The sequence below is a fragment of the Lathyrus oleraceus genome, chromosome 4, assembly GCF_024323335.1.
Source record: "Lathyrus oleraceus cultivar Zhongwan6 chromosome 4, CAAS_Psat_ZW6_1.0, whole genome shotgun sequence".
NCBI classification, from domain to species: Eukaryota; Viridiplantae; Streptophyta; class Magnoliopsida; order Fabales; family Fabaceae; genus Lathyrus; species Lathyrus oleraceus.
The window spans coordinates 387,154,099-387,298,277 of record NC_066582.1 but is presented as its reverse complement, the minus strand read 5'-3'; the positions used below and the strand labels follow the sequence as shown (position 1 = coordinate 387,298,277).

Sequence of the window (144,179 nt, the reverse complement as noted above, 5' to 3'; positions counted from 1 at the left end):
GCATGCAATGCTCGTGCATATGATTTGTTTTTATTTTCAAAGGAACTTTAGGGTATTATTTGCAAATTTTGAAATATTAAGCATTTGATCGCATATGGAAAATATCTCATCAAATCTATTTGAGAAAGAAGTACAACATTGTTAATCATTACAAGAGAAGAGGAAAATAAACATCCTATGGATCCCTAGAAGCTCGGGACGCAGGAAGATAAGCTGCACGAAGCCTCTTAACCTCTCTCTCATAGGCTGCTTCCATATCCGCCTTCTCTTTGGCAAGTCTGTCATGCCTCCTTTTCCAAAACTTGGAGACTGAGGAAGTAGAGAAGTCCATGCATCATCAGGATCATCAATGACCTGATGCTCGAGGAACTCGATCAGAGCATCTTTCTCCTTAATCTGTTGAAGCAACTCTTCTCTTTCACGGATCCAGGCACGTGAAAGGTCTTCGTCTCTCAACTCCTCTACTCCTTGGTTAGGGAGGGTTGAAGGCCCAGCCACAACCAAAGGTGTAGGTCTCGGATAATCGTAAGGCATGAGATACTCAGATGCTCTCTTCCTTACCCAGGCAGTATAAGGCTCCAAAGTGATGCAATTCTTAGGACCCAACTCATTCCTGCCCTTCTTGTGGATCTTGCGCCAAGCGCGAACCATTCTGCTCTTCAAGCCTTGGGGATCTTTACCCTCCTGAAAGAATACACCTTCTAATAGAATGTTATTAGGTTTATCCTTTAGAGGGAACCCAAGCTTACGACGTGCTAACACAGGGTTGTAGCTAATCCCACCACATGTACCAAGAAGAGGCACATTGGAGAATTCACCACAAGAGTCGATGATCTGAACACCGTCACATGCACGGTTATACCAAGAGATATCATCATTAGTGAGAGACATAAGCCTCGTGGACCACCGTAGACATCCCTTGTTCTCCTTGAAGGCAAGCGTCTGAGGTAAGTGAGAAATAAACCACTTATATAACAGAGGCAAACAGCACACAATAGCGCCACCACCCTTTACATTCCTCAGATGCAAAGAGAAATAGGTATCACCCAACAGAGTCGGAACGGGATTAAGAGCAGAGAAGATCCTAATAGCGTTCACATCCACAAATTTGTCGATGTTGGGGAACAATACCAATCGATAGATGAGAAGTACAAATATGGCTTCAAAGGCGTCCTCACTCACGGCCTTCCCATAAACGGTAGCTTGAGCAATGAGGAACTCAGAAGGGAGACCTTGAATTCCACCTTTGGTAGTCATATGAGCTTTAACCAAGGATTCATCTATGTGCAACAAATCTGGTATCTCTTGAGGAGTAGGAATACTCTCCAAGCCACTGAACAACACCTGATCCAGAATCGGTATACCCACCAGATAAGCATACTCCTCAAGGGTAGGCAAGAGCTGAAAGTCCGGAAAAGTGAAGCAGCGATACAGAGGATCATAGAACTGCACCAAAGTACCCATCACCCCTTCATCAACCTGAGTAGTCAGAAGAGGAAGAAGTTTCCCAAAGCGAGCTTTGAAACCCAAGGGATCTAGTACATAGGATGTCAGATTCCTTAACTCTTTCAGATCAGGCTATCTGAAGCTGTACTTCTTTGTATGCCTTTTTTGACTTTCCATATCTGAAAATTTTGCAAATAAACCCCTTAAGTTCCTTGAAAATTTTCTTTTTTTCTGATGATATGGATGCAGATGAATGCATGAATGCATGAATGCAACAATCACACTCAAGGATCAAGCAAAGCACACCAGACAAAGGTCATGGGATAGCTCGTATTATCCTTAATATCAATCATCCATTTTGGTGGATTATGGTTTTCACATTATCGACACCCAAGTTCCATTGATATTAACGATATACGAACGGCTCAACCATCCTTAATATCAATCATCCATTTTGGTGGATTATGGTTTACACCTTATCGACACCCAAGTTCCATTGATATTAAGGAGGTGTGAACGGATCAACCATGAATCACGGGTTTGTTGCGAGTCACGAGCATGGAGTCTCGGTTAAGAACCACCAACAGGGAGTGTACTAGGGTTTAAACCTGCCGAACATGTTCTATCAGAGGTTCCCATAGTCATCATCCCATCTTTCGAATATTATCGGAGGAATGAATACTCGTATTCCAAAAATATTCTCGAGAGAGACTCTTACGAGTGTAGTATCGCGTAACAATCGTATCAAATCTTACATTTGAACGACCTCCGCACTACGTCCTAAAAATAGGCCAAGATGGGCTTGGTAGACTAAGGTCCTTGGCTTCTAAGGCACCCATTGGAAAGAGTAATGTCTAACCACAAATGACTTGTGTGACACTATTGATCCCAACATGACCTCCACCAAGTGAATGGACTCGCAAGTCAACTTGCTAAGGAATAACTCCACACAAGTCGACGAGACTATGCCATTCTCCTATCCTAAGGTGCACTCGAGTTTGGGTACAGAACTCGTCTCACAGAGATCACCAAAGCAATGCAAGCAATTGATATATCAAGCAATTCAAACATTACAATCAATACAGTAATCCCAAATTGCACCAAAAATATGTCATAAACAAGTATAACACAACAAGTGTGAAAAGTTGGCAAAACCCACCAGGAAATGGTTGCTTTCCCCAGCAGAGTCGCCACTTTTCTATAGCGGTGTATTCGTTACCATTGGAAATATTAACTAGATCCAAGGTAAATCATACAAAGTCGAGTCGCCACCACACTTCTATTTATCCAAAGGAATGGTTAGAAAGCGAATAAAAACCTATAAAGTTTTACAAACAAAACTAGTAAAAGGGGGTCAGAGATCTGGGTAAGGGGGTTGGTTATGTCATGGGAAGGTGTTAGGCACCCACAACATCCTAGGTACTCCTAGGGAGCCCTTTTCACAACTTGTTGTACAGGTTATTGTTTATGAAATTATTTTGTGCAAACATGATTAAAGAGATGAGAGAAGAATGTACAAGTTTATTTACATTTTTGTGTTTGGATGGATGAACCCATTGCCTACGTACCCTCTCATGAAAGATAAGGATCAAAACCCCGTAGTTCGGGTAAAAGATTTCAAAAACAATGTGTGGATTGATTTTAAAACAAAAGCCTTAAGGTCTTTCATTATCAAAGGGAGAAAACTCGACCTGAATAACCACAAGTCCACCATGTGAGGATGGCTTCGACATGCTAGTGAGGGATTATGCCCTATAATAAACATGGAAAACTTATTGTCCATCACTAAGGACAAAGGTGAGATTTACATCAACCACTAAGATAATTCAGATCTATGGCTAATGCATGAAAATTTGATTAAGAAGTGGACAAGGGCCACAAAAGCAATTGAGTGGGTTGAATTAACCAATTAGAAGTATTCACAAAGATAGTCAAAGTTGACTTAAAGTTCCATTCAAAATGAGTAATGTGAAAAGAAAGTTTGAAAATCAAAGGCATAAGGCCTAGGTTTCTAATGTTGAAAACAAATCAGATGTTTGCACAAAAGTTTTTCTGGTTTGGGTTAAGGATGAAAATGAATCAAGGTTAAGCATGTAAGAGGTGGGTTAATGGATAAAGCCACAATAGGAGTTGCTTCCTCAAGATCATAGAGATGATCCAAGTAAGTTCCCTTGAAATTAGGAAGCACAAGGCAAAAACAATAAGCAAAGTCTCATAAGAGAAGAACAAATAGGAAACAGAAAGCCAATAGATGGACTTACATCTAACTCCACAAAACAAATAGGAAACATAAATCCAATAGATGGACTTACATCTAACTCCACAAAACAAATAGGAAACAGAATACCAATAGATGGACTTACATCTAACTCCTAAAACAAGCAAGCAAATAGGATGCATGATAACAAACACATGAAAGGTTCACAAGTAAGCAAACAATCAATCAAACATCACACTCTATATACAAACAAGAGGCTCAGACAAATGGTAGGGCTTTAGTCAAGAGGGGTCATATCAACCTCGACAAACAAGCCAAAACTATAAGGGTATGCTGAAGCTCTTAACCACTAACATTGAGAGTTAGGGTGAAGTTGATGAAAGGTGGAAATGAGGATGTGACCTCATGCTCTTAACCCTGGCCTGGGTGAGCTTATGACAAAGAAAGTATGGGGATCCAGAGTGTGGGATCCTATTCCACTTGAATGACTCTATACAAAGATCTTGGGTTAGGTTCAAGAGCATCAACACGTAGTGCGAGCATAATGAACGACTCAACGATTAACAGGGGATTGATTGCTAATCCCTTCTATCTGTCAATTGCCTCTTCACTTAGGAGGACTTAACAAGTAACATGCCTCAACAAGGAGGTCTTGGGCACAAATATAAACAATCACAATCATTGCCTCTTAAGGAGGACTTCAGCCAAATGCCTGCCAAAAAGGCGATAGGACTTCCAAACTACATGGAGTAAGAGAGCTAAGCTACCTTCGTGGTGTATCAACCAAACTCCAAAGCAAAGGCTAAGCAAGAGCTAGCTAGCAACTAGTGTACCTGTACAAAAGCTTAAACAATTAATATTGTATTCAGAGAACCAAACAGACAACAGTGAAATCATCCAACAATTATACACAATGCAAGTCTCAAATGCAAGCACTCAAGTGAGTTCATCACATCAATGGACCTACAACACAACAAGAGTTAGTGATCAAAGCAAATGGCATCTCAAATAATGAGGCCACACCAACCATTAGTGATAAATACCTGAAACACAAACACAACTAGTGAGTAAAAACCACTAGTACAAAGACTAGGGTCAAAAGCAAGTCAAATGACCAAAACAGCAGTCAATATTTCACATGAAGCACATTTAATCAAACAAGAAAGAGTCCTCAAAAGGACCAAAGCCAAATCAAAAGGCAAAGCCAACACACGAACAAGATAAGGCAAAGGCAAGCAATGTGATCAAAAATGGACAACAAAGATAGAAAATTCACATTAAAACAGAAATGAATCTAATGATCATGAAATTTTTTATGTGCACACAACATGTTATGGACAAGCATCATACCAAAAATTAAGTCTAGAAGAGTTCAATTGGTGTATGAATGAAAATACACAAGTATAAGGCACAAAATGTTACACCAAATGTCACAGCATATGTTCATGTGTCCAAAACAGTGGTATTAAATGATAAAAATGCCCAACAAAAGCCAAAATATCATGTCACATGCTATGATCAGGCATATAAAATTTCAAGGCAATTGGACAAACTATGAGCATTTCACAAATCAATTAGCACAATATGTCATTTTGGCATCATGTTCAAACAATCAAGCACATTTAAAAATCCAGCAATACAAAAATCAGGAAATAAATGCTAAAAAAACTAGACATTAAAATGAACATGTGAAAAAAACTTGGATTAATTTGGACATGTATGCTATTTTTAATGATTTTTGCAAGTTGAAGAAATAAAAATGAAATAAAATGAAAATCATGTAAAAAAAATGAAATGTGAATGTAATTCAGAAAAATGCAATAGGCAAGGATTGAACTCAGGTCATCAAGGTTACAAAAGCGCTGGAATGAAAATCAATTGGAAATGAAGAAAAGAAATGCGCCAAGTATCGAACCAGCGTGCCTAAGGTCAAAAGAAGCGCTCAAAATGAAATTAAAAAAACATGGCGAGCGAAGGATCGAACCGAGGTCTTGAAGGTTGCAAGCGCGTTTACAAGCGAAACACAGCGTTTGGATTGGCAAGGGAAACTAAATGGATTTTCAAAATGATCGTGCCAGGGAATTGAACTGAAGACATGAAGGTTGCAAGCGCGCACAGGTGAAACCCTAAGCATTTGAACCAGACGGCCGGAATAGTGATTCCGGTCGTCTTCTCCGGCTGGCTCACGGCGGAGGCGATGATTTTTTTTTCTAGATTTCAACATGCTATACATGGATCGAAAGGTTTTGTTATGTAGAACACGAATCTCACGCTCATTTGATCTAATTCTCATTGATACGCATGGATCGAAGTGAAACAATATGAACAACCAAACTTGAATTCAGCATATCTCACTCAATTCTCATCCATTTCAAGATCTATTTATATCAGAATCATCAGCATCAAAAACTCTACAAGTTCATGGCAATAAAAAGGCAAAACAAGAGATTCGAATTTCACTTACCTTGAGATGTAGTGATTGAAAACCGTGTCCTCAGGTGCTTAAATCCTCCAGATCTTCTCCTCTACTTGTATCTTGAAGCTTTGTGCACGAAATAGCACTTGAAATCCACCAGATCTAGCTTAATTTGAAGCTTCCATGTTCATGTTCAAGCTTTGTGTATGCACGATTCTTGACCAAATTCTTCAATCCAAGCCTTGATTCATACTCAATAATGCTCAATAAACAAGATTATGCAAAAAAAATTAATGAGATATGTGAAGAAATTTCAAGTTTGAAGTGAGAGAATTTTTGGAGGGAATCTTGAATTTCAGATCTAGAATGTGTTCTTATGGCCAATTTTGTTATGATTTAGCCTTTATACTCCTCCCTAATCATGCTGAAATGATAATTAGGCATTGGCTAATTGAAAATTAGAGAGATGTGTGGTGTATGGCAAAATTGGTAAATACACCTATGCATGGCAAAAGTGCACGTGAACAGTGCCCATGCAAGGTTCAAAATCATTTAAAATCAGCTCATGAACATGATAGGATTGGTATTTGGCTCATGTGATTCACCAAATTCAAATTATGCATTTTCCCTCCAAAATGTACTTGTGTGAACATATGGTCATGTAAGCTTCTTTCATGCAAGGCAATGATGGATTTGGAATCTCTTGGTCACAAGGAGCATTTTGCAAAAAGAGTGACTCAATTTGGAGTTGTGGATCAAAAGTTATGCCATGTTGAACTTTCATGTACACATTGTGATCCTTTGGCCATAACTTCTCAACCATTCATCAGATGATCATGATCTTGGACTTTTTGAAAAGAGGAGAGAAAGATCTTCAACTTTCATGTTCACCAAAAATTCATTTGAATCTTATTTGATGTTGGAAAGTTAAGTTGAATATGGACCAAAAACTTGCCATTTTTGGAAACTTGAAATTACAGGTCACTTTCCATTTTTGGAAACTTTTGATTTGACTTCAAAATCTTCAAGATAGATGCTTGACATGATGAATAGGCCTTGTTTGAACATGAATGGGATGTCTTAAATCATTTCCCACACCTCAAAGCCTTCAATTGACTGCACATTTGATAATTTGGTCTTCAAATGACCTTGGCATGCACTGATGAATTTGAGCTTCAACCACTTGGGGAATTTGCTCCAAGATGAACCTCTAGCTCATATAAGCTCAATATAATGTCATGTGGTCCTCATAACAAGAAAATACCATCAGCTCTTGTACAAAGGAATTCCTTGAATTGCCTGACTTGATGACTGCTTAAACTGCAAAACAAATGTTAGATGACATATTTTTGGTGCTTTTGGTTAGTGATTAAAACAAGAAAAGCAATGATATACAATGCAAAACATGCCTGGTGATCCCAAACTACTCACAAGGAGATCCCACCCACAGGGGAAAGGAAGGCAAGATGCTCAAAGATCCTTGAGGCTATGCAATGTATGCTATGATGCCATGAGGGATCTTAGGGACAAAATTGGGGTCTTACAAACCCCACATCAAATAAGCTAAGGGGGTCTCCATGACTATATCACATCCTATTCTTATGTTTTTTCTCAAGCTTTGGTCAAAGCTTATCTCACCACATATGTATCACTCATCAAACAAACAACAATATATAAGCAATTTGGCTTGACTTTGCTATTGGGAGGTGCAAATAGAAATCCCCAGCAGAGTCGCCACCTATCGCGGTGGGATTTTTGAATGCAAGATATTGGGTTATCTTGACCCAATCGAATCACTAATGCAAGAGTCGCCATTGAACTTTATTGTATCCAAAGACGTGGAAAGGGAAAATATCGATAAAACCCTAAGAAAGAGGTCTGGGTAAGCAAGTCGGTTATGCGAAGGGAAGGTGTTAGGCACCCTTCGCATCCTTGGTACTCCAAGGGAACCATTGATCATATATGTTTTTTGCCTTATTATGGGTATTAGAAATGGTGAGGGAGTTTTAATATAAAAAAAAAGGAAAGAGAGATGTTATATTTTTTATTATGCTTGTAAATATTTGTGTGAACATCTCATGCCTACGTACCCCCCAAGTGCAATGAAGGATCAAAGCTTCATAGTTCACCTAAAAGGTTATTTTGTTTGTTTGTTGATTTTACTTGAGCAAGTGATAATAGGCCTTATAACTTAAGAGAATGTACATTATACATCATTTTGTTCTTGCTTTCTATTTTGTGGTTCACCCTTGTGGCCGGTTAATTGCGAGGCTAAAAGACACTCGACTTACAACATTGGTTGGGTGCTTGGTATATGCACTAAGTAAGTGCGGGGGTTAAAAATAAAGGTGAAGTTTGTGTTTCTTAATATTTGATTAGGTTAAATCCTTTATTAGGTGTTTTACAAAGTGTTTTGACATGCAAAGAGGGTGGTTTGTTAAGTTATGGACAAACGATGGTGAAAAGTTTTTCATGCAAGAAATTAACTTTAGTTTGAATGGTTGATTTTAGGTTGATTTTAGTTTAAGCCATTTAAAGAATACAACCTCTAACCTACCCCTCATAAAAAGTCCCATACCATTATCTAAATATAGTATCCATAGTATCCTTGTTACATCACTTTGAGAAGCAAGAAAAGTAAACTAATCCTAAGGCAATATTTCCCTTCCACACACGGAATCTCAAAAATAAAAGGAAATGTGAAAGAATCTAATAAAATGAAGAGATAAGACAGGTATTGGACTCTTTCTAGTCTCATTTGATTTTGAATAGCTCTTCCTCTTTTCAATTTTCTATTTCACCATGTTTGGAAGGAAAACTCTTGAATGTAACAAGAAGAGAAATAATGATAATGCAATGACTTAAAATTTTTTAAACTATAACATAGAATCAAAATTTTTAGTAAACTTAAAAAGATGAAATGGATAAGTGTGAGTCTAGAATGGCATATATTTTTTGGTTATTTTTCTCATGTAATGAAGAGCACATTTGAACATGATTATCAAGGCATGTCACAAATGGAATGCAAACTAAACATGATTTCTAAACAAAATGAAATGAAAATGGAAAAATATCAAAATGCAAAAACACTTAACATATAAAATGACACATAGTGAGATCAGAATCAAACGCAATTGAGACACATCATGAATCATGCAAGTTGACAAAATGGGAATCAAAACAAGGCATGCCAGCAAGGTATAAACCCTAATCTACAACATGCTTGAACATCGTACCAAAAGTGCAAGATGTAAACATGATATAAAAAAAATTGGGAAGATGAAATGAGACAAAATGATATGGCAAACCAATAATTTTCATGGATTGCATTCATGATGAGTATCAAATAAGTTATGATGCTAATGATACAATGTGTCACTTAAACATGCCAAAACTAGGTCAAATCAAACACAAAAGCAAATGAAAATGAAAAGGACCTAAAAATGAAAAGTGGAAAGAAGAAAACATGTTCCAAAGTGTCATACAAACACCAATATGGAATCATAAGTTAAGCATCAAGATTGGAGGTCCATTCTAAAGTAAAAAACAAACATAAACACCAAAATCAAAGCACAAATGAGAACCACTACGCCAAAAACTGGAATAGGAAGCGCACCTTAGAGGGCGCTTTATTACAAAAGCGCACTCTAAAGTGAAGCGAAAAAATAAGGAGCGAACAACTAGAATAGACAGCGCACTTTAGAGGGCGCTTTTGTAATAAAGCGCCCTCTAAGGTGAAGCGAAAAAATAAGGAGGAGATAGAGGAACAACAATACATGGCGCTTTTTAGAAAGTGCCCTCTAAGGTTACCCTTAGAGGGCGCTTTTAAAAAAGCGCTCTATAAGTCCATGTGCATTTCCAGTTTATAAAGCGCTTTTGGAAAGCCTTAGAGAGCGCTTTCATAAGCGCCCTCTTAGGCCCCCTTTAGAGGGCGCTTTTTTTCCACAAGCGCCCTCTAAGGCCCCCTTTAGTAAACATTAAAATTATAACATACTACGCGTTTTGTTATTTCACTCTCTGTTATTTTCGTTCTTTTTCACGTAGGGTTCTCACTGCTACGATTTTCGCTGCTTCTAAGGCGTTCTCCTTCCACCTCTGTTAGATCTACGACGTTTCCTCCTTCTACCAATCAAAGGTACACTATGCAGCTTATGAGTGTATTTATTCTAGCATACATTATTACTTGCACTATTGCTTTGTTTTAGCTTTGCCCCATTTCAGTTTTATGTTATTGTTGTCTATGCTACGTTTGTTTCGACCATCAAAATTAATGATGAAGAAAAAAAATGAAATTTTATGATTTATTATTGACTCATTTGTTGGTTAACCCTGTGAAGTTTCAATATTCATAGTCATTTAAATAGTTTGGGTTTATTAGGCAAGTGACGGTTGGTTTTTAAATTGCGGAATTTGATATCGCTATGCATCACATTTGTTGGTTAACCCTGTAAAGTTTCAATATTCATAGTCATTTAAATAGTTTGGGTTTATTAGGCAATTGACGGTTGGTTTTTAAATTGCTGAATTTGATATCGCTATGAATCACATTCAAAGACTATTGTTAGGGTTCGGTTATGGTTGCATTATAGAGACATTAGAAACCTTTGATTTCGCGGCTTAGATTGTAGTTTAACAACATTTTGTAAAACCCTAAAAAAGTTTCAAATTTTTGACTATTCAGGCAGCAATATCTAAAACACCTTCTACCAATCAAAGGTACACTATGCAGCTTATGAGTGTATTTATTCTAGCATACATAGCGTAGCTAGTAACTTAAGAAGTTTAGGTATGGATGTTATTTGATAGAGTAAATGGAGACATGAATGCCCTGCACAAAGACTAACTCAATAAAGCGAAATTGTTTTGTCTCATCCCATTTTTGGTTTCTCTTCTGAAATTATTTTTTATTTATTCTAATTAGTAATGGATAATACATGGATGTCTTCCAATCGATTGTCGAGAGAGTACGAGAACGGGGTATCGGAATTCGTTAAGTTTGCAGTTGCGCATGCAGAAGACCCCAGTAGAATGATATGTCCTTGCTTGGGTTGTTGTTATGGGAAACGGGTTGACGCAGTTCAGTTGACATCGCATCTAATGAGGCATGGAATTGATCGAAGTTATACATGTTGGAATTTGCATGGTGAGAAAAGTAACGAGAATGTTGAACCGGGGGATAGTATGACCTATGCCTCAAACTATAGTGGCGCAGATACATACGATTGTGATCGAGTTTAAGAGATTGCAGAAGCACTTGAAGGAGATCTTAAGGATTGTCCCGAAATGTTTGAGAGGTTGGTAAGTGATGCAGAGAAACCTTTGTATGATGGTTGCACTAAATTCACAAGATTGTCTGCGGTATTAAAGTTGTACAACTTAAAGGCGGGCAATGGATGGTCGGATAAAAGTTTCACAGAGTTATTAGCCCTTTTGAAAGATATGCTTCCTGAGGATAATGTTCTTCCCAATCGAACATATGAGACCAAAAAGATGTTTTGCTCTATCGGCATGAGCTATGATAAGATACATGCATGTCCAAACGATTGCGTTTTGTTTCGAAATGAGTATGCATCATTAAATGAGTGTCCTAAATACGGTGTCTCGCGATATAAGAACAAGTTGTCTCCAGCAAAAGTCTTGTGGTATTTTCCTGTTATTCCGAGATTTAGACGCATGTTTCGTAGTGAAACCGATTCAAGACACTTGACCTGGCATGCAGATGAAAGAATTATAGATGGAAAGTATCGACATCCAGCAGATTCACCACAGTGGTTGAAAATTGATAATGATTATCCTGAATTTGGAGAAGAATCAAGAAACCTTTGCTTGGCATTATCTACTGATGGAATGAACCCATACGGTATCCAGAGTATCTCACACAGTACATGGCCTGTGATTATTATGATTTATAACCTACCTCCATGGCTATGTATGAAGCGTAAGTACATGATGTTGTCTATGTTGATTTCTGGACCTAAACAACCAGGGAATGACATAGACGTGTACTTGAAGCCCTTAATCGAAGATTTAAAGATTTTGTTGGAGACCGGTGTGGAGGTTTATGATGGATATAGGAAAGAAAGTTTCAACTTGAGGGCGATGTTGTTTGGCACAATTAATGATTTTCCAGCATACGGAAATCTATCAGGGTATAGCATAAAAGGTCAATGTGCGTGTCCTATTTGTGAAGATAAAACAGATTGGAAGCGCTTGGAGTTTGGTCAGAAGAATGTCTTTCTCGGTCATCGGAGATTCTTAAATTCAAATCATCACTACCGTGGATGGAGAAAGGCGTTCAATGGAGAGACAGAACAAGGCAGAGCTCCACCTATATTGACGGGTGATCAAATTTTTGAAAAGGTGAAAGATTTGGATACTCAGTTTGGCAAGCCTTTTGCCCACACACTTGTCAAAAGTGGGTGGAAGAAGAGGTCAGTTTTTTTGAATTGTCGTATTGGAAGTCCTTGTATGTGAGACATTTTCTTGATGTTATGCATATTGAAAAAAATGTATTTGAAAGTGTTATTGGCACGTTACTCAATATACAAGGAAAGTCTAAGGATGGCCTTAAGGCAAGAAAGGACTTGATAGCGATGGGAATAAGAACTGAATTAGGACCCTTGAAGAAAGGAAAACGAACATATCTACCGCCTGCTGCTTATACTCTATCTAGAAAGGAGAAAAAAACATTGTGTAAGTTTATAAGTGAAGTTAAAGTTCCAGAAGGGTACTCTTCAGATATTAGAAGACTTGTGTCTATGAAAGACCTCAAGTTAAAGAGTTTAAAGACCCATGATTGCCATGTTATAATGGAACATTTTCTCCCAATAGGTATACGTTCTATTCTTCCAGAAAAAGTAAGAAGCTCTATAACTAAGTTGTGTTCTTTCTTCAAGTCAATTTACAGTAAGGTGATCGATCCTGCGATCTTACCAATGTTGCAAAAAGAAATTGTTATTACTTTGTGTGAGCTTGAAATGTTTTTTCCTCCATCATTTTTTGACATAATGGTACATCTAGTTGTTCATCTTATGAAAGAGACACAATTGTGTGGACCAGCTTATATGAGATGGATGTACCCTGTTGAACGTTATATGAAAATATTAAAAGGGTACGTGAAGAACTGAAATCGACCAGAAGGTTGTATGGTTGAAAGATACATTGTTGAAGAAGCGATTGAGTTTTGTACTGAATATTTGTCTAATGTTCAGTCAGTCGGACTCCCCAAGTCTCAGCTTGTCGAAAAGAAAGAAGGAAAAAATCTAATTGGAAATAAAATCGTGGCAGTATCAAGGGTCGAACGGGATCAAGTGCATTTGTATGTTCTGCACAATGAGAATGAGGTTGAGTCGTATGTTGAAATTCACAAGGATGTTCTCCGAGGTTTAAATCCCAATAGAAATGAAAATTGGATAGTACGAGAGCACAATCGATGTTTTATACCTTGGTTTAAGGATCATATTTATTCAAAGTATTATTCAGATCCCGCTTCAATAACAGAAAGGTTGAGATGCTTAGCATATGGTCCAAGTTTCCATGTTTTTTCTTATAGCGCATACGCGATTAATGGATACACATTTTATACCAAAGAACAAGATGATAAAAGTACTATGCAGAATAGTGGTGTCACCATGGTAGCTGAAGCAATGCACATATCAAGTGTGAAGGACTTAAACCCCAAATTTGCAAATCTGTCGTATTTTGGTGTTATCGAGCGCATTTGGGTGTTTGATTATGAGAAGTTTCAGATTCCTATATTTGGTTGCAAGTGGGTTGAAAATAATAACGGCATTCGAATGGATAAGTCAGGATTTTTGCAAGTGGATCTTAATAGGGTGGGATACAAAGATGAGTCTTTTATTCTAGTCTCTCAAGCTAGACAAGTGTTCTATGTCAATGATCCGAAAAGTACGAAATGGTCTATAGTTCTTTTTTCCAACAAAGTAATTGATGAAAACACTGGAGATCAAGGTGATATTGATATTGAGATTGAATCGTTTACCAGAAATCATCAAGATGAGAATATTATATCAAATGATTCATATATTAGAAATGATCATAATGAGGGTATTTGGATCAATCCAACCGTCCGTGTTGTTAAGAGACATGTAGAACATATTCCAACCAAGAAAAGAAAGAGAACTTAGTGAAAAAGGTACAGGTCAAATGATTTTAATTGTTTTCTTTATTACAGGTAAAATGGCTTTTATGATTTTAATTGTTTTTATATTTGTCATCTGATTTTAATTGTTTTCTTTATTACAGGTAAAATGGCTATTATGAAGTCAATCATTCGTGCAAGGGGCAAGGGATACTTGAAAGTATCAATTGATATTTGTTTAGATGGAGATGTTCCATTGTCGTCAAGCCTCATTCGCGTAGATGATGATGCTGGATATTTGAAAGTATCCCTCTACGACAATGGAACATGTCTATCTAAACAAATATCAATTCTATCTTCAAAATATAAGGGACCAAAAATATAAGGGATTACGCAGCAAATCGAGTCAGTTGCATCAAAAAAAAAGGTATAAACACAATTATATGATATTTATGCATAGAAAATATTAATTCTTGATCTTATACTTCACCTATCTAATTTTATGATATTTTAGGTTCATGCTATTGATATTGAACAAAAAGAGGTTGTTGCTAAGAAGACTGCGGCTAGCAAAAAAAACATACATCTCAGAGATGCTTTTGCTACTTAGTTTTATTTCTTTTTAAGTTATGAATTGGTTGTATATTTAGAATCTTTAAAAGTTAAACGATTATATATCAGTGGATTGTTGTATATGTATGGATTGTTGTATATAAGGCTTGTTGAATGCAATGTGTGAAAAAGGGCTTCAAATTATACAGTTTTAGGTGTACTGCTTCAATATACAGGTTGTCTAAAATAAATAAAAAAATATAGCGCTTTTTAAAAAAAAAAATTTAAATAACCACCCACTTTAGAGGGCGCTTTCCAAAATAAGCGCCCTCTAAACCCTTTAAATTTCCACTTTAGAGGGCGCTTTCCAGTAAAAGCGCCCTCTAAACCCTTAAAGGTTTCCACTTTAGAGGGCGCTTTCCAGTAAAAGCACCCTCTAAACCCTTAAAAGTTTCCACTTTAGAAGGCGCTTTCTTTAAAAAGCGCCCTCTAAAGTGGCCCTTAAAGGGCTTAAAGAGCCACTTTAGAGAGCGCTTTCACCAGGAAAAAAAGCGTTGTCTTTACCTATGCCAGCGCCAGATTAGAGGGCTCTTTAAGACGCTGTTATAGGCCAAAAAAAGCGCCCTCTTTTCCCTTATTTGACGTAGTGAACTAAGTGAAAAAAGGGGTCAAATGAGGAAACTTACAACATAGAAAAGTGTAAAAATATCATATTGAAACCAAAGATGAAATCATTTCACATTTATTATACACCAAGAACAAGTTATAACTTGGATCAAGCAAAAAGGGGCAAAAGGAAAACCCTAATTTCAACCTTAAGAAATAAGCATCAAATGAAAATGTGTCCAACATAAAAAATGCGACAAATCACCTAAGGAGACCATAGATGTAATCATCTACCATTTATGACCCAATTTGAAACACTTAGGATTTTCAAACCTTGGAAATAAATGGATAATAAATCCTAAAATCAAACTAAATAAAAAATGCTTCAAAATAGAAAGCTCAAAGAATCAAAAGTGTCACCTATTGCATAAGGATCATTGACAAAAAATTTCGGATTTTCATCATGTAATCTGAAATTACTATGATTTAAATACATAAAAAGTAATACATGAAAAGATAAAAATGATTTTTAATTTTCTAATGCTCATAAAAATAAACAAAAATCATACCATGGAAGATAAAATTATTCTAAACAACTTTCATGTTGGACATTTTTCCAAATTCCAAATGGTTTGGGAAATATTAAATAATCAAAATAATTAAAATTAAATAGAAAAATTAAATAAACGTAATCCAAATGAAAAATAGGGGAGCGAGGTCTATGGTGAGCAAGCATGTAAATCTGTCTCTTTTCCTCATTAATGAGGTGGCTCAGTGTGAGCCACTAGATCCAATGAAGGTACACCATAGCGTGTGCTTCATAACGTATGGGAACAAAAACAAATTCAAATTCTGGAGGGACCACATGTCACACTTCCATTGGTCCAATTTGAATTTTTGGAGGGAGGGCGCGTGGTCGTATGGAAAGATGACCGGACCACCATGGGCGGTGGCCGGTTTTTGGAAAAATGTAAAAAGCTTTAAAATGCAAAACTTAAAAGAGCAAAGTTGCTCAGAGTTTCATGGCGAGCAAGGTGGAAGGATAAAATATCATTTATGAACAACCAACAATGCAAATCGAAGCTGGTACCAAAATGAAACCCTAGACTTCAAACCAAAATTAAATGCTATTCAAGTCATGAAAATGCAATTAAATGGCATAGTGATAATCAGGAACAAATTTCTAACAATATGGTATCAAGAAAATCACGATTTGGTTCATATTAGATACCTCTTGAAGATCACTCGAATGGCTAACTTTAGAGCACTGGTCCTCCCTCTACAAGTCATAATTCTGCTTGCTTCAAGTTGTTACACCTTCATCAAACTTCAGGGAACCTTGCAGAGCTAAAGGGAAAACTTGAGTGTGCTTGAGTTTTGAAAACCGAATCAATGTTCAGAGGTTCCAATGGAAAATGTGTAGAGGTTCAATGGCTATACAAGCTTAGAAATGACAGTATAATAGCCTCTATTTATAGATGTGAGGTGTATTGGTCCCTTGCTGAATGATTCTCATTAGGTTAGAGGGTAAAATGGAATTTTGGTTAATCTTGCAAACCAAGTTTTTGTGAGGTGGCCTTGGTACCTTGCAAAAGGCATGTGCATACACAATACACTCTCCACTACTCTGCTTTACATCCAAAAGCGTGGCCAAATGTCATTGCCTTGCCTCCTTGTGTGACTTGCTTCAAAAATGTGAAAAAATAAAAAATGAGGAATGTGGAACTTTGGCATAGTACAGGTCGTGTATGGGTGCAAACAAAAAGTGTAAATGGGCTTTGTATCATCTGTTTGAAGTCCAATTGGAGCAAGAGAAATTAGTTTGAGAGAAAGAAGCTTTTTGGTCAAAAATCAATATGGCTCGGTGTCATACGGTGAACTGGACTTTTGTGTTTTTGCTTTGGAAAGCAAATGTCGCGGTTAGCAAGAGTCGCCACCGACTTTTCTTTTATCCAATAAGGAAAGGTGGAAAAGAACAGGAAAGACCTTAATTAGATTTTGGGTTCGGGAGGTACATTATACAAAGGGAAGGTGTTAGCACCCTTTGTATCCATGGTTATCCATGGGCTCTTAATTGCTTGATCACTTATGTTTGTCTGAAAAGTGTTTGTGAATTGCTTAAAAAATGTATTGAAAAGAGAGTTTAACTTTATAATGATTCTTGTACGAATGTATACAAAGTATTTATCTCGTTTAATTTTGAAAGTGGTTTAGAAAAATATAACTTGACAATGATTCTAGTATGAATGTATACCAAGTGGTGATTTTCTAATGGAGGTTTTGAAAAGTGTGAGGTGTGAAAAGTAGTTTAAACTGTGAGCAAGCATTTAGGAGTTATACCTACCCAAGGTCTTTATGGGCATTTCCTATCCTTATGAGGGTAAAACTATCCTTACTATTGAGAAGTAAGTAGTTTTATCCTTTGGATGTAAAAGGGACATCGTAGGGTCATCGATTGGTCATTGAAGGCAACATTTGTAAGGATACCTTAGCATTCGAAGGGACAATCATCATTTAACCGTAGGCTACAACGAAGGGTCATCGAGGGATAAAAATCATATATTCGTAGGCAACATCTGAGGGACGATGATTTATTTTATAGGGACATGATGATTTAATCGAAGGGTCTTTGCTAAGTGTATCCCCACATTCGAGGGACATGACCATAATACCATAATACCATAAGGCAACAAAGAGAGGTCCAAGATCACATATTCAAAGGCAATATTTTATAATCAATTAGGTAGTTGTAATCAATTAGGTAATTAGGTCCACATTGTAATCAATTAGGTAATTAGGGTGAATCTCCACAAGGGTATCCCACAAATAAAGTGGAATACCTTAGCCAACTACCTTTTCCGGGAGTATGTGAACCCTTACAAAATTCAGCAAACAGGTCAAAATACCAAATCAGGGTGCGGTCAAGAGTTGCACCCAACAAAAGGCATCACAACAGAAATAGTGTTAGGTAAATAATGCGTGATTACAATAAAACATGTCAGATAAGCAAAAATCAGAACGAAAAATTAGCGACTGTCACGTTCGCTCCTGCCTCGCCTAGCGACGGCTTAGCGAATGCTCGCTACAGGCTCGCTTAGCGACGTGCTAGCGAGCGGCTGCGGGTTCTGGTTTTAATGACAGTATAATTCCGGAAAGCTTCACACCCTATGGCATCCATCACAGAAATTACATGGTTCAAGACATTCATACATACTTAAATTCACATGCAAAACTTAAGATATTTTTATAAATTCAATCATAATGCCACATGCAAATTAAAAACATAAAGCGATAATAGTAATGCAAACCTGTTTGCAATTGAATTGCAACCTTAAATTGGCAAGTCGCTCTTAGGGTTGGCGCCGGATTTAGTTGGGCGAAGGTAACCTTGGTGCAGATGAGTTTCCTTCAGGGTTTCCTTTAGGGTTGCTCTGAATTCTCTGGGTTAGCCTCCAGGGTTTGCTGTGCCTTTTTTCTATCTCCTCTTTCTCTTCCCGTTTTCGTTCTCTTTTCTGACTGAAGTTCTGCTATTTATAATGCTTTTTTGTAACCTAATGGGCTCAGAATGAAGCCCAAAATTTCTGATGTTCGCAAGCTTCGCTAGGCGAGTGGTGTAGCAAAGGGTTCGCTAGGCGAAGGATTTTGCTCGCCTAGCGAGCAAGCCAGTTTAGGCCATTTTCTGGATTTGGCCATCTGTATGCTGGGTCTTTGTTCTTTTAAGATCAATGCCTTGAAAAATAAGTTGGAGTGCCTTAAAAATGCCTTGTAATATTTAACGGGCAAATTTTGGGGTATGACAACTGCCCCTGTTCAATATTCTTGAACCCAGAGAGTTAGAATGGTATGTACGCCATTCGTGGTCTGGAGGTGAAAGATTATTGAACACTAGAATGCCCCAAAAATTTGCACTTGTTAATCAAAGGTTAGTCTTGATGGAGATGGGCTTAAAGATGCCATCCAGGAAGTTTGATGATGAAAGATCAGAATGGGTCATACACTGCTGGGGATAAAGGATCAGAATGGATCATACACTAGATCGTATCGCAGAATGACCCATCTATTAGGCTGCCTCTGGAGAGGTAAAGATCAGAATGGATTGTACGCTAGATCGTATCTGAGTAGCAGAATGAGTTATCCATTAGGCGGGTGACTTCGCTGGGGATGAAAGATCAGAATGGATCGTACGCTAGATCGTATCTGAGTTGCAGAATGAGCCGTGCGTTAGGCTGTATCTGACGAAGGTAGAATCAAAGTGGATCGTACGCTAGATCGTATCTGAGTTGAAGATCCAAATGGGTCGTACGTTAGACCGTATTGGAGTTGCAGAATGAGTCGTACGTTAGGATGTATCGGAAAAGGGGTCGGAATGGATCGTACGCTAGATCGTATCCGAGTTGAAGATCCAAATGGGTCGTACATTAGACCGTATTGGAGTTGCAGAATGAGCCGTACGTTAGGCTGTATCTGAAGAAGAAAGTAGTCGTACGCTAGACTACACCCCGGAATGTACCGTACGCTAGGCAGTATCTGAGGATTTGAAGATCCAAATGGGTCGTACGTTATACCGTATCGGAGTAGTTGAAGGTCAGAATGGATCGTACGTCAGATCGTATCTGAGTTGAAGGAGTCATGTGTTGAGCTGACTCAGAATGAACCGTACGCTAAGCTATATCTGATAGTATTTTTATATGTTGTGTTTGCAATGAATATCTGGGGTGGGCTTAAAGATGCCACCATTAGGAGAATATCAGAGTACTTGTCCGAACGGATGTTCATGTGGATTATATCTGAGAGATGTAAATGTAATCGATAAAGATGTCCGTCTGAATGGATCTTTATTTTGACTGTATCCGGAGGATAATTAACCTGAAAAATAAAGTTAGCTTCATGCCATGTCATGATGCATGAGATGTTTTATGCTTTTGAAAATAAATGCGAACATTGTATGCATGCGTATGCTGTGAGATGATGTAATGAATGAATTATGCGTCTGAAAGGTTTTTCTTGGCGACTCCCTGGGGAAAATAAATCCCCATCTTCTGGTTGGAGATACTTGTATTGATGACCCTTTCTTAGCTAGGGATACCTGATTTCTGTCTGATGGTGGAAACACTCAACAGAGCCTGGTTGGGGATGGAAGAGATGACCAGTCTGTCTGGCGATGCCAACCTCTTCTGGGAACTAGCTGGTTTTTGTTGGGGAATAGAATTAGCAACCGGATTCATTGGAACGCATGGTTAGACCTTCTCCTCGATCCTGAAGTCTTTTGTAATTGCTATTTCCGTTTTATGCATGTATTTTTGATAAACATCGATTATACTCAAATGCATATACCAATTCAATCTACATCAATGGACGTTTACGCAAAAAAAACAGAGAAAGTAAAACGAAAGCATTTTTTTTTGGAAACAAAATTGTATTGATTTTGAAAGAGGGCCTATAAACAGGCAATTTGTGTACAAGGAGACAGAAATCCTAGTAAGAGGAAATTGTCGAGAACATAAAGAAAAAGCTATGAAGGAAAAGCCCTGTGGATTTTAATTCTACTACTGTCATTATGTCTTCAAGCATCTCATCTCCTGTTGTCGGATAGAAGTGATTGGCTTGTTCAGTCCCTTGAACTTGGATGAAGCTGTCTGAGAACGGGACATAGTCATACGCTTTTAATCCCTAATTTTTGCCTGGACCGCCTTTTCAGGTTTTCAGTCCACCAGGATACCCTTTTTTGCCCAAGCCGCCTTTTCAGGTTTTCGACTTGCCGGGTGTACATTTTTATATGTTTATCCCTAATTTTTGCCCGAACCCTTTTGGTTCGCCGGGATGCCCTTACTTTTGCCTAGGTACGTCGACCTAGCGGGTCTCTTTTATGCGTAGTATTTTTTAACTATGTCTGCGTTCACGGGATGTGGGAAGTCTTCGCCATCCATCGTAGCAAGTATCATGGCTCCACCAGAGAATACCTTCTTAACTACAAATGACCCTTCGTGTGTGGGAGTCCATTTGCCCCTGGGATCACTTTGTGGTAGAATGATACGCTTGATCACCAAGTCGCCAATTTGATACACCTGTCTCTTGACCTTTTTGTTAAATGTCTGGGTCATGCGCTTCTGATATATCTGCCCATGACAAACAGCCGCAAGTCTCTTTTCATCAATCAAATTTATCTGATCGAGTCGAGTCTGAATCCATTCATCCTCGTCTAAACCGGCCTCTTTCATGATTCTTAGAGAGGGAATCTGAACTTCCACTGGAAACACGGCTTCCATTCCGTAGACTAAAGAGAAAGGAGTTTCCCCTGTCGAAGTGCGCACTGAAGTGCGATAACCATGAAGAGCAAACGGTAACATCTCATGCCAGTCTTTGTACGTTACTGTCATCTTTTGTATGATCTTCTTGATATTCTTATTAGCAGCCTCCACGGCGCCGTTCATCTTTGGCCGGTACGGATAAGAGTTATGGTGTTTTATTTTGAACTGCGTGCAGAGTTCAGCAATCATCTTGTTGTTTTTCCGGAGAGAGCAGGTTTCTCCAATATATATTTGGTAGGATCCATCTTAGAAATCAATGAAGTGGTATGATTCAACATATACTGTCTTAGTCGGCGAGAAGCCTAAGCCAAAGCATAGCAAGCTTTCTCGAGCTGTGAGTATCTTGTTTCACAGTCGGTACCTTTTGCTAAGGTAGTATATTGCATGCTCTTTTCGACCAGACTCGTCATGTTGCCCCAACACACACCCCATTGAATTTTCTAACACGGTCGAATACATGATTAGAAGTTTTCCTTCAACTGGTGGCATCAGAATTGGAGGTTCTTGGAGATATTTCTTGATTTTGTCAAAAGCTTCTTGACATTCATCGTTCCATATTATCTCTTGATTTTTCCTCAGTGATTTTCTTGTCTACTTCAGTATCCAGATTCAGTTGATTCCTCATGCGGCTGTATGGTCTTTTCTTCTTGCAATACCAGTCTGGCAAGTTCTCCGGGGACTTCACAATCTTCCTCACCTCCATCCTCGGCTTGGTAGATCAGATTTTTAAAGTCATAATGAACAGTAGCCGAATTATTATCCACAGGATCCAAAGTGGATATGGATCGACAAATTGTTACGTGAGTGTGTGCAAGAAAACATAGCTTATTTGAAAGATGACAGGAAAGATAAAGAGCGCAATATTTGAATGCAAAAAGTCCATTGATTTATTGAATGTGAATATGCTTATGAAAATGACAAAACATTTAACCAAATTTGATACACTAAATAAGCAATAACAATTACTCCTGACTAAAGGAAATCGGGATAGTGTCTTCAGCCTTCCAATTATTGAGTCCGTCACCAATTGTTAGGAGAATCCAACTATCCCAGTAGCAATCGCTATCAGCATCTTCTACAGCATTAACAGTCTTGTCATGATTAGGCAGAGGAGCAGTGATGTCGTTAGGAGTCTCCGGAGGATCAGAGGTAGCCGCTTGTATCTTTCCACTTCGAATGCCGCGTTCAACATGCTCACCTGTTAATATAAGTTCAGTGAAACCCGATGAGGAACTTCTCAATAGATGGCTATAGAATGGGTCAGTCAGTGTGCTCATGAACATGTCCACTAATTCTCGATCAGTCATGGGGGGTTTGACTCTGCCAGCCAAATCTTTCCATTTATGAGCATATTCTTTGAAGCTTTCTTTAGATCCCATAGTCATATTCTGCAACTGTAGCCGAGTAGGCGCCAATTCAGAATTATACTGGTAGTGCTTGTAGAAAGCTGTCGCTAAATCAGTCCAGGTGCGGATGTTAGAGCTCTCAAGCTGATAATACCATTCCAACTGTGTGCCAGATAGACTCTCTTGGAAGAAATGGATCCATAGCTTCCCATCAGTGGTATACGGCTGAATCTTTCTCACATAAGCTCTCAGATGCATCTGAGGACAAGATGCCCCATCATACTTAGTGAAAGCGGGGACCTTGAATTTGCGGGGAATGATCACATCAGAGACCAGACCCAAGCTTTCGAAATCCAGACTGGGTGCCTTCTGACCCTCCATAGCTAGCATACGTTCTTCCAGCAACTTATACTTATCATCTTTTGGAGAGTACTGTTCATTTTCATAATCTTCATCGTCGTCCTCAGGGCTGAAAGGATCAGCATTCTCATCTTCTGAATCTATCCCCTCTTCTTGATCCTTCGGAAATCTAACCTTGACTCCTGCAGTCTGTCCTTTAAGCCTTCTTCCCGGGTTAATGTAACCCACAGGTTTCTTGTCTTTCTTCTTCTCGAGCAAAAGAGCCTTCAGTTCCTCATGCCCCTTGGATAAGCTCAAGATCATCTCCTGGAATTGAGCATTCTGAGCCTGGAGATCCTTGACAGTTTGTTCGAGGGCCATTTTTCTGTTTGCAATAGGAAGATCGTGAGAACATTGATCCCTTTAGAGTACCTATTATGCAATGTTATGTTATGATATGCAATGTATGTTATGCTATGCAATGTATGAAATGTTTTCAATGTTTAGAGTCCTTGAAATGGTTAGTACAATGCCATGATGTTATGATGTTAAGATGTTAAGATGTTATGATGTTAAATAAGTGACAAGCATAAACAAGTCACACAACAATCATTCCTAGGTTTTAAGGCTTGCATGAGTTCCATAGGTAAGTACCCTCCCCACTGAAGTTTGGTTGGCTCAACCTGTCCTAGAATAGTAACCGGGTTCTAGAAGGATCTCACATCATTGACCTTCCTTTAAGTCCACTTCAGTGCAACACCAAGTGGTTGACCGAAGCTTCCCTAAAGTCCAATCTCAAAGAGTGTAGTATCGAGTCTCAACCAATCCCAGTCGGAACCGAAGTCAGTTATCTCACTACTTTCTAATGGCTAGGATGAGTCAATTAGGGTTCTAAAGGTCTGGTTAATGCTTTGATGACACCACGCGGACGCCAAATTTCTCCTCAAGTAAACATGAGGAACATCAGGACATCCAAAGTGTAACATTAACCGTAGCCATCATTTTGACCATTCCAGTATACGCCGGACAGTCGCGATGAACTTTTGCTACTTACCTAAGGTACACTAGATCCGGGTGTAGGATCTTTCACTCAAGCATAACATACCCAAGCAATCCCTTAAAAGTAAATCAGACAATTTAAATAAGTGATCTTGTTTTTAAGGTAACCTCTCTTTAATAATCCCCAGCAGAGTCGCCAGTTCTGTCATACGGTGAACTGGACTTTTGTGTTTTTGCTTTGGAAAGCAAATGTCGCGGTTAGCAAGAGTCGCCATCGACTTTTCTTTTATCCAATAAGGAAAGGTGGAAAAAAACAGGAAAGACCTTAATTAGATTTTGGGTTCGGGAGATACATTATACAAAGGGAAGGTGTTAGCACCCTTTGTATCCATGGTTATCCATGGGCTCTTAATTGCTTGATCACTTATGTTTGTCTGAAAAGTGTTTGTGAATTGCTTAAAAATGTATTGAAAAGAGAGTTTAACTTTGTAATGATTCTTGTACGAATGTATACAAAGTATTTATCTCGTTTAATTTTGAAAGCGGTTTAGAAAAATATAACTTGGCAATGATTCTAGTATGAATGTATACCAAGTGGTGATTTTCTAATGGAGGTTTTGAAAAGTGTGAGGTGTGAAAAGTAGTTTAAACTGTGAGCAAGCATTTAGGAGTTATACCTACCCAAGGTCTTTATGGGCATTTCCTATCCTTATGAGGGTAAAACTATCCTTACTATTGAGAAGTAAGTAGTTTTATCCTTTGGATGTAAAAGGGACATCGTAGGGTCATCGATTGGTCATTGAAGGCAACATTTGTAAGGATACCTTAGCATTCGAAGGGACAATCAGCATTTAACCGTAGGCTACAACGAAGGGTCATCGAGGGATAAAAATCATATATTCGTAGGCAACATCCGAGGGACGATGATTTATTTTATAGGGACATGATGATTTAATCGAAGGGTCTTTGCTAAGTGTATCCCCACATTCGCGGGACATGACCATAATACTGTAATACCATAAGGCAACAAAGAGAGGTCCAAGATCACATATTCAAAGGCAATATTTTATAATCAATTAGGTAGTTGTAATCAATTAGGTAATTAGGTCCACATTGTAATCAATTAGGTAATTAGGGTGAATCTCCACAAGGGTATCCCACAAATAAAGTGGAATACCTTAGCCAGCTACCTTTTCCGGGAGTATGTGAACCCTTACAAAATTCAGCAAACAGGTCAAAATACCAAATCAGGGTGCGGTCAAGAGTTGCACCCAACAAAAGGCATCACAACAGAAATAGTGTTAGGTAAATAATGCGTGATTACAATAAAACATGTCAGATAAGCAAAAATCAGAACGAAAAATTAGCGACTGTCACGTTCGCTCCTGCCTCGCCTAGCGACGGCTTAGCGAATGCTCGCTACAGGCTCGCTTAGCGACGTGCTAGCGAGCGGCTGCGGGTTCTGGTTTTAATGACAGTATAATTCCGGAAAGCTTCACACCCTATGGCATCCATCACAGAAATTACATGGTTCAAGACATTCATACATACTTAAATTCACATGCAAAACTTAAGATATTTTTATAAATTCAATCATAATGCCACATGCAAATTAAGAACATAAAGCGATAATAGTAATGCAAACCTGTTTGCAATTGAATTGCAACCTTGAATTGGCAAGTCGCTCTTAGGGTTGGCGCCGGATTGAGTTGGGCGAAGGTAACCTTGGTGCAGATGAGTTTCCTTCAGGGTTTCCTTTAGGGTTGCTCTGAATTCTCTGGGTTAGCCTCCAGGGTTTGCTGTGCCTTTTTTCTATCTCCTCTTTCTCTTCCCGTTTTCGTTCTCTTTTCTGACTGAAGTTCTGCTATTTATAATGCTTTTTTGTAACCTAATGGGCTCAGAATGAAGCCTAAAATTTCTGATGTTCGCAAGCTTCGCTAGGAGAGTGGTGTAGCGAAGGGTTCGCTAGGCGAAGGATTCTGCTCGCCTAGCGAGCAAGCCAGTTTAGGCCATTTTCTGGATTTGGCCATCTGTATGCTGGGTCTTTGTTCTTTTAAGATCAATGCCTTGAAAAATAAGTTGGAGTGCCTTAAAAATGCCTTGTAATATTTAACGGGCAAATTTTGGGGTATGACACTCGGGTTGGAAGGAAAGTCATGATTTTAGTGATTATCCATGGAATATCTTGATGTACACACACCACATAATTGTTACACAATGGAATGGCACATGAATTTGAATTCAAAAGTGTGTAATTTGAAAAGTGGCCATGTGACATAAATGGATAACTTAAAATGTAAGGTACAAGCTGGTCCAGTTGAGTTCTGGCTGAATCAACCCCAAACAATTATGCAAACAAGTCATATGAACCATTTTTGAGGTGTTTGAGTTGGAAAAACAACCAAAAAGCCTTTAGATAAAAACCTCATTTTTTCAGTTTTGGACAATTTTGGCAACTTTGAGGTTTGCACTACAAGTCTTTGATCTATGAATTTTTGTCTTATGGACAATGAATGAAAGTTGTATATAATGGAAAAATAAGATCATATAAAAAATAACCAGCTCATTTGGGTCACAAATGAGGAAGTTATGAGGTAGTGATGTTGGAAAAATGACGTATAATGTATGGACCTCATTCACCCTTTCCCACTCCAAATTTGCCTTGGATGTGTGAACATAAAATATTCATAATGTTTGTGAGATTAAATTTTCAAAAATAACCATCTCATTTGGTAAAACATTGAGTGAGTTATGATGTTTTGAAGTTTGGTCCAAAATCAAAAGGGACCAAGGATGACCTGTAATGTCCTCCCAAAATAAATGGGCTTCCACTCAAAGTTGGACTTTATGATCAAAATAAAACGTGTTAGGAATGAACTCAAGATTGATGTGGTGGAAAGAACCACCTCATTTGGATGAAAATTGACCAAGTTATGGTCAATTGAAGTTGGGCAAAAAACAGGGTGTTGCATAAGGAAACCTCCAAACCCAAAAGCTAAACCAAACAAAATCTCCTTTCTAAAAATGAATCCAAGTTGTATAGGGTCTCAATTATAACATATTAAAAAAATAATTGGCTCCACATGATGAATATTGCCCAAGTTATGACCTTAGGAAGTTCAACTTGAAAATTAGGTCAAAACCCTAGACACCTTGAGATGTTTTGCCTTCAAAAATGGTTTTCCATCCACAATTGGCTCTTGACATATGAATATAAGTGGTAGATGATGGATATTTGAGTTTAATTCAAAAAGGAAAACATTCATAACTTGCTTGATGGAAAAGTTAGGACCTATGGAAGTCAACCCAACCAGTCTTAGGGTGAATGAAGCAATTCCTTGTGATGACTTGCACAAATAAAGGTCAAATGATGTTGAGATCCATGCACACCATGATATCCAATACCAAATTATTATGTTTGAATGATTAAAACGACAATTCTCTTTCTTTTGATATTCAAATCTCCTAAACTTTCCTCATCTAACTACAAAAGGCACAAACACACCACAAGAGCAAAGATCTACCTAAATGCATGAGGTTAGTTGTGAATGAATGTAGATGCCAAGTACATAATGATTAGAGGCCAAATAAATTTAATATGGCACAATTAATAGTACAAAGCAAAACAATGGGTGATACAATAGGTGAGATACCGAACCCAAGCTTGAGCAAACAAACAAAAAGAGATCATCAAGACCAAAATCACTCAGATCCATGCTTGTGAACACATTAAGGTATTGATGAATTGAGAGTATGAATGTAATGCTTTATTATGATGCTATGAAGCTTAGGGGTAAAAATTGGGGTATGACAAGAAGCTATTTATCCGAAGGAGGAAAAACAAACCAACATGGAAGGACAAAGTAATTTGAGTACCTCTCAAGTCAGAACAAGAAACGAAGACTTATAGAAGTGGAAGAAATAATGGAAAACACCAACAATACAACATCAAATAATTCAAACATTTTGGCATGCCTTCTTAACAAGGCAGTCTTGGAAGGATGAAGAACTTGGCATGGAGCTACCGGAGGTTGGGAAACCCCCAAACTACCAGAGCTCTCAAACACCTAATAAAATTACACTCTACCAATATATTGTTTTTATCTGAAACTAGGAAGAACAACAATGACACATGCTTCAATAAACTTGCTTGAATTTGATCTTTAACCAATATTTTTAGCATTAGTAGTAGTAGCAATGAGACAGGGAGGGTTGGGGGTCTTGCTTTAATTTGGAGTGACAATGTTAATATTTATATCAATGATTCTATTAAAAACTATATTGACTTTTATATTATGGCTCATAATAATTTGGTTGATAAGAATGATAATGACAATATTCTATGGAGAGGGGCTGCCATTTATGGCTATCCCAAATCTAATCAAAAAACTCTTACTTGCAACATGATTACCAACATGGCTCAAAGAAATAGCCACCCTAATTGACTTATCTTTGGGGAGCTGAATTTAACTTTTGGTAACCATGAAAAACTGGGGGGTAACCCTTTAGACCCCCAATTAAACTAAATTATTTTTTATACTTTTAATGCCTATAATCTGGTGGATTTAGGTTTTGAAGGAAACATGGCTACTTGGAGCAACAACCAACATGGGGATAATTACATTGCAACCAAACTAGATAGATAATTGACTTCTTCTGGTTAGATGAAGGAAATTACTTTTATAGAGGAGGAAATCCAAAACATCTTAATCCAGTTCTACAAGAATCAGTTTACTGCTGAAAGTCTTATTATTCATGACGATTGCTTCCCCACCAACTACCACAAAGTTTCTATGGATATGATGGACAATCTTAACCAACATAAGGGGAATGCAGCCCCTGGTCCTTATGGTATGCCACCCAGATTCTACTAGACTTATTGGGAGATTATGGGAGAGGAAGTCACCCAAAATATTCTAAAAGCTCTTAACAACCAAAAGAGCCCCCAAAGATTTAACAATACCTTTATTACCGTTATTCCTAAAATGAATAGCCCATCCAAACCCACTAATTATAGACCCAAATCCCTCTGCAGTGATATCATGAAAATCATAACAAAAACCTTAGCCAATAGAATGAAACTCGTCATTCATAACCTCCACAAAAGACTCATAACTGATAATACTATGGTGGTGTTTGAAACCTTTCATCGTATAAATAAAACCTCTAAGAGAAAGAAAGGCATGGTTGGCATTAACTTGGAATATCACATGTTTTAGCATGTTGTATTGCATTTGAGACATTATGGGAAGTTGATATGTTAGATCTAGTAGCTTGGAACTGGTAAATAAGTTAACTCCAACAAACCTTACAAATGATGTTCTTTTAGACAATCAATGATGTTTTGAATGTTGAGTATTCAAAACATTTGAAGTTGAATTATCAAGTGGTGTAAACATAGAAACACTTCATTTTTTACTAATAGTTTCAGATAAATGTTCATTATGAGACATATTCTCTTTAAATGATCTACTTTATAGAACTTTTCTCTTCATTAGGGTCAATTTTCTTTTTTGTCCTTGCAGTTGCAGCATGGGTGTTGTTATTATGCATAGTTGTATGTTTGAAATAAATCTATTAAAAAAGACAAAGAAACCCAAATCAATCATAAATTCTAATGCATGAAAGTTGTGGTTGACTCAACGATAAATAAGGATAAACCTTATAAAAATAAATAAATAATCAAGTGTATTGCATACGAAACAAACTCAAAATGGTAAGACCAATTTCAGAGGTAAAAATCATTAAATAAAATACATTAGCTTTTGTCGTCATTGAAGCTTATGAAATGACATTCAATAGACACACCGTTGAATGTAATGATTGAAAATAAATGTTCATGGTTTTTGGAAACATTGTAATCATATATATATATATATATATATATATATATATATATATATATATATATATATTTCAATCAGATACCTTTCACCATTGAAATTGTGATTTTCTATGTTTATTTGTGTTTGTGAAAATTCTTGAAAGATCACTTTTTCTGCCACAGATGTTGATGTTATTGAGTGGAAAGTAGATATTATTGATCTCTAAGTTGATGCAAAATCAAGATTTGAGAATTTAATTAAGATGAAAATAAGGCAAAATGTAGGGTAAAAAGCTTCCATGTTTTTTCTTGTTTAGATGAAAACAGGGCAAAATGTCAACTAAAAAGTATAAATTTCAACTTTTACAAAACGATTGTTTTACAAAAGAAGAAAGAACCATAATTTTCCCTGCATTGCTTTGATCAAATGTGCAGCTAACCCTCAAGGCAGATGTCTTCTACGATAAAGTTTCGAATATGACAATATGGGGTAACCACTCAACTACTCAGGTCCTTGACTTCTTAAATTCCAGAATAGATGGTTTGCCCGTCAAAGAAATGATTAAGAATAATAAGTGGTTAGACGAGGAGTTCACATTTATTTTTTCTTTTCTGGTTGATAAATTTTTAATAAATTTTCAATGGAGTAATAAGTAGATTGTTTCAATGTATCCTTTCTACATGAATTATTAATTTGCCACAATGGCATACTAACTAGTTTTTCACATGGCATGCTAATTATTTTTTCTTACTTTATTTAAGTTTTTGTTTAATGATTTTGTATGATTTAAATATGCAGGGCTTGTGAATTGATTCTAACTTAAAATTTAACATGGAAGAAATGCCATTGGAGTAATAAGTTTATAGGAATATACAACATAGCTTAGCCAAAATTATTTTGTAATAATTTAATGAATAAATGTGTTTATTTTTTTTGTATATTTAACTTTAAACTAGAGTTTAGCTTATTTTTAGTGGAATTGTTTACTGTAAATAGCAAAAATGAATTTATCATTAATTAAATAAAATTGTTATTGATAAAAAAATTTAACTTTTAATATTATTTTTTTAATTCTTAAATAAATATTAAATATTATTTAATATTATTTTTAATTTTAAATAACTATTATCAATAACACGCAAAAATTTTAAAAGTGTAACCTAAATAAAATTGATCTACTAAATACACTGCGGTTTTATGCTTTTATGCTGGGGCTTAATCAAAACCGCAGTCTAAAGTTAATTTAAAAATCGCAGCATATTATATATTTTAGGCGACGATTTTTTATATTGATGGACTAAAGCTAAAAAATCGTACACTATAGAATAGACAACGACCGCATATTTCACGTCTCAATAATCATAGACTAAAGTTATATTCCACGCCTGGATAATCATAGGCTAAAGTTATAGGCTACGGTGATTAGACTTTTGGCTATGATTTTCGGTGGTTGCCCATACAAGTTTTTGTTGTAGTGTACTTAATAGATGCATACAAGTACAATGGTCAAAATGATTCTTCATATGTATGGAAAATGTGACTTAGTTATCCGTATGAAATATTTGACATTTATAAAGTGTGTGGATTTGTGATTCATAAAAATGTTTTCTTTTTTTAGATTACATAATTTCTTGAACTCGTAAGCAACAACAATGTATATATCATTTTGATGTTTGTCTCTTGTTGCATGAATGACTTTAGATCTCTTTCTAATTGACATATCATCTTTATTTCTCAAAATCATCTAATGATCATCAGGGGCAAACAACACTTTGCAACTGAACTTAGTACATGTTACAAAAAATTGCAAATTAAATTTAAATATGGTTTTGAGAAGTGTATGGCAATGTATTAAACTTATCATAAATAAGGTTTTCTATTTACTGAAAATGAAAATTAAGGTACCAAAACATTATTTTTATTGACAATGCTTTGAGTTATTTGAAGGAGACAAGTATCATCCTCAAAATCTGGTTTTAGATAGGACTGAGTCACCCTAAAATCCAATATTAAAAAGTAAAATTATAGAATTGTAATAAAGAGTGTGACTTAACTTAATTATAATTTGTAGACCGCTTAAGCATGATAAAAACTTTATGTTTGATATTTTAAAGATTAATTTCAAAGAAGGAGATGAAGATGACTAATTTATTCAAATTAGAATTAAATACGTTAGAAATGTTTTATGTGGTTGCTTTATTTACATATAAAATACAAATTTATGGTGTAGGAATGTGATGTCTACCATAACAAATAACTTCGATCACATAAATAATGATGAGATATATTGGAAAGTATATTGCATCACACATCATAGTGTATAAATTATAGAAATAAAATATTAAAATGTACTAATTGATTGACATGAACATGGAAAAAATCTTGAATTGGATGACATATATACATATATATATATATATATATATATATATATATATATATATATATATATATATATATATATATATATATATATATATATATATATATATATATATATGACGGTTACCAAAAGAATAATACTGTATTAAACAATATTTTCTTTGAGAAAATAAATTTTAAATAGGAGAAGCATGCATTCAATGACACGAGGAAGAGAAGCATGCATTCAATGAAACACGTTACCATTGCACCACATACCCTTCATATTAATTTGTTTCATCATATATTTAATATTCCAATACTATCTCAAACAAATTGCTATTTCCATTTTAAATTATATGTTACTCCTATTTTGTAAAATATTTTGTTTTATATTTTAAGTTGTTTTGTAATATAAATTAAATATTAATAAGTTTTTCTTATCATACAATCTACTATTCATATTATTCTTTTATTTCATCATCTTTTCATATCATTAATAAATGATATATAATTTATTTATTTATAAAATTAATTATAATCTAAATTTGTGTGAAATATCATAAAGAAATTATTATTTAGGATGAAGAAAGTATCTCATTTAAGTTATGCACGATTTTTAAAAAATAATTGATAGTATTAATTTTATTATTAAAATAAATTTGATTTATTATAATTTTTATTTTTAAAAAATATATTGTTCTTTTTTTATTTTATTAAATTTTATCTCTATTCTTTAATTTTTAAAAATATTATATATTAATATATTTAAATTAATAGTCAATTATTTTGTGTTTTATTTTATAATGTATTTATATTTTATTAATTTTTTATATATTAAATATTTAAGTATTATTTTATATAACTTAGACATGTATTAATATATTATATTATTTATAAAATGTAATATAATATTTAAAAATATATTATATTTAAAATAATATAATTTTTCAATTGTATTTATAATAAATATTATGAAGTTTTATTTGAATTTTTGTGTAAAAATTACTATAAAAAATAATATGTTTAAGGTTGAATAATTCAAAAAATTTAAAGAGGGGTAATAATTTTTAAACGCATAATACAATGTAAACAACCCTATAAAATCCAAGATAGTTTGAATTGGTGTATTTAATATCGAATAATTTATTTTTGATGTATTTAATATCGAATAATCCATTTTTGGTGTATTTAATATCGAATAACCCGTTTTATCAGCTATACTTACTCGGTCGAAAGGTGTTGGATAGTTTTATATTGATTATAAATAAATTATATAAATATTGAAGAATATAATTCATATATTTAAGATATTAAAATTTAAAATAAAAATTTAGTGTCTTTCTCTTATGATCTAAGAACAATGGCTCATTAAATATATGATGAAACAAATTAACAGTTGTATTGGCGCCTCCTCTTGGAGGGCCATGCAGGCGACACAAGCATTGGCGCCTCTTCATGAGGCCTAATGCATGTGCGCCAATGCATCTGGCGCCTCCTCTTATTTTTTGTGGGTGCGGCAACTCCCCCGGCGCATCCTCCCCCAAACATGGTTATTTTGAAAAAAAAATCGAAAAGTTGGTTATTTTCGTATTTTTTTGGAAAAACATGGTTATTTTAAAAACAAAATCTAAATTAGTTAATAACTTCGAAAGTGATATAATTTTTCCAAAGTTGCTAATTCTACAATATTAAACATATATGAAGCAAATTATTTGTCCCAGTTATTTAAGTTTCTAATTATTGAGCATGTAAATATAAATAAACTAAAACGTGGACCTATTGTCTTACACTAAACAAAAATATATCGATGGTACTATGTTGATATGTTATTAATGATTAAATTTAAAGTCTCATTTGTTAACCATGAATCATGGTATTGTATTATATCAACAAAGTGAAATATATAATTGAGACATAACTTCTCAATAATAAATGTAATAAAGAATTCATACAACTTACATAGGAATATAAATTTAGTTACTGAGTTTTGAGAACCAAATTAATATATCATACAAGCATATGGGAACATAGTAAGCAGATGGGACAAAAACAACATAGAGTTCTGTTGCATTCTCATATTTTGTTAACACATAATGTGCTTGCATATTGTTGACTCTTTCAAAAAAACAATTCAAAAGTGAATTAATTCAGTTTGATAGTAAGGAACATAGCAAATAGATGGGATAAAAACACCATAGACTTCTATTATTTCTTATCAAACTTAACTTGTTTGTGATGTAGTCTGGATGATGAATGTTCTCCTTAATCAAATTCTTTCAAAGTGGATGATTCATTGGACCTATGATGTGCATCCTTTTTGGAAGTATTGATTAGAATGACCGGTGGTGGATCACATTTTTTCAGGAGTTTCCAAGACTTAGTATTATTAGAAATAGAAACAAAACCAGTCATGTTGTGTCAAGTGAAATCAAGAAACAATAGTAATATCGTAAATAGGATTCAAAAGTAAACAAATGTCCTTGTAGATCGGACTGGAGGTAATGGTTGTAGATTAAGCTTAGATGTAATTTCCAGCTCCTGCACCAAAATACATAATTATAAAATACAGTTCATAATGATTTAAAAACAACTATATCTCGTGCAATACAAGATAACAACAATGGCTTTATGTAATGCTTATTGTGATGATATTTTATTCATCAGCAAGTTTGCCTCATCTACACTATTCTTAATCTAATTGTAAAAAAAGTTCATAAAATAAAGAGTAACATGTAAGTTATAGGTCAAATGATAGTTAAATAAATCAAACTAACAGATCGTGGCATATAATTAACCTGTGGAATCCATCAATGACTTCAGAAGATGTTGGAATCTGTTACGAAATTGCAGAGATTTATTTTGCTATCATACAATTGTTTAGAGGTAGAGAAAAAAATAACCTAAAATAATTTTAATGCCTTACAAATATCCCATTGAGAAAATAACTTCTTAATTTTATCTTTATCATGGTTGATCGACATAACACTTGCATTATGCCACCTGGATTTCCACTTGACTTTGAAGGCATTTTCCTTACCAAGCATTTTATCAAGGACCAATGGAAATTCTAATGGATCATTAACACCAGTTTATGTGCAATGAAAAAGTGTATAAGAAAATCAACAATTATCATGACATGATAGTTGAAATGAAAAATTATATAGGACCAAACCTGAAGCATTGTATCACAAATGTGAGCAGCAAAAAATTCCAACAGATGGGAACTCACGGTCCCAAATCACAAAAGTAGAACATCAACCACCACGGATAACATAAATCTCGATATTGTACCTACAAATGTATGCATATTAATTTCATATAAGGTGAAAATATTTAATAGTACGAGTTGAAGAATAACTAATACCTAAAAATTTCAATTTTAGTTGAATGGCCATCAAGCATATATAAGGTGGGTAACTTCCTTTAGCAACTCTGGGACACTTGTAGCAGACCTGATAATACCAACCAAAGTGAAATGCTCTCAGTTTATCCGTAGTAGCAATGGTAACACGCCATGTCAACTACAAGTCCCACCTGAGAGGTTCAATGCCTCTCTTGAAGGACTTATAGTTTTATCAGCCAGGCTACATATAACTTTTCCTGAGGGACTTGGAGTCTCTCAGACGAGACCAAACAATATGATTCTTCTTAAAAAAAACCTAAACTTAATAAGCATAACACGTCACACATATCATCGGGAAACTCATGGCCTTGGGGTACTCCTTCGTACCACAATATAAAACCAATTCATCCTCTATCAAAGGCCTCTTGCTTGAGGGACTATGTAATGTTATATTTGTAAATTACCTAATTAGGGAGATGACTATAGGTTGCCGCAAGGTGAGGCTGCGACCATATATAGTCCTTAGGGAGGTACCATATCTCCCCTCAAAGCCTCTATAAATACCTCTTCTTCAACAGAAGAGGACATATCTTATTTGAGACGCATATCACTCAAATCACAATGTTTCACACCTGACCTCTCACCTCACATGATCAGGTTCTCTTAAACTATCATGATACATGGCTTCTCGCTACCGTGGGCAAGCCCTAACCATCATATATTGTAATATACCTACTAATGCCTTTGAGGATCATGACTTCTGGAGGGATGACATGCATACTTGTACTTTTTGACCACTACACAATTCCTTGGTGTACATCTCACTCATTTACATTACAAGTCCCTAATTCCTTAGGAGAATTCAAATCTATACCAGGCAATATAAGTGTTTTAGTCCTCTAACCACAACTTATAATTACCTATCCATAGTTAACTCCTAAGTTAAATAATTTTCTCTAATTCAGATCATTAAACTTACGTTTAGTAATCTATACTCATCTAATTTTCTTTGCACGCTCTTAAACACACAAAGAGCATTAAGAATAAAAGCAATTGAATAATTATAAGGTAAAAATATTTATATAATATCAAACATTCATAAGATCCAACAGAGTACAAATTAGTTTCACCTCCTACGACCTAATCAAATAAATTTAGCTACTCATAGTGTAACAATGAATTACCATGAGTTGATATGAGAATAACATGGAAAATCAATGAAGAAATCTCTCTCTAAATGGCTCCAAAGCACTCCAAAATTCAATTGCTGTCACTTTCACCTAAAAATTCCAGATCCCTAAAAAAACTTGCATAATTCTCTATAAAAAACTACAAAAATGTATCAGAAAAATTGCCTCATCACGACTACGTTAGATTACATTAAGACCGTGATTCTTTAACATCACGGCCACGATGGCAAGAATATGCGATGGAGGTCTAAACCTCGTATGTGGGAAAAAATGGTGTTATCAAGTTTGATTAAGTGAAGAAATAATATTTTTGATTTAAGTGTAGGGCTTTGTTTGTTAATGGAGATAATGTTTCGAGGATATGATGAATTTCGCTAGGGTTCAATGGTATTCGTTAAGGAAAAATTAAGAAACAATTTATAGCTTTACTTTGAAGAAGAAAAAAATAACAGCTTTTCCCCTCGGTTGGAACCTCCAAACCGAGGGAAAATCCTATTTATTTTAATTTAAAATAAAAAGGAATAAAATTTAGACGTCATTTTATTTAATTGATCCACTATTTATCTTGGTTGAACCTTCCAACTAAAGGAAAATCTTATTTATTTTTAATTTAAAGATAATTTTAAAAAAAATAAGGTGCCAATTTTTTTATAATTAAAAGGTGAAAGAAAGACATTTTTTCATTAAAAATAAAACAACGAATGCTACCTTTTCTCTCGGTTGATAATTCCAATAGAGGAAAATATGATTTGTTTTTTTATTTAAAAATAAAAGAAATGCACTACTTTAATAAGAAATAAGACATAAATTGTTGGCATTGTGAGTCAAACCCACGACTACCGCTACATTTCCACTTGGTTGGTAGTTCCAATCAAGTGAAATCTTTTTTATTTTCAATTAAAAGATAATTCAAAGGAGGGTGTCAAATTTTATAAGCTTCACTCGGTCCTTTGTACAAACGTGGTGAAAACTTTATCACTAGGGGAGATTTTTATAATTATACTACAAGACAATTGAAATCAATATAAAGATAAGGTTTTACATAAACTACATTAAGGACTGATCATTGACCATTGACTGCTACCTTACACATACACAAACCCATAGTTCTAACTAATTTAGAACTAATATTATTTAGAATATATGGATGACACCGAATATACATAATATATGATTTTTCACATCATATTTATTTCCTTATATCACTTTAGAACAAGTCCAAACATGAGATTTCAATCAATGTGCAAATATGCTAGATGACACAAGGATGGCCATGAGACTGGCTAACATTAGGTACCCAAGCAACAGCCTTATTGCCAATAAAATGGCAAACAGATACATTTCATGGTTTAATATTGAGAACTTCATTTAACACATTAGGATTCATATCTCTAGTGTCATGGTGGCAAATTGTTAGTGCTTTTGATATAGTTCCATCGGAGGCCATCATTGGGACCATGTACGTTGTTGTGGCATTGACTACGTGACAATAAAATACAACTTTTTCAAAATTCAATCTATGACACATCACTTCTTTGTCTCCAATTTTGTTTACTTCCTGAACTACATATTTGTCTTGACCTTGAGAAAAGAAACTTGACATCACTTTGATATTCTTTCCAAGATTTGAAATGACAAAATCCATCATTGATTCTAGTGACAGGACACAATGTTTGTGTTTTCCTATTGCTGATGGAGTTCCACAATAATTGATAAGAATGTAAGTTTCTTTTTCATCCGATGTCTGGGCTACAAAAGGTTGATTTGATTTTTTAGTTTCTTTTGTACCCTGTTCACTTAATCCAAAAGGTTGATTTTCCTCTTATAGGTTATTTTCAGTTTCTATTTCTATTTCTTTTTTAGTTTTTATTTTATGCCATCACGCAGTCGTTCCAAAAGGCTGATTTGTTCTAGTATTTTCTATTTTGGTTACTCTGTCACTCCTAATGGTTGGTCTATCAGTTTCTTTTTTATTCCACGACACAAATATTCCAAAAGGTTGATTTGTTGCAATAGTTTCTATTTTGGTTGCTTTGTCGCTCCTAATGGTTGGTCTTTCAGTTTCTTTTTTATACCACCACACAAACGTTCCAAATGGTTGATTTGTTCCAGTAGTCTCTTTTTCAAGTGTTTGTCCAAGCACCTTAAGAGTCTTAAAAGTATGGGTTACTCTTTTGACTGGTGCATGTCTTGTTGATTTTGATGATTGAATATCTGAATGTTTTTGGATACCTAAGTTCATTGTTTTCCCAGGATATAGGTCATGTTCAAAAAAGATAGTTCAATATTGTTTCTCTTCTTGACTTTTGATAGGAATACTTGTTGCTTTATCTACAACATCAAATGTCAAATTAAATACATAATCATGAATAGTTTCTTTAGACATTAATATGAACCAAATAAAATAAAATGATATATAAAAATGAATGTTGATGTAAAATATAAAATTAACGAAAGATATAAATATGTAAACAGTTCCTGCAAATATTAAGAATTTTTATTTGTAAAAATAATTATTTTGTTTTTATTCATTAGAAATATACACCTTTTTACTTTTCTTCCTTTTTGTTTTTTAGTCATTGAAAATTTTATTTGTATAGAAATTATTATATGTAATATGTAAAATATTTGATTTTAATCTTTTAAAATAAGTACTAATATAAATATTACAAATACTAAATTTAATATGAGTTTAGGACTAAAGCAAAAATAAAAAAGACTAAAATAAAAAATTGATATATTTATAATGACTTAAATACATATTACATGAACTAAAACCAAAATGTGATGCATTTTGTGAAGAATAATTTTTTTTAAATCTCTCAATTTGGAGGGGATTATAATATATGATAAATCGTTCCCTCAAAAGATTTAACAATGTTATATTTTTTGATTGGATTTAAATAAAAATTCTTTGTTTATGATGAAAGAAAACTTATAATCTCATCAATTTAATCTCGAGTTTTAGTTTTAAGAGTTAAAATAAACCTTACAAACACTTAAAATCATATTGATAGTTTAATAAAATATTTCACTTACACTACTTTTGTTTAAGAAGATTACCCCTAAAAGATTATTGTTTTTTAAGGCAGATATAATGCACGGTTGATCCATAATAAAAGAAATTTTATATTTAGGATTAGTTTTCTCTTTTCACTTAATTTTTTTATTTGACCATACCTATTTATTCAATTATTTTAAAAGTAATCATGTTGAATTAAATTAAATTTATTAGCTTTTATTAATAATGTTAAACTTTTTTCTAAAACAGTCATTTAATTATTGGGGTAAAAAATGGTGTTTAAATATTTTTTATTTAATTTAGAAATAGATTGGAAACGTTATTAAATATATACTACAATTTAAAGATAATGTTATAAAAAGAAATATATAAAAAATGTAAGAAAAGAGTCGTAGACGGAAAGAGGTAATATTAGATAATATTAACTTAAATATATACTATAACTTAAATATATTCCTTAAAACACATTTTAAAGACCCCAAAATAGAAATACATAATATTAAAATTCATAAAAATATCGTTTCAAAATAACGTTTTGACTTTAAATTTCTAAGTTTATGATAGAAGAGTACACAAAAATTAACAAGATCTTATTTATATTTTACTAACCAGTCAATAACAGATCCAAAAGTGTCTTCCCACGAGTGTCAACTGCAAATATATTTAACTTAGAATATCATTATCATAAAACACAAAAGAATATTAAAAAAATTATATAAGTTATATTTAAAAATAATTAAACAAGTGATATTTAAAAATAAAATAAAAACTCAACATCAATTCATTTTAAAGGGTAAAAAAAGAAATATTAATTACATTTTTAATAACAAACATTGAGTTGTTTTTCCATTAAATTTTAGTCCCTTTTACTGGACTGTTATAGAGAGTAATAAAAACAATTAATAAATAAATTGATAGTTTTGATTATATACACATGTACTTATAATTAGTTATGACTATAATCAAATTTGTTGTATAAAGTGTTTCATGGTTATTTCAATAAACAAAAATCTTAATATTGGTTCCAAATTCTGCATTGAAAGAATAATTTTTTTCAAATCACATCAAATATTGACAGAAATTTGAGACAACTAATTATAAGTCATCTATTATTACAGAAAATAGCTTACGAAAAAGAGAGTTAAAACATATATATATATATATATATATATATATATATATATATATATATAATATATATATATATATATATATATATATATATATATATATATATATATATATATATATATATATATATATATATATATATATATATATATATATATATATAATTTATGAATATGTTGTTGTTTTGGAGTCCAATTGATAAGACAATTTATTAAATTCACAATAAATATTGGAGACCACGGGCTTTTCTTTGAATAACTAAATTGACAATAAATATTAGTGTAGTTTTTCTTGCATACTTTTTTTGGATAAGTTAACCACTAGGTTCTCTTTGAATAACTAAATTGGAGGATAATATTATTTTTTTAAATTATATGTTTGACATATTTATCTGACTACAAGTAATTAACATTTATTTTTATGGTAGATGGAGTATTAATAATCACTACAAACTAATTTTAAATTTCTAAAAAAAAATGTATATTTTCCGTTCCTATTTACATCTCACATTTATAGAAAATTTATGTTCTTACTTATAATTCGTTTAAAGGTTTAACCAAATGAGATATGTAATAATAATGGTATTGTAGAGATATTTGTCAATTATATCATTAATTATTTATTGTAAAGAGAAATTAATGAAATCAAATAAAAAATATTGTAGGAAAAAGATAAATGTTGATACTAAAAGTAACATAATATATTGATTATTATATTGATATATTTACAAAGTACAAAGTAAAAAAATATATGTACTATAAAATAAATGTAATGTTAACTTGTATATTAAGGACATAATTTAATAAACAAATTGTAAAATTTTATTTTAAAAATTGTATATTGATTTTATTAAAAATATATAATCATTTTTTTATTATTTATTTTGCATAAATTTTTTATCTATAAATATCTTAACATATACCTTCAGAACACAAATTAACATTATCTATAAAAAAAATATAGATATTTTATATATATTATCACTTCATATAAGAATTCATTACTTAATTAAACAAACTTTGTTGAAAATAAACATATGTGTTATTAATATTTAATAAATCTAAAACGCAAAGACAAAAACATTATTTTGTCTAATGGCTTAGTTGTTATTATATTATTTTGCATGAACATTTGATTTCTTTAAGATAGATAAAAGAAAAGTCAATTTGTCTCATTTTTCAATATTGCTACAATCCATCTAAAGTAGGGTGAGACAACCATCTTAAATAGCTGAGTTGAAACTCTTACCCTACCTCTCCAAAGTTAATAAGATAATTTTCAAATAACAAAGTAAAAAAATATAAAGTATAATAAAATATAATTTATTATTGAATTCATTAATCTTAATATTTTTTAATATAACTATAATTATAATTTTTTAGATTAATTATTATAATGTTCTATCAAAAATTATATTTATATTCAATTTGTTAATCTCAATATTTTTTTTTGATAGTTTCTCCAGTAATTTCATTTGGTCTTTCTTTATTTCTAAGTGTTTGGTTATCCTATATACAAACTTATTAATTATAAATAAATTAATAAAACTATATATAGGGTATTATAGAAATAAATAAAATTAGGAAATTTGTCAATGATAATAATAATTATTTATTTATTGTAAAGTGAAATAAATAAATTTAAATAACAAATAGGGTCTATAGAAAAATGGGAAATTTTGATAATCAAAATAACAAAGGAGTATTAAATATAGATTATGACTTCATACAATCATTTATCATTCAATAAAATACAAAATGTTTATGATGAAGATATGTGTTATTAATATTTAGTAAATTCAAAACAGTAGAAAATATTACTATGTCTAAGGATTTGGGTATTGTTATTTTGCATGAACTTTTTGTTTTCTTTTAGAAGATAAAATGGGTCAACTTGTCTCATTTTTCAAACAACTTACACACATTAAATTAGAGTGAGGCAACTATCCTAAATATTAAAACTCTCGATTTACACGTCAATAAGTTGCGAGTATGTTTCTTTCAAGATTTTAGGTTTAAATTTTGTTGGATATTATAAAAAATTTGTCGAGTCAGTCTATACAGAATATTGATCTGATTTTAAACGAAATCCCCACTAGTGGACGGTGTGTTCTTGTCAGACCTTGTCTTTAGAGCTCTAGATTCGTTTTTCGTCTATTGCTTCGATTTTATCCCGATGTCGAGATTTTTCATTTTTACTTTCCACATTAGTGGTTTGGTTTTTTGATTGTATTTGCTTTGTGTTGTCTTGGTCGACTGTTAGATAGCTTTTATGCCTCCTTTAACCTTATTGATTTGTATTGCTGACTTTAGTGTCTTTTTCATATATTATATATGTTTTTGCTTTAAAAAAAACTATAAAAAATTATATTTTTATTCAACTCGTTATTCTTAAAATCTTTTGTAATAGTTTCTTTAATTTTTTTTCAAATTTTTCATATCTCTATTTGGTTATCCTAACTACAAATATATTAAATTAAAAAATATAAAAATAAAAGTATAAGTCTATTTCTCTAGCAAAATAAAAATTAATGGATACCTAAAATATTATTTATTGTATGAATAAATAATTAGTTAAACTATTATATGGACACACTGTTTTTATAAGAAAGAAAATGTAGAATAGTAAACAATAATTATTTGTAAGAAAGAAAATGTAGAATAGTAAATAATAATTATTTTACGAAATTTTTATTGTTTAGGACAAGATCTCTTAAAATGAGAGCTTTCTTTAATTTTTAATTTGTGCATTAAAAAAGCTTTATATTCATGCTTTTGTAAAAATATTTATAGACAAACTAATATATTAAAAGGAAGATACAAGGAAGATACTCGTTAGCATAAAAAGCGTCAAAACCACTACCAACAAAAAAAGAAAAATACAATAAAAAATTCAAAAAAATTAAAGATATCAAAAAAACTCAAAATCTAAAGATACAATAAAAAAATACTCCAAAGAATTGTCAAAAAATATAAGCCTAGAAGAGACATTAAGAAAATGTCAAAATAACTACACTACAAGAAAAACTGTCTTCAGCCACGTGATATAGTTAAGTGAAAATCACATGGCAAAAAAAGGAGTTGCAATGTGAATATCACATCGCAACATATTTTTATTATTAAACAATTGACATTGTTGCATGCACATGTGAAAGACATAATTTTTTTTAAATAAAATGTTGTGACGTGTTAATCACGTCGCAACTTTAAAAATAAAATAAAAAGTAAAAGAAGTTAGACGTGTATAGAGAAACACATGGGAAAGACAAAAAAAACCCACTAAGAGAGAATCAGAAAACCACACACACTATTGTTCGTTGTGAAACAAAAGTAAATTTTACAATTATCGTATTCACAGAGATGACTAATTTTAAAGACCGTTCAACAGTTTTTAAAGATCTTAAGTAGACAAGGGTTGTATATTTGTTGTGATGTGTAAAAGTAAATAACATAAACGAAATGACAAAAATTAAAATGGATATTTCAATGTTAATGATAAGAAAATATGTTAGGGGTAGATTTCGTCATTACGAATTTATCATGCACATCTACAAGTCATTAATATACTTTTCTACTCAGCTATTAATATTATCAGATATTTCTCTCAGTCGTATCTTCTTTCGGTCTCAATAACTTTAGAATAATGCATTATCCAATAGGCGATACATCGGTGTATTAACAAACACAGAGCATTAAGTTCCAACAATTATAAAGCAACAAATTTCACACTGATCCATACTACATTATTGAACCTAACCCTATGTCTACACATTAGTATCCAATAGGTGATTATATTTGATCTAATAATGACAAGCATTTTTCGATGTCAGGTCACACCGTGCAATATTTTAGGTAGCAAAGCTATAACATTCATTAAGATTAAAGAGTCATCAATATTAAAACATGAGTAGAATTACATAAAACGCCATTACCTATTTAGTACATGAATATAATGACTATATTTAACCCCACACAAAGAGATAATTTCGAAAAGCTGGTCTTGCAAGTTTATTTACCATTTCACTTAAACAGGACTTCCTCCTTCAAACCCCCTCTATTATTCTCAGATTGTAGACCAAGTTGAACCTACTCCAATTTTGTACTTCCTCAATCCACTGAAATGCTTCTCCAATAAAGTGGAAAAACTTCTATTTATAGCCAAAATTCTAGACCCCTCGCTAGGCACACCGCCCTTACTCCTAACGAGCCTACTTTATTTCCTCTTAAGCAATGTTAGTTGTAAATAAGGTGCTCCTATCCTCCTTGGCTCCCTAAGCGCGTTGGTGTAAGCCCTAGAATAAAAGGCTTTTTCACCATGAGGTACTTGTTGGTGTAAGCCCTATAGGTCAATACTTTTGATACTTGTATCGAATTATTTATTAATAATAAAAGGCTTTATCTTTATTATGTTTGTTTAATAAAGTCCCTAGAATAGATAGTCCGTTTAATGTATCAAGTGTGACTTAATCATGAGATCACATTAAACATAAAGACACTATTCTTAAAGTATTCGTAGTCGAGTTTTATTGTGAAGTGGGATAACATTAAAGCATTAAGACTATTATGTATATAGGCTGATGATCACATCTCATGGATCATGGATAAGGAGTTATCAAGTCTTAAACATAGGTATGAATATTAAGAGTAATATTTGTTGGTGTAAGCCCTAGAGGCCAATACTTTTGGTACTTGTATCGAATTATTTATTAATAATAAAAAGGCATTTTTCTTTATTATGTTTGTTTAATAAAGTCCCTGGAATAGATAGTCCATTTAATGTATCAAGTATGACTTAATCATGAGATCACATTAAACATAAGGACACTATTCTTAAAATGTCCGTAGTCAAGCTTTATTATGAAATGGGATAACATTAAAGCATGGAGACTATTATGTTTGTAGACTGATGATCACGTCTCATGGATCATGGATAAAGAGTTATCAAGTCTTAAACATAGGTATGAATATTAAGAGTAATATTCATACTGGATTGACCCGCTATGAGAATACTATATAGAAAGTTATGCAAAGTGTCATAAGTTATTCTCATGGTGATAATAGTGTATACCACTCTTCGACCTGAAACCACTATGGATCCTAGATGTAGAGTCGAGTGCTTTATTGCTGATCCAACGTTGTCCGTAACTGGATAACCATAAAGGCAGTTGATAGGTACTCCACGAAGCATGCTGAGGGACATGAGTGTCCTAGATGGAATTTGCCAATCCTGCTTAACAGGATAAATGTCTATGGGCCCAATATTGAACTGGACAAGGGTGACATGGTCTATACCTTGTGTTCAATATAGACATAAGGGCAAAGGGGTAATTATACACATAATTATTATCACAGGAGGTTTTGTCAGATCACATGACATTTTCGTGACTTGGGTAGCAGTGATGTGTTGCTAGATACCGCTCACTGTTTATTATGTTAAATGCATGATTTAATATAATTGCCAACGCCGCGAAAACCTATAGGGTCACACACAAAGGACGGATTGATGAGAGATAGAATAATTAAGGAACATCGTAAGGTACGGTGTACTTAAGAAGAATACGAAATATGGTAAAGTACCAAATACTTAAGTGATTTTGGCATATTCTGAGATATGGGCCAAAATGCACTTAAGTGGGCTTTTTGGATTGAAGCCCACACAAGTGGTTCTATAAATAGAACCCCTTGGGTAGAAGCATTCACACTCCAGACAACACAACTGAAGAGTTGGAATTTCGTATCTCTCTCTCTCACTCAAAGCCTTCACTCACAAACAGCTAGCACTGCGATTGAAGGAATCCGTTCGTGTGGACTGAGTAGAGACGTTGTCATCGTTCAACGTTCGTGATCGCCCCGTGGATCTGTATCAAAGGTTGATCATTGTCAGAGATCTGCACCAAAGGTTTGAATCTCCACAAGAGGTAACGATTCTATCACTGATCATGCTCATTCGTAAGGATCATTAAAGGAGAAATTTTTATATTCCGCTGCGCCATGGATGGCAATTCTCCTTCAGTGGTATCAGAGCCACTTACGAAACCATGAATCTGATAACTGTTTTTGTTCTGTAATAATATGATTAAAACAGAATGAATCAAAGTTAAATTGAGATCGATCAAGTTACATATATGTGATATATGTAACCCTGATGCAAAATACATTATATATGATATAGTGTTCTTGTTTCATTCATTCAAAAACCTCGATGATTGTTTTCCTTTGAGCGATCAATGGTCGTTTGCTTCTTGATCCGACATTAGTATGGTGAAGCAATGACGTGTTGATCAATCATACTGAATTAACAATCGAGACGTATTTGACGGTCTGAAATTGGTGCATCAGGGTTAGTGACGACACAAGGGTTGTGTTGTTAGAGAGTTATGCGATTGGGGTTTGATTGCACAAGAGTTGTGCGTCCTAAACACTTTTCCGAACAGTGTTAACCGGTTAACGCGTATGGTTAACCGGTTAACGTAATACGAAATAATTTTTTTTAATTTTTGGAACAGTGTTAACCGGTTAACGCATATGGTTAACCGGTTAACGGAATGCGAAATAAAATTTTTGAGATTTTCAAACAGTGTTAACCGGTTAACGCATTTGGTTAACCGGTTAACGCAAGGCAGAAAAGAGTTTTCTAAATGTTTTCAAACAGTGTTAACCGGTTAACGCATATGGTTAACCGGTTAACGCAAGAAAAAATTCACCGGTTCGGCTAGAAAAAGTGCTTTGAAGTATCAAGTGTTGATACGAAAAACGACGTCAATTTTTAAATGAATTGTTCATTAAAATTTTCGAGCGGGGCGCTGACCGGGCAGCGGAACACCCGTTCCCGCTGTCCGGGCAGCGGACCCCCGGCTAACTCTGCGTAGTGTGATCGGTTGTCGAAATTTAATTTGATTAATTAAAGGAATTAATAATAATAATAAATTTTTATTATTGTGGTGATCGGTTATGGCCTTAGTTTTCCTTTGTTTTGTTTTGGATTTTAAAATACGACCTGCGTGTCGTGCCTCTCTCTTAATCTCCCAAATGTAACTTCTTTTCTCATCTCACTCCCTCGTATGTAAAACGAGTTTCTTTCATGTAATGTAATGATATGAAGAAAGCAAAGAAGTCAGTGCCAAAGGAAGACAACCTTGAAGATCTTGCTTGGAGAAGCTTAGATCGTTATAGGTTAGCTTAGGTTCTCTCATTGGCTTGGGAGAACAATTGCGCTAGGGGCCATAACTGTTTCATTCTGTTTATATGTATGTTGATGCATGTGTATGTATGTTGATGCATGTGAGAGACGGTTTATATGATAAACAAGCCGGTGAGATCAGTAAAATTGCAATTCCCTCAAAACTAAATATTAAGTTTTAAGCTTTCCAAGTTTTAACACTCATCAAGACTAGTAATTGAAATTGTAGGTTTCGCCTACGCGAGGTGCATGATCTATATATTAGTAAGGTGCGATGGGATAATTGTAATATCCAACTGTTAAAACAATGGGTCAAACTTAACTAAACAAATTATAATAAGATTATATATGTTTAGAAGCAAGAGTTGGGAATAATCCATATGATGGATTAGAATAAGGAGTTATTCACCCAATTGAAATTTTCGAGAGTTGTATGAGATACAATTGGAAGGAGTTCCTACCTAAATAACCTAGTTTTGTGTAATCCGCCTACGCGGACTTAGAACGAAGTGAAATATGGATCTCGACCCACTAGAAAATCTTCCAACGGGATTTTCCGAATCAGATGATGAGGGTCATTTGTTTTGAGTAAAATAGTGGGAGCATGTTTAATTAAAGGCCTAATTAAATATGTCAATGATACTTATATTTTCATTATTTCTTATGTAGATTACCATGACAACAAACACCTCTAACAACATTTTGCGATCGATCCTTGACAAGGAAAAATTGTCTGGGACAAATTTTCTGGATTGGCACCGAAACCTGAGGATTGTCCTCAAACATGATAAAAAGCTGTATGTCTTGGAGACACCTGTTCCTGAAGAGGAACCTCCTAGTTCTGCACCTAAGGCAGAAAGAGATGCTTATAAGAAGCATGTCGATGATGCCAATGAAACTGCCTGTCTCATGCTAGCTACCATGAACTCAGAATTGCAAAAGCAACATGAGAACATGTCGGCATTCGATATGATCGAACACCTGAAGCTGCTCTATCAAGAGCAAGCAAGGCATGAGAGGTTTGAAATTTCAAAAGCCCTTTTTCAAGGCAAGTTAGCTGAGGGAGCCTCTGTAGGTCCCCATGTACTCAAGATGATTGGGTATGTGGAAAACCTTGACAGACTGGGTTTTCCCCTCGGAAAGGAACTTGCGACTGATTTGATCTTGCAATCGTTGCCAGATAGATTCAGTCAGTTTGTCCTAAATTTCAATATGAATGATATGGACAAATCGCTTCCTGAGCTGCTAGCCATGTTAAGAACGGCTGAGCAGAATCTGAAGTCAAAAGGGAAGTCCATTCTGATGATCGGAAATGGAAAGAGACAGAACAAAAGGCCCATCAAGCAGGGTGATAAAGGGAAAGGCAAGGAAGTTGTCAAACCCAAACCCACCGTTGCTGCTTTGAAGCCTAGTGGAGGCATAGCAAAAGCAGGCACCTGCTTCCATTGCGGTAAAACCGGACACTGGAAGAGAAACTGCCCAAAGTACCTGGAAGATAAGAAGAATGGAGTAGAGACTTCAACTTCAGGTATTTTTGTTATTGAAATTAATTTATCTACTTCTGTGACATGGGTATTAGATACTGGATGTGGTTCTCACATTTGTACAAATGTGCAGGGACTAAAAAGGAGTAGAAAATTGGCAAAAGGTGAAGTCGACCTACGAGTTGGAAATGGAGCAAAGGTTGCTGCTTTAGCCGTAGGAACTTATGGATTGACTTTACCTAGTGGTTTAATAATTCAGTTAGAGAACTGTTATTATGTACCTGCAATTAGCAGGAATATTATTTCCGTTTCTTGTTTGGACAAGTTTGGTTTTTCATTTATAATAAAGAACAATTGTTGCTCAATTTATTTGAATGATATATTCTATGCTACTGCACAGATGAACAATGGACTATATGTCCTTGATCTTGAAATGCCTATTTATAACATTAATACTAAAAGGATGAAACCAAATGAGTTAAATCCAACTTACCTTTGGCATTGTCGGTTAGGCCACATAAATGAGAAACGCATTTCCAAACTCCATAAAGATGGGCTCTTGGACTCTTTTGATTATGAATCATATGAGACATGCAGATCTTGTTTAATTGGAAAGATGACAAAGTCCCCATTCACAGGAAAAGGTGAAAGGGCTAATGATCTTTTGGCCCTCATACATACTGATGTATGCGGACCACTGAACATACCAGCCAGAGGAGGTTTTCAATACTTCATCACATTTACTGATGATTTCAGTAGATATGGTTATGTGTATTTAATGAAACACAAATCAGAGTCCTTTGAAAAGTTCAAGGAATTCAAGAATGAAGTACAAAACCAACTAGGTAAGAATATTAAAACTCTTCGATCAGATCGAGGTGGTGAGTATTTAAGCCTAGAGTTTGATGACCATCTAAAAGAGTGTGGGATACTATCCCAACTTACTCCTCCTGGAACACCCCAATGGAATGGTGTATCTGAGAGAAGAAATCGAACCCTGTTGGACATGGTCCGATCCATGATGAGTCACGCCGATCTTCCAAACTCCTTTTGGGGACATGCGCTATTGACAGCAGCTTACACACTTAACCGTGTTCCATCCAAAAAGGTTGATAAAACACCATATGAGATATGGAGTGGTAAGAGACCACATATGTCTTACATGAAGATTTGGGGTTGCGAAGTTTATGTGAAACGACAAATTTCAACTAAGCTTGAGCCCAAATCTGACCAATGCTTATTTGTGGGGTATCCTAAAGAAACAAGAGGATATTACTTCTACAATCCTTCTGAGGGCAAAGTGTTTGTCGCTCGAACTGGAGTTTTCCTAGAAAAGGATTTTATTTCCAAAGGAACCAGTGGGAGGAAAGTAGAGCTTGAAGAAATTCAAGAATCGCAAAGCATTGATACACCTATGGAGGAATTAGAGCAGGAAACACAAGTAGTTGTGGAAGAACAACCTGCTCAAGTAGAACAAGACCAGCGTAGGTCAAGCAGGATACGTCACCTACCTGAAAGATATGGATATCTCATAACAGATCAAGGTGATGTATTACTCATGGATCAAGATGAGCCTGTGACCTACCAAGAGGCCATAACTGGTCCCGAGTCTGAGAAGTGGCTAGAGGCCATGAAATCCGAAATAGATTCCATGTACACGAACCAAGTTTGGAACTTGGTAGAACCTCCTGTAGGAGTTAATCCTATAGGATGCAAGTGGGTCTTCAAAAAGAAGACTGACATGGATGGCAAGGTACATACCTATAAGGCAAGACTGGTTGCAAAAGGATATAAACAAATTCATGGCGTTGACTATGATGAAACCTTTTCACCAGTTGCAATGCTTAAATCTATTCGAATTTTACTTGCTATCGCTGCATATCATGATTATGAAATATGGCAAATGGATGTCAAAACTGCTTTCCTTAATGGGAATCTTCTTGAGGATGTGTACATGACACAACCTGAAGGATTTGACATACCAGAAGAAGCCCATAAGATATGTAAGCTACAAAGATCAATCTATGGATTGAAGCAAGCTTCCAGAAGCTGGAATCTTCGTTTTGATGAAACGGTAAAACAATATGGATTCATTAAGAACGAAGATGAGCCTTGTGTCTACAAGAAGGTTAGTGGGAGCATGATCGTGTTCCTGGTATTATATGTAGATGACATATTACTCATTGGAAACGATGTCCCTACCCTGCAACAAGTAAAGACTTGGTTGGGGAAATGCTTTTCTATGAAGGACCTAGGTGAAGCAGCCTATATATTAGGAATCAGAATCTATAGAGATAGATCACAAAAACTGCTTGGCCTAAGTCAGAGTACATACATAGACAAAGTGCTGAGACGCTTTAATATGCATGATTCCAAGAAAGGATTCATACCTATGCAACATGGCCTGTGTCTATCAAAAACACAATCCCCTTCAACTAAGGAAGAAAGGGAACACATGAATAAGATTCCATATGCATCTGCAATAGGATCTATCATGTATGCCATGTTATGTACTCGACCAGATGTCTCGTATGCTTTAAGTACAACGAGTAGGTACCAATCTGATCCTGGTGATGCCCATTGGGTAGCTGTTAAGAATATCCTTAAGTACTTGAGAAGGACTAAGGAATCATTCTTGATATATGGAGGTCAGGAAGAGTTGGCTGTAATTGGTTACACTGATGCTAGCTTCCAGACAGATAAGGATGACTTTAGATCGAAATCTGGTTATGTGTTTTGCTTAAACGGTGGCGCTGTGAGCTGGAAAAGTTCAAAGCAAGATACAGTTGCTGATTCTACAACCGAGGCCGAGTATATTGCTGCCTCAAGTGCAGCAAAGGAAGCTGTTTGGATCAAAAAGTTCGTTAGTGAACTTGACATAGTTCCTAGCATTGTGGATCCCATTGGTCTCTATTGTGATAACAATGGTGCTATCGCACAAGCTAAGGAGCCTAGATCTCACCAATGATCCAAACACATACTTAGGCGTTATCACCTCATTCGAGAGATAATAGATAGAGGAGATGTGAAAATATGTAGAGTACCTACACTCGACAATATTGCTGACCCACTGACAAAGCCTCTTGCGCAGCAGAAGCATGATGGCCATACTAGATCTATGGGCATTAGGGATATGTCTAATTGGCTCTAGTGCTAGTGGGAGATTGTTGGTGTAAGCCCTAGAGGCCAATACTTTTGGTACTTGTATCGAATTATTTATTAATAATAAAAAGGCATTTTTCTTTATTATGTTTGTTTAATAAAGTCCCTGGAATAGATAGTCCATTTAATGTATCAAGTATGACTTAATCATGAGATCACATTAAACATAAGGACACTATTCTTAAAATGTCCGTAGTCAAGCTTTATTATGAAATGGGATAACATTAAAGCATGGAGACTATTATGTTTGTAGACTGATGATCACGTCTCATGGATCATGGATAAAGAGTTATCAAGTCTTAAACATAGGTATGAATATTAAGAGTAATATTCATACTGGATTGACCCGCTATGAGAATACTATATAGAAAGTTATGCAAAGTGTCATAAGTTATTCTCATGGTGATAATAGTGTATACCACTCTTCGACCTGAAACCACTATGGATCCTAGATGTAGAGTCGAGTGCTTTATTGCTGATCCAACGTTGTCCGTAACTGGATAACCATAAAGGCAGTTGATAGGTACTCCACGAAGCATGCTGAGGGACATGAGTGTCCTAGATGGAATTTGCCAATCCTGCTTAACAGGATAAATGTCTATGGGCCCAATATTGAACTGGACAAGGGTGACATGGTCTATACTTTGTGTTCAATATAGACATAAGGGCAAAGGGGTAATTATACACATAATTATTATCACAGGAGGTTTTGTCAGATCACATGACATTTTCGTGACTTGGGTAGCAGTGATGTGTTGCTAGATACCGCTCACTGTTTATTATGTTAAATGCATGATTTAATATAATTGCCAACGCCGCGAAAACCTATAGGGTCACACACAAAGGACGGATTGATGAGAGATAGAATAATTAAGGAACATCGTAAGGTACGGTGTACTTAAGAAGAATACGAAATATGGTAAAGTACCAAATACTTAAGTGATTTTGGCATATTCTGAGATATGGGCCAAAATGCACTTAAGTGGGCTTTTTGGCTTGAAGCCCACACAAGTGGTTCTATAAATAGAACCCCTTGGGTAGAAGCATTCACACTCCAGACAACACAACTGAAGAGTTGGAATTTCGTATCTCTCTCTCTCACTCAAAGCCTTCACTCACAAACAGCTAGCACTGCGATTGAAGGAATCCGTTCGTGTGGACTGAGTAGAGACGTTGTCATCGTTCAACGTTCGTGATCGCCCCGTGGATCTGTATCAAAGGTTGATCATTGTCAGAGATCTGCACCAAAGGTTTGAATCTCCACAAGAGGTAACGATTCTATCACTGATCATGCTCATTCGTAAGGATCATTAAAGGAGAAATTTTTATATTCCGCTGCGCCATGGATGGCAATTCTCCTTCAATATTTATACTGGATTGACCCGCTATGAGAATACTATATAGAATGTTATGCAAAGTGTCATAAGTTATTCTCATGGTGATAATGGTGTATACCACCCTTCGACCTGAAACCACTATGGACCCTAGATGTAGAGTCGAGTGCCTTATTGCTGATCAAACATTGTCCGTAATTTGATGACCATAAAGACATTTGATGGGTACTCCATGAAGCATGCTAAGGGACATGAGTGACCTAGATGGAATTTTTCCATCCTACGTAATAGAATAAATGTCTATGGGCCCAATATTGAACTGGACAAGGATGACACAGTTTATGCCTTGTGTTCAATATAGACATAAGGGCAGAAAGGTAATTATACACATAAGTATTATCATAGAAGGATTTGTCAGATCACATGACATTTTCGTGTCTTGGGTAGCAGTGATGTGTTGCTAGATATCGCTCACTGTTTATTATGTTAAATGCGTGATTTAATATAATTGTCAATGTCGCGAAAACCTACAGGGTCACACACAAAGGAGGGATTTATGAGAGATAGAGTAACTAAGGAACACCATAAGGTATGGTGTACTTAAGTGAATTGTAGAACATCATAAGGTACGGTGTACTTAAGTAGAATACGAAATATGGTAAGGTATCACGCGCTTAAGTGATTTTGGCATATTATAAGATATGGGTCACATACACTTAAGTGGGCTTTTTAGCTTATAGCCCACACAAGTGGTTCTATAAATAGAACCCTTGCGCAGAAGCATTAGTGCAGTTGCAATCTCGTCTCTCTCTCTCTCTCACACACACTCAAACCCTTCATTCGTAGCAGCTAGCACTGAGATTGAAGGAATCCGTTCGTGTGGACTGAGTAGAGGCGTTGCCATTGTTCAACATTCGTGATCGCTCCGTAGATCTGCATCAAAGGTTACAATCCCCACAAGAGGTAACGATTCTATCACTGATCATGCCCATTCGTAAGGATCATTAAAGGAGAAATTTTAAATTTCGTTGCGTTTTGGATCGCCCTTCTCCTTCAGTGGTATCATAGCCACTTACGAAACCATGCATGTGATAGTTGTTTATTTTTTGTATTTTCTGTATTAATATGATTAAAAGACAGAATGAATCAAAGAATAAACGAGTAATTAAATTGAGATCGATCAAGTTATATATATGATATAAGTAATCCTGATGCAAAATACAGTATATATGATATATTGTTTCTGTTTCATTCATTCAAACACTTAATGGTTGTTTTCCTTTGAGCGATCAATGGTCGTTTGCTTCTTGATCCGACATTAGTATGGTGAAGCAATGACGTGTTGATCAATCATACTGAATCAACAATCGAGATGTGTTTGACGGTCTGAAATTGGTGCATTAGGGTTAATGACGACACAAGGGTTGTTGTCACACCCCAATTTTGACCATGAATCATCAATTTAACACATTCGTCATAGCCGTTGCATCTTTACATATCATAACATGCATTCCATACTGCATAGTGCCTAGAGTATCAGTCGAAATAATTTTTTCGGATCTACAGACAAACCGATTGAATAATCGACGGATGTGCGTCAAATCAGTGGACGATTTTTTTTTAAAATCAAGCTTCTAGACATCAGATTTATTAATCTATATTTCACGTAGTTTAATCTGGTATGCTCGATTTATTTTTTAACTAATTTTTCGGCCACTTTTTGATCAGCTCGAGCCTGTTTAAACGGTCAAAATTTATTTCAAAATTAAAAGAAACGCTGTATTTTTCTAATAAGTTTATTTCACACTGATCATTTTGGTGCATTCATTTTAATTTTTCGAGCACTTTTGTGCTCGACTTTTTTTCATTTTGAGTCTGTTTATTTTTATCTTTTTATCAATATATTTGAAATAAATAAATAGAATTAATTATATATTAAAATTGATTTGATTTTATTTATTTTAAATGTATGAATTGTATTTCAGTTAATTGATTTCAATTTATTTTTGCACTCAAAATATCAAAAAAGGCATTGTTGACATTTTTAAAATTAAAACCTAGTATATATATTCCTACTGCTAGTGTTTGTGAGGGGGAACAGAAGGAACGACGCCCCTTTATCATTGTTCATTTCCGGTTTTGAAAAAAGGATAGAAAAATCAAAGTTAGGGAGACAACCACTGTTCACGTCTCTCAATCTCATTATATTCCCAATAATGTGATTCAGGTTTTTCCTCTTCCACTTTGAACTACTTAAAATTCAATTGTTTTTCTTTCACTCTAAAAAATATGTTTTATGGTGGGTGTTATTATGTACTGTTTTTTCACCATACTCGAATGAATAGTTAGCCCTCTATATCATGCTTTCAACAATTGCATCGGCTTATGCTTCATTGAGTTGCAACACCTACCAACTGTAACCTTCTTATTTCTTCTTAATTTTGTTTCATACATATTATTTATTTATTTATTTATTCACTTTTGATTTTAAGCTTCATATATATATATATATACCATTAGTTTATAAATATAATTTCTTATCACTTTATATTTATTTCGTATCACTTTTGATTTTAAACTTCATATCTAAATAAAATTTCCAGTTAGTTTCATATTTTCTTTTTTTTTGTTATTTCAAGTTTTATATGTATATACATACACACTGTTTTGATTCTTATATATATCCTGTTAGGTTATACTCTTGTTTTTTCTTTGTTTTACCATATGTATAAATTCTCAAATCCATATATACGTTTATTGTTTATATGAGTTTTATATATATAACTTTGAGTTTTTTTTTTAATTAAAAATTTATATATACTTTTTTATGTATATATAGTGTACTGTTTATATATATATATATATATATATATATATATATATATATATATATATATATATATTATATATATATATATATATATATATATATATATTATTATATATATATATATATATATATATATTACTTTCAATTTTTTAATTTTATATATACATTTACACTTTTAGTTATATATATATATATATATATATATATATATATATATATATTATATATATATATATATATATAATATTATTTTCATATTCTATTTCATTTTAACTCTATTTCAATACTGAAACGTTGCAGATTCATTGTAGATAACGCGTGCGTGTGGTGTCTACCTTTTTATTTTTTTATTACTTTGAATTGATGTAAAAATTAGGACACTACTGTAATAATAATAATAATAATAATGTGCTTGATTGTTGTTTAATTTATTATTGTGTTGCGATTCGGAGTTTTAAAATTCAATTTTAATTTCGAAACTCGCTTGAACGCATAGAGTTTGCTTGACTTCTAATTGAGTGATTCATATATGAGTCTACTTTAAGTTAGCTTAGAGCTAAATTAAATTGCTTTCGATTTCGGTTGGTTTCTGGTCCCGTGGCTTACTCTTGGACTTTCTTACTGTGAGCTCTTTTCTTTTTGTGTGCTCGCATTTACTTGTCTGCATTTTAATTACCCTCAAATAACCTCAAACCATTTTTATAATTAAAATTGGAAGAAAAAGGTTACCTGGATGAAATATCCAGCCGTAATCTCGAATATTAGGCCCAAGTTGTAAGAGCTTGTAAGCCCTAGGTATTCGTCTTCTCTTCAAAACACTTCAATATTCAAATCTTTTTCTCAATAAGTGAATTTGAAGAAAAAGATTACCTGGATGAAATATCCAGTCGTAATCCCGAATATTAGGCCTAAGTTGTAAGAGTTTGTAAGCCCTATGTATTCGTCTTCTCCTCTAAAACACTCGTAAATATTCAAAACTTCTTTCTCTCAATAAAATTGAAAGAAAAAAGATTACTTGGATGAAATATCCAGTCGTAATCCCGAGTATTAGACCCAAGTTGTAAGAGTTTGCAAGTCATAAATACTCATACTTCAACCCAAAAAATACATCCAACCAATCAAACTTTTTTCTTCGCCGCCATGCGATTGATCAGAAAAACCCTTTTCATAAACGAAAGACATCTTGTCTTGAGATGATGCAAAGCAATGCTTCGGCCACAATTGTTGAGTTGAGATAAGTGACGTTTTTCCGAATGTTGATTTGTAAATCCATTCGATATGTGGTATACGTCCGCTCCTCATCTGTTTTGGGTAAAACAATGTTTTCTTCGATTAATACAATATAGCTTTCGCTAAAATCGACCAACAAACAAACATTTTCTACCCAGAACTACGTAAGCCTTGACTTCTCTATTGAGATACGTAGGAGCAGGATTTGTAAATCTTGTCAGGCCCACTAATAAAAAACTTAGGTTTAGTCCTTCGTCAAAAATCCAAAAACATTCTTATCTCTCCCTTTCTTTCTTTCCCACCTAATAACTCGAGAAGCCTAACATTTCTAAGCTAACAATAACGCACACAATTAACCTAATGGTTCCCGTTGAGTACAACAGATATAAGGGGTGCTAATACCTTCCCATTGCATAATCGACTCCCGAACCCTGATATTGGTTGCGACGACCATAATCATTGTCGTTTTTTCTTGGGTTTTATCGATATTTCCCCTTTCCTTTTTAGGAATAAATAAAGTTTGGTGGCGACTTTGTTCAATCCATCATTCGAGCGTGCGATTGAGCTTCGCTAAGGTCGTGTTCTCATTTTTCGAGGTGCGACAGATGGCGACTCTGCTGGGGACATTTCTCCCTAAGTGAGTCAAGCCTAGTTAGGTCGTTTGTGTGCCTTTGTTTGTTTACTTGTGTTGATTTTCTTTCTTTATTTTGCTATCTTTATTGTCATATTGATATAAATCTGTTGTATTGGTTCAATTATGCTTTGGTACTTGGATACTCTGATTGCAAACCATATGGGAAAGACTTTTTACGCGAGTCTCGAGTAAAAAACATAAGATAGGACGAGGTTGAGTAGTGCGGGTCCGCGAGATGAATTTCTCGTTGGGTCAGTGCGAGAACCTTACTTAGAGTAGATTCTTGAGATGATGTTGTTGCTCGGCAAGTAAGTTGCCGCAAGCTTCGATATTTTCTTTAGGATCCATGACTCTAAGGACCATTTGTAGAACCTTAATCATGTGTCCAACTAATAAAGATGGTTGCGTAGTGTGGGTCCGCGAGATGAATTTCTCGTTGGATCGATGCGAGAACCTCACTTAGAGTAGATTCTTTGGATGGAGTTGATGCCCGACAAGTAAGTTGCCATAGGCAACAAACAGTCTAATGGATCCATGACTCTAGGAATTTTTTTGAAACCCTAGATCATACCCGGTGAGAACCTATTCTCGGAAAGTAATCAGAGGCATCAGTACCTCAGACTTTTGAACCAATGTATCGAGGAAAAAACAAATATGCATGGCTTGCATTGCATTCATTGCATTCATTCACATTCCATTGCATTTGCATCTCATCATAATGCATGTCATTTTCCAGACAAAATACAAAAAAAACTCATCCATCCTTTGTCCATGATCAGCAAAGTGATTCCTGACACGCGTATGTCTCGAGAGATAATGAACGAGCTAAGGAAAAGTCAAGAAGCATTGAAGAAGGAACTCAATCTTTTGAAAAGCCAAATGGGATGGGTCGTGGAAACCCTGCAAGCCTTATTGAGAAAAGAGGGTCATCCCATACCTATTGCTGCAATGGAGGGAGTTATTACTCCACATCAACTCGGTGTTACCCCAAGTCAAGGGAAATTCTATGTGGCAACTCCTCATCTACCGGAATATGGACCTCCCTCAAGACGTCATCATCAACATCCTCTGGCTATTCCTCCTCAAAATCACTGAAGTCAGGTTCAGAACAAAAATCAGAATCAGAACAAGGGGAACAAAAATCCCAATAACCCGATTCCGATGCCATATAGCAAGCTCTACCCACAGTTGATCCAGAATGCTTTGGTGACCCCTCGAGCTCTCACACCTACGTCAACATACCTGCCATGGTACAATCCAAATGCAACATGTGAATTCCATAAAGGGGCAGTGGGACATGACCTAGATTCTTGCTTAGCGCTGAAAGCCTTGGTACGAGAACTGATTAACAAAAAGAGCTTAGTCTTTGAAGAAGATCACCCGAAGGTTAAGTGCGGATACCATATTGGAACAATGGGGCACTCCATCGAGGAATGCAAGAGTTTTAAGTTCAAGCTGCAAAGATTGATTGACATAAGGTCACCAACACTCAAGGAGGAAAGCTCAGGTACATACATCTTGATTTCTGGGCCAAGTAGTGAGAAAGGAAAAGGACCCCAGAAACCCCTTAAGGTTTTATACCACAAAGGAGAGGTCAGTGATGTGGATAACGAGATATCATCGTTTCCCGATAAGAGAATTGAGATATCGCCTTGGATTTCCAATGTTTCGACATATGGCAACATAAGCAAAGGAGAAGTGAGTAGTGGATCCAAGAGGGTTGCGTTAAACAATGAGATTGAAGGAAAAGAATTTGAAGATCGCCATGCTAATGTCAAAAAGCATGTTGATCCCAACCTTCAAGTGGCTGAAAATGAGCAGTTAACAATGTAAAAAGTTCCATACCAGCAACCACTACCTTTTGGTCTTCATTACAAACAATCCTGGTTTACTCCTCATCCAAATCAACAAGCCCAAGGCCCGAGATATCGAGATCATCGTCAAAATCAGCTTAGGCCCCAAACGATCTTGGAAAGAAGAAATCCTCCTCGTCATCCAATCGTCATGACATACAGCCAACTTCTACAGCCTCTAATTCAAACTCGTTGGTGGTTCCCAAGTCTCTTAAGCCGGTTCCACAACCTTACCCACCTGGGTATGACCCAAATTTGCAATCTGGATATCATGCTGGATCAGAAGGGCATTCAATTGAAGACTGCAACGCTTTTAAAGCCAAAGTACAACAGTTGATTGACAACGGGTACATAGCCTATCAAGAAGGAAGCTTGGTGGTAAATGTTAACCCATCGACCGGATAACTGCGAAGATCTCAAGGGGTATCCCCATAAGTTAATGGATCAAGTTTAAAGAAGTCATTCCCTAAAGCTGGCAATCATTTGGTTGTTTCAGAATTTCTTTTGTAGTTTCCTCGCATGTTGATTGTTAATTGCTTTTAAGCATTGTTGTTTTCTTTGAATTGGTAAGATTAATGAAACGTTTATGCATCTTTTGAATTAATCCATTCGTATTCACTCGTTTTTCATTCATGTTAAAAACCAAAATACTCCTCTCATTCACTTTTGTTTATCAAACCGTTGTGTTAACAAAGATTGGAAGGAGGATGATAAAAATGAAACACCTGAAATTGTTGTGGTATGCTTTTGAGTAAAACCTTGTCGATCATGTAAGGCATTGTTTCAAACCCCCAAACACTGAAGAGATAAGGAGTTAATCCCTAGTAAACCACTTTGAGCCTAGAAGTTGGAGTTTATTTCGGATCTAAAACCCTTAATTTTAACCTGGGGTAGGGTAGTTGTTAATACCTTAGGATTGGCATTAATTTTGTAAAACAAATAATGTAATCATCTCTGTTGTTTTAATATGTTGGGTTGAAGAAGTTCAACATCTGGACCAACATGTCATGTACGATGTCACGACATCATGCCCGTGACATCGTACATATGTAGAAAACTAAATTAATTAATTCAGTATATATTCTGGGATTAGTGAGGATATTTGGTGAATATCCTAACTCCCATATGGAGGTCTTAAAGACTCAATCAGAATATATATAGGCTCCAAATATGGAGATATATATGGAGAGATTTTAGGAACTAAAAGATTGAAGACCTTATTTGTAGCAGAAATTTTATGCTGGCTTTGCAACAGCAAAGAAGAAGTTTGCTGCGATTTCTAAAGGCCCAAATCCAGTTGGGTGATTAGGTTATAAATAGCATATTGTAACCTAGTTTTTGTAAGCCTCTTAGAATGAAAAATTAGGGGTGTGTGTGAGGTAAACCTCCCAACTTGTGGGAAGGTTACCATGTGTTTCTCAGTGTTCAAAGCTGAGAGTATTTGTAACTCAAAGCCTATAGGTAAGAGTTGTTATGGTCTTGAATGAAGTTGTGAAGCAAGTTTAAGTTGTTTAACATTACATTGTATTTGTAGTGATAAGAATGGAAACTGGAGGTTTCTATCTAGGAGTTCCTAGGTATAGATTGCATTGGGTAGGGATTAAGTGAAGAGTTGTAAACGGGGGAGTTTAACTCTGAATTAATACTGCTGATAGTGGATCTTCTTCCTGGCTTGGTATGCCCCCAGAGTAGGTGATGTTGCACCGAACTGGGTTAACAATTTCCTGTGTTTGTTTACCTTCTGCATGTTATAATCCTATCTGCCATAACTCAGCTTGTATTTCAGTCTGCTTATCAAGATAATAATAGACCTGATACAGAGCCTTCTGTTTGAATGTCAATCAGAATGTTTTGACATTCATCATTAACAACATATACTAAATAATAGGCAGGTTGGTTTTTCTGCTTCAGTTCAGTATTTATTTCAGTCTGGTTATCAAGAGGATAACAGACCTGGGCAAAGGATCATTGTGAAACTGTCAAACTGGATGTCTTGACAGTTAGTCATGTATGCTGATACTGAAGTAGAGACTGATTAGTCTTTTACAGTACAACAAATTTAGCACAGTCGGTTTTCAGGGACATAACTGAATCAACATGAGGTTTATGTTCTGGTTGTCAAACTGAATGTTGTAACATTCATTCCTGACAGCGTATGCTAAATTGTAGGATGATTAGTTTTTCTGTTTCAGTATTTTTCTCAGGCTAGTCTTCAGGAATTCAACAGCTGAGCTAAAATCCAGGAAACTAACAATTGAACTACATGTAATGAACCTAACAAATAGCCTATTTGTTAGCACCCTAATAAGTGGAAATTAGATTAACTTGTTCAACCTTTATTTTAGGAAATACAAGTACAAGGCCAGCAAACAGGAATAATGTAACAGATGATGTCCAAATCACTATTGAGACATCTTGCTGATAACTGTGTAGAAAAGTAACAGAAGTTAGAGCTATGGTTGATCTCTGCTGAGTCTTTCTACCAGATGCACAGAACTAGGTGTTCCTCCATTCTAGGGTGATATAGAAGCAGATGTCGTGACATCTGTGAACATGTGTATATTAGTACATGGTTTAATTTGTATAACTGTCTTGCTGTATTAGTTACAATGTTGGATCAGATGTCATGACTTGGAGTAGAACATCTGAATTCTGACTACGCCAGAATTTCAAATGGTATCAGAGCAGGCATCCTGTTCTGTTTCTGGATGAGATCCATGGGTGATACTTTCTGGTATCTTGCAAGGAGTTATGTTAGTACTGATGTTGGAACCTGTGGAAGGTTCTGTGGTTTCCCTGAATGGTCCCTTGAAGTAGGTGGATGGACTATTCATAATGGGAACTGTGTGTACCTGTCTCCGGAGGTTGGCAATTGGCCTTTGTGTGGGGCAGCTGTGTGTTGGTTGTAATTTTACGTGTCGGGTTTTTGTTATCGTATCCACAGGGATTGTAAGATATCACCGCCGTTCGATGGTTGTATTAATCTTAGCTCAATGTAACAATAAGGTTTTGGTTGGTTGTCACGTTATCTTGCATAAAAAGGTAATAAATTGCGGTAAAAGTTTTGGTTTGAATAAATGAGAAATATTGCCAAAGTTAGGGTTCGATGATCACTTTGCATGTATTTGTTCGGTCAACAATCTTATAAACTCCTTTAGATGATAAATCATTTCACAAAGTCCTCCCAATATGTTTCTCTCGAACACACATTGTGAGTTTTCCCATTTTGATCCATTGTTTCTCTCGAACACAATCTATCAAAATGACAACTTTTTGGTTCAACCTTATGACGAACAAAATCATTCATTACTATCTCTAGCTAACAAACAAGATTGGATGAAAACCTAGGTCAAGAGTTGGTAAACATCTCTCGATCATAAACCAACACAAAGAGTTTTAAATAGAAACAAAGTTTTCATCATATATTCACCATTAAAGAGTTTACACATGAAGATCCTTACATTTACACACAAAGCTAGTAATCACCTACATCTAACCTTGACAAATGGATGACTTAGCTACTCATTTTCATGGTAGCTTGGTCGGCAAGTTTCGGAAGAAGGTTGATCAACATCCAAGTCGGATAATCGATGTTGGATGGGAATCCACCTTCTTTTTGTAGAAGATGGTTACAAGATGAAGAGAAATGAAATCTAGGGCATAAAAGATCCTAAGAACAATGCTGTAAAATATCTCTAAGAAAGTACAAAAGTGGAAAAATGAGGTAAAAACTAGGTATGGCTCTCAAAAGTGGCACTTGCTACTTATAGACCTGTGCTGGGCTGTCATGCTCGCTAGGCGAGCAGAAAGGCTCGCCTAGCGAGGGTCTAATTGTGGCACACAAGGCACCTGTGCCCAGAGAAACAGGGTCTGTTGAACTGTCATGTTCGCCTAGCGAACAAACCTTCGCCTAGCGAAGGACACGCTCCAACCTTCGCCCTAGCGAGGTTGAGAGGTTTTGCTACTGGAATGCTCGCTGGGGACTCGCTAGAGCCTCGCCTAGCGAGTGAGTGCTGGCTGCGCTTTTCACCAAAACTGAACGAACTCGCTACCACCTTCGCTAGGATCTCGCCTAGCGAATTTATTGACATTTTACTGGAGCTTTTCGCTGGGCGCTCGCCTAGCGAGTAGCTTCGCCACAGCCCTCGCCTAGCGAGCAGGCTGATGAAATGCTTGTATTCATTGGTTCCTTTGCCAATTTTCTTGTGTCTTCATTTTCAATTATTTCATGCCTTCTTCCTGCACAATAACACACAAATCAAAGGCACCAAGCTCGTTTATCAATGTACTGCATTTCATCTAAAACAAAGGTGATTTAGACAATTTAGCAAGGAAATAGAGTGAAAGATGCCCACATATGATAGCTCAAATAAGCACTTTTGGGCATCTAACAACTCTCCCCAACTAGATTCTTGCTTGTCCTCAAGCAAAGTATGCCTCTTGAAGGACAAGAGGATTTGCTTTAAGAAAAAGGTTTCTCCGAAGTTGGATAAACGGCTCAAACACAAGCGAAATCCGCATATACAAGTTTCCAACGGTTCGAATAAAATAATACACAAGAACTAAAACTTAAATAGCAATGCAAAATATTTATCTATCTACAACAATACTATTCTGAATGAATCATCCTATCTCTCCTCTTCGAATAAGGAATGAAGATTTTACGCGTTTGCAACCGCGGGAATAATCTCACTCTCTAACAAACAATGAAGAAATCAAATAGATTCATACAATGTCTAACAATTATAAATGGTACTGTGGAAGCATAAAGATCACTAAGGGCTTTTCGGTTGAAGCTTGGTTAGGTTAACAAACAAGGGTCATTTGTAAGGCCATTGAAACGAAAGTGCCGATGCAAAAGAGACATTCACAGTATTATTCACACATCTCGACTTTGTTTCATTTGTTTCTTATTTGAAACCTTCACAACACATATTCCACAACTCAATTTTTATTTTTCACTATTTTTCTTCCAAGCAAGCATTCATTTTCATTCTTTCTATTTTTGTTCTTTTCTTTCACATCATATTTACAAAACAGATGTTTCTTTTATATATTTTCTATATACATATATTTTTTTATGCTTGCTCGGTTTTTCTTTTCTTTTTCAAGAGTTGTGGTACTTACCGATTCTTTTTCGTTCTCCCCAACTTATTTCTTCCTCACCCTAAGTGAATGCTCTTAACTTTTTACGGCAAAAGAACAATAATCAAGATTTTCCGGGTTGTAAAAAAAAAGATTTTTGAGATCTCGCTTTATTTCAAGCCGAGATTCAACTGTTTAAGCTCAAAGGGGTTAACAAATACTCTCTCTGCTCACAGGTAAGTTATTTTTGGATGTAGTTGTGCTCGAAAGAAAACAAGTGCCTTGATCATTTCTAATTGCTTCCACAATTTCACAATAATAAAAGACAAAGCATGAATCAAATGAATCAACAAAACTTATTAGAATCCAGCATTTAAGTGTACAATGGAGGTTTCCTCACAATTTGTGGTTTTAAGTTCTAGATGAAACATTCATTCAATTATGTTGCAAAAAGACAATATTCAATTTACCAAAAAGAGTAAAGTTCCTAATGCATTCTAAAATTCTAGCCGGAGGTAACCATGTACCTTAGCTTCATTCACTTGTTTATTCTTATCATTGCCATCCAAGCTCGGATGCACCTTCATTGGGTACTTCTTGAGGAGCAACCAATCTAGAAGGTTTTCCACTTAATCAACCACAAATTTATTAAACAAACAAAAATTAAAAACATAAATAAATAACATTACTGAAAATTTAAATTGTTCATGGGGGACAAAACACCCCAATAGTACAACACCAAAGTCAAGATACAAAATCCGAAAATACAAATAGAAATAAACATAAAAACTGAAAAATACAAAAACTTAACCCTCTAAGGGCTCAGAAATCCTCCTCACTACCGGCTTCAGAACCGGTAGCCTCATCATCAACATCATCATCATCATCATCATCAGCAGCAGCTGCAGCACCTGAAGCGCCCGCCCCCTCACCATAGACAGGCCTGTCCACAGGCCAGTTGGCGTTAAGCAGAAACTGCTCACGCGTCATCAAAGCATGAGCACCACTTCCTTGCAGCTGTAACCGCTGCATAGAGTCGTGCATATCTATCATGGCTCTCTGGGATGCTGCCATTCATTCAAAACTATAATCACACACAGCCCGCAGGTAAGGATCTAGTCTAGGAGTAGAAGTACCAGGACCATCAGAAGCCCGGGTACTCTCTGTAGCAGCACTGCCTCTGGCATTCTTCGCTCTACAATATTTGGCCACATACCGGTCATCGATAGGTGGCGGGATCCTTACCTGACCCCGAGACGGAAGTCTCACCCTTGCCTGAATGCACAAACTCATGATCAAGCACGGGAAAGCTAGGGGACAATTTACACGAGCCCCCGACTTTAGCCCGCTCTCTATCACGGACTTAAGCTCATTGGTGATGATCCTCGCCACATCGATCTGGATGTTGGTGAGGATAGAATGGACCAAATGTGCCACTGGGATCGGCACTGTAGAGGTGTGGGACTTCGACTGTATGTTGGTCAGAACCAAAAGCAGTATCAGTTGAGCCATGGGAGTCATGTCCTCCCTGTGATACCTCATTGGAACCCCAGATGGGTTCAGCTCAACAGATTTCCCGCTTAATAGCAGGGCGGCACTAATGGCTGGAACATCACGGTGAAGCCGTAAATCTGTATGGTATGTGTCCCTCTCTTCAGCTCCCAGCTGGAGCGGTTCCCCAAGGACTCGGTTGATGGCATCCCGATCAAATGCTACTGGACGCCCGGCCACTTTAGATACCCAAGTAAAGGGTTCGTCGTCATCGGGCAGCGCGTTAGCATAAAATTCACGCATTGTAGCTATGTCGTAATGCTCTAAGGGATTAATCAACCGATCCCATTTCTTTGCGTCAATCAACCCGGCAAAATTTCTGTTAGTGCCCTGTGGGTTGATCAGGAATCGCTTCTCTGGAAGAATTTTCCGTTTCTCCAGAGAAATGTACCTGGCGGCCTGCTTCGGGCCGACAAATTTGTCATTATCAAACTGGATAGGCACAGTCCGTGAAGTAGTCGCTCCCTTTCTTTTCTTAGACACTCCAGACCTTGACTCCATCTACAAAATATGAGAGGAAACAACACACACCAAACAAACAGATTAGACATCAACGCAATATTCAAAAGACTGACATGCTCGCTGCTGCTTCGCCTAGCGAAGTGGCAGCGAACGCTCGCCCCAGGTTCGCCTAGCGAGTGCTAGCGAACCTTACGGGTTTTGGGGTTTTTCAGCATGTTCAGAGATTCTCCCCCAAAACCCATACTCAAATGGTTCCAACATCAGAACCTAATGATTTATCAAGTAAATAACCGTTCTATGCTATTGGGGATTACATATTTGCATTCAAAACCTAAAATCCCCAATTCTAAAAACTAAAATCCCAATTTGCAAAACCGAAAATCCCACATGCAAACCCAAGGTTTCCCACACCACAACTCATCCTAATTGACATTCAAATTGGAAATATATAGTTCAAACAAAAAGAGAATGTAGTAGGGCAAACCTTAGTTACAGTGATTTGATTGAAATGAAGTGAGCAGGGTTTGCAATGGACCGAATAAAGATGGAGTGTTAGTGAGAGTGATGCAAATGGGAGAGTGTGGAGAGCTCTGTAAAAATTTTCGCAGCAGGGTTGCAAAACAGCAAATTTGTGTTAGGGCAAAAATGAGTGCCCTGCTGAGATTTAAATAAGTGCTGTCATGCAGCGCTCGCTGCTGCTTCGCCTAGCGAGCAGCTAGCGAGTATGCTCGCTGCTGCCTCGCCTAGCGAGCATCTGGCGAGCATGACAGCAAATGCCTTTTCAAATTTGTAATTTTACGTGTCGGGTTTTTGTTATCGTATCCACAGGGATTGTAAGATATCACCGCCGTTCGATGGTTGTATTAATCTTAGCTCAATGTAACAATAAGGTTTCGGTTGGTTGTCACGTTATCTTGCATAAAAAGGTAATAAATTGCGGTAAAAGTTTTGGTTTGAATAAATGAGAAATATTGCCAAAGTTAGGGTTCGATGATCACTTTGCATGTATTTGTTCGGTCAACAATCTTATAAACTCCTTTAGATGATAAATCATTTCACAAAGTCCTCCCAATATGTTTCTCTCGAACACACATTGTGAGTTTTCCCATTTTGATCCATTGTTTCTCTCGAACACAATCTATCAAAATGACAACTTTTTGGTTCAACCTTATGGTGAACAAAATCATTCATTACTACCTCTAGCTAACAAACAAGATTGGATGAAAACCTAGGTCAAGAGTTGGTAAACATCTCTCGATCATAAACCAACACAAAGAGTTTTAAATAGAAACAAAGTTTTCATCATATATTCACCATTAAAGAGTTTACACATGAAGATCCTAACATTTACACACAAAGCTAGTAATCACCTACATCTAACCTTGACAAATGGATGACTTAGCTACTCATTTTCATGGTAGCTTGGTCGGCAAGTTTCGGAAGAAGGTTGATCAACATCCAAGTCGGATAATCGATGTTGGATGGGAATCCACCTTCTTTTTGTAGAAGATGGTTACAAGATGAAGAGAAATGAAATCTAGGGCATAAAAGATCCTAAGAACAATGTTGTAAAATATCTCTAAGAAAGTACAAAAGTGGAAAACTGAGGTAAAAACTAGGTATGGCTCTCAAAAGTGGCACTTGCTACTTATAGACCTGTGCTGGGCTGTCATGCTCGCTAGGCGAGCAGAAAGGCTCGCCTAGCGAGGGTCTAATTGTGGCACACAAGGCACCTGTGCCCAGAGAAACAGGGTCTGTTGAACTGTCATGTTCGCCTAGCGAACAAACCTTCGCCTAGCGAAGGACACGCTCCAACCTTCGCCCCAGCGAGGTTGAGAGGTTTTGCTACTGGAATGCTCGCTAGGGACTCGCTAGAGCCTCGCCTAGCGAGTGAGTGCTGGCTGCGTTTTTCACCAAAACTGAACGAACTCGCTACCACCTTCGCTAGGATCTCGCCTAGCGAATTTATTGACATTTTACTGGAGCTTTTCGCTGGGCGCTCGCCTAGCGAGTAGCTTCGCCACAGCCCTCGCCTAGCGAGCAGGCTGATGAAATGCTTGTATTCATTGGTTCCTTTTCCAATTTTCTTGTGTCTTCATTTTCAATTATTTCATGCCTTCTTCCTGCACAATAACACACAAATCAAAGGCACCAAGCTCGTTTATCAATGTACTGCATTTCATCTAAAACAAAGGTGATTTAGACAATTTAGCAAGGAAATAGAGTGAAAGATGCCCACATATGATAGCTCAAATAAGCACTTTTGGGCATCTAACACTGTGCTAGTATTGAATCATATTCAAACTTGGTATGTTCGTGAAGGCTGATCTAGTGAAGTGTTTGTTGATAGGTTGAGTTGTATTATGATCTCCACTGCATAATACCTGGCAAAACTCAAACTCTGATGTAGTTTCCCCTCATGTGGGTGAAAGGCTGTTGTATTTAAGATTTCATCATAATCTACTGAAGATGTCAAGGATACTTGAGTCCCCCCAAGTCCACTCATCATGGTAAGAATCACCTGATCACAGATTCTTTTACACTCTTGGGTAGTGTATATGAAGACCTTGAAGACTTTCAAGGAGGGTTGTTCCAAGGAGGTGGAACTAATGTTCTATGTGATGTTAGAACATGCTGTTCAATAAGTATGCACCTACAGGTTGAAGAGCAGATGTTCCTAGGTGTCAAACAAGGGATATTTTTGTTTGGAACCTACTCCTGACCTGGAAGAGGAGACATCTGTGTGTGCTAAGTCGACAAGGGTAGGGTCAACTGTGTGGATGCTCAAGAAGATCACTTTTAGAAATCTGTTCTCTAGAAGTGGAGCTGGTTGAGATGTGACATTGTGCAATTGCCTGCTATTTGCCTTATTCCTGTAACTTGATCAGGGTTGGATAGTTGTTCCCTGAAGTACTATGTTGTGCTGGAAGACAAGTCCTCTGGATGATAGAAGAAACCAGACTGCTAATTCAAACACCACGATCAGGAGTGGCAGTTCTTTCAAGGAGCGAGAATATGAAGATTCAGAGGTTGGTTGAGGTAGTATGCTCTGGCAATGCATATCTACTATGGACTGGTGTTGTTGTCTTTCACTAGTACTTATGGTCAGCTGGGGTCTGATTGGTGTGATTGGAGTAAGTATAGGTATAACTCATAGAGTTAGTTGCCACTAGTAGGGGTGGTGTATGTCATGTTGAGACATTTGTGTACAATGCATGGATAGTGGTGTGGAGTCTCCATGATTGTTAATTTGAGGGGGAGTTTTTGGGTTAACCTCCTCACGTTTGGTCAGCCTAGGGTCTGGTTGGCTGTTGACCTGTGTCACATGGGTTCTGGTTGTTGTGTGACACATTTGCAAGGAAGGATTCATCTCTCTCATTCCTAAGGATGAATTGAATATGGAAAGATTCTCAAAAACTATTGAGGTGCTTGCAAGCAGAAGATGTTGACACAAGAAGAGTATTTTCAAAGTATTCTTATGGTGGAAGTATCTGAAAGGATAATTGGGAAAGGATGGAAGATCAATGTCTACTTGTGCCAAGTATAAGTATTTAATTGATTATCCTTGGAGCTCAAGATAACTGAAGTTCTTAAAGATGTTGGAACATCTCTTCTTCAAGAACCTGTGCAAAATCACAAGAAGGATAGTGCATTGGTTTATGATCTATCTCTTTGGTGGCAGCAAAAGCACATGATCTCTGAAAAGGTTTCCTGGCAAGAAACATGTTCAGCCTTGGTGTGTACAAGAGGAAGAAGACATCATAGTCTTGATGGTGGTTACTTGGATCAGTTTATTTCTGATCTAGGTAAGGATGTGCATTGGCTAATGCACACTGTGGAGTTAAGAACAAGTGGCAGCATTCTTGACATCACGGAAACAACCTTGCCTTAGGAAGTGGAATCCTTGGTATAGCTGAAGGGTTAGTCTCTAACTGGTCCTTCTGAAGACTCATGCATCAGAGTGTCTGATGTCTTTGGAGAAGAAGCAGGGATTCATCAAGGTGTGAGCTTGAATGACTTAACTGCAAACCTGCAGGATGGAGGTTGTTTACTCAAACTTGGTTCCACAATCAAGTCTATGAGAGCATTGAACTCGTGTTCTGTGTAGGGAGGAAGTTCTTTCAAGTGGCAGAAGAAGGAGCTGAATTCAACAGCCAGATGTTAAAACACAATGTTGTGACATTTGGTTCAACATCAGAATCTTAGTTGGTGAAGTGGCACATCAACTTAAGATAGAAGGGTCAACAGAGTTGTAGATTGGGTACTTCAAAAAGATCGTTCTCATTGCAGTTCTTTGGAGTTGCTGAATGGAGAAGATGTTATATGTTCATGTCTTAGAGAAACTAAGTTTTGTTTAACATGTAGCTTGAAGTTCAAGTCTCACTTGAAAGTCAGAATATCTTTGGGAGAAGTCTGATAAACTTGGAGAGGTCAAAAAGTGGCATTTGGTCTATCTCAGAAATGAGTTCGAAGAATCAAGATAATCAACATATGACAACTGATTATTCTTGAGGAAAGTCTGAGACAAATTACTTTTGAGCAGAAAAGTAGTAAGTTGAAGACAAAAGGAAGTGGTTTCTATTCATCTCTTGGAGCTTGTGGTAGGAGTTCTAAGCTATCTATGGAAGATTATCTCTTGTAATGGGATGAGAATGTATATGTCCCAATTTGTGTCTGGTGCCTTTTGGATCAAGCTGGTGACTCAGTGATATCTGAAGACTATCAGATGGTGTCCTTTGTTATATTGTGAGGATGTCCTAACTAATGTTAGAACATTTAGTGAAGTGGTCTTCTGTTCTGGTTAGAAGAGAGATTGACACAGAGTATGGATGTGTTCAGCCAAGAGGGTTGAACAGAGAGTGTGCTCTTGAAGACATCAAGATGCGTCTTATGTTTTCCATTCATCAAGTGGTCTGGGTTCTCTTTGAATCAGGAAGTTTGTAAAGGTCCAACTTTGGGGTGTTGGATATGTTCATGTGTGATCTCCAAGTTTCAAGAGGAAAGTTGGTTGTTCATGACAGGGGAAGTTCTGTCTTTGTGCTGCAAGTAATCATCAAGCTTGTGGTCTATGTGTTCTCTGATAACAAGGTATGGCACCTTGTTAGTTATTGGGATGATGTGGTGTGTGTCAAGGCTGAGTGAGCAGAAGAATGTCTGACCGGATGTCATGACATTGCCTTGGGCTATACTGTTATTTCCTTCTGAAACTTACAGTCATGAGGAAATATGGATGAGATGTGTCTAATTATGATACATTAGAATAATCCTGAGTGTCACAGTTGTGTGGTACAGGGGGAGTAACCAACTACTGATGTTTGTGATTTTGGTTGTAGTGGTGCCAGATGTCAAGCCACCACTGGAGGTACGAAAAGTGGTCTTAGGAAATGATGACAGGAAGAATACATGAAGAATGAAGACAAAAGCCACGTTGAATGTTAAGACATCGCGCGCAACGTGTCTGACGGCATATATGGAATAAGTCTTCATGCACTGGAACTGTTGTTTCGGAAAAGAAACAGTCAAGAGCTATAAAAGGTATTCAAAGATAGCCTGAGATTTTATTGGTGAGTCTCTGACTGTTTCTCAGCAAATATTAATGAATCTTGACCAAGCATTTATTCCTACCGTTAATTCCTAAGCACGGGCTGGACTATTTAAAGGATGTAACATCACTCCTCTTCTCACAAGAGAAACACTCCATTCCCTCTAAACCATGGGGTATGTTAAGGTTTGGGCAAACTGCGCCTGGATCTGGTTTTGTGAGGGGTTCATCTACAAATGTTCAGCTAAAAAGGGGGAGAGAAATATAGTCCTGAGAATGTACCAGAAGCAAGTAAAATGTGGTAGCAAGCAGAAGTTGGCTTCAGGCACAGAAGTCACTAACTGGGCATATCACTTGTGTCTAGTGATCTGAGTTAAGAGGACATTTGTGTCTTGTGATCTGAGTTACATTATCGATGTACTCAGCATTACATATTCTTCAGGAAGCTCTACCGTTGGTAAGATTAATGAAACGTTTATGCATCTTTTGAATTAATCCATTCGTATTCACTCGTTTTTCATTCATGTTAAAAACCAAAATACTCCTCTCATTCACTTTTGTTTATCAAACCGTTGTGTTAACAAAGATTGGAAGGAGGATGATAAAAATGAAACACCTGAAATTGTTGTGGTATGCTTTTGAGTAAAACCTTGTCGATCATGTAAGGCATTGTTTCAAACCCCCAAACACTGAAGAGATAAGGAGTTAATCCCTAGTAAACCACTTTGAGCCTAGAAGTTGGAGTTTATTTCGGATCTAAAACCCTTAATTTTAACCTGGGGTAGGGTAGTTGTTAATACCTTAGGATTGGCATTAATTTTGTAAAACAAATAATGTAATCATCTCTGTTGTTTTAATATGTTGGGTTGAAGAAGTTCAACATCTGGACCAACATGTCATGTACGATGTCACGACATCATGCCAGTGACATCGTACATATGTAGAAAACTAAATTAATTAATTCAGTATATATTCTGGGATTAGTGAGGATATTTGGTGAATATCCTAACTCCCATATGGAGGTCTTAAAGACTCAATCAGAATATATATAGGCTCCAAATATGGAGATATATATGGAGAGATTTTAGGAACTAAAAGATTGAAGACCTTATTTGTAGCAGAAATTTTCTGCTGGCTTTGCAACAGCAAAGAAGAAGTTTGCTGCGATTTCTAAAGGCCCAAATCCAGTTGGGTGATTAGGTTATAAATAGCATATTGTAACCTAGTTTTTGTAAGCCTCTTAGAATGAAAAATTAGGGGTGTGTGTGAGGTAAACCTCCCAACCTGTGGGAAGGTTACCATGTGTTTCTCAGTGTTCAAAGCTGAGAGTATTTGTAACACAAAGCCTGTAGGTAAGAGTTGTTATGGTCTTGAATGAAGCTGTGAAGCAAGTTTAAGTTGTTTAACATTACATTGTATTTGTAGTGATAGGAATGGAAACTGGAGGTTTCTATCTAGGAGTTCCTAGGTATAGATTGCATTGGGTAGGGATTAAGTGAAGAGTTGTAAACGGGGGAGTTTAACTCTGAATTAATACTGCTGATAGTGGATCTTCTTCCTGGCTTGGTATGCCCCCAGAGTAGGTGATGTTGCACCGAACTTGGTTAACAATTTCCTGTGTTTGTTTACCTTCTGCATGTTATAATCCTGTCTGCCACAACTCAGCTTGTATTTCAGTCTGCTTATCAAGATAATAACAGACCTGATACAGAGCCTTCTGTTTGAATGTCAATCAGAATGTTTTGACATTCATCATTAACAACATATACTGAATAATAGGCAGGTTGGTTTTTCTACTTCAGTTCAGTATTTATTTCAGTCTGGTTATCAAGAGGATAACAGACCTGGGCAAAGGATCATTGTGAAACTGTCAAACTGGATGTCCTGACAGTTAGTCATGTATGTTGATACTGAAGTAGAGACTGATTAGTCTTTTACAGTACAACAAATTTAGCACAGTCGGTTTTCAGGGACATAACTGAATCAGCATGAGGTTTATGTTCTGGTTGTCAAACTGAATGTTGTAACATTCATTCCTGACAGCGTATGCTAAATTGTAGGATGATTAGTTTTTCTGTTTCAGTATTTTTCTCAAGCTAGTCTTCAGGAATTCAATAGCTGAGCTAAAATCCAGGAAACTAACAACTGAACGACATGTAATGAACCTAACAAATAGCCTATTTGATAGCAACCTAATAAGTGGAAATTAGATTAACTTGTTCAACCTTTATTTTAGGAAATACAAGTACAAGGCCAACAAACAGGAATAATGTAACAGATGATGTCCAAATCACTATTGAGACATCTTGCTGATAACTGTGTAGGAAAGTAACAGAAGTTAGAGCTATGGTTGATCTTTGCTGAGTCTTTCTACCAGATGCGCAGAACTAGGTGTTCCTCCATTCTAGGGTGATATAGAAGCAGATGTCGTGACATCTGTGAACATGTGTATATTAGTACAGGGTTTAATTTGTATAAATGTCTTGCTGTATTAGTTACAATGTTGGATCAGATGTCATGACTTGGAGTAGAACATCTGAATTCTGACTACGCCAGAATTTCAGTAGTTGTGTTCAGATAGTTTGACCGTGCATTCGATCTTTCGAAAAAAATTCGTCCATATGTACACCCTCCAATTAGGTTCAACCACATGTTATCCTTCGCGCACATGTTGAAGTGTCGAAGAAGTTGAGAAAAGCTAAAATTAGTGTTGGTTGATCCTCATCCACCAATAATGTGGCAGTCAATACATTTAAAAAAAACAGAAAAAGTCTGCTAAGTCAAATACCACAAAATGACTGAGGCAAAAGTTAGGGCATCCCGGTGGACCAAAAGCTTTAAAGAAGCGGTCCAGGAAAAATTAGGGATAAAATAAATAAATCAAAAGAGGTCATTAAATCCTCAACAAAAACAAAATAAGGTGAATGCCATTTCAAGAAAATCTCATCTTGAATCCTCATTTTCACTTTCGCACCTTCGAAGTAAAATGCGTGTATTGAATTAACTGAACATAGGAACTGGAGATCATCAAGAAGAAGGGGTGGGTAAAAAATAAATTTTGAGCTTTATATCCTTTTGTTTCAAAAAACTGTGAACCAGACCACGTTACAATCCTTAAAAGACCTAATTGAGGCAGAGTCTATTTTGAAAGCATATAACAGCAAGGTTGCGTTAACCTGACTCTAAACAATCTTTGTTAATCATTTGATCACATCATCTTGCACACTATGAGTGACTAGATCATCATTGTGTTCTTATCATTGACCTGTTCACTATATTTCACCCATTCATATCAATAAATTTTGATTTCAAATTTTTGCATAAGCACTGCATTAAAATTACCATTTTTTGAATGAACAATCTTATTTGCAAGTCAACACTTAGCATCAAAGAAATTCCAACAATATACAGTTGAAGAAATTGATAAAGTGAAAGAAATCCAGTCAGGGGAAATCACTTTGAGTATCAGTCGATCCGAGCCAATCACCCCAAGGGTCATTTAGTCAAGACTAATTTGCTTCAAGACTTAGACTGGGGCAAGCCACCTCAGAAGCTCATTGAGTCCAACTATCTAAGGACATAAAATCAGAAGTCTACCATTCCAGGTCTTGGTTAGTCAGGGTCAGATCATTGCGGTATTCAAACATTAGGGCAAGCCATCTTGATATCGTCTCAAGTCAAGCTGTCTCAAACACACTTTAAAGGTGAACATTTTCAAACACCCAACAGATTGGAGCAAGATGAGCCACAGAGGGGAAGAACCTCTTTCTTCATGCTTTCAAACTACTCAAACAAATTCTGCCACACGTCAACAACTATTGAGTTTAAGATGAGTGCCCGAAAATTATGCTAGCACAATTCATTAATCCTCCAAAAGAATCCCATTGGCTAAGTTGTGGCTATCAAACTTGACAGAATTCTCCTTTGACAACATCTATCACAAAATATTTGGTTGAGTTCTCGGTGTTAAGGAATCATGACCTCTATAAAAGCCTTTACAAACTTCCAGTCCACTCAGGTTTCAACATTTTCATATCATGATCATTCATATATCATGCATAAAAAGAAATTCAAATCATGCATAGCCAAAATGTACTCCGGGCTCATTTTGCATTGACCCAGGTCTTGTTGTTGATCCTATATCCTTTGACCTCTAATTCCAATTTGTCTTTGGTGCCCTTAAACCATCATCTGGTTTTCGCAGTCATTTTCAAGTCCAACTTAGTTGGCAATTTTCCATTAGGTTCAATTCCTTTTTGGATTATCCGATGAATTTCCGGATTACTCCTTTGTTTATTGATGTATTTCCATAACTTGTCTGATGTGTTTCCAGATGTTTCCCCACCTATCTGATAAATTCTCGGATGTGTCTGTATTCTGATGTATTTCCAGAATTTCCTTGATGTATTACCAGATGTGTATGTATTCTGATGTATTCCCATAATTTCCTCGATGTATTACCAGATGTGTCTGTATTTTGATGTATTTCCATAATTTATGATGTATTCTCGAATATGCCTGTCTTGTATTCTGATGTATTTCTAGAATTTCCTTGATGTATTACCGGATGTGTCTGTATTCTGCTGTATTTCCGGAATATCACTTATAATTCTGATCCATTTCCAGAATTTGTTTCTTTTACTCTCCGATGAATTCTCGGACATGACATTTTTGTTCTGACGCACTTCTAGAACCCCTATGCCACTCCCTGGAATTATTTCAAGACTCATTGGTGTCTCCTAAAATTCAGGTGTTACTAGGCATTATTCCAAGCTCAGTGGTCACTAGAACCCATTTTAAACCCAATTGTCGTTGGCATCACTGTCACTCTGTTTATAAATACAATTGTAATTGGTATCTGAAGTTTGGTTGTCACCAACATCATTTCAAGTCCAATTGTTGTTGGCAAAAACTGTTAAAAGCTGGTTGTAATCCATTGCTTACAGTCAAAGTCCAATTGTTGTTGGCAAAATCTATTAAAAGCTGGTTGTAATCCATTGCTTACATTCAAAGTCCAATTATTATTGGAAAAATCTGTAAAAAGTTGGTTGTAATCCATTGCTTACAGTCAAAGTCCAATTGTTGTTGGCAAACTCCGTTAAAAGCTGGTTGTAATCTATTGCTTACGGTCAAAGTCCAATTATTGTTGGCAAAAATCTGTTAAAAGCTGGTTGTAATCCATTGCTTACAGTCAAAGTCCAATTGTTGTTGGCAAACTCCGTTAAAAGCTGGTTGTAATCTATTGCTTACGGTCAAAGTCCAATTGTTGTTGGCAAAATCTGTTAAAAGCTGGTTGTAATCCATTGCTTACATTCAAAGTCCAATTGTTATTGGCAAACTCCGTTAAAAGCTGGTTGTAATCTATTGCTTACGGTCAAAGTCCAATTGTTGTTGGAAAAATCTGTTAAAAGCTGGTTGTAATCCATTGCTTACAGTCAAAGTCCAATTGTTGTTGGGAAAATCTATTAAAAGCTGGTTGTAATCCATTGCTTACAGTCAAAGTCCAATTGTTGTTGGCAAACTCCGTTAAAAGATGGTTGTAATCCATTGCTTACGGTCAAAGTCCAATTGTTGTTGGCAAAATCCGTTAATAGCTGGTTGTAATCCATTGCTTACGGTCAAAGTCCAATTGTTGTTGGCACGTATAAAGAGTTTGATTACCCTGTCTTTCCTGATGGTTCCGTGAGAGTCATGTATGACTCATCATCTTGAGGAATTCCCAGAAGCTTGGAGGTTTTTCGTGTTAGAAAACTCTAATGATGTTGGTTTTGTTTGATTTCTTTGTAAAGAATCATCATAAATTTTTGCGTGGATGATCTACTATTAAGAAGACTCTCGCTTATCTTTGTTTTGCATAAGTTCCCTGTTAGAAATCTCCAAAACTGTCAGATGTATTCTAAAGTGTCCGGTCATGTATGAACTTGTTGATGAAACGTGATTTTTTTGTTTTTCAGTATTTTCAGGTCATGTATGAACCTATTGTTGAAGTTTTCTTTGTGTCTTCTAGTTTGCCAGGTCACATCTGAACCTGTTAATAAAATTCTTTGACTTTCTCCAGAATTGTCGAGTCATGAATGAACCTATGGGTGAAACTTTCTTTGAATGTCCTAATATTGAGGTCATGTATGAACATATTGATTAAACTTTCCTTGATTTTCCAGCATTGTCAGGTCATGTCTGAACCTGTTGTTGAAACAATTTGAATTTTCCAATGTTGTCAGGTCATATATGAGCCTCTTGGTGGAACTTTCTTTGTATGTTTTCCAGTATTGTCAGGTCATGTTTGAACCTTTTGATCGAACCTTTTGATATCCCCCATCATTGTCAAGTCATGTTTGAACTTGTTATTTAAACTCTTTAAATATTCTAATGGTCAGGTCATGTATGAACCTATTGATGAAATTCTTTGATTTTTTCCAGTGTTGTCAGGTAATGTATGAACCTGCTGACTAAACTTTCCTAGATATTCAAGTTGTCATCAGGTCATGTTCGAACCTGTTGTTCAAACCCTCTTTGAATATTCCTGTGTTGTCAGGTCATGATTGAACCAATTGTAGAAAATTATTTGAATATTTCAGTGTTGTTCGGTCATGTTTGAACTAGTTGTTGAAAATTCTTTGAATATTCTGGTGTTGACAGGTCACGCATGAACCTGTTGTTAAAATCTTTTTGCATATACCCTAGTTGTCTTTCCTCCAGCATGATTGTTATCCAAATGAATTTCTACCCTCATTTTTTGTTTTTTGTGGGTCACCTTTATCACATATCTCCATCATTCCCCACAGATCTTTGTTTCATTCTGCATCCATCATAAAGCATCATGCTAGGGTTTATCTTATGTCTGATTATATCCCTAGCAAGCCAAAAACAAAAAGAGAGTCTTGCATCAGCGCATATCATATCATATCATGTCATGTCATAGGGATTCAGGATTAAAATTCGGGTCTTCTTAGTATTTAACTATCTTCCACTATGATCATATGAAGAGTGCCCTACTACATATTCTCTTGTTGAAGATACTTAAATAGGGGCAACTGTCACACCCCAAGTTTGACCCTGAATCATCAATTTAACACATTCGTCATAGCCGTTGCATCTTTACATATCATAACATGCATTCCATACTGCGTAGTGCCTAGAGTATCAGTCGAAATAATTTTTTCGGATCTACAGACAAACCGGTGGAATAATCGACGAATGTGCGTCAAATCAGTGGACAATTTTTTTTAAAATCAAGCTTCTAGACATCATATTTATTAATCTATGTTTCACGTAGTTTAATCTGGTATGCTCGATTTATTTTTTAACTAATTTTTCGGCCACTTTTTGATCAGCTCGAGCCTGTTTAACCGGTCAAATATTATTTCAAAATTAAAAGAAACGCTGTATTTTTCCAATAAGTTTATTTCACACTGATCATTTTGGTGCATTCATTTTAATTTTTCGAGCACTTTTGTGCCCGACTTTTTTTCATTTTGAGTCTGTTTATTTTTATCTTTTTATCAATATATTTGAAATAAATAAATAGAATTGATTATATATTAAAATTGATTTGATTTTATGTATTTTAAATGTATGAATTGTATTTCAGTTAATTGATTTCAATTTATTTTTGCATTCAAAATATCGAAAAGGGCATTATTGACATTTTTAAAATTAAAACCTAGTATATATTCCTACCGCTAGTGTTTGTGAGGCGGAACAGAAGGAACGACGCCCCATTATCATTTCTCATTTTCGGTTTTGAAAAAAGGATAGAAAAAATAAAGTTAGGGAGACAACCACTGTTCACGTCTCTCAATCTCATTATATTCCCAATAATGTGATTCAGGTTTTTCCTCTTCCACTTTGAACTACTTAAAATTCAATTGTTTTTCTTTCACTCTAAAAAATATGTTTTATGGTGGGTGTTATGTACTGTTTTTTCACCATACTCGAATGAATAGTTAGCCCTCTATATCATGCTTTCAACAATTGCATCGGCTTATGCTTCATTGATTTGGAACACCTACCAACTGTAACCTTCTTATTTCTTCTTAATTTTGTTTCATACATTTTATTTATTTATTTAATTATTTATTCACTTTTGATTTAAGCTTCATATATATATATATATATATATATATATATATATATATATATATATATATATATATATATATATATATATATATATATATATATATATATATATATATATATATATATATATATATATATATATATATATATATATATATATATATATATATATATATATATATATATATATATATATATATAATATATATATATATATATATATATATATATATATATATATATATATATATATATATATATATATATATATATATATATATATATATATATATATACCATTAGTTTATAAATATAATTTCTTTTCACTTTATATTTATTTCGTATCACTTTTGATTTTAAACTTCATATCTAAATAAAATTTCCTGTTAGTTTCATATTTTCTTTTTTTTGTTATTTCAAGTTTTATATGTATATACATACACACTGTTTTAATTCTTATATATATATATTGTTAGGTTATACTCTTGTTTTTTCTTTGTTTTACCATATGTATAAATTCTCAAAATCCATATATACGTTTACGGTTTATATGAGTTTTATATATATAACTTTGAGTTTTTTTTTTTAATTAAAAATTTATATATATACTTTTTTTTATGTATATATAGTGTACTGTTTTAATATATATATATATATATATATATATATATATATATATATATATATATATATATATATAATATATATATATATATATATATTATTTTCATATTCTATTTCATTTTAACTCTATTTCAATACTGGAACATTGCAGATTCATTGTAGATAACGCGTGCGTGTTGTGTCTAGCTTTTTATTTTTTTATTACTTTGAGTTGATATAAAAATTAGGACACTACTGTAATAATAATAATAATAATAATAATAATAATAATAATAATAATAATAATAATAAATAATAATAATAATAATAATAATAATAATAATAATGATGTGCTTGATTGTTGTTTAGTTTATTATTGTGTTGCGATTCGGAGTTAAAATTCAATTTTAATTTCGAAACTTGCTTGAACGCATAGAGTTTGCTTGACTTCTAATTGAGTGATTCATATATGTTCTACTTTAAGTTAGCTTAGAGCTAAATTAAATTGCTTTCGATTTCGGTTGGTTTCTGGTCCCGTGGCTTACTCTTGGACTTTCTTATCGTGAGCTCTTTTCTTTTTGTGTGCTCGCATTTACTTGTTTGCATTTTAATTACCCTCAAATAACCTCAAACCATTTTTATAATTAAAATTGGAAGAAAAAGGTTACCTGGATGAAATATCCAGCCCTAATCCCGAACATCAGGCCCAAGTTGTAAGAGCTTGTAAGCCCTAGGTATTCGTCTTCTCTTCAAAACACTTCAATATTCAAATCTTTTTCTCAACGGACGTAAGGGGTGCTAATATCTTCCCCTTGCGTAATCGACTCCCGAACCCTGATATTGGTTGCGACGACCATAATCATTGTCGTTTTTTCTTGGGTTTTATCGATATTTCCCCTTTCCTTTTTAGGAATAAATAAAGTTCGGTGGCGACTCTGTTCAGTCCATCATGCGGGCGTGCGATTGCGCTTTGCTAAGGTCGTGTTCTCATTTTTCGAGGTGCGACAGTTGTGTTGTCAAAGAGTTATGCGATTAGGGTTGTGACTGCATAAGAGTTGTGCTTTAAAGTATTAAGTGTTGATGCGAAAAACGACGTCGATTTCAAATGAATTGTTCATTAAAATTTTCGGAACCCCCGTCTGCTGAACGGTCAGCGGAACCACCGGCTAACTCTGCGTAGTGTGATTGGTCGCTGAAATTTAATTTGGTTTTAATTAATTAAAAGAATTAAAATTAATAATAATAATGTGTTTATTATTATTGTCTTGTGGTGGTCAGTTATGGCCTTAGTTTTCCTTTATTTTGTTTTGGGTTTTAAAATACAACCTGCGTGTCGTGCCTCTCTTTTAATCTCTTAATGTAACTTCTTTTCTCATCTCTCTCCCTCGTATGTAAAACGAGTTTCTTTTATGTAATGTAATGTTAGGAAGAAAGAGAAGAATTCAATATCAAAGGAGGACAACCTTGAAGATCTTGCGTGGAGAAGCTTAGATCGTTATTAGGTTAGCTTAGGTTCTCTCATTGGCTTGGGAGAACAATTGCGCTAGGGGCCATAACTGTTTCATTATGTATGTATGTTGATGCATGTGAATGTATGTTGATGCATGTGAGAGACGATTTATATGATAAATAAGCCAGTGAGATCAGAATAATTGCAAATTCCCTTAAATTAAATATTAAGTTTATGCTTTCCATGTTTTAGCACTCATCAAGACTAGTATCGGATAATGTAGGTTTCGCCTACGCGAGGTGCATGTTCTATATTAGTAAGGTGCGATGGGATAATTGTTAAAACAATGGGTCAAACTTAACTAAACAAATTATAATAAGATTATATATGTTTAGAAGCAAGAGTCGGAAATGATCCATGTGATGGATTGGAATAAGGAGTTATTCACCCAACTAAAATATTCGAGAGTTGTATTAGATACAATTGGAAGGAGTTCCTACCTAAATAACCTAGTTTTGTGTAATCCACCTACACGGACTTAAAACAAAGTGAAATATGGATCTCGACCCACTAGAAAATCTTCCAACGGGATTTTCCGAATCAAATGGTGAGGGTCATTTGTTTTGAGTAAAATAGTGGGAGCATATTTAATTAAAGGCCTAATTAAATATGTTATTGATACTTATATTTTCATTATTTTCATGTAGATTACCATGACAACAAACACCTCTAACAACATATTGCGATCAATCCTTGACAAGGAAAAATTGTCTGGGACAAATTTTCTGGATTGGCACCGAAATCTGAGGATTGTCCTCAAACATGATAGAAAGTTGTATGTCTTGGAGAAACATGTTCCTGAAGAGGAACCTCCTAGTTCTGCACCTAAGGCAGAAAGAGATGCTTATAAGAAGCATGTCGATGATGCCAATGAAACTTCTTGTCTCATGCTAGCTACCATGAACTCAGAGTTGCAAAAGCAACATGAGAACATGGAAGCGTTCGATATGATCGAACACCTGAAGATGCTCTATCAAGAGCAAGCAAGGCATGAAAGGTTTGAAGTTTCAAAAGCCCTTTTTCAAGGCAAGTTAGCTGAGGGAGCCCTTGTAGGTCCCCATGTGCTCAAGATGATTAGGTATGTGGAAAACCTTGAGAGGTTGGGTTTTCCCCTCGGAAAGGAACTTGCGACTGATTTGATCTTGCAATCGTTGCCAGATAGATTCAGTCAATTTGTCCTAAATTTTAATATGAATGATATGGACAAATCTCTTCCTGAACTGCTAGCCATGTTAAGAACTGCTGAGCAGAATCTGAAGTCAAAAGTGAAGTCCATTCTGATGATCGAAAATGGAAAGAGACAAGACAAAAGGCCCACCAAGCAGGGTGATAAAGGGAAAGGCAAGGAAGTTGCCAAATCCAAACCCATTGTTGCTGCTTTAAAGCCTAGTGGAGGCGTAGCAAAAGAAGGCACCTGCTTCCATTGCGGTAAGACCAGACACTAGAAGAGAAACTACCCAAAGTACCTGGAAGATAAGAAGAATGGAGTAAAGACTTCAACTTCAGGTATTTTTGTTATTGAAATTAATTTATCTACTTCTGCATCATGGGTATTAGATACTGGATGCGATTCTCACATTTGTACCAATGTGCAGGGACTAAAAAGGAGTAGAGATTTGGCAAAAGGTGAAGTCGACCTACGAGTTGGCAATGGAGCAAAGGTTGCTGCTTTAGCCGTAGGAACTTATGTATTGACTTTACCTAGTGGTTTAATAATTCAGTTAGAGAACTGTTATTTTGTACGTGCAATTAGCAGGAATATTATTTCCGTTTCTTGTTTGGACAAGTTTGGTTTTTCATTTATAATAAAGAACAATTGTTGCTCAATTTATTTGAATGATATATTCTATGCTACTGCACAAATGAACAATGGACTATATGTCCTTGATCTTGAAATGCCTATTTATAACATTAATACTAAAAGGATGAAACCTAATGAGTTAAATCCAACTTACCTTTGGCATTGTCGATTAGGCCACATAAATGAGAAACGCATTTCCAAACTCACATAAAGATGGACTGTTGGACTCTTTTGATTATGAATCATATGAGACATGCAGATCTTGTTTAATTGGAAAGATGACAAAGTCTCCATTCACAGGAAAAGGTGAAAGAGCTAATAATCTTTTGGCACTCATACATACTGATGTATGTGGACCGCTGAACATACCATCCAGAAGAGGTTTTCAGTACTTCATCACATTTACTGATGATTTCAGTAGATATGGTTATGTGTATTTAATGAAACACAAATAAGAGTCCTTTGAAAAGTTAAAGGAATTCAAGAATGAAGTACAAAACCAACTAGGTAAGAATATTAAAACTCTTCGATCAGATCGAGGTGGTGAGTATTTAAGCCTAGAGTTTGATGACCATCTGAAAGAGTGTGGGATCCTATCCCAACTTACTCCTCCTGGTACACCCCAATGGAATGGTGTATCTGAGAGAAGAAATCGAACCCTGTTAGACATGGTCCGATCCATGATAAGTCACGCCAATCTTCCAAACTCGTTTTGGGGACATGCACTATTGACAGCAGCTTACACATTTAACCATGTTCCATCCAAAAAGGTTGAGAAGACACCATATGAGATATGGAGTGGTAAGAAACCACATATGTCTTACATGAAGATTTGGGGTTGCGAAGTTTATGTGAAACAACAATTTTAACTAAGCTTGAGCCCAAATCTAACAAATGCTTATTTGTGGGGTATCCTAAAGAAACAAGAGGGTATTACTTCTTAATATTCTTATTAGCCGCTTCTACAGCACCGTTCATCTTTGGCCGGTACGGAGAAGAGTTATGGTGTTTTATTTTGAACTGCGTGCAGAGTTCAGTAATCATCTTGTTGTTCAAATTAGTGCCATTGTCAGTGATAATCCTCTCAGGGACGCCGTATCGGCAGATGAGGCTGTTCTTGATGAATCGTGCCACCACATTCTTAGTAACAGAAGCAAATGAGGCTGCCTCCACCCACTTTGTGAAGTAATCAATAGCAACAAGGATGAAACGATGTCCATTAGAGGCGGTAGGTTTAATCTCGCCAATCATATCAATGCCCCACATTGCAAAGGGCCACGGCGCGGTCAACACGTTTAATGGAGCAGGAGGCACATGTACTTTATCCGCATAGATCTGGCACTTATGACAAGTTCTGGAGTGATGGTGGCAATCAGTTTCCATGGTAGACCAATAATACCCTGACCTCAGAATCTTCTTGGCCATTGTATGTCCACTAGAATGAGTCCCAAAGATACCGTCGTGCATGTCTTCCATAATCTTCTCTGATTCCTTTCTATCCACACAGCAAAGCAAAGTCGAATCATGGTTACGTTTGTACAATATTCCATTACTCAAAAAGAATTTAGCGGAGAACTTCCTCAGAAATTTCCTGTCATTGATGGATGTCCCTTCAGGGTATTCCTGAGCTTCTAAATATCTTTTTATCTCGTGGAACCAAGGCTTCTCTTCTACTTCATCAGCGTTAAGTTCATAACAATATGCTGGTTCGTCTAGTCGTTCAATGGTAATCCGGGGAGCTTCATTGTCCCATCTGACTCTGAACATAGATGACATGGTAGCTAATGCGTCTGCCAACTGGTTCTCCTCTCGTGGAATATATTCGAATGTGATCTCTTCAAAGTATGGGATTAATGTCAACACCCGTTCTCGATAAGGGATGAGATTCGGATGTTTAGTGTCCCATTCTCCTTTGACCTGACTGATTACCAAGGCTGAGTCTCCGTACACCTTCAAGAACTTGATTCTTAGGTCTATAGCAGCTCTGAGTCCCAAAATACATGCTTCATACTCAGCCATATTGTTGGTACACTCAAAACATAGTCTAGCGGTGAAAGGCGTATGGCCACCCTTGGGGGAAATGATCACGACGCCAATACCGTTGCCCAATGCGTTAGACGATCCATCAAAAACCATAGTCCATCGGGATCCCACTTCGGGTCCTTCATTCGGTCCAGGTTCTTCATAATCAGTAACAAGCATGACATCCTCATCTGGGAACTCAAAATTCATAGACTGATAATCATTCACGGCCTGATGAGCCAAATGATCAGCTAGCACGCTTCCTTTGATTGCTTTTTGGGTGGTATACTGGATATCATACTCTGTTAAAATCATCTGCCATCTTGCTATTCTTCCGGAGAGGGCGGGTTTCTCAAATATGTATTTGATAGGATCCATCTTAGAAATCAACAAAGTGGTGTGATTCAACATATACTGTCTTAGTCGGCGAGCAGCCCAGGCCAAAGCACAGCAAGTTTTCTCGAGCAGTGAGTATCTTGTTTCACAGTCGGTAAACTTTTTGCTAAGGTAGTATATGGCATACTCTTTTCGACCGGACTCGTCATGTTGTCCCAACACGCACCCCATTGAGTTTTCTAAAACGGTTAAATACATGATTAGAAGTCTTCCCTCAACTGGTGGCACCAGAATTGGAGGTTCTTGGAGGTACTTCTTGATTTTGTCGAAAGCTTCTTGACATTCATCATTCCATATCATCTCTTGATTTTTTCTCAGTAACTTGAAGATGGGTTTGCAAGTAGCGGTCAAATGGGAAATAAATCGGGCAATGTAATTCAAACGTCCCAAGAAACCTCTGACTTCTTTATCCGTACGGGGAACTGGCATCTCTTGAATAGCTCTCACCTTGGCTGGGTCGACCTCAATACCTTTACCACTTACAATAAAGCCCAAGAGTTTACCAGATCTTACTCCAAAGGTGCATTTGTTCGGGTTCAATCTCAACTTGTATTTCTTCAGCCTCTCAAACAGTTTGTATAAATGATCGAGATGTTCTTCTTCAGTATGAGACCTGGCTATCATATCGTCCACATATACTTCTATTTCATGATGGATCATGTCATGGAACAAAACCACCATAGCACGCTGGTACGTTGCTCCTGCGTTCTTTAAACCAAACGGCATTACTTTATAACAGAAGGTGCCCCATTGCGTCACAAACGTAGTCTTCTCCATGTCCTCAGGTGCCATTTTGATCTGGTTATAACCCGAGAATCCATCCATGAAGGAGAATACCTTGTGTTGAGCGGTGTTGTCTACCAGAACATCAATGTGTGGCAGTGGGAAATCATCCTTGGGACTCGCTCTATTCAAATCTCTGTAATCCACACACATTCGCAACTTACCATCCTTCTTTGGCACTGGTACCACATTAGCAACCCATTGAGGATAAGAAGTAACCGCCAGAAAACCAGCATCGAATTGTTTCATGACTTCGGCCTTGATTTTCTCGGACATTTCAGGACGCATGCGACGAACCTTTTGCTTAACAGGACGACAATCTTCCTTCGTCGGCAAACGATGCACTACTATATCGGTATCCAGCCCTGGCATGTCTTCGTAAGACCAAGCAAAAATCTCCACATAGTCATGTAGCATCTGAATCAATCTTTCCTTGATACTGCTTTCCAAGCCTGCTCCTATTTTGACTTCTCTCTTGTCCACCTCGGTACCCAGATTTACAGTCTCAACTGACTCCTCATGCGGCTGTATAGTCCTTTCTTCTTGTAGTAACAGTCTGGCAAGTTCTTCAGGTACTTCACAATCTTCCTCACTTCCATCTTCGGCTCGATAGATCGGATTTTCAAAGTCATAATGAACAGTAGTAGAACTATTATCAACAGGATCCAGAGTGGATAGGGATCTGCAATTCGTTACGTGCGTGTGTGTAAGAAAACATAGCTTGTTTGAAAGATAATAGGAAAGACAAAGAGCGCAATATTTGAATGCAAAACATCCATTGATTTATTGAATATAAATATGCTTATGAAAATGACAAAACCCCTAACAAATTAGCCATTGTGCCTCGGGCATAGACACAATGCTTTAAGAAGTTTGATTGTAAAAGAAAATTAAAATTTGCAATTCTAGAATAAACAATAACAATTACTCCTGACTAAAGGAAATCGGGATAATGTCTTCAGTCTTCCAATTGTTGAGTCCGTCACCAATTGTTGGGAAAATCCAGCTATCCAAGTCGCAATCACTATCAGCATCTTCCATAGCATTAATCTGATTTTTGACTATCTTTCCAGAGTTAAACCCCAGGCCAGCTTTATCAGACTTGTACGGTACATTGATCAGTTGACCCCAACCAGCACGATCACCATTTTCAATCGCGGCTTGAGCATCTTTCAGAGAGATCATGACAGGGGGAGCACGAACAACCTTGGGCACAAGGGGAGTTGGCTTAAGGACAGGACTGGGTGGAGGAACCACTTCAAATGACTGAGAAGGAGTCTCAAAGAATTCACCATCCATCTCGACGTATTTGAAGGCTTGCACACTACTGACAATATACTCTTCTTCTCCACATATAGTGACAACCATGCCTGCTATTGGATACTTCAGCTTTTGATGAAGCGACGAAGCTACCGCACCTGCCCCATGGATCCAAGGGCGCCCCAACAAGCAGGAGTAGGCGGGACGAATGTCCATCACGTGAAAGGTAGTGTTGAAGAATTGAGGTCCTATCTTGATAGGGAGAACCACTTCACCATAGACAACACTCTTCGCACCATCGTAAGCACGCACCACAACATCACTAGGTTTCAGTTCAATGCCTTTGTAGTCAAATTTATCGAGTACAGCTTTCGGGAGCACATTCAAGGAAGAGCCGTTATCGATCAACACGTGAGCCAGGGTGATCCCCTCACACTCGATGGAGATATGCAGAGCTTTATTGTGATTCTTTCCTGCTGGCGTCAGGTCAGCATCGGAAAAGCCTAGGCCATTGTCAACAGTCAAATTAGCAACATAATGTTCGAATTGATCGACGGATGTTTCTTGAGGCACATGAGCGGTCTTCAAGAATTTCATCAATGCATTGGCATGGGATTCAGAGGATAATAACAAGGACAACATTGAGATTTTAGACGGAGTATGCCCCAATTGTTCCACTACATCAAAATCGCTCTTACGGATGATTTTCAGCATCTCTTCCATTTCCTGTTTGGCAACATCTTCAGAAGTAATTTCGACCGATGTCTCTGACTGAGGAGGATTGACTGGTCTTTTTCCTCGAATTTCGGGAGCGGGAGGTGAGATTTCTGGGGAGTAGATCCTTCCACTTCGAGTAACTTTACTAGTCCCCACAATATCATTAGGATTAGCAGAACTACCAACTTGCTTTATGCCATGGATGTAAACGTCGCCTCCATAGTTCCACGGAATAGCTTTGCTGGAGGAATATGGCACGGGGCTAGGTGCGGTAATAATCAGGGGAGCCACTTTGGGCTCAGCGGTCATCTTCACAGGCACTCTAGTAGCGGTAATCTTCACCGGAGCTTTGGACCTAGCAATCACAGATACCTCTTCAATAGAGTTGTCCACCTTAGGAATCCTTTCAAATAGAATTGTACGATCATCCATCAGCCGTTGAATGCCGTTCTTCAACTTCAAACAATCATTGGGTCGGAGTACACAGAGATCGCAATCTTCAGCACAACCTGGAAATAAACCAGCTTGCAATAAATTCTTCTTAACGATCAGGAGAGGAGATGCTAAATCAGCAACGTCAGTAACGTGAGAATTGTCGTCCACAACATTAACATTCTGGTCATGATTAGGCATAGGTGCTGTGATGACATTGGGGGTCGCCGGAGGATCAAATTCAATTTCTCCAGCGTCGATCATATCCTGAATCTTGTTCTTCAACAACCAGCAATCATTCGTATCATGCCCGGGGCTATCGGAGTGATAGGCACACCTGGCGTTGGGATTATAACGAGGAGAAGTAGTGTTGGGATTTGCAGGAGGGCCTCTGAGGGCAATCAAATTGGCCTTTAACATACTCTGCAGTGCTTGGGTTAAAGTCATATTGATCTTGGTAAACTGTCTTCTCGACCTGTCTTGTCTGTGTTGGAAGTTCTGAGATGGCGGTGCGGCAATTGTAACTGCCCCAACAGTATGGTCACGATTCTTCTTGTTATGCTTCCTCTCACTGTACACAGCATTTGATTCATTCTTTCCCTGATAGGACTTTTTGGTGCTTGCAGAAGTAGCTGCCTGTATCTTTCCACTTCGAATGCCGCTTTCAACCCGTTCACCTGTCAAGATAAGTTCAGTGAAACCTGACGAGGAACTTCCCAGTAGATGGCTGTAGAATGGGCCAGTCAGTGTACCCATGAACATGTCCACTAACTCTCGATCAGTCATAGGGGGTTTGACTCTGCCAGCCAAATCTCTCCACTTTTGAGCATATTCTTTGAAACTTTCTTTAGAGCCCATAGTCATATTTTGTAGCTGTAGTCGAGTAGGCGCTAACTCAGAATTATACTGGTAGTGCTTGTAGAAAGCTGTTGCTAAATCAGTCCATGTGCGGATGTTAGAGCTCTCAAGCTGATAATACCACTCTAACTGTGTGCCAGACAGACTCTCTTGGAAGAAATGGATCCACAGTTTCTTATCAGTAGTGTGCGGCTGAATCTTTCTCACATAAGCCCTTAGATGCATCTGAGGACAAGAGGCACCATCATACTTAGTGAAAATGGGAACCTTGAATTTGCGGGGAATGACCACATCAGAGACCAGACCCAAGTTTTCGAAATCCAGACCGGGCACTTTCTGCCCCTCCATAGCTAGCATACGTTCTTCCAGCAACTTGTACTTATCATCCTTCGGAGAGTACTGTTCATGTTCATAATCTTCATCGTCGTCCTCAGAATTGACGAGATTAGGATTCTCATCTTCCGAATCATTCTCGGTCTCTTCTTCTGAATCCTTCGGAATTCTAATCTTGACTCCTGTAACCTGTCCCTTAAGCCTTCTCCCCGGGTTGATGTAACCCACAGGTTTCTGGTCCTTCTTCTTCTCCATCGAAAGAGCTTTCAGTTCTTCCTGCCCCTTAGATAAGCTCAGCATCATTTCCTGGAATTGAGCATTCTTGGCCTGGAGATCTTTGACAATTTGTTCGAGAGCCATTGTTCAATCTGTTTGAATCTGCTGGAATCTGTTTGATAGGAAAATCGTGAGAACACTGATCCTTTAGAATACCTGTTATGCGATGCAATGCAATGTATGAAATGTTTTCAAGGACTTTCGGGATTTAACTTTGCATAAACTAACAAAAAGAGCTTTTTTTTTCTTTTCTCTTTTGTTTTTGCTTTTATTTTTGTTTTTTCTGTTTTTTTTTTTTAGTAGAGTTAAATCCCTAAATCCTTGAAATGGTTAGTACAATGCCATGATGTTATGATGTTATGTTGTTATGATGTCATGTTGTTAGATAAATAACAAGCACAAGCAAGTCACACAACAATCATTCCTAGGTTTTAAGGCTTGCGTGAGTTCCATAGGTAAATACCCTCCCCACTGAAGTTTGGTTGGTTCAACCTGTCTTAGAATAGTAACCGGGTTCTAGAAGGATCTCAAATCATTGACCTTTCCTTAAGTCCACTTCAGTGCAACACCAAGTGGTTGACCGAAGCTTCCCTAAAGTCCAATCTCAAAGAGTGTAGTATCGAGTCTCAACCAACTCCAGTCGGAACCGAAGCCAGTTATCTCACTACTTTCTAATGGCCAGGATGAGTCAATTAGGGTTCTAAAGGTCTGGTAAATGCTTTTATGACACCACGCGAATGCCAAATATTTCCTCAACTAACATGAGGAACATCAGGACATCCAAAGTGCCACATTAACCGTAGCCATCATTTTGACCATTCCAGTATACGCCGGACAGTCGCGATGATCTCTTGCTACTTACCTAAGGTACACTAGATCCGGGTGTAGGATCTTTCACTCAAGCATAACATACCCAAGCAATCCCTTAAAAATAAATCAGACAAATTGAATAAGTGATCTTGTTTTTAAGGTAACCTCTCTTTTTAAGGTATTCCCCAGCAGAGTCGCCAGTTCTGTCATACGGTGAACTGGACTTTTTGTGTTTTTTATCGCAATGTCGCGGTTAGCAAGAGTCGCCACCGACTTTTCTTTTATCCAATAAGGAAAGGTGGAAAAGAACAGGAAAGACCTTAATTTAGATTTTGGGTTCGGGAGGTACATTATACAAAGGGAAGGTGTTAGCACCCTTTGTATCCATGGTTATCCATGGGCTCTTAATTTCTCGATCACTTATATTATTTTTGTCTGAAAAAAAAGTGTTTGTGAATTGTTTGGAAAATTGTTTTTGGAAAGAGAATTTAACTTTGTGATGATTCTTGTATGAATATATACAAAGTAGTTATCTCGTTTAGTTTTGGAAATTGTTTAGAAAAATATAACTCGGTAATGATTCTAGTATGAATATATACCAAGTGGTGATTTTCTAAAGATATTTTGAAAGGTGTGAGGTGTGAAAATTGTTTTTAGATTGTGAGCCAACAATTAAGAGTTATACCGACCCAAGGTCTTTATGAGCATTTCCTATCCTTATGAGGGTAAAACTGTCCTTATTATTGAGAAATAAGTAGTTTTATCCTTTGGATGTTTAATGGTCATCGTAGGGTCATCGATAGGTCATTGAAGGCAACAGTTACGAGGATATCTTAGCATTCGAAGGGACTATCATCTTTTAACCGTAGGCAACATCGGAGGGTCATCGAGGGACAAAGTTGTATATTCGAAGGCAACATCCGAGGGACTATAATTTATTTTATGATGATTTAACCGAAGGGTCTTTGCTAAGGGTATCCCCACGTTCGCGGGACATGACCGTAATATCGTAATCGTAAGGCAACAAAGAGAGGTCCAAGATCACTTATTCAAAGGCAAAGTTTTACAATTAATTATATAATTAGGATGAAACTCCACATTAAAATTATTAAAAATAATATATTAAAAAATTAATACATTAAAAATTAATACATTAAAAATTAATTTAGGGTGAAACTCCACAAGGGTATCCCACAAATAAAGTGGAATACCTAGCCAATAACCTTTTCCTGGGATATGTGAACCTTTACGAAACTCAAAAAAAAAAGAAACATGTCAGAACACCAAATCAGGGTGCAATCGAAGATTACACCGGAGAAATATCACAACAATAAATAGGATAGGATGAATAATGCATGGCTATGATAAAACATAAAAAAAAAGAATAGAAAAGTCAGCTACTGTCTCGTTCGCCTCTGCCTCGCCTAGCGAAGGCCAGGCGAATACTCGCCCCAGGCTCGCCTAGCGAGGTGCTAGCGAGCGGCCACGGATTTTGAATTTGAAAACAGCCCCACGTTAGGAACTTTGAATTTTATGGCATTTTATCACAGGAATAACATGATCAAACATTCAGGGTATTCAGGCATATTTAAATTCCCATACGAAAGCAAATTATATATCAACATTTAATCATGATGCATTATATATGTAGATATGGCCAATTGAAAGTATAAACAATAGAGATACGCAAACCTGTTTGCCAATTCAAGGTTGAAGGGATTGACCACTTGTAGTATCGGAATAAGTTAGGCAGCGGGAATTGGACGGCGATGGCTTCGGTGCAGATGGGCTGCCTTCAGGGTTTCTTTACTCTGAATTCTCCGGGTAGGCAGGGTTCCTATGCCAAAACTTCTATTCGTTCTTCTCTGTTCTCCTCCTTTTTTTTTTTCAGTGAATCTCCCAGTGTAACTCCAAGTGTAACTCCCCTACTGAAACTTCAGTATTTATAGACTAATTTCGTGGGTAATGGGCTTGGAATGAGGGAGACCCAAGTCCAAAATAATTTGTTATATTTTATTTATTTATTTATTTTAATTATTTAATTAATTAATTAATTAATTAATTAATTAAAAAAAAAAATTCACTTTTTTTTTTTTTTTTTTTTTTTTCGTCGTTTTTTTTTTTTTTTTTTTTTTTTTTTTTGGGGCTCAGAATGAAGCCCGAAATTTTTGTTGTCTGTCAGCTTCGCTAGGCGAGCGCGTAGCGAACAGGCCAGTTTGGGCCATTTTCTGGATTGGGCCATCCGTGAGCTGGGCCTTTGTTTCTTCAAGATCAGTGTTATATATGAGTCGGAATGCCTTGCAAAATGTCTTGAAATATTAATGGGCAAATTTTGGGGTATGACAAAGTCCACCCAAGAATCCCTCCGAACTCAGAGTGGAACACAAACGCATTCGACCTCTTTGGAAAAATATCCGGTGTGGAAACCACTAATTGGGATGCACTACTTGCTTCACACATACATAACCCCACTATCCGGTATTTTATCCGTATTCTGCAAAACACCATTTTTGGAAGACCCAACAACAGTAAAGTCAACGCGAAGGAATTATTCTTCCTCCATTGCATCTTTTCAATTGACACAAAGGTAAACGCTGCCTCTTTCTTACTTCACCATATTCGTACACTTTATGCTCGAGGCCGTCTACCTTTTGTGATTGGAGGATTAATAACCACCATCGCACTCGGCTTAAATCTAGGGGACCGACTTCAAAATTTGCAATCTCTGCCACCCCTATTTATGGATATAAGTTATTGTCGCTCCAGCCGCTTAATCAAAAATAGGGTAGGCGGGAAGTATTATCTTATGGTGAATAACCAAGAGGTCCCAAGCGTTGTTTTACCGAAATTGCCCTCACAGATGTCACTAACCCCCTCAGATTCATCTACGATCTGAATGCTCCTAAACCCACCGAGCCTACACAAGCAAACCCGCCCCCAGACGAGTTTGATGAAATGGAGCAAGGTGACAAAGGTCCTGAACAACATTCGGTCCCACATAATCCTTCCGATAATGTGACTGGTCCATCCTCCCGACGTCGTCGAAGAAGAAGGCCTGCAACAAATGATGACATCATGGATGCTATTGAACATCAAGCCCAACGACTTGATGCCATGCATGCGCAGAATAACAAAGTAATGCAACTGATGCGCCAAATGCAACAACAACAAGAGGAGAGGAATGCAATAACCGACCAGCGGTTCACTGACTTACTTCACAGGTTTGATGACTTGGAAGTACGCCAACGATCACCAGGTCCGAGAACAAGAGGACGCAGGCAAAATTGAGTTTGGGTTCCTTTTTCTTTTCCTTTTTCTTTCGTTTTTTTTGAAACATTGGGGACACTGTTCCATTTAAGTGTAGGGGGGAAACTTTGTTTCAGCTATATTTATTTTCCTTTCAATATTTCCCTTTCAAGTATGTTATTTCCCTTTCATATATATATATATATATATATATATATATATATATATATATATATATATATATATATATAATATATATATATATATATATATATATATATATATATATATATATATATATATATATATATATATATATATATATATATAAAATTTGTTTTAAGTCAAGTCCCTAATGTGAAAAGTTTTTATTATCTATTCCCCTCAATTTTCTTGAGCCATAACAAAAATTTAACACACTCGATAAGTATAAAGGTTGCGTATTTTATAAAACATGAGTGAAATCAAGACAAAAATTATTACCGCCCCAACGCTCTAAAAACCTCAACATGTTAGATCAGGATAAGTACCTATTATACCAATTCCTTGCACTTTTAGTTTTATAGTAACCCCGAGTAGTTTATACAAGAAGTCGGCACCATCTTAATAGCAAACTACGTGGAGAGCCGATGAATATAAGTGAACGATTCCCAAAACAACATATTAAAAATCAGGAAATGCACTAATTAAGTTAGGTGATCCTTACCCGATCATTTAATCCAAAGGTTGCGGACCCTACAAAAAACATAGTATGAACGATCCATTGTGAGTTGGTTCAGCGGTTTCTGGTGCTGAACTTGATAGGGCGAACTACGGTCCGATCCCCCGCAATTTGCAATGGACTAAATAACGAAGTTACCCAACTTATGTACCAGAACTTCTAGCTAAAAGGGGATCAGAATAGCTAACCGGTTACTCCACTATGTGCGCGAAAAGATAAAGGGCTTAATATGATTTCGCTAGAATGAAAACGGGTGAAATAAGAGTAAAAGAACTAGGCTAGCTATAATAGCACGACTCGAACTGGTTTGCATAAGGTGGGGTTATCTGATGTAGTGACGGTAGTTGTTGATGTTAAGACTAAACTCAGGTTATTCCTAAACGAGATTTACTTGCAACCTAGTACGAATTGATGTGTGTTTGGAAATTTCATCTGGCTAATATTTTCCAATTAAGTAACTTTTCCAATTCCTGATTAAATGATGAATCCATGATCCAACCTTGATCAAATTTCACTTGTAGGATCCCTTAGGCATGGATTTTGAGATTCCACTCCCAAAATGTCAGGAGTTGACTTTTCTGGCCCCATAGTTGACTTTTCCCAAACTGTCTGATTCCTGATTCCATTGTTCAATTGAAGCACTTCTAGCTCAAATAAAGAGCTGATTTTTTGTATGTAGACCCTTGTGGACATATGGAGGGCCATGGAAAAGAGTTTCACCCTAAGAATCAGAAATAAACTGATTTTATACCAAACCCTAGTTTTAGGGCAAAATGATCAGGAACTGATTGCACTGATTGCCAATGGATCTTTCTGAGATATTTGTGAATCTTCCTAGGCCAAGATGCCTCTCTAATCATGACATGGATGAGCTCCTCTACTTCCACCCAAACATTGCCTGTTGCAGGTAGCCATGAAACTGATAACATGAAATAATATCACATTTTTTTGATTTGATTTAATTAAATTATATTGTTATTTGATTCGATTTATTTTATATTATTCGATATTACTTGGTATTCTATTATTATTTATTTCAGGTGTCATTATTTGAAGCATGTGTGAAAAGGAAAGAAAAGGGGTGCAAAAAGAGAATTCTGTAGGAAAGCATCTCACTAAAGCCCAACCCACGCCAACTACAAGGAAAATGGCCTGTGACGACCGCCACACTCATGTGACGAGCGTCACGCCCCTCTACTTAGTGTTACGACCGTAACACATGGTGTGACGGACGTCACACACCCCACTCCTACTTTTTGGCATTGACGTGCGTAACAGAAGACAGTTCTCTCCTATTTTTCCTCTTGGACTCGTTGACGCTTGAAAAACCCTACGGAATAGGCTTTTGATAAACGGTTACTTTATGGAGGAATATAAATAGACCTCAAAGGATCCAATTGACAGCTCTCGACACCGTGCAATATTTTTACAGCAATATATTTTCTTCAGCATTCTATTTTCTTAGCATTTTATTTTCTTTTCTTTGCTAGCTTAATTTACTAAGCATTCGATTTATTTTCTCACAATAGTTTCTACACCGGAAACTATTATGTAATTTTTACTGGATCTAACCTTACGTTAGATCATAGTATTTTATTTCCTTGTTTTTATTTATCTGTCTGATCAAGAATTGTGAAGAACAAATCCAACCGACTTGTGGTGGAGTGTTCGAGCATCGAAGCTAGGAACAAAACCAAGATTTCTAGTAATTTACCAGGTTCATTAATTAATTGAGTTATTGTTTTAATTTACATATGCTCTGCGCTGCTGTTTATTTATATTGTCTGTTTGATATGGCGGTATTTATGCATGATTATTGTTTATGCGTGTTTGCCATGTCCGGCTAATTAATTTAGATATTGGTATGTAAAGTAAGCGGAATAAAGGAATCAAAACTGAGTTGGTTTAAATTTATTTCAAAATATAGTCACTCTTTTTCCGGTCTCAATTTACATAGTTAATACCAAAGTTTTTGTACGAGAGTAAAAGACATAAAGAAGTTAAAATCAATAGAACGACGGTTTGAGCTTTTAACTGGACAGTGTAAATTGAACATTAACTTTAAATCAGGGCGAAAGCAATTTTTAAAGTTAATTAAATTCTAACCATTTTCAAAAATTATTTTTAAAGGTTAAATGTGAGGACGAAAGTTAAGCATTTAAGTTTAATCATATAGTCTAAGTCAACAGAGCGAGAGTTTGAGACGAGGGCGTTTAAACAGTTAGCATTTTCTTAAAAAGAGTGTCTATAGATTCTATTGTTTTCAAAAAGTGATTTTAGATTTTACTAAATAGTGAGAGCGTACGTTAATATAAAGTCATAGTCTGATTCAACAGAGCGAGAGTTTGAGGAAAAGACTTTTAATTAATAGTGTCTACTGAAAAGACTTATTTTAAAACTAAGAAACCAACGAAGATTTGATTCCCTAATTTCGACGAACTACATACCGATATCCGTGTTATTTGATATTTAATATAGATCCAATTTTAGTTTTACTTTTCCCCCTAATCATCAAAGTATCATCCGCCTTAGCTTTACGAAGTAACCTTAGAAAAACGGTATATCGATTCATTAAGTCCCCGTGGGATCGATATCTTTTAAAACAACGCGATTAGACTGTGCACTTGCAGTTAATACCCCAATAGACTCATAAAGTCGCGATCAGAAACCCTAATTTCTGATTAAATCCAAATGAATACTCTGATAGCTTTGAATCCTTCACTAATGAACTGAGGACCATAATAAGATACTTGGACCCCCCTGAGACCCTTGAGACTTGTATACTTAGAAAATGAAGTCCAATTCTCAATCTTGCTTTGTGTGGGCTCCTTTTGTTAAGGAGTGATCGATCAAAACCTGATCTCCATGTCACTAATGAAGTACGCAATGAGTATGGCCTAATATGATGCTAATGAAGTGTAAAAAATAATCCCATGCTTCCAGGAAAAATGAAGGGTAAATTTTGGGGTATTACAGCTGCCCCTATTCAATCAACTGGAAACCCGAAAGGAAGATAGCAACGGCTTTCGCACTTTCGAGGTATCAAGTGATTGAATACGATAAAAGCCCGAAAATTTACACTGAAGTGAAAAAATGAAGTAACAATGCCTGTCAGAATCGGCCAAGAGGTGGTCTTAAAAAAGAACCCGTCTGGTACGGTGAGAGTCGGTCTGAACACCGAAACAAGGAATGATAGCCTGAATTCCAAAATAAATGGTAACACAGAAATAACCATGGCCTGAATGCCGCTCATCAATCTGAATACTGGAAATGACTTCGATTTGAGCATCAGACGATACTTGATTATCAAACATCGGTTTGAACACCGGGAAATTGGCCTGAGTGCCACTTCGGTCTGAATACCGGAAAATTGGCCGGAATGCCACAAGTTGCATCGACCTGAATGTCGGAAACTTTTTCGATCTGAACATCGGAAAACTGGCCAGAATGCCACTTCGCTCTAAATACCAGAAACTGGCCTGAATGCCACAAGTTGCATCGACCTGAATGTCGAAAACTTCTTCGATCTGAACATCGGAAGATATTAGATTATCAAACATCGGTCTGAACACCGGGAAACTGGCCTGAGTGCCACTTCGGTCTGAATACCGGAAAACTGGCCTGAATGCCACAAGTTGCATCAACCTGAATGTCGGAAACTTCTTCGATCTGAAAATCAGAAAACTGGCCTGAATGCCACTTCGGTCTGAATACCGGAATCTTTCATGCCTGTCAGCATCGGCAGAAATAGGGAAAATGATAATTGAGGTGGCGCATGGGCCAACGACCCCTGCTGGGAATAATAAAGATAAGTCATGAACACTTTTCAGTCTAAGTACTGGAAACAACTTCTTGCTTATCACTTGGGATACCGAGAATGCCTTATGCTTTACATGCGTATGTTTGAATTTTTCAATGGCGCAATGCTCCATGAAAATGGAAATGCTACGCAATTTGGGAGGATGCAATGCAATATGATTCTACATGCAGGGATGCGAAATGCTTGATTAGAGAGAACGCCAAGCTGAGGCAAGGAATTCTGCTGGGGAAATGATCACCATCTTCTGGACCCTGGGAACGCTGTTGGAGATGCACAACACAAAGAACTCTGTGGGGAAATGACCCGCCACACGGTGTTCTGGAAAATAACAAAATACAGAGGCTCTGACTGGGGAGAGAATGGCACTGAAAACTTGCTGCTGAGGAAAGCGACAGTGGTTCTGGCAACCATAATCTGCGAGAGAGACGACTCAGCAGGGGAAGCAAACACCGATACGGTACCGAGATTCTGCTTTTGGGAAAGAGACCATGGATCTAGCGTCAAGTGTCGCAACCTGAAAAATACAGTGTGCGAAAAAACAATCGGCGAAAGAAAATGACAGAAGAGTCGCCACCGTGCGTTAGTTATCCCAAAGGAGGGAGAGGAAACGCTCGAAGTAAACTTGAAAAGAGGAAAGGAAAAGACAAGGTCTCGCAACCAAATCTTGGGTTCGGGAGTCGGTTATGCGAAGGGAAGGTATTAGAACCCCTACACATCCGTAGTACTCTACGGGATCCACTTTTGTAGTTCTCGTCTAAAGGGTGTGAGTTTATCTTGTGCTGTTTACTAAAAAAGGGTTAAATGAAAATGACTCGCGCGGATGTCGCATCCACTGTATACGTATCTCATCTGAATATGAGAATCAGAGTCTTCGTAGCTCGGCTGACCTATGGGTTAGGGGGATGTGTGCTCGCTAAGACATCGCGTCTTATGCCTACGTATCTCATCTGGAATGAGAATCAGAGCAAGCCGTAGTTCGGCTAACTACGGGGTTATGGATTGGGTTTTGGACGAACGACGTTACTACGCAATCTACCGGATGCTCGACCTTTGGAGACTTACTCGCCTGTAGTAGAAGGAGTTAATGTGTTCTTAGGAGAAGAAAAATCAATGAGTTGGTAGGGTTAGGGATGCTCAGGCAAAAGGGAAATCCTAGACGAAGGAACCTGCATAAAGTAAACACACAAAACATTGCCTCCTATCGAGGTCTTCCAGCTAAGAAAGCGGTAAAAATACGGGAAAATGTAAAAGTACCACACGGATAAAGTGTTGGTGTAAGCCCTAGAGGCCAATACTTTTGGTACTTGTATCGAATTATTTATTAATAATAAAAGGCATTTTTCTTTATTATGCTTGTTTAATAAAGTCCCTGGAATAGATAGTCCATTTAATGTATCAAGTATGACTTAATCATGAGATCACATTAAACATAAGGACACTATTCTTAAAGTGTCCGTGGTCAAGCTTTATCATGAAATGGGATAACATTAAAGCATGGAGACTATTATGTTTGTAGACTGATGATCACGTCTCATGGATCATGGATAAAGAGTTATCAAGTCTTAAACATAGGTATGAATATTAAGAGTAATATTCATACTGGATATACCCGCTATGAGAATACTATATAGAAAGTTATGCAAAGTGTCATAAGTTATTCTCATGGTGATAATAGTGTATACCACTCTTCGACCTGAAACCACTATGGATCCTAGATGTAGAGTCGAGTGCTTTATTGCTGATCCAACGTTGTCCGTAACTGGATAACCATAAAGACAGTTGATGGGTACTCCACGAAGCATGCTGAGGGACATGAGTGTCCTAGATGGAATTTGCCAATCCTGCTTAACAGGATAAATGTCTATGGGCCCAATATTGAACTGGACAAGGGTGACATGGTCTATACCTTGTGTTCAATATAGACATAAGGGCAAAGGGGTAATTATACACATAATTATTATCACAGGAGGTTTTGTCAGATCACATGACATTTTCGTGACTTGGGTAGCAGTGATGTGTTGCTAGATACCGCTCACTGTTTATTATGTTAAATGCGTGATTTAATATAATTGCCAGCGTCGCGAAAACCTATAGGGTCACACACAAAGGACGGATTGATGAGAGATAGAATAATTAAGGAACATCGTAAGGTACGATGTACTTAAGCTGAATACGAAATATGGTAAGGTACCAAATACTTAAGTGATTTTGGCATATTATGAGATATAGGCCAAAATGCACTTAAGTGGGCTTTTTGGCTTGAAGCCCACACAAGTGGTTCTATAAATAAAGCTCTTGTGCAAAAGCTTTGTAAGGGAATACAACACAACTGAAGAGTTGGAATTTCGTATCTCTCTTTCCCTCACTCAAAGCCTTCATTCACAAACAGCTAGCACTGCGATTGAAGGAATCCGTTCGTGTGGACTGAGTAGAGACGTTGTCATCATTCAACGTTCGTGATCGCCCCGTGGATTTGCTTCAAAGGATTCGATCATTATCAGAGATCTGCACCAAAGGTTTGAATCGCCACAAGAGGTAACGATTCTATCACTGATCATGCTCATTCGTAAGGATCACTAATGGAGAAAAATTTTAAATTCCACTGCGCCTTGGATGGCTATTTCTCCTTCAGTGGTATCAGAGCCACTTACGAAACCATGAATCTGATATCTGTTTTTGTTATGTAATAATATGATTAAAACAGAATGAATCATAAATTAAATTGAGATCGATCAACTTACATATATGTGATATATGTAACCCTGATGCAAAATACATTATATATGATATAATGTTCTTGTTTCGTTCATTCAAAAACCTCGATGATTGTTTTCCTTTGAGCGATCAATGGTCGTTTGCTTCTTGATCCGACATTAGTATGGTGAAGCAATGACGTGTTGATCAATCATACTGAATTAACAATCGAGACGTGTTTGACGGTCTGAAATTGGTGCATCAGGGTTAGTGACGACACAAGGGTTGTGTTGTTAGAGAGTTATGCGATTGGGGTTTGATTGCACAAGAGTTGTGCGTCCTAAACACTTTTCCGAACAGTGTTAACCGGTTAACGCGTATGGTTAACCGGTTAACGTAATACGAAATAATTTTTTTTTAATTTTTGGAACAGTGTTAACCGGTTAACGCATATGGTTAACCGGTTAACGGAATGCGAAATAAATTTTTTGAGATTTTCAAACAGTGTTAACCGGTTAACGCATTTGGTTAACCGGTTAACGCAAGGCAGAAAAGAGTTTTCTAAATGTTTTCAAACAGTGTTAACCGGTTAACGCATATGGTTAACCGGTTAACGCAAGGAAAAATTCACCCGTTCGGCTAGAAAAAGTGTTTTGAAGTATCAAGTGTTGATACGAAAAACGACGTCAATTTTAAATGAATTGTTCATTAAAATTTAATTTGATTGGTCGTCGAAATTTAATTTGATTTTATTAATTAAAGGAATTAATAATAATAATAAAGTGTTTATTATTGTCTTGTGGTGATCGGTTATGGCCTTAGTTTTCCTTTGTTTTGTTTTGGATTTTAAAATACGACCTGCGTGTCGTGCCTCTCTCTTAATCTCCCAAGTGTAACTTCTTTTCTCATCTCACTCCCTCGTATGTAAAACGAGTTTCTTTCATGTAATGTAATGATATGAAGAAAGCAAAGAAGTCAGTGCCAAAGGAGGACAACCTTGAAGATCTTGCTTGGAGAAGCTTAGATCGTTGTAGGTTAGCTTAGGTTCTTTCATTGGCTTGGGAGAACAATTGCGCTAGGGGCCATAACTGTTTCATTTTGTTTGTATGTATGTTGATGCATGTGAATGTATGTTGATGCATGTGAGAGACGGTTTATATGATAAACAAGCCGGTGAGATCAGAAAAATTGCAATTCCCTCAAATTAAATATTAAGTTTATGCTTTCCAAGTTTTAACACTCATCAAGACTAGTAATGGATAATGTAGGTTTCGCCTACGCGAGGTGCATGATCTATATATTAGTAAGGTGCAATGGGATAATTGTAATATCCAACTGTTAAAACAATGGGTCAAACTTAACTAAACAAATTATAATAAGATTATATATATGTTTAGAAGCAAGAGTTGGGAATAATCCATATGATGGATTGGAATAAGGAGTTATTCACCCAATTGAAATTTTCGAGAGTTGTATGAGATACAATTGGAAGGAGTTCCTACCTAAATAACCTAGTTTTGTGTAATCCGCCTACGCGGACTTAGAACGAAGTGAAATATGGATCTCAACCCACTAGAAAATCTTCCAACGGGATTTTCCGAATCAGATGATGAGGGTCATTTGTTTTGAGTAAAATAGTGGGAGCATGTTTAATTAAAGGCCTAATTAAATATGCCAATGATACTTATATTTTCATTATTTCTTATGTAGATTACCATGACAACAAACACCTCTAACAACATTTTGCGATCGATCCTTGACAAGGAAAAATTGTCTGGGACAAATTTTCTGTATTGGCACCGAAACCTGAGGATTGTCCTCAAACATGATAAAAAGTTGTATGTCTTGGAGACACCTGTTCCTGAAGAGGAACCTCCTAGTTCTGCACCTAAGGCAGAAAGAGATGCTTATAAGAAGCATGTCGATGATGCCAATGAAACTGCTTGTCTCATGCTAGCTACCATGAACTCAGAATTGCAAAAGCAACATGAGAACATGTCAGCATTCGATATGATCGAACACCTGAAGCTGCTCTATCAAGAGCAAGCAAGGCATGAGAGGTTTGAAGTTTCAAAAGCCCTTTTTCAAGGCAAGTTAGCTGAGGGAGCCTCTGTAGGTCCCCATGTACTCAAGATGACTGGGTATGTGGAAAACCTTGACAGACTGGGTTTTCCCCTCGGAAAGGAACTTGCGACTGATTTGATCTTGCAATCGTTGCCAGATAGATTCAGTCAGTTTGTCCTAAATTTCAATATGAATGATATGGACAAATCGCTTCCTGAGCTGCTAGCCATGTTAAGAACGGCTGAGCAGAATCTGAAGTCAAAAGGGAAGTCCATTCTGATGATCGGAAATGGAAAGAGACAGAACAAAAGGCCCATCAAGCAGGGTGATAAAGGGAAAGGCAAGGAAGTTGTCAAACCCAAACCCACCGTTGCTGCTTTGAAGCCTAGTGGAGGCATAGCAAAAGCAGGCACCTGCTTCCATTGCGGTAAAACCGGACACTGGAAGAGAAACTGCCCAAAGTACCTGGAAGATAAGAAGAATGGAGTAGAGACTTCAACTTCAGGTATTTTTGTTATTGAAATTAATTTATCTACTTCTGTGACATGGGTATTAGATACTGGATGTGGTTCTCACATTTGTACAAATGTGCAGGGACTAAAAAGGAGTAGAAAATTGGCAAAAGGTGAAGTCGACCTACGAGTTGGCAATGGAGCAGAGGTTGCTGCTTTAGCCGTAGGAACTTATGGATTGACTTTACCTAGTGGTTTAATAATTCAGTTAGAGAACTGTTATTATGTACCTGCAATTAGCAGGAATATTATTTCCGTTTCTTGTTTGGACAAGTTTGGTTTTTCATTTATAATAAAGAACAATTGTTGCTCAATTTATTTGAATGATATATTCTATGCTACTGCACAGATGAACAATGGACTATATGTCCTTGATCTTGAAATGCCTATTTATAACATTAATACTAAAAGGATGAAACCAAATGAGTTAAATCCAACTTACCTTTGACATTGTCGGTTAGGCCACATAAATGAGAAACGCATTTCCAAACTCCATAAAGATGGACTCTTGGACTCTTTTGATTATGAATCATATGAGACATGCAGATCTTGTTTAATTGGAAAGATGACAAAGTCCCCATTCACAGGAAAAGGTGAAAGAGCTAATGATATTTTGGCCCTCATACATACTGATGTATGCGGACCACTGAACATACCAGCCAGAGGAGGTTTTCAATACTTCATCACATTTACTGATGATTTCAGTAGATATGGTTATGTGTATTTAATGAAACACAAATCAGAGTCCTTTGAAAAGTTCAAGGAATTCAAGAATGAAGTACAAAACCAACTAGGTAAGAATATTAAAACTCTTCGATCAGATCGAGGTGGTGAATATTTAAGCCTAGAGTTTGATGACCATCTAAAAGAGTGTGGGATACTATCCCAACTTACTCCTCCTGGAACACCCCAATGGAATGGTGTATCTGAGAGAAGAAATCGAACCCTGTTGGACATGGTCCGATCCATGATGAGTCACGCCGATCTTCCAAACTCCTTTTGGGGACATGCGCTATTGACAACAGCTTACACACTTAACCGTGTTCCATCCAAAAAGGTTGATAAAACACCATATGAGATATGGAGTGGTAAGAGACCACATATGTCTTACATGAAGATTTGGGGTTGCGAAGTTTATGTGAAACGACAAATTTCAACTAAGCTTGAGCCCAAATCTGACCAATGCTTATTTGTGGGGTATCCTAAAGAAACAAGAGGATATTACTTCTACAATCCTTCTGAGGGCAAAGTGTTTGTCGCTCGAACTGGAGTTTTCCTAGAAAAGGATTTTATTTCCAAAGGAACCAGTGGGAGGAAAGTAGAGCTTGAAGAAATTCAAGAATCGCAAAGCATTGATACACCTATGGAGGAATTAGAGCAGGAAACACAAGTAGTTGTGGAAGAACAACCTGCTCAAGTAGAACAAGACCAGCGTAGGTCAAGCAGGATACGTCACCTACCTGAAAGATATGGATATCTCATAACAGATCAAGGTGATGTATTACTCATGGATCAAGATGAGCCTGTGACCTACCAAGAGGCCATAACTGGTCCCGAGTCTGAGAAGTGGCTAGAGGCCATGAAATCCGAAATAGATTCCATGTACACGAACCAAGTTTGGAACTTGGTAGAGCCTCCTGTAGGAGTTAATCCTATAGGATGCAAGTGGGTCTTCAAAAAGAAGACTGACATGGATGGTAAGGTACATTCCTATAAGGCAAGACTGGTTGCAAAAGGATATAAACAAATTCATGGTGTTGACTATGATGAAACCTTTTCACCAGTTGCAATGCTTAAATCTATTCGAATTTTACTTGCTATCGCTGCATATCATGATTATGAAATATGGCAAATGGATGTCAAAACTGCTTTCCTTAATGGGAATCTTCTTGAGGATGTGTACATGACACAGCCTGAAGGATTTGACATACCAGAAGAAGCCCATAAGATATGTAAGCTACAAAGATCAATCTATGGATTGAAGCAAGCTTCCAGAAGCTGGAATCTTCGTTTTGATGAAACGGTAAAACAATATGGATTCATTAAGAACGAAGATGAGCCTTGTGTCTACAAGAAGGTTAGTGGGAGCATGATCGTGTTCCTGGTATTATATGTAGATGACATATTACTCATTGGAAACGATGTCCCTACCCTGCAACAAGTAAAGACTTGGTTGGGGAAATGCTTTTCTATGAAGGACCTAGGTGAAGCAGCCTATATATTAGGAATCAGAATCTATAGAGATAGATCACAAAAACTGCTTGGCCTAAGTCAGAGTACATACATAGACAAAGTGCTGAGACGCTTTAATATGCATGATTCCAAGAAAGGATTCATACCTATGCAACATGGCATGTGTCTATCAAAAACACAATCCCCTTCAACTAAGGAAGAAAGGGAACGCATGAATAAGATTCCATATGCATCTGCAATAGGATCTATCATGTATGCCATGTTATGTACTCGACCAGATGTCTCGTATGCTTTAAGTGCAACGAGTAAATACCAATCTGATCCTGGTGATGCCCATTGGGTAGCTGTTAAGAATATCCTTAAGTACTTGAGAAGGACTAAGGACTCATTCTTGATATATGGAGGTCAGGAAGAATTGGTTGTAATTGGTTACACCGATGCTAGCTTCCAGACAGACAAGGATGACTTTAGATCGCAATCTGGTTATGTGTTTTGCTTAAACGGTGGCGCTGTGAGCTGGAAAAGTTCAAAGCAAGATACAGTTGCTGATTCTACAACCGAGGCCGAGTATATTGCTGCCTCAAGTGCAGCAAAGGAAGCTGTTTGGATCAAGAAGTTCGTTAGTGAACTTGACATAGTCCCTAGCATTGTGGATCCCATTGGTCTCTATTATGATAACAATGGTGCTATCGCACAAGCTAAGGAGCCTAGATCTCACCAACGATCCAAACACATACTTAGGCGTTATCACCTCATTCGAGAGATAATAGATAGAGGAGATGTGAAAATATGTAGAGTACCTACACTCGACAATATTGCTGACCCACTGACAAAGCCTCTTGCGCAGCAGAAGCATGATGGCCATACTAGATCTATGGGCATTAGGGATATGTCTAATTGGCTCTAGTGCTAGTGGGAGATTGTTGGTGTAAGCCCTAGAGGCAGATACTTTTGGTACTTGTATCGAATTATTTATTAATAATAAAAGGCATTTTTCCATATTATGTTTGTTTAATAAAGTCCCTGGAATAGATAGTCCATTTAATGTATCAAGTATGACTTAATCATGAGATCACATTAAACATAAGGACACTATTCTTAAAGTGTCCGTAGTCAAGCTTTATTATGAAATGGGATAACATTAAAGCATGGAGACTATTATGTTTGTAGACTGATGATCACGTCTCATGGATCATGGATAAAGAGTTATCAAGTCTTAAACATAGGTATGAATATTAAGAGTAATATTCATACTGGATTGACCCGCTATGAGAATACTATATAGAAAGTTATGCAAAGTGTCATAAGTTATTCTCATGGTGATAATAGTGTATACCACTCTTCGACCTGAAACCACTATGGATCCTAGATGTAGAGTCGAGTGCTTTATTGTTGATCCAACGTTGTCCGTAACTGGATAACCATAAAGACAGTTGATGGGTACTCCACGAAGCATGCTGAGGGACATGAGTGTCCTAGATGGAATTTTCCAATCCTGCTTAACAGGATAAATGTCTATGGGCCCAATATTGAACTGGACAAGGGTGACATGGTCTATACCTTGTGTTCAATATAGACATAAGGGCAAAGGGGTAATTATACACATAATTATTATCACAGGAGGTTTTGTCAGATCACATGACATTTTCGTGACTTGGGTAGCAGTGATGTGTTGCTAGATACCGCTCACTGTTTATTATGTTAAATGCGTGATTTAATATAATTGCCAGCGTCGCGAAAACCTATAGGGTCACACACAAAGGACGGATTGATGAGAGATAGAATAATTAAGGAACATCGTAAGGTACGGTGTACTTAAGCTGAATACGAAATATGGTAAGGTACCAAATACTTAAGTGATTTTGGCATATTATGAGATATAGGCCAAAATGCACTTAAGTGGGCTTTTTGGCTTGAAGCCCACACAAGTGGTTCTATAAATAGAGCTCTTGTGCAGAAGCTTTGTAAGGGAATACAACACAACTTAAGTGGGCTTTGGAATTTCGTATCTCTCTAATTGAAGGAATCCGTTCGTGTGGACTGAGTAGAGACGTTGTCATCATTCAACGTTCGTGATCGCCCCGTGGATTTGCTTCAAAGGATTCGATCATTATCAGAGATCTGCACCAAAGGTTTGAATCGCCACAAGAGGTAACGATTCTATCACTGATCATGCTCATTCGTAAGGATCACTAATGGAGAAAAATTTTAAATTCCGCTGCGCCTTGGATGGCTATTTCTCCTTCATAAAGATCCGAAGTAACAGTAATTAACGGAACAAGGAAACCCTGAGATCCTTCCAAGCTAACACCATCAAAGAAAGTGAGTCAGTACAGGTAATCGAAATGAAACCTCTAGGTGGTATCCCACAAATAAAGTTGAACACCAGGCAAACCATCTCTACAAGAGTCATATGAGCCCTCACAAAACAAAACTCAACAAACAGGTTAGAGAAACAAAATAGGGTAACCAAGAGTTGCCCCCAAATCAAAATGTAACCACATGAATCATGCCATTAAAATTCACAAAAAGCTCACAAAAAGCAACCAAGGGTAGGAGGCCTAAACCTCTTGTCAAACACATGCATCAAAAGGGTATCAAATTCACCCATAATACCTCATACATTTAGAGCATTCAAATTAAAGGCATAAAGATGATGGATATAGGGCAAACCTGATTGGAGAGATTGGTTGAAATCAAATGGCACGACTGGATTTGCAAACCAATGTTAGGGTTTGCTTGAGCTGAAAGTGTGTGTGTTAGAATGAACCTTTCAGAGTTGCCTGAAGGTTGCTCTGAACTCTGTTAGCTCTTCTCTCACTATCTTTTTCCCAGGGTTCTTCTCTCACTATCTTTTTCCCAGACAGGGTAATAGGAATAGAATGACCTTTTGTTTCACTGAAACTCTGAATTTATAACCTGATTTTTGTGGACCTGTGGGCTCAAATGAGAGATGTCCAAGTCCAAGATTTTTTCTTTTCTTTATTTATTTATTTATTTATTTTTCTTTTTTTTTTCCGTTTTTTTCTCTTTTTTCTTTTTTTTTCTTTTTTAGGAAAAATGAAGGGTAAATTTTGGGGTATTATAGCTGCCTCTATTCAATCAACTGGAGACCTGGAAAGAAGATAGCAACGGCTTTCGTGCTTTCGAGGTATCAAGGGATTGAATACAATAAAAATCCGAAAATTTGCACTGAAGTGAAGTGAAGTAACAATGCCTGTCAGAATCGGCAAAGAGGTGGTCTTGAAAGAAGAATCCGTCTGGTACGGTGAGAGTCAGTCTGAATACCGAAAAAGAATGCTAACCTGGATACCAAGATAAATGGTAACACAGAAATAACCATGGCCTGAATGCCCCTCATCAGTCTGAATACTGGAAATGACTTCGATCTGAACATCGGGAGATATGAGATTATTAATATCGGTCTGAACACCGAGAGGCTGACCTGAATGCCACATGTTGCGTCGACCTGAACGTCGGAAACTTCTTCGATCTGAACATCGGAAAAATGGCCTGAATGCCACAAGTTGCATCGACCTGAATGTCGGAAACTTCTTCGATCTGAACATCGGAAAACTGGCCTGAACGCCACAAGTTGCATCGACCTGAGCGTCGGAAACTTCTTCGATCTGAACATCGGAAAATTGGCCTGAACGCCACAAGTTTCATCGACCTGAACGTCGGAAACATCTTCGATCTGAACATTAGAAAACTGGCCTGAATGCCACAAGTTGCATCGACCTGAATGTCGGAAACTTCTTCGATCTGAACATCAGAAAACTGGCCTGAACGCCATAAGTTGCATCGACCTGAACGTCGGAAACTTCTTCAATCTGAACATCGGAAAACTGGCCTGAACGCCACAAGTTGCATCGACCTGAACGTCGGAAACTTCTTCGATCTGAACATCGGAAAACTGGCCTGAACGCTACTTCGATCTGAATACCGGAAACTTGGCCTGAATGCCAAAAGTTGCATCGACTTGATCGTTGGAAACTTCTTCGATCTGAACATCGAAAAACTGGCCTGAACGCCAAAAGTTGTATCGACCTGAATGTCGGAAACTTCTTCGATCTGAACATCGGAAAACTGGCCTGAACGCCACAAGTTGCATCGACCTGAACGTCGGAAACTTCTTCGATCTGAACATCGGAAAACTGGCCTTAATGCCACTTCGATCTGAATACCGGAAACTTCATGCCTGTCAGCATCGGCAGAAATAGGGAACGATAATAGAGGCGGCGCATGGGCCAATGACACTTGCTGGGGATAACAAAGGTAAGTCATGAACAATCTTCAGTCTGAGTACTGGAAACAACTTCTGGCTTATCACTTGGGATACCGAGAATGTTTTATGCTTACATGCGTATGTTTGAATTTTTCAATGGCGTAATGCTCCATGAAAATGGAAATGCTACGCGATTTGGGAGGATGCAATGCAATATGATTCTACATGCAGGGATGCGAAATGCTTGATAGAATGCCAAGCTAAGGCAAGAGGATCTGCTGGGGAAATGATCACCATCTTCTGGACCCTGGCAAGGCTGCTGGAGATGCACAGCGTAAAGAATTATATGGGGAAATGACCCGCCACACAGTGTTCTAGCAATGACGAAATACCGAGATTCTGACTGGGGAGAGAACAGCACTGAAAACCTGCTGTTGGGGAAAGCGATAGTGGTTCTGGCAACCACGATCTGCAAGAGATGACTCAGCAGGGGAAGCAAACACCAATACGGTACCGAGGTTCTGCTTCAAGGAAAGAAACCATGGATCTGGCATTGGGATTATCGATCTGGCCTCGAACTCTGAGGAGCAGCCACTTTTGCTGGGAAGATACAGTCTGGCACTGTCAACTCCGCTGGGGGTATATAGTCTGACACTGTCAACTCTACCGGGGAGTGTATAATCTGAAACCACCGCTTGGGGGGTGGTACAGTGGTGAGAACCTGGTGGGGATTGAAGAATCTAACGCTCTTATCAGCTCTGCAGGGATAAGATACCGAATTCGTCTGTTGGGGGAAAACATTCACGATCATCTGCAGGGGATTTTAAGGAAATGCCCCGAGGGTACCTGTTCTGAATAGACGATCCAAAGCACTTAAAATTTACAGCAATTTTAAATGTTTATTAAGCATGTACCTGTAAAGCTCTTATGTGTCATGATGCAATGTTTATCAAAAAATTCCGACGTCATTTTTGCAAACAAAACAGAAAAATGAAAATGAAAACAGAGATATACTGAATAACACGATTTTATTGATTGAACGACCTTTGAATAGGCATTTACATCAGGAAGCAATCCCTGGAAAGAGGTAATCGGACAACATATAAAAACATACATTAATCTAATGGGAATGTGAAATGGATTTCTATTGGGTTCCAATTCTGCCATGACTTGCTCGTCTTCAAGATCCTCCAGATGAACAACTTTCTGAAAAGAGTGATTGGACTGTTTCCTATCCTTCAAAAGTTTTCAGTCATTGACACGAGATGAGATTCAGAACTACTCAGAACGCTGTCATTCGCTTAATCCCTAACTTTTGTCGGATCGCCCTTTTCGGGGTTTCAATCCACCGGGATACCCATTTTTGCCTAAGTTTCCTTTTCTGGTTTTCAACTTACCGGGTGTACGATCTTTTCATTTTTAATCCCTAATTTTTGCCCGAACCTTTTCATTTTCTTGGTTCATCGGGATGCCCATTTTTTTCTGGACTATTCTTTTTACTATCCAGCGGGTCTATTTTATGCGAAGTATTTTTTAACTGCGTCTGAGTTCACAGGGGAAGTGAAGTTTTCACTATCCATAGTTGAAAGCATTAAGGCCCCACCATCAAAAACCTTGGTGACAATATATGGTCCATCATAGTTAGGAGTCCACTTGCCCTTGTGATCTGTCTGAGGAGGAAGGATCCTTTTCAACACCAAATCTCTGACTTTTAAACACCGAGGACGCACTTTCCGATCAAAGGCTCTCTTCATCCGACTTTGATACAACTGCTCATGACAAATGGCTGCCATTCGCTTCTCTTCGATAAGACTCAACTCATTGAACCTTGTCCGAATCCATTCAGCTTCGTCTAACTTGACATCCAACAAGACTCTTAGAGAAGGAATTTCCACTTCAACAGGTAGGACTGCTTCCATACCATACACAAGGGAGTAAGGGGTTGCCCCGGTCGATGTACGTACTGAAGTACGGTACCCATGCAAGGCGAAGGGTAGCATCTCATGCCAATCTCTATGCGTAACGACCATATTCTGCACAATCTTCTTTATGTTCTTATTTGCCGCTTCAACAACATCGTTCATCTTAGGGCGGTAAGGGGAAGAATTGTGATGCTGAATGTTGAAGTTCTGGCACTACTCCTTCATCATTTTGTTGTTGAGATTATAACCATTATCAGTAATGATTCTTTCGGGAATTCCATAGCGACAAATGATTTCTTTCTTGATGAATCGGGCAACCACATGTCTGGTGACCTTCGCAAATGACGCTGCTTCGACCCACTTGGTGAAATAGTCGATGGCAACAAGGATGAAGTGATTCCCATTGGAAGCGGTCGGCTCAATCTTTCCAATCATATCGATGCCCCACATAGCGAAAGGCCACGGCGAAGACATCACATTCAAAGGATTCGGCGACACATGCACCTTATCAGCATAAATCTGGCATTTATGACACTTCCGAGCATATTTGAAACAATCAGATTCCATGGTCATCCAGTAATAACCCGCTCTCAACAATTTCTTAGCCATTGCATATCCGCCGGCATGAGTACCGAAGGAGCCTTCATGAACTTCCTGCATTAACATGTCCGCTTCGTGTCTATCCACGCATCTGAGCAAAACCATGTCGAAGTTCCTCTTATACAACACATCGTCTTTGTTCAAGAAGAAACTGCCTGCCAATCTTCTCAAAGTCTTTCTATCATTGTTGGATGCCCCTGCAGGGTACTCTTGATTCTTCAGAAAGCGCTTGATGTCGTGATACTAGGGCTTGTCGTCAACTACCAGTTCAGCAACAAACACATACGCGGCCCTATCAAGGTGCATAACATCAATCCTGGGAACATGGTTCCACCAAATCACCTTGATCATGGAGGATAGAGTAGCAAGAGCATCTGCCATCTGGTTCTCGTCACGAGGTATGTGATACAGCTTTACTGTTGTGAAGAAATTCAATAGTCTGCTCGTGTAATCTCTGTAAGGGACCAGATTGGGCTGGAGAGTGTTCCAATCACCATTCACTTGATTGATCACCAGAGCTGAATCTCCGAAGATGTCCAAAGTCTTGATTCTCAAATCAATGGCTTGCTCAATACCCAAGATACAGGCTTCATACTCAGCTTAATTATTGCTGCACTCGAAAGTCAGACGAGCGGTGAAAGGCATGTGGGCCCCTTTCGGAGTTGTAATGACAGCACCAATTCCACTTCCTCTGGCGTTGACGGTCCCATCAAACATTAAAGTCCACTTTTCGTCTGGATCAGGTCCCTCTTCAACAACTGGCTCTTCACAGTCTTTCATCTTGAGGAACATGATTTCTTCATCCGGAAAATCAAACTTCATCGGCTCATCATCTTCAACCGGCTGTTGAGCAAGATAGTCTGACAAAATACTCCCCTTGATGGCTTTCTGGGAAGTATACTGGATGTCGTACTCTGTCAGTACCATTTGCCAACGAGCAACCCTCCCGGTGAGAGTTAGGTTCTCGAATATGTATTTGACTGGATCCATCTTGGAGATCAGTAAGGTTGTGTGAGACAACATGTATTATCTCAAACGCTTAGCAGCCCATGCAAGTGCACAACATGTTTTTTCATGCATTGAGTATCTCGACTCGAAATCTGTGAATTTCTTACTCAGGTAGTAGATGGCATGCTCTTTCCTACCTGTCTCGTCGTGTTGACCGAGAACACAACCCATGGAATTGTCCAGTACTGTCAAGTACATAATCAACGGTCTCCCTGGGACCGGAGGCACAAGGATAGGAGGATTATGCAAATACTCTTTTATCTTCTAGAACGCCCTTTGACAATCATCATTCCACCTGATAGCCTGATCTTTTCTCAACAATTTGAATATTGGCTCACACGTGGCTGTTAGGTGAGAGATGAACCTTGCAATGTAGTTCAACCTCCCTAAGAAACCACAGACTTGTTTCTCTGTTCTTGGCTCAGGCATTTCCTGTATCGCTTTCACTTTGGCCGGATCCATCTCAATCCCTTTTCCGCTAACAACAAAACCCAGTAGTTTTCCAGATCTCACCCCAAAAGTACACTTGTTCGGATTAAGCCTCAGCTTGAATTTCCTCAAACGCTCAAACAATTTCTGCAAATTCACCAAACGTTCCTCTTCCGTCTGAGATTTGGCAATCATATCATCAACATAAACCTCGATTTCATGATGAATCATATCATGGAAGAGAGTCACCATCGCTCATTGATATGTTGCTCCAGCATTTTTCAGACCAAACGGCATCACCTTGTAGTAGAAGGTGCCCCATGGGGTTATGAATGTTGTCTTCTCCATGTCTTCTGGTGCCATCTTAATTTAATTATAGCCAGAAAAGCCATCCATGAAGGAGAATATCGAGAACTGAGCCGTGTTATCCACCAAAACGTCGATGTGAGGTAATGGGAAATCATCTTTAGGACTAGCTCTGTTCAGATCCCGGTAGTCAACACACATCCGTACCTTTCCATCCTTCTTAGGTACCGGAACGATATTTGCAACCCATGGCGGATAATTTGTGACTGGTAGAAACCCTGCATCCAACTGTTTTTGCACTTCTTCCTTTATCTTGACAGCCATCTCTCGTCTTGTTCTTCTGAGCTTCTGCTTGACCGGAGGACAACCTTCTTTGGGCGGCAAGCGATGTACCACGATGTCTGTGTCAAGCCTGGCATGTCCTGATAAGACCAAGCGAAGATGTCAACATACTCTTGCAGCAATTCAATCAACCCCTTCTTCACATTGTCTTCCAAAGCAGCCCCTATCTTGATTTCTCTCTTGGCATCCTCGGTGTCGAGATTAATCACTTCAACAGACTCTTGATGCGGTTGAATGACCCTTTCCTCTTGTTTTAATAACCTGGTAAGTTCTTCAGGGAGTTCACAGTCTTCATCACCCTCTTCTTCAGCTTGAAAGATTGGATTTTCAAAGTCGAAGCGAGCCATAGCAGAACCGTTATCAATAGGATCCAGTGATGTGCATCTGCATGAGTGATGGTATGTGCTTATGAGTGTTAAAGAAAAAAAGTGGAAACTAAACAAAACATTGCCATTTTTTTTGAAAAACTGCAAAAATAGAAAGACAAGGAACGAAATATTTGAATGCAAAAAGACGTCCTTTATTTATGATAGAAAATGCAAGTGTCACATAGATGAGACCTACAATGAGTCATTACGCCCTGGCGGAACGTAAGACTTGGATATTCATGAATAAACAAAGAAAATTACTCCTCCAGACAAGTGGCTTGGACAATCTCCTCAGAAGACCTATTGTTGAGAACTTCACCCGGGATCCTCGGACGCACCAAGTTATCGATGTCACAATCACTATCCCCATCTTCATTGTTGACCGCAGAGACTAATTTGATTGCTCCTTCAACCATGTTAACGTTGGCTCCACCATGCTGGGGCATGGGATTGTTGACGACATTAGGAGTTGGTGCAAAGTTAACGGCCTTCAAATCAATGAGGTCCTGAACTACGTGCTTAAAAGCTTTGCAGTTCTCAATATTGTGGCCAGGTGCCCCAGAGTGGAAGCTACACCTAGCGTTGGCGTCATAACCCACCAGAAGCCTACCAACGGGAGGAGCCAGAGTACGCAACTACACAAGTTGTAGTCGTTGAAGACTAGAAAGCAACTGAGCGTACGACATTGGAAGGGTGTCGAAACGCCGGTCCATAGTCCTTGGCCTCGGTTGATTGGCGGGTCTGTTACCCGGTTGTTGTGGTTGGTACTGAGATGGTTGACGTTGTGGTTGTTGTTGTTGTAGTGGTGCTGCAGCTGGAATGGTCACAACCGCAACATACGGTTGCTGATGATAGTTCTGAAAGTTATTCCTCCGGTTATCCCTGTTCTGATAAGAAGATATGGCACTTGCATCCCCTTCTCTCCTCTTCTGTCCCTGAATGAACGACTTCTTCACCCCTGATGAAGATCCACCTTCACTCTAGGTCTTGTATGTCCTCAGGTAATTCTCCACCCTCTCTTCGGTAGAGACTACATCAGCAAAATTGGAGGCATTGCAACCCACCAGGCGCTCCAAATAAGGTCCTGGCAGAGTGTTCATGAACATGTTAGCCATTTCCTTCTCCAACATAGTAGGTTGAACACGGGAAGCTGTTTCTCTCCAGCGTTGAGTGTATTCTCTGAAGCACTCATTGCTTTTAAGAGACAGATTTTGAAGTTGAGTTCTGTCCGGAGCCATGTCTGCATTATACTGATACTGCTTCACGAAAGCCTCAGCCAAATCCCTCCAGCAACGGATGTGGGCTCTGTCCAGCCTCATATACCATTCCTGGGATGCCCTAGCTAGATTGTCCTAGAAAAAGTACATAAGCAACTTTTCGTCATCGGAGTATGCAACCATTTTACGGAAATAGGCTTGCACATGGGTCTTCGGGCAAGAGTTGCCATTGTATTTGTCAAATATCGGGACCTTGAATTTTTGTGGCACTCTCACACCTGGGACCAGCCCCAAGTCAGCAACATCTACTCCCAGAGGATTATGTCCTTCCACTGTCTTCAACCTCTCTTCCAATCTTCTAAACATGGGGTCCACACCATGACCCATACCAAAGTCTTCCTGCAGCAGGGGGAACTGATCGTCCTGATCATCATGAACAGGCTGTTGACCAGAGGTGACATGTAGGATTGGGGTAGGCCCTGGTCCATCGGGTCCATTAGCCTCTCCAGCTGGAGGATCAGTCACCGTCTCTGGTTGAGTAGGGGGATTCCTCTGTATCATCTGCCTGAGCTCTTGCTGTCCCTCAGTCACCCCTTGAACAACATCCATGAACTGATTCATGCGGATTTTCATCACGGCGAACTCTCCCTGTAGGCTTTCCATTACTCTCTGTTGGTTTCTGCGGGTACCGTACCGGTGAATGCCTGGGTCAGCTATCCTGCTGATGGAACACCAAACAAACTGAGAACACTGTGGTGGTACCTGTTATGTAAGACATGCTAATGAATATGTAAATGCAATGACATGTTTATCAATTCCAAAGGTATTCTACCCCCTTGATTCCAGTCTCTCAATAGATAAGCGATGTAAAAAAAAAAGACTAAGCCGTTGATGAGAACCAAGAAAATTCCGACTAGAATCAAGTAGAAGATATAAACCCCACAGAAATGGATAAACATGTGTGAATGATTATGAATGCAAAATGATGTGATGCAAAATGATGTGAATGTAGTGCAGTGGCATGGGAATCAGAATCGCTGTTTTTGCTTGAATATCTGTCAGGTTGCACTGTCTGTAGAGAAATTAAGAGCACACCAAACAAAGGTCATGGGATGGATCATGTTATCCCTAATATCAACCACCCATTTTTGTGGATTATGGTTTACACCTTATCAACACCCAAGTTTCATTGATATTAAGGATACCTGATCGGATCAACCATGAATCAAGGGTTTATTGCAAGTCACGAGCATGGAGTTTAGGTTAAGAACCGCCCAAAAGGAGTGCACTAAGGTTTAAACTTGCCAAACATGTTCTACAAAAGGTTCCCATTGTCATAATCCCATCTTTCGGATATTATCGGAGGAACGACTTCTCGTATTCGAAAAATATTCTCAAGAGAGACTCTTATGAGTGTAGTATCGCGTAACAATCGTATCAAATCTTACAATTGAACGACTTTCGCACTACGTCCTACGAATAGGCCAAGATGGGTTTGGTAAACTAAGGTCCTCGGCTTCTAAGGTCTATATTGGAAAAAGTAATGTCTAACCACAACTTACTTGTGTGACATTATTGATCTCAACATGACCTCCACCAAGTGAATGGGCTTGCCAGTCAACTTGCTAAGGAATAACTCCACACAAGTCGACAAGACTATGCCATTCTCCTATCCTAAGTGCACTCGAGTTCGGGTATAGAACTCATCTCACAAAGATCACCAAGCAGCCATAGCCAGCCAACAAATACAGCAATGATATGTACACAATGCAATAAGGTAAAGCAGGTAAATAAATAACTGTACAAAAGCATGAACACCCAATAAACAAACAAACTACAAAAGCTAGGAGGGACTCGCTTAGGGAAACCGGGTCCCCAGCAGAGTCGCCAGCTGTCGCAACCTGAAAAATACAGTGTGCGATAAAACAACCGGCGAAAGAAAATGACAGAAGAGTTGCCACCGTGCGTTATTTATCCCAAAGGAGGGAAAGGAAACGCTCGAAGTAAACTTGAAAAGAGGAAAGGAAAAGACAAGGTATCGCAACCAAATCATGGGTTCGGGAGTCGGTTATGCGAAGGGAATGTATTAGCACCCCTACGCATCCGTAGTACTCTACGGGATCCACTTTTGTAGTTCTTGTCTAAAGGGTGTGAGTTTATCTTATGCTGTTTACTAAAAAAGGGTTAAATGAAAATGACTCGCGCGGATGTCGCATCCACTGCATATGTATCTCATCTGAATATGAGAATCAGAGTCTTCATAGCTCGGTTGACCTATGGGTTGGGGGGATGTGTGCTCGCTAAGACATCGCGTCTTATGCCTACGTATCTCATCTGGAATGAGAATCAGAGGAAGCCGTAGTTCGGCTAACTACGGGGTTATGGATTGGGTTTTGGACGAACGACGTTACTACGCAATCTACCGGATGCTCGACCTTTGGAGACTTACTCGCCTGTAGTAGAAGGAGTTAACGTGTTCTTAGGAGAAGAAAAATCAATGAGTTGGTAGGGTTAGGAATGCTCGGGCAAAAGGGAAATCCTAGACGAAGGAACCTGCATAAAGTAAACACACAAAACATTGCCTCCTATCGAGGTCTTCCAGCTAAGAAAGCGGTAAAAATACGGGAAAATGTAAAAGTACCACACGGATAAAGATCCGAAGTAACAGTAATTAACGGAACAAGGAAACCCTGAGATCCTTTCAAGCTAACACCATCAAAGAAAGTGAGTAGGTACAGGTAATCGGAATGAAACCTCCAGGTGGTATCCCACAAATAAAGTGGAACACCAGGCAAACCATCTCTGCAAGAGTCATATGAGCCCTCACAAAACAAAACTCAACAAACAGGTTAGAGAAACAAAATAGAGTAACCAAGAGTTGCCCCCAAATCAAAATGTAACCACATGAATCATGCCATTAAAATTCACAAAAAGCTCACAAAAAGCAACCAAGGGTAGGAGGCCTAAACCTCTTGTCAAACACATGCATCAAAAGGGTATCAAATTCACCCATAATACCTCATACATTTAGAGCATTCAAATTAAAGGCATAAAGATGATGGATATAGGGCAAACCTGATTGGAGAGATTGGTTGAAATCAAATGGCACGACTGGATTTGCAAACCAATGTTAGGGTTTGCTTGAGCTGAAAGTGTGTGAGTCAGAATGAACCTTTCAGAGTTGCCTGGAGGTTGCTCTGAACTCTGTTAGCTCTTCACTTACTATCTTTTTCCCAGGGTTCTTCTCTCACTATCTTTTTCCCAGACATGGTAATAGGAATAGAATGACCTTTTGTTTCACTGAAACTCTGAATTTATAACCTGATTTTTGTGGACCTGTGGGCTCAAATGAGAGAGGTCCAAGTCCAAGATTTTTTCTTTTATTTATTTATTTATTTATTTATTATTATTATTTTTTTCTTTTTTTTCTTTTTTTTCTTTTTCGTTTTCCGTTTTTTTTTCTTTTAAAAAATCGATTGCCATGATGAAATGCAAATGCTAAATGACCTAAAAATGAATGCATGCATGAGGTGTAAAGCGTATGCTTCCGGGAAAAATGAAGGGTAAATTTTGGGGTATTACAACTGTCGACTCTGCTGGGGACCTGGTTTCCCTAAGCGAGTCCCTCCTAGCTTTTGTAGTTTGTTTGTTTATTGGGTGTTCATGCTTTTGTACAGTTATTTATTTACCTGTTTTACCTTATTGCATTGTGTACATATCATTGTTGTATCTGTTGGCTAGCTATGGCTGCTTGGTGATCTTTGTGAGATGAGTTCTATACCCGAACTCGAGTGCACTTAGGATAGGAGAATGGCATAGTCTTGTCGACTTGTGTGGAGTTATTCCTTAGCAAGTTGACTGGCAAGCCCATTCACTTGGTGGAGGTCATGTTGAGATCAATAATGTCACACAAGTAAGTTGTGGTTAGACATTACTTTTTCCAATATAGACCTTAGAAGCCGAGGACCTTAGTTTACCAAACCCATCTTGGCCTATTCGTAGGACGTAGTGCGAAAGTCGTTCAAGTGTAAGATTTGATACGATTGTTACGCGATACTACACTCATAAGAGTCTCTCTTGAGAATATTTTTGGAATACGAGTAGTCGTTCCTCCGATAATATCTGAAAGATGGGATTATGACTATGGGAACCTTTTGTAGAACATGTTTGGCAGGTTTAAACCTTAGTACACTCCTTTTGGGTGGTTCTTAACCTAAACTCCATGCTCGTGACTTGCAAAAGAACCCTTGATTCATGGTTGATCCGATCAGGTATCCTTAATATCAATGAAACTTGGGTGTTGATAAGGTGTAAACCATAATCCACCAAAATGGGTGGTTGATATTAAGGATAACATGATCCGTCCCATGACCTTTGTTTGGTGTGCTCTTAATTTCTCTCCAGACAGTGTAACCTGACAGATGTTTAAGCAAATACAGCGATCCAGACTCCCATGCCACTGCACTGCATTCACATCATTTTGCATTCATAATCATTACACATGTTTATCCATTTCTGTGGGGTTTATATCTTCTACTTGATTCTAGTCAGAATTTTCTTGGTTCTCATCAACGGCTTAGTCTTTTTTTTTACATCGTTTATCTATTGAGAGACTGGAATCAAGGGAATAGAATACCTTTGGAATTGATAAACATGTCATTGCATTTACATATTCATTAGCATGTCTTGCATAACAGGTACCGCCACAATGTTCTCAGTTTGTTCGGTGTTCAATCAGCAGGATAGCTGACCCAGGCATTCACCGGTACGGTACCCGCAGAAACCAACAGAGAGTAATGGAAAGCCTACAGGCAGAGCTCACCGAGATGAAAATCCGCATGAATCAATTCATGGATGTGGTTCAAGGGGTGGCTCAGGGACAGCAAGAGCTCAGGCAGATGATATAGAGGAATCCCCCTGCTCAACCAGAGACGGTGACTGATCCTCCAACTGGAGAGGCTAATGGACGCAATGGACCGGGACCTATCCCAATCCTACATGTCACCTCCGGTCAACAGCCCGTTCATGATGATTAGGACGATCAGTTCCCCCTGCTGCAGGAAGACTTTGGTATGGGTCATGGTGTGGACCCCATGTTTAGAAGATTGGAAGAGAGGTTGAAGGCAGTGGAAGGACAGAATCCTCTGGGAGTAGATGTTGCCGACTTGGGGCTGGTCCCAGGTGTGAGAGTGCCACCGAAATTCAAGGTCCCGATATTTGACAAATACAATGACAACTCTTGCCCGAAGACCCATGTGCAAGCCTATTTCCGTAAAATGGTTGCATACTCCGATGACGAAAAGTTACTTATGTACTTTTTCCAGGACAGCCTAGCTGGGGCATCCCTGGAATGGTATATGAGGCTGGACAGAGCCCACATCCGCTGCTGGAGGGATTTGGCTGAGGCTTTCGTGAAGCAGTATCAGTATAATGCAGACATGCCTCCGGACAGAACTCAACTTCAAAATCTGTCTCTTAAAAGCAATGAGTGCTTCAGAGAATACGCTCAACGCTGGAGGGAGACAGCTTCCCGTGTTCAACCTCCTATGTTGGAGAAGGAAATGGCTAACATGGTCATGAACACTCTGCCAGGACCTTATTTGGAGCGCCTGGTGGGTTGCAATGCCTCCAATTTTGCTGATGTAGTCTCTACCGGAGAGAGGGTGGAGAATTACCTGAGGACATACAAGACCCAGAGTGGAGATGGATCCTCATCAGGGGTGAAGAAGCCGTTCATTCAGGGACAGAAGAGGAGAGAAGGGGAGGCAAGTGCCATATCTTCTTATCAGAACAGGGATAACCGGAGGAATAACTGTCAGAACTATCATCAGCAACCGTATGTTGCGGCTGTGACCATTCCAACTGCAGCACCACTACAACAACAACAACCACAACGTCAACCAACTCAGTACCAACCACAACAACCGGGTAACAGACCCTCCTATCAACTGAGGCCAAGGACGATGGACCGGCGTTTCAACACTCTTCCAATGTCGTATGCTCAGTTGCTTTCTAGTCTTCCACAACTACAACTTGTGCAGTTGCGCACTCTGGCTCCTCCCGTTGGTAGGCTTCCGGTGGGTTATGACGCCAACGCTTGGTGTAGCTTCCACTCTAGGGCACCTGGCCACAATATTGAGAACTGCAAAGCTTTTAAGCACGTAGTTCAGGACCTCATTGATTCAAAGGCCATTAACTTTGCACCAGCTCCTAATGTCGTCAACAATTCCATGCCCCAGCATAGTGGAGCCAACGTTAACATGGTTGAAGGAGAAGCCAAATCATATGGCCAGGTCTCTGCGGTCAACGATGAAGATGGGGAGAGTGATTGCGACATCGATAACTGGGTGCGTCCGAGGATCCCGGGTGAAGTTCTTAACAATTGGTCTTCTGAGGAGATTGTCCAAGCCACTTGTCTAGAGGAGTAATTTTCTTTGTTTATTCATGCATATCCAAGTCTTACGTTCCGCCAGGGCGTAATGACTCATTGTAGGGCTCATTGTCGCATCCTGCGAAAAATCAACCGGCGAGACTCGAAAATAAAAACACACAGAGCCGCCACTGCGCGTTATTTATCCCAAGATAGGGAAAGGAAACGCTCAGAGAAACCTGGAAAGGAAATGGTCTCGCGACCAGAGAGAAAAGGTTCGGGAGTCGGTTACGCAAGGGGAAGGTATTAGCACCCCTCACGTCCGTCGTACTCGACGGGATCCACGTCCTAGAATAAAGAAAAGGTTGCTAAACATCACACACACACACAGGGAACGCAGGTGGGGTTAAGAGGAACGAGCTCGATAAGGTGTCGCACCTTATGCCTACATATCTTGTCTGGAACAAGAATCAGAGCCACTGTAGTTCGGCTTACGCACGCCAAACAACACAAAACATACAAACAAGCAAGGGTGGCAAACATGGAGCCCGACAACCACTGGATGGAATTACGTCGGCATCCGAACCAAAACTCACTCAGAAGGGCAAACGTGGAGCCCGACTGCCAATCACTGGGCTTACGTCGGCATCCGAACCCAAACAGGCAATCAGATAACAAGTAAACACACGCAAAAAGAAAAAGGTTGCCCGGAGAGGTCTCGCACGACCCCCTGCCTACATACCTCGTCTGGAACGAGGATCAGGGCGATGTAGTTCCCCTTAACAGGGACTAAATTGCTAACCAGAAACTGGGGAAAGACACACAACTAGGGAGCTGAGACTCGAGCCTAATGTTGTCATGCATCGTTAACCCTAAGTTCGGTTTTCTATCCTACTTGCATAAGCAACTAACCTAACCAGGAAAGAAGCTAGCACACAAGCATACAATCATATATCAAATGAGAACAGGCATCTCAATCAACACAAGCATAACAATCAGATATTCACATAGCACCCACTATAATCAAACAAGGGGGCTCAATCAATCAGGTTTGACTGCCTAAGCAATCGTCTGTACAGGCTGTGTTTGCTCTTAACCTTGCCATTACGAGGCTAAGGTGAAGCAGATGATAGGATGAAGTGAGGATCAGACCTCACAGCTCTTATCCCTAACCAGGGAGAGCTGACAAATGAGCATGGGTCCAGAATAGGGGAACCCTTCTATACTCGATGACTCAGACACAATGTGCACTGCACAGGATCTTGGGCTTGGATCTCAATGCTACAACCATGTAATGGGAGCAAGGAGAAGACTCAACTGAATAGTGGGGGGTAGGCTGCATACCCCTACCTTCCACCAATTGCCTTATTTCAAGGACTTTCACCTGCTTGGGCTTAAAAATAAACAACCACAATCATTGCCTCTTAAGGAGGACTTCAGACATTTATTTGCCCGGCCCGGTAACAGCCGGGTCTCCAGACTACATGAAGTCAAGAGGACCTACCTCAATGCAAGTTGCTTAAGCAAAGCAAAGCAATAGTTCACAAGGAACTGAGCAACTAAAGTACCTGGAAACAATCAAACTCAGTCAGTATTCAATTAGACAAATTGTACAGCAAACAATCAAACAGTTTAAACAATACAACACAAAGCAAGCTCAAGGCTTAAGCCCAAGCTCCAACACCTACAAAACAATGTTATGTTAGTGTACAAACATCCACAACATCAATTAAAATCAACTTGTATCATTCTCCATGTACATTATGCTTTTGATCCTGAAAAACCAAGCAAATATTAGTAACTAGACCACTAGGCCAAGCCTAGGGTCCAAAAGCAAGAAAAAACTCAAAACAGCAAGGTATTCATCATCCAACATCAAATTATCATCAAACACAAGCAAACATCATTGGTCTCATGTTTATATCATCCATCATGTTCAATTCATGCACAAAACAATCCATATTGGTTCAAATGAAGCATCAAACATACAAACAGAAGTACTGCATTCAAATCCATACCAAGACACATCCAAAAATTCTCAAATTAATTACACCTAAACAGAATCTAATCAAGGTCTACCATACCAAATTTGAGCTTAATTGGGCAAATAGAACCATGTCAATGAAAATCAACAAAAACAGTCACCATTTCATGCTTCAATTCACACCATCAATGCATATATCCAATTCAAAAATTCATATCTCATTGAAAACAAAAAAGAAATGGATGAGACCAAAACAGGGAGGTCACACAACGTGTCTAGTTCATGCATATCAAATTTCATGGCCATACAATACAATATGAGGATTTCCCAATCAATCTACCAACATGTATCACATGAGCTTGCAATTTCAATCACCAGAAATGAAAAATCATGATCAATTAGAAAAGGCAGTGAAAAATTCTACAAAAATTCATACTACATCCTAACATATCAACAATTCACCATGCCAAATTTCATTCAATTCTAACATACATAGGTTATCCAATTAAATTCAACAAGTTGACATCAAGAGGTGTGACACAAATTGTCACACCTAAGTTCCAGAATTTGCTGCTCTCTAACCAGGTATCAAAAATTCATGAAATTTACATATAAATAATCCTCAATGAGTCAAGAACCACCACAAAAATTTTCAGCCATTTATTTTATGATATGAGTATTTCATGATCAAATTGCCAAAATGTATCAAAATGTGACATACATTAGAAAACCCTAGGTCAAATAAAATATTTGCCATGCACAACTTTGACCAATAGGTCAAAAAAATCCTACACAAGTCAAAAAAGTCATAGAAAAAATCTCCACATTTTTAGGATTTTTTTGCTATTTTTTATGGATTTTTTAATGCATAGTGAATTTTGGTGAATATTTTAGAATCAATTAAATTAATTACATAAAATTCAGTAATGGCAGATTCGTAATTATAGAGGCGGGGGTGGTAAACACGAAATTTAAAAATTCAAATGAGAAACAAGATCTGGCAAGCTTTCTTCATCACCTCCATTCATAAAATTTCCAGAAATTTCAAAACGCTCAAGAACACGCAACGAACAAATCGTCACCAAAATGGACAAACAGACATTCGTTGGAACCGTATGATCGAGTAGAGTACGAATATGCATCCAAATCATCCTAACAATTGCTAAATCATGCAAATCGACCGATCTAGGGTTTTAGATCCAAACTTCAATCCTAGATTTCTTACGCTACAGTTCACCAATTGCAATTCTAAAAGTATCATCGTAATCTACATGAGAAGCACTATAGAATGCACATAATCACGAAGCATTTGGTGAAAGTCGAATCTACACCAACCTGGAAATTGCAGCGCCGGAATCGGATGAATTTGTGTGTTTTCGCTTCAAACAGATGTTGTATAATGATGAGGAAGATGTTTGATGCACTTGCTTCAAGTCCAGATCGCTTCTAGTGCTTGAATTCGAATTTCGCCATTGATGAGGCACTTTTGGACAGCCGCGATTTCGTATTCTTTAGGCTCCAATCCCCCAAAACAGTTTGAGAAGATGATTATAGGAGTTGAATGCAAAAGAAATCTCGAAGATTGGTTGAGATTTGAGGAAGATTGATGGATTTTGGTTTTTGGAGTGTTCTTGAGATTTTGATGAATTTGAGAGAATGTGAGAGGTTTTCAGATCCAACCTTGGGATGAATGATTTTCTGTTATGATTAACCAATGATTATGAATATATATGTGCACTTAATCCAAGCTTAATCCACCTAATTAGCAATTTTGACATGTTAAGTGAAATGGTAATTTTGTAAGTGAGGGCAAAATGGTCAATTCCTTTAGACAGCTCATGCCACCTCAGTGACAGCACATACACCTCCTAAATATCATATGTGAACTGTAGAAACTTGTTTCATGCTCATTGGTTGCTCCATTCTCAAATTCACCATGTGTATGCATTTGGTCCATTTTTGTCATTTCCATTTTTCAAGACAAAATCCAAATTAAAAGCCTTATGCATGAAATGAAAATTCAAACATATTCTAAATGCCATTCCTGAGGTGTTGGAAAAAGTCCCATCTCCAAATTCCAATTATTTTGACATTTGGACAATTTTGCCCCTGGTCCAATTCAGCTGTCCAGTTGAAAAGTGACTTTTTGCCTTGGCCATTTTTGAACAAATCCAATGATGCACCCTCAAATTACATGTCAAATGGAGTTTGTGCATATAAAGAACTTGCAATTTGGACAAAGTATGTGGTAGTTATGGCCTCCTGATTACGGGTCTTTTCTGAAATTCACTGAGCCATATCTTGCAAACCGTACATTGGATTTTCAAGTTCTTGGACTTTTTGGAAAGGTGAGAGCAAGATCTACAACTTTCATGTTGAACAATTTTTCATTTGAAGCTTCCTTGGACATCTGTTTTTGAGGTCAAAAACTTTCCATTTTTGGAAACTTCAGTTACAAGTCACCTGCTATTTTTGGCAGTTTTTGTCCTGACTTGATTTTCTTCATTCTTAAGCTTTGAGATGTCAAATATCACTTGTTCCAACATGAATGAAGTGTATCCAACTCATTTCCACCTCCACATCCATCAGATCAAGCACAGTTGACCACAGTTGACTTTCCATCTGACAGATGAATCTGGCCATGCATAGATCAATTTAAGCTCCAATCTTCAACTGAAATGGCTCAAGGGTGATACCATAGCCTCAATAAGCACAATATAATCAAGGAATGAACCTCATCTCCATCTCAAACCCCCTATCCTGATCCAGCCATGATTGGCCCAACACAACTGATTAGTGTTGACCAGTGGTCAAAACCCTAATCTCAAGGAATCTTCTCCAATCTTCTGATGACATCCCACCATGATGATGATGATGTATCAATTCAATCAACATGAAGACCAATACCCTTGGGAATCATGCAACCCTAATCTCAGCCCCATCCTCAGATGGCCATGATCAGTCAGTAAAACCCTGGCTTGCACCTTCTGACTTCCTATCTCCTGATCAAGACTTGGGAAGATAGCTTGCACACTGTAACCACATGATATGCAATATGAAATGCCTAAAGTCCTAAGATGATATGCAAATATGTTAATGCTAGTCCCAAGAGAGGAGGGCAAATTTTGAGGTGTTACAGCTGCCCCTATTCAATCCACTGTGAACCTGTCGATACGAAATAGCCTCGGCTTTCGGATGATCAGGATGAAGAGTGATTGAATACCAAGAACAGGCGAACAATTTGCACTCTGATGGGATATAATTAACGCCTGTCAGCATCGGCGAAGAAACAAACTTCGAAAAACGTCGACCTGGATACCAAAATAAATGGTAACTCAGGGATAACCATGGCCTGATCACCACACATCCACTCGGGATTATCAACTCTCCTTTTGTTTTTTATTCTTTTCTTGAACCCCGAAATTTTTCCGCGCAAACGATCCTCAGATCTCCGCATTTGAACCCCGGGAAATGCCTCAGCACTCATTCTTGCCAACATAATGAACCCCAATCTCCAATTTGAACCCCAGTCGCCTGACGATAACTCTCGATCGCCAAAATGAACCCCGTTCTCCAGAAAATGTCGCAACATCTCCCTTTCTCCATCTGAACCCCGTCTCCAGAAAATGTATCCACATTTCCTTTTCTCCATTTGAACCCCAGAAAATGCCTCAGCATCCCCTTTTCTCCATTCTCGTGATAATTCCGCTGGCAACGTCGGAAATAACACCAAACCACTCTGAGGGCGACATGTCAGAGGGTAAACCTTCACAAAGGAAGGTAGCATGTGTATCTCTTCCTCAGAAGACACCTATAACGACCTCCATCGGCCTCAGCCAGAGTCTAAGGTGACACATGAACAGAAGATAATCCTGCGGACCTCATCCTGGATACAATCTTCAACTCCAATCTCTATTTGAACCCCAGAAAATGCCTCAACACTTCCTTTTCTCCAGTTGAACCCCAAAATTGCGCTGATCGCAAAACGTCCTTTGATTTCATCTCCATCTCTGCTCGACGAAAACATTTCCTCCAATATCGCACTATTGGGGAACATTGCTGCTCTGACGTCATGATGCTAGACTCCTCAGAGCAACATCTTCACCCTCTGTATCGCACGACAGAAACCTCTTCCAGTATCGCACTACTGGGGAAACACCTTTGATCAAATCATGAGGCTAAACTCCTCGGAGCAACACCTTCACTTTCTGGCAAAACACCTCTCAAACGGTAACCACAGCTTGAGACTAGCTTATGCTTGCAATGATGCATGATTGATTTTTTCTGCGTAATGCTCCATAATTATGGAAATGCTACGCGATTATTATTTTTCTATGCAATATGCCATGCTATTTTTTCATGATGAATGCATAAAAAAGTATCCCCCTCAAGGGACTCTTCTGGGGAATACGAGACACTCTGCTGAGGGACTCGTCAACGCTCCGATTTCCACCATGCTGGGGAATCACTGCTGCTAGGGATAAGGCAACCCTTGCTGGGGAAGAACCTCCTTTGCACCCAATCCACTCGAGAAACTGCTGGGGATTAACACCACCAACACTCTGTGGGGATGCAACAATCTTGACTTGCTGGGGATATCAATCCTGATTCCGCTTCGGGAAAACCCTCACAGATACCTGTTGACTCCGCTGGGGAAACACTCACAGAGACTCTGCTAGGGGAATAGCAACCTCCAGGCTCAACTGGGGAAACATCAATACATCACCTGCTGGGGAAGAACCTCCTTGACCCTGCTAGGGAACCGCATACTACTCCGCTGGGGACAACCCACGCAATCCATAGTTAGAATCAACTCAGCTGGGGATGCAAAAATCCGTCCGCTACGGGAACTTGTCCGATCCACAGGTAGGATGAACACTGCTGGAGATATATTTCATTGAAACCCGCTCCACTCGGGGAATAGCAACCTTCTGGCCTGGCTGCTGAGGAAACACCATTGCAAACCTACCGGGGATAACCATCCTGACTCGGCTGGAGAGGTCACAGACCTTGGATTTGCTGGGGAGCTAACCCTCTAACTCTGCTCGGGGACTTAGCTGGAAAATGAGAACAGTTGGTATAGAACACCCGTCGACTCGTCGACCCACAGTATCCACCTCCCAATCTCGTATCAGCTTTCCTCTTTTGAAAATTCCCAGACTCATCCGGACCTTTTCTGCTCCATCATCTTATATTCCAGGTCGCTCCTCGCTCGACGAGAGACGTACTCCTGGGATTAATGCACGCACTCATCCCTGATCGGACTCCGCGGGGAACTTCATACTTTCCAATCTTCCGATTTTGAAGAGTCTTCTTGATTACCATCAAGGATCGTCGTGCGCCGCAACGTCACTTCGTCATTTTTTCCATATACCCTCGTTCCTGAGCGAACTCTCTGGGGATCTATTACAAAGCTCCCACATCACAACCTGCAAGTGAGTAAAAATATCTAACAGTTCCTGCAAAACAGATCGTCAGATAAAACCGTGCCCCAGGCGTGTCAAGATTTCAACACTTGGGTCACTCAACCTTCCAAATAAGATTTCCAGCATTCAATCTTATAAACATGCATTGGAAGGAACCTGTATGTCTTAAAATGCAAAGATTCTTTATCAAAATAATCGGATGTTTTTGCAATCAAAGCGGTAATGAAAAACAAAAACAAAATTATTTGACTGAATATGCATTTTATTGATTGGAAAAGTGTGGCTCAAATGGGCAATACAAAGGGAAGCAATTCCTGAAAAGAGGTAATTGCGCTCAAAAGGAAAAATCTATCCTAATGGCAATGTGAAACCCGTGATCTCATCGAGTTCCAACTCGGTTACACCCCATATGTCCTCAGACTCTCCATGCTTCCTGCCTTCTGAACAAGACAATTCTGACTGATCCCTACCGGGTATTATCCATGAGGCTTTTAACCAAAGCGCAAACGATCATGCTGGACACAGTTGTTCGTTTCAATCCCTCTTTTGCCTGGACCGCCCTTTCGGGTTTTCAGTCCACCGGGATACCCCTTTTTGCCCAAGTCGCCTTTCCAGGTTTTCGACTTGCCGGGTGTACAATTTTTCATTTTTATCCCTAATTTTTGCCCGAACCTTTCATTCTGTTTTTGGTTCGCCGGGATGCCCATTTTTGCCTGGACTATTCTATTCTTTTCGTCCAGCGGGTCAATTATACGAAGTATTTTTTCACTGCGTCCGCATTCACAGGGGATGGAAAATCCTCGCCATCCATGGTCGTTAACAACAAGGCTCCGCCGGAGAAAACCTTCTTGACCACGAATGGACCTTCATAATTCGGCGTCCATTTGCCCCTTCGATCGTTTTGAGGAGGAAGGATCCTTTTCAGCACCATATCACCTACGTGATACACCCGAGGTCGCACCTTCTTGTCAAAAGCACGCTTCATCCGTTGTTGGTACAACTGCCCATGACAGATGGCTGCTAGCCTCTTTTCCTCTATCAGGCTCAACTCTTCATACCGGGTCCTTACCCATTCAGCCTCTTGCAATTTCACGTCCATCAGGACTCTCAAAGAGGGAATCTGAACCTCAACAGGTAATACAGCCTCCATTCCATATACCAATGAGAAAGGAGTTGCCCCAGTAGATGTGCGTACCGACGTTCGATACCCATGCAATGCGAACGGCAACATCTCATGCCAATCCTTGTAGGTTACCACCATTTTCTGCACAATCTTCTTTATATTTTTGTTGGCTGCCTCAACCGCCCCATTCATCTTCGGACGATAGGGAGAAGAATTGTGATGCTCGATCTTAAATTCCCGACACAGCTCTGCCATCATCTTATTATTCAAATTAGAACCATTATCAGTAATGATTCTCTCGGGGACCCCATACCGACAGATGATGTCTCTCTTGAGAAATCTGGCCACAACCTGCTTCGTCACATTCGTATAAGAGGCTGCTTCTACCCACTTGGTGAAGTAATCAATAGCCACTAATATGAATCTGTGCCCATTCGAAGCTGTAGGTTCTATCTTTCCAATCATATCAATGCCCCACATAGCAAACGGCCATGGAGACGACATTAAACTCAACGGATTTGGAGGCACGTGCACCTTATCAGCATAAATCTGGCATTTATGACACTTCCGCACGTAATTGAAACATTGGGCCTCCATTGTCATCCAATAATAACCTGCTCTCAGCAGCTTCTTTACCATCGCATTCCCACTGGCATGGGTACCGAACGATCCCTCATGAACCTCTTTCATCAATTGGCTTGCTTCTGCATCATCAACACATCTGAGCAAGACCCAATCAAAATTTCTTTTATACAAAACCCCATCCTTATTCAGGTAGAATACCATGGCTAACCTCCGCAGAGTCTTTCTGTCCTTCTTTGATGCTCCCTCAGGATATTCTTGCGTCTCAAGATAGCGTTTGATATCATAATACCACGGCTTCTCATCATCAGGTGCCGTATCAACAGCAAACACGTAAGCCGGTCTATCCAGACGACCCACTTCAACATTGGGGAACTGATTCCACCTCTGCACCTTAATCAAGGCAGCCAGAGTAGCCAAAGCATCTGCCAAAGGATTCTCCTCTCTGGGCACATGATGCATCTTCACCTTGGTGAAAAACGTCAACAACCTCCTCGTATAATCTCGATACGGAACCAAATGAGATTGATGCGTATACCATTTTCCGTTAACTTGATTTATCACCAGAGCTGAATCTCCATATATCACAAGGTTCTTGATCCGCAAATCAATCGCCTCTTCAATCCCCAGGATACAAGCTTCATATTCAGCTACGTTGTTGGTGCACTCAAATGTTAGCCGGGCAGCAAAAGGAATATGAGATCCTCTCGGCGTAACCAAAACAGCACCAACACCGCTTCCATTCACGTTAACGGCCCCATCAAACATCAGAATCCATTCGGATTCAGGGTCAGGCCCCTCCTCCGGGATCGGTTCCTCGCAATCTTTCGATTTGAGAAACATGATGTCCTCATCAGGGAATTCAAACTTCATCGGTTGATAATCATCAATGGGTTGCTGGGCGAGGTAATCAGACAATACACTCCCCTTAATTGCTTTCTGAGAGGTATACTGTATATCATATTCAGTCAAAATCATTTGCCACCTCGCAACCCGTCCGGTCAATGCTGGCTTCTCAAAAATGTACTTGATTGGATCCATCTTGGAAATCAATAAAGTGGTATGAACCAACATGTACTGCCTTAGTCGGCGAGCAGCCCAGACCAAAGCACAACAAGTTTTCTCGAGCAATGAATATCTTGTTTCACAGTCGGTAAACTTTTTGCTAAGGTAGTATATGGCATGCTCTTTTCGACCAGACTCGTCATGCTGCCCCAATACACACCCCATAGACCCCTCGAGGACTGTCAGGTACAAAATTAACGGTCTTCCCCCCACAGGAGGCATCAGAATCGGAGGCTCCTGCAAATATTCCTTTATTTTTTCAAATGCCGCTTGGCAATCATCATTCCACCTGACCGTTTGATCTTTTCTTAGCAACTTGAATATCGGTTCACACGTGGCTGTTAAGTGAGATATGAACCGTGAAATGTAGTTCAATCTACCTAAGAAACCACGAACCTCTTTCTCTGTTCTCGGTTCAGGCATTTCTTTTATCGCTTTTACTTTTGCAGGATCAACCTCAATTCCTTTCTCACTTACAATGAACCCCAGCAATTTACCGGACCGCACTCCGAACGTGCACTTGTTCGGATTCAACCTCAGTCTGAACTGCCTCAACCGGTCAAACAACTTGGCCAAATCTACCAAATGCCCCTCTTCTGTCTGGGACTTTGCTATCATGTCATCAACATAGCATTCAATTTCATGATGAATCATATCATGAAACAAAGTCACCATAGCTCTCTGATAAGTAGCACCGGCGTTCTTGAGACCAAATGGCATCACCTTGTAACAGAAAGTACCCCACGGTGTAATGAACATTGTTTTCTCCATATCATCTGGCGACATTTTGATTTGATTATAGCCAGAAAAGCCATCCATGAAGGAAAACACCGAGAATTGAGCTGTATTATCTACCAACACGTCAATGTGAGGTAGTGGGAAATCATCTTTCGGACTAGCTCTATTCAGATCTCGGTAATCCACACACATTCTCACCTTCCCATCCTTCTTCGGGACTGGCACAATGTTCGCAACCCATGGCGGATAGTTAGTGACAGCAAGGAAACCAGCATCCCACTGCTTCTGCACTTCTTCTTTAATCTTCATTGCCATATCAGGTCGAGTTCTGCGCAACTTCTGCTTCACTGGAGGACAATCTGTTCTCAATGGTAGCTTGTGCACAACAATATCGGTATCCAACCCTGGCATATCTTGATAAGACCAGGCAAAGATGTCGACATACTCTTTCAACAACACTACCAATCTGCTCTTGACACTTTCCTCCAAAGCAGCCCCGATTTTCACTTCTTTCTTAGCCTCGTCGGTACCCAAGTTCACAACCTCAATTTGTTCCTCGTGCGGCTGAATCACCTTCTCCTCTTGTTCTAACAACCTGGCCAATTCCCCTGGCAGTTCACAATCTTCTTCGTCTTCTTCTTCAGCAAGATAGATCGGATTGTCGAAGTCATATAGAGGTGTAACAGGATTGTTATCAATGAGATCCGGAGAAGAATCGCATCTGCATGAATGTTGATTCATGCATTGCTTTAGAACCGGTGTGAGAAATTGCAAAAGGAAAACAAAATGAAAAACATTGCCATTTTCATTTAGTTTTATTTTTGAACTGCAAAAATAAATGAAAAACAGGGAACACCGCTCTTTTGATTGAAAAACATCCTTTATTAATGATGCAAAATTTTGCAAATTTATGAACATGAGGAGGCCCTTACAATGAACCATTACGTGTCGGGCAACACGTATGGTTTGCATGCAAATAAGAAAGAAAACAAAAAAAATATTACTCTTCGAGGAGAGTGACCCGGATGATCTCTTCGGCCTTCCAGTTGTGGATTTCCATCCCTGGTGCGCACGGCGTTATCCATCGGTCCATGTCGCAGTCGCTATCAGAGTCTTCACTCATCGTGCAGATGTGATCTGGATCTAGCATTCCGGCACTGGTGAAAGTTACAGGCGCACGACGTCCTCTTCCTCGTCCCAAGCCTCGGCCCGGTTGATATCCAACCCCAAAACGGTCTTTTTTCTCAGGGACCTCCATTACTCTGCCCCAGCCTGGAGCTTCTCCGCTTTTGACTACCTCAGCAGCCTGCTTATAGGAAGCTATGGACGGTTTCTCTTCCTCTTGCTTGGCGAACAGGGCATTCTCCACCCTGACGGTTTCGAAAGCCTGACTCGGCGTCTCCCATATCTCACCGTCCATCTCAACATATTTGAAAGAAGACAGGTGGCTGACAAAGATGTCCTCCTCTCCGCAAACAGTAACGACCTGGCCTCCCCAAACATATTTCAGCTTTTGGTGCAAAGTCGACGTAACTGCTCCCGCAGCATGAATCCATGGGCGACCCAACAAGCAACTGTAAGCTGGTTGGATGTCCATAACATAGAAGGTTGACTTAAACACCTCCGGGCCAATCTTTACTGGTAACTCCACCTCCCCGAATACGGCTCGCTTTGACCCATCAAAAGCCCGCACAATCAAATCAGTCGGGGTCAAAATCAGCCCTTCACAGTTCAGCTTTGCCAAGGCCTTCTTAGGCAACACATTCAAAGAGGAGCCGGTATCCACCAGCACATGCGAAAGCACGGCTCCTTTGCATTCCATTGCAATGTGTAAAGCCCGGTTATGATTCCTTCCATCTACGGTCAAATCCATATCAGTAAAGCCCAACCCATGGCTAGCATGCACGTTGGATACGACCGTCTCTAACTGGTTGATTGTGATCTCCTGAGGCACATAAGCTTTCTTCAATATTTTCAACAAAGCTTCCCTATGACCCTCAGAACTCAACAGCAGTGAAAGAATCGAGATCTTAGAAGGAGTCTGCTGCAAGTGATCAACCAGCTTGTACTCTGACTTCTTGATGATCCTCAAGAACTCCTCAGCCTCATCATCAAATTTATTATCCGACCCCGCAGGCGCCGGTGTCATCACAGGAGTACTACCATTATCCACCACAGCCTTTCCCTTTGCCCTGGCTAAAGCCTCGGCCTTTTCTTTTTTATCTTTTTCTTCCTCCCCCTCCTCAATGCGTCGGGAGCAAACAACCTACCGCTGCGAGTGAAACCGCTGGGACCGGCATTATCCACCTTTAGCACGGTGGTTTCACTAGCGGATTGTTCCTCCAACCTCTCACCATTACAATATACCTCCCCACCATAATGCCAAGGTACGGCATCATCTTTGTCATATGGAATTGGCCCAGGTACCGTGATGGTAACTGGGGCCTCCTCCACCAGATTTGACAAATCCACCGGATCATAGTATATAGTTATGGTGGAGACCTCATCACTCTTTCCTTCAGCCTTCTCAATCACAATATTCCCTGCGTCCATCAGACCCTGGACATGCTTCCTCAGAAGCTCACAACCATTTGCAGAAATAGTGCACTCAGCACAATCAGATCCGCAGCCCGGATAGACCCCATTCCTCAACAACTGCCTTTTGACCTCAATCAAAGGCGTCTTCAGCTGACCAACCTCAAACAGCCCCACTCTGCTCTCCTCAAAGATGGCATTCACCCCCCTCTGACCATGCGCAGGCATGGGATTTGCATTGACATTGGGGGATGGAGCAAAATTAATAGCCTTGGAATCCACTAAATCCTGAACTGTGTGCTTAAAAGCTTTACAGTTCTCAATATTATGCCCAGGCGCACCTAAGTGGAATTCACATTTCGCAGTCTCATCATAACTGGCTGGCCTCTGATCAGGTCTCAAAGGTGCCAGAGTTCTGGTTTGCACAAGGCCCAAATCCATCAACTTTTTGAACAAAAAGGCATAGGTCACCGGAGGCCTATCGAATTGTCTGTCCTGCGCTCTGCCCCGGACTTGATAACCAGCCCTTTGTGGTCTCTGTTGAAAGGGTTGTTGTCTCTGTTGCTGTTGCTGTTGCGGTTGTGCTGAATGAGACTCAGCAGGAATTGTTACCGCAGCGGTGTGCTGGAAGTAACGTTCCCTACTGGGTCCACGTTGTGTATAGACTGCACTGGTGTCTCCTTCCTTCTTCCTCTGCCCACCATTATTTCCAAAAGGTTTCTTCGAACCAGAAGAAGAAGAAGACGCACCACTCTGGATCTTGCCCAGTTTTAACCAACTTTCAATACGCTCTCCAGCTACCACTATATCTGAGAAGTTGGTCACAGGACATCCCACCATTCTTTCCGCAAAGGGCCCCTGCAATGTCCCCATAAACAAATCTGACATTTCTCTGTCCACCAAAGGAGGTTGCACCCTCGCAGCCAGTTCTCTCCACCTTTGTGCGTACTCCTTAAAGCCCTCATTATGCTTTTGAAACATACCCTGCAGCTGAGTACGGCTCGGAGCCATGTCTGCATTGAACTGGTATTGCTTAAAGAACGCATCCCCAAGATCCTGCCAGCTTTTTACATCAGACGATTTCAATTTGGTATACCACTCCAGGGAGCCTCCGGACAGGCTGTCCTGGAAGAAGTACATCCACAGCTTCTGATCTGAGGTATACGCTGAGATCTTGCGGACGAAGGCTTGCAAATGCGTCTCTGGGCAAGAACTACCGTTATATTTATCAAAGGCAGGCGCTTTGAATTTTTGAGGGATCACAATCCCCTCCACCAATCCCATGTTGGACATATTCACCACCCCAGGAGTGGCATAACTCTCTAGCACTTTGATCTTTTCAGCCAGCAGCTGAATTTCCTTATTCTGCGGAGGAATATTGTAAGGCACGAAGGGCTCATTCTGTATGGAAAATTGATCCGCCTCTCTATCCTCTTCCTGATCATCATCAAAACCATAAAACGGAGGCATAAAGTTGTCCTTCAGGTTCTGACTTGGTCCAGGTTGACCACCAGCATTGTTCACCAACCCAACCGTTGTTCTCTTCCCACCATCACGAGATCCTTGCCCCTGGTTGGAGACTCCATCCAGGTTGACCCCACTGTTCACAGCAGAAACCCGCTCGAGTTTCTCAACCTTGTCCGCGAGAGCCTTCTGACCAATGGCAAAACCTTGCATTATATTGATCAGCTCATTCATTTTATCTTTCAATTCCAGCATATCAGCACTGGGAAGCTCCATGAGTCTGGGAGTGTTTCTTCTTGTGTAATATCGGTGAGGGCGAGTAGTGTGCAAAGGTACTGTCCTTCGAGCGCGAGCAATGGTTCCTGTTTACAAACAAGCACATTAGTAATAGTCACCTGCAAAATAAAACACAAGTTATCATGATTATGCATGTATGCAGTGTCTATCCATACGAAGGACACTTTGTCTCTCGACCCTGGCATCATCGAGACAAATAATAAGCCGGCATTAACATTCTGATTAGCAGTGTTGGATTTCATTGTGCAAATCGGAGATACGTGATTTAGCAAGAATACCCCCAACCATGTGTGTGCTTGTGTAAGTACATACGGTAAAGCAAATAAAGCTTGACAACCAATCACTGAATAGAAACCATCATTACATAACCAAAAAGTGCACAAACAGTGCCATAGTCATACATCAACCAGACAAAGTCAAATACAATCCTCCAGAATTGGAAAGAAATACAGACAAGTGAATTCCGTCAACAAGCCTGACGGTAATCCAACACAAATGAAAGATCTAGCTAGATGAGGGTCCCACAGATGGCCCTATCTCATCTTCCATCCTCGCGAACTCTGCGGCGAACCTGAGCTCGGTATTCTCCTGCTGTAGTCTCCCAACTTCCTTCTGATGAATCTTCATCTGCCTGAAGTAGTGGTCTCTCTCAGCCATATAGTGATCTCTCTCTGCAATGATCTTTAGCTTCTCGGACTCCTTGACTTGCAGCTTTGCCTCCCACTCAGCAATGAGGCTTCTGACTCGGTCATCTCTCTGATCCTTCACTATGATTTGCCTTCTCTTCTCATCTTCAATCACCTTTGATGCTCTGAACAGCTTATCTTTAGTGATGTCGTGCTCCCGGTTAGATGATGCTAAAGCTTGGCTGATCTTCCCATAGTAGGTTGTATCCATCTCAAAACGCTTGGTCTCTAAAGCATGCCGCTTGTCTTGATCTTCCATCTTCACTTTCATCTCTTGGTTGGACATCTGGATTCGAGCAACAGTCATCTCTAACTCCGCTTTCTCCGCAAGTAACTGATCTCTGGCCCTCTTCATCTCGAGGAATTCCTCCATACTAACAGAAGAACTTGGACCCTCAATCCTAGGACACACTGAGTCACCTCCAGGGAATGGTAGAAATGTAGACTCAATCCTCTTCCACAACCAATCCTCAAATAGTGGAAAATACTGACAGTTGACTTTACCAAACGGAACCTTACCCTTCCTTTGGATATCTCGCCACTCATCTAACACTTGCCTCAGCTTGGCCTGGTTACCATCAATCGGAAAGTAAAAGGATTCCTGAATCTCTCGCCCGAGAGGAGGAACCTCCATAGCGAACCCCATCTGTCTCCGGAGAAGCATCGGGTTGTAATTAATGCAACCCTGAACTCCCACTAAAGGCACATTAGGTAAACTCCCACAACTGCAGATGAAGTCCCGACCAGCTAAACCATTATGAGTCCAAGCAATGTCATCAGCCCGCATACCCATCAATCGAAAGGACCACTTCACACTAGGATCAATCTGAGCAAAGGCACCTCGGGAAGGCAAATATCCCATGAACCACTTAAAGAGCAACTGAGAGCAGCATCTGACCAGACCACCCCGCCTCTTCTCATTCCTGTTATGCACTGAGTAGTACACATCTCCAATCAGGGTAGGAATAGGGTTTCTCTGCATAAACAACCTGATAGCATTATGGTCCACGAAATTCTTCTGGTTAGGAAACAGAACAATCCCATAAATGCTCACAGCAATCAGGGCACAAACCGTCTTCCAGTTACCCATAGCAGCATGCTCCTTGGCATTAGCCTCCAAGAAACTCAAATGAAATCCAGGTAACTTTCCCTTCTCCTTCAACCCTTCCTTGACCATTTCCGGACTCAAATAAAGAGCACGTGAAATTCCAAGGACATCTGGCTCTGCTCTGGTGACATGAAAAGGAATCTGACCTCGGACCTGAATACCCAAGATGCTAACATAATCCTCCATCAAAGGCCCCAACAGATAGTCCGGAAATACAAAGCACCTCAGCCCCGGGTCATAGAACTGAAGAAGAGTATGAATGGCACTTCTATCACAGTCAGTGAGCCTGAAAACCGTCTTCAGAATACCGCCGTATGACTCTCTGAACATCCCCACATGGTCGGGAGTAATCAATGCTACCATATCCTTCAAGACACCAATCTCTGGATCAAAGAAACTGTAGACAACATCGGGCTTCAAACCGGTCCTCATCTCTGAACAGAAATCTCTCAACCAGGATGTCGATCAAAAATGTCCCTGCATATGGGTAAACATGGGTTAGATGCAATTAATGCAAAATGTAATGATGCTGATGAATGAATGCAATGCGTTGCCATCCTCCAAGTCATCTGATCATCTGCACTGAATCTGGGCTCTGAACTGATCATAACCATCTGAGGAGACGGTAACCACCAATCTGACCCACGGGTTCCGAAATAAACGGAAGATAGATACATCATCATCATCACCACTAGTCTCTGAGCAGACACACCATCACCATCTGAATCGGCCCGGGGAATCCTGAAATAAACGGATCCCCACTGATAAGTCACGGACAGCACTCCGGCGTCACGGCAATAAATGACCATAAATCCGACTTATAATTATGTCTCTGAATCTCTGATCAAAAGTCACCATCTGAAGGCTATCTGAACAAACATCTGACAGAACCCCCTCCCCTCACAGGTAAGTTCTAATCAAGCCATCCTAAGGCGGATAATAGTCTCGACAATCGGGCGGAGATACTCAATGGGTTTGCCCTTTCGGGTGTGCCATTGTAGCTCTCTTAAAATCGTCTAAACCAAAGATCCGGGAAATGATCGGTCACCAGAGTCAACAACTCAGATGGAGTGACTCAAACAAAGTGGATACTCCACAAAGATGAGCACTATCAACTGAGCCTCGTCCGGCTTGTGGCACATCACGCCGCCAGGCACATGTTGATCTAACATGAAAGAGGCAACGTGAGACCACACTAGTCCTAGGTGTATACTCGGGCCTGGGTTTTAGCCCCACTCAGAACACCCACCCCAATGTAACAGAATCACCTGCATAGGAAGATGGCAACATGACAGTATGATGCATGCAGACATTAATGCAAATATAGATACACACTGGTTAGAATAATAAATGCAATAAATAACACACAACAAGCAACCTAAACTACTCCTAGAACGCTAGGAAGGACTCGCTTAGGGACGATGGACCAGCATAGGTCTACATCGATATTGTCCCCAGCAGAGTCGCCAGCTGTCGCATCCTGCGAAAAATCAACCGGCGAGACTCGAAAATAAAAACACACAGAGCCGCCACTGCGCGTTATTTATCCCAAGATAGGGAAAGGAAACGCTCAGAGAAACCTGGAAAGGAAATGGTCTCGCGACCAGAGAGAAAAGGTTCGGGAGTCGGTTACGCAAGGGGAAGGTATTAGCACCCCTCACGTCCGTCGTACTCGACGGGATCCACGTCCTAGAAT

The 144,179-nt window shown here is 38.2% G+C and overlaps 1 pseudogene; it reads right to left on the bottom strand.

The window, feature by feature from the left end:
- Nucleotides 1–38,305: 38,305 nt before the first annotated feature.
- LOC127137648 (uncharacterized) lies at nucleotides 38,306–139,939 on the bottom strand (annotated as a pseudogene).
- Nucleotides 139,940–144,179: the final 4,240 nt, after the last annotated feature.